We start from the raw sequence: 141,939 nt of genomic DNA, 5'->3' as shown, positions 1-141,939 counted from the left end.
CACCACCACCCGGCTGCTCCCAGTCTTAAGGAAGAACTGAACTCGCCTAACAAAGGCCACCTCTTCTGTCCCTCTGCGCTGTCCCATCACTCTCACCTACTCGAGGTCATCACTCTGGTCAGGCTCCCTCTAACGCCTGCATCAGCTTTTCCGCTCTCAATGGAACCCTCTCTGCAAGCGCAAGAACACGCGATTATTTCTCTGATCTTTAGAGAGATGCTCTCTTCATCTCTTTGCCCTGTCTGGCAACCACTTCATGCCTCTCTTTTACGTCAAGGCTCCTCAAAACACTGGTAATGCTGGCAGCCTTGTCCTCCTGGTTTTTATCGAATGTACTGGGGCTGTGTTTGCACCCAAGCAATGTCCTCTGCCTTGCCAACCCCAGCGGCCACATCTCCACTTAACTAAACAGCAGAGTGTGGTCTGGACAACGACTTTTGGTTAAAAGGCCTCTAGACTGGTTTTCCCCTGCCACGAACCCTGCTCCTTCTTGTGGATTTGTTCTCTTATCTGCTCTTACCTTGGAGCCCTCATTCAGTGTCACACTTCCAGAATCCACCCATTAGCTATCGACTCCTAGATCCTTGTCTCTGCCTCGTTTTTAATCCCCAATTCCAGACACACACAACCAGTGACCCATCAGACGTTGGTGGACCTGGTGGTCTAAGAGACATCCCAAAACCACCATGCCCCAAACTGGACTCCTGAGCCGTCCCTAAAACTTGCTCCTCCCGGGCTGCCTGTCTCAGGAACAGCCACCCCATCTTTCCAGTACCTCCAGCTAAAATGCTCACCTTTGACTCTTACCTCCTCGCTTTCACCCAGTCCGTCGACAGAGGTTGAGAGCTTCCCCTTCCAGTCTTCAGGAACCTGACCACCCTTACCACTTCCACTGTCCCCACCCTCATACAAACCACTGTTGTCCCCAGCTGTACTCCTACAGTGGCCTTCTGAGAGGTGCCTGCCCAACCCTCCCCCTGCTCCCCACCCAGTAGTGTTGTATAAGACTTCCCTTGGAAACTGAAGCATTCCATCCTGCCGGGAAGCTCCTTATGCAGGAAGGTGAACAACTCAGAACAGCCTCAGGAAGTCCCTGAAACTGACCAGATTCACTAGGCCCCTCCCTGCCCGAGTTAAACAATAAAAAGCTGCTGCGAGTCCTTCTCAGATGGAGGGAGGATGCTGAGCTTCAAGAAAGACTCTCAGAGGAGAAAAGCTACAAAGAAAACTCTAGACCAGACCAGCTGCCCGGAAGAAGCAGAAACCAGACGAGCTGCCTGGAAGAGGTGTCGACCAGAGTCACTTGGAAAGGACACTGTCCCACCTGCGGAGCTGCTTGCAGGCTGTGCAGGGTACTCCAGGTTCCTGGCCTTGTGAGCCGTCACCCATGCTGGGGTGTTGCAGCTGCCTTTGAGTCATGTCTGCTCCTGTGAGTCAGCCCTTACCCGTATTCCTGTAAGGAACCCCAATACAACTCATTAGTTCACCAAGTGGGACTATCCGTACTTTGGCCTGTTGTGTGATCCCTATCTGGGGTGAGTAGACACGTGTGTTGTGTCTCCCCAGGAAAGTTTTGTCACACAAGTAGCTAGGATGACCTCATTAAGCAATGGACTAGACCAGGCTTCCAATAGGCTTCACCTCCAATCCAGGTCCTCCACAGGCATCCAAGACCCTCTATGACCTGGCCCGCATTACCTCCTTCCCCATGGCTCCTGGTTGTCCCCTTCTCTAGACACACCTGTCTCCTGGCTCTTAAGCAGGCCAGGTGCTCTACAAGGCTCCAGGTCTTTGCACTTGGGGAAGAGCTGTTCCCTCAGAACCCAGCAAGGCTTACTTGCTAAATAAGACCTGTAATCCCTTCCCAGAGAGGCTCTCTGTGGTGGTTTGGATGAGAATGGCCCCTATAGACTCAAAGATTTGTATGTTCAGACCTCAGTTTGGAAAGATTAGGAGGAGTGTCCTTGTTGGAGGAGGTATATTGCCAGAGATGGGCTTTGAGTGCTCGCTCTCTCTCTCTCTCCCTCCCTCCCTCTCTCTCCTCTCCCTCTGTCTCTGCCCGTGGATCAGAATATAGCCCTTAGCTACTTCTCCAGCACCAAGCCTACCTGTGCGCCATTCAGCCTTGCTCCCCACCATGATGATCATGAACTAACCCTACGAAACTGTGAGCCAGCCCCCAATGAAATGCTTTCTTTTATAGGAGTTGCCTTGGTCACGGTGTCTCCTCACAGCAACTGACCCCCAGCTAAACCGCTCTCCCCTGTGGAATTGCAGCCCCATCCCCCAGCAGGGGTCCCTCCCTTCCTCCCTCCCTCGCTTTGTTTTCTCTGCCATGACACACTCAAACATCACCAGATTCCAGGTCCTTATCTGCTTTCCCTTTGTCACGGCTCCCCGAGGGCAGAGAGGGTGGCTGTTTGGATCATTGCTGTAGCTTGGGGTTTCAACCGTGCCTGGCCCACAGAGTGAATGGGAGTGGTGTGACCGGCACTGTCCTTTGGAGCTGCCGTTCTGTGCCAGGCAGCAGATGGTTTCATATGGAGGAAAGATTGGCACTGCCCAGAGTGTTTCAGTGGTCCAGGTGGGATGCAGTGAGCTTTGAACTAGGGAATGGAGGACTAGGGGAAGTTAATCAACATACATTTATTTAGTAATCAGATTTGACGGCTGCAGGGAGGAGCAGTGTTGATGGGGAGGAAGCAGCTAGTGTGACTTTGGAGTCTCTGGCTTGGAGGACTCTCAGGTGGTGACTGGACCATCAACTTCGATCTGGAAAGGAAACGGGAAGGAGGATTAGATTTTGAAAGGCAGAAAAAAAAATGGGACCAAATTTCTCTGTCATCCAAGCCCCGCCCCCCAACACACACACACACACACACACACACACACACACACACACACACACGCCAGTTGAAAGGTGATGAGTTCCAGAACATGAGCCTCACCCAGCCTACAGCTCTACAGTGCTTGAGCCATGCCACAGACACCTGACTCCAAAACTCCCTCATGCAAAACCTGCCTGTGTGAACCCGAGCTTAGTCACAAAGCCACTGCTGCAGTCTCCAGATGGCCAGATTCTCTAGTCCTCTTAAATCGTATCAGTGGAGCCAAGCCTGGTCCACCCAGGGTCCCGCAGCCTGCCAGATCTTTGCATTCTGCATAAACACGACATGAGCTTCCGATACTTCCTCTCACCCTCTGAATTACTCACTGTCGTCCTCAGCTCAAGCAAACATTTGCTTCTGTTGCCATGTGGACTTTGGGACACCAGGCCGCTCTGGGTTTGGTTCTGTATCATACAATAGAAGTTTCTCTCGCTCAATCTCACGATGCCTTGGGATTCCTAAATACTTAAGGCAGGGGTTTGTGATCTTGGGGGTCTGTGGGTTTTGTGAATTGTGATGATGAAGTTATGTAATTGTGTTGATGTCTAGAAAGTTATTGTGTGGCGCTGGGAAGAGAGCTCCATCAGTGAGGGACTTGCTATGCAAGCCTGAGGCAGCCCCCAGAACCTGGGGGAGGGGGGGATGCCAGGTGCAGCAGTGTGCACCTGGAACTGCAGCTGGGGAGGAGGAGGGGTGGGAGCCGAGACAGGCAGATCCCAGAGGCTCCATCATCAGCCAGTCCAGCTGGATCTCCAGATTCAGTGAGAGATCCTTGTTCAAAATGTAAGGCAGAGTGCAATTGAGAAAAACACAGCATTACTACTGGCCTTCACTTGCATGCTTACGAATGTGCGTGTAGGCCTGCACACACTTGTCCCTGCACAGGAACACGCACATGCATGAACATACACGCACGCACGCGCGCGTTGTTGCAAATTATCTGGGGGTGGTACCCACTGGTCATGGATTAGATTCAGTTTTTTTACGTGAATCCAGGTGGCTCTGATAGTCATTCTGGTTAAATGCTTGTATTGGCTTTGCGTCACTAGGACAAAATGCCTGAGGCAATCAGCTTTTCAGGAGGAACAGTTTACTAAGGCACCTGGTTTCAATCCACGGTTGTTTGGGATTTAGCAGGACAAGCCACCATGGTGGGATCACACTACAGAGGAAATCTGTCTGCCTCCTGCTCACTGGGTATCAAACAGAAAAGGAAAGAAGGACCTGGGGTCCCAGAAGCTTCTTCAGAATCATGGCCCCATGACCGGACCTCCTCCCACCTTCTGGAGATTCTTCCACCTCCCAGAAGCACTGTGTGCTAGTGACCAGGCATTCAGCACATGGACCTGTGGGAGACATCCGAGATCCAAAGCCTAGCAACAGGGTTGTGCTGAGTGAGGAGTAGGTGGGAAATGAAAAACCCACCAGGCTCTGCTCCCACAGCAGTGTGCCTGTGGGGCTGTAACTTCCCAAAGAAGGTGCCTTCCTTGAAGGTCAGATGCCCAGAGCTGTGTGGTGTGGGCTGGTGCTGGCTGCAGACAACATGCTGGCAAATGGTGGGCTGTATGAGGGCATGGAACCTGTCACCTGGAGCTTTCCAAAGATCCGTTGGACACAGATTTGAAGGATGCGTGTTGGCCTTGTTTTTGGAAACACTGATTTCTTGCCCTAAGCGCATACACACTTCACATACATCACTGTTTTTTTTCTTACGAGTGCATGCACATAGAGTAGGTGGCAGGGAGTGAGCAGCCATAGCTAGAGAGGATTGTGCAGGCTTTAGTTAATCCCAAACTAAGTATGTCTCCATTAGAGAATCTCTCAGCTGGGCTTTTAACCAAGGGCCAGCCAGTTTTGTACAAACAACGAGTTTCCAACATGGGCATATGGTTGCTTAGAAATTAAGTAGCACTTCCTGGCTAGCACAGAGGCAAGAGGCACACTGGGGTGGCTGTTCTTGGTTGTCAGCCTGACTACATCTGGAATTAGCTAAAACCCAAGTGGCTGTCTACACCCGTGAGGGATTGTTTTCTTGACTAAATCGTTTGAAATGGGAAGACCAACTTTTAACTCAGATCTTTTGAGGTGGGAAGATCCACCCCTAATTTGGGCCACACCTTCTCCTGACAGCCTACATAAAGGACATGGAAGAGGGAAGCTTGCTCTCATTGGCAAACTAATTCCTTCACTGGCATTAAAGCCTACTTCTTCAGAATTCCAGTATGTACCGAAGACCAGCTGAGACATCCAGCCTCATGGACTGAATAACTACTGCACTCTTGGACCTTCCATTGGTAGACAGTCATTGTTGGACTAGTTGGACCACAGCCTGTGAGCCCTTCTAAGAATCCCATGTGTATGTACACACACACACACACACACACACACACACACAAAATCAGTTCTGTTCCTCTAGAGAACCCTGACTAATACACTAACCAAGGACTCCCCTTTCCAAAACAAGGGCCTAATATCTCAAAACATACTTGGCATTCTTGCTTCCGTTTCCAACTTCAGTGTGACACAGTTCATTGTGACTCAGTCTTGGTACCCTTCCCCTCAATGTGGACTTGACCTCAGAACCATTTTCAACCCAGTGATCCAGGCAGCCACAACCCATTGGGCCATCAGGTGTGGCGTACATAGTTAAATCTAACTGACCACCCTTCTAACTAGCCTCTTATCTTTTGCTTATATATATAACCAAATATGCATAGGCAGAAACAGGGAAAACATACAATATCAGAGATGCTACATCATGGAAATGAGCTTCAAACTCCACCCACCTCCTTCAAGACAGTGGGTGTCTTACCCAACATCCACCCCTCCCTGAATCTGTGTCCCTATAGATCCTAACAGTTCCTGTGAGGATGGGCGATTCCTACCTTTTTACAAAAGTGCATTGTTGAAAAGTATATCTTAAGTGGAGTGTTTTCTTAAAGTAATGATGGCACAATTAGAGGTTTTGCTACTGAGAAAGAACTTGGCAACAAATAAATCACAAAGATAGACAACAGTACAGTACGCCATGCAAGCAAGATCACCAACCAGAACTTCTAAGATTAACCAGAGCATAGAACTTTAAAGGCCCCCAGAATGGATTTAACCACATTACACACATGGATTAATCAGTGTTAATATGATGCTTACGCCCCACATAAGAGCAGCCAGCTCCACTGATTCACTGGTTTAAGCCATCTAAAACAAGGGTTTCTGTAAATGGTAATTAACTAATTAAAAGGAATTGGGCTTGCCATAGGAATTAAGAAGGGTTGGGGGAAAATGTGATGATCCAGATTTATTTAGAGAAGGGGAGACATTGCCAACCCGATTCTGAAAAGGGTGGTGTTCCCGCTGTGTGTTTGTCCCTGTTCTGGGAGTGCCAACGGACAAAGCCCATCAAGTTCCCTCCACCTGTCTCAGACTGCACGGATTGGGACCATGCCTTACAAAGTCGCCCATGCCTTTTTTATGTATGTGAACATTTCAGTACAGAGTTTAGTTACATCCCGGTTGCCGCCATTTTATTCTCCTTTGTCTTTCATGTATATGTTAATGTTTTTATTAATTGGGGTTTTTCATTCACAGTAGTCATTTGAAGGTCTCATGCCGATGGCCTGACATCCACACCTGTCCGTCCCCCTCTACCATGCTGCCTGTTCATTAGCATCACTGGGACAGCTTTTAGACGTCCTGATGCCCAGTGACATGCCACCAGTTAAATCGGAATCTCTGCTATTAAACCAAGGCATTGGTGGCTTGTAAATGTCCCTAAGCGCTTCTACTGTGCCCCAACTAGATGCCACTGTCACGCTCTCTTTATTAAGTGGAAGCAGGCAGGTGTCCCTCCTGACTGTCCCCACCTGAAGAAAACTCCCCTGTGCTCTGTACTTGCCTGTTCTTGACTTCCAGACGGGACCACAACGCTTGAGCCGTTGGTGAGATGCTAGGCTGACAGAAGGCCTCACTCAAAGGGTCCCTGAGGAAGAAAGTGTGGAGAAGAAAAGCCCAATTCTGTCCCCAAATTCCTTTTCATAGATACTTCCCGGCATGCCCTACTAAGTGCCGCACACTTGGTGCCTTTAAACAACAGAAATAAATCTGCTCATCCACCTGGAAGCTGCAAGTTCAAAATGAAGGTGTCAACAGGACCCCCCATTTCTTCTGGAAGTACTCAGGGAAAATGAGTACTTGGCTCTTCCCGCTCCCAGCGGTGGCCAGCGACCTCTGTCACCTCTCGATTTGCAGCCTGCCAGCCTGTGACTTCTCCCTGTGTCTCTGATGTCCTCACTGTATATGAGGATGTCTAATCACCGGATTCAGGATTCCCCCAAATCCAACCAATCTCATCTTAATTTGATTCCATTTGCGACAAGACTATGGCGGTTTGTATGAGAACTGTCCCCCACAGACTCGGGCTTTTGAACACCTGGTACCTGGTTGGTAGCACTGTTTGGGAACATAGAACTTTAGGTGGCGCAGCGTTGCTGGAGGAAATACATCACTGGGGGGGCAGGCTTTGAGGGGTTATAACCTGTCTCCACTTCTGGTTCACTGTCTACCTTTTGTGTGCAGGTGGAGCTGTGATCGCCCGGCTTCCTTCTCCAAGTGACGGGTGCCGTGTCTCCTCCAGCGTTATGGACGCTCCCTCTGAAACCATAAGCCCTCATACATCCTTCTATATGTTGCCTTGGTCATGACAGCTAATCACAGCAACAGAAAAATGACTAACAGATACTCTTCTCCCAGATAAGACGCCATTCACAGGTCCCCAGAGGCCATGCATTCGAGGGGACATATATGCAACAAGTCACCTGGTAAACCATCTGTGAGCAATTCTTTCTGCTGCTAGAATGCAGACAGTGGACGACAGTTATCCAAGGTGACCTGCAAATGTACTTAGATATACAGTCCTTCTGTGGGATGGTAGAAAGAAAGCCATCTAGCTGTGGCTAAAAGAAAATAATGTGGCTAATTAAATCGGCCTTTCAGAATTGTTTAAGGCAGAGTTGTTTGGGGTTTTTGTCTGTTTGGTTGGAAGCCAGACATTGTGAGTTTTTTTGGGTGGGAGGGGGCGGGGCTTACTTCATGTTTCTGACCATCAAGGTAGTTCCGTGTCTGTGCAAAAATAGCAAAGATTTATTTAACGTATAATCAACTTACTCTTTTTACTTCTAATGAGGCAGGCTAGCTGGTGCACAACATTGACTGAAAAGTCTTTGGGTTTTTCCCGTCTAGCCTTGGACCTATTAATGCAGGTGGCCGAGAAGGCACTGTGGGAAGCCCGGGCCAGTAGTCAGAAATTCCTGTGAAAGGCTCATTTCACACCAGTCACTTCCACTTCACCTACAACTCCTTTGTACAAAGTATCGGGCAGGTTTTACCCACATCTATCGTTTGTATTGCTCTCCAGACCCTGGTGTATTTACAGAGTTAAACCATGTCAGACTTTGAGGAATAAGAAGAGGCAGTTATAAAAATCCTCCCAAGTCCCCAGGGTTCCTGGGCTGATCTAGAGGTCTGGGCCTGGGAATTCACCAGTCCCACTTCCATTTCTTTCTATCATTTCAGCTGTCACCTTGGAGATGTCATAGCCCATATGTGCTTCCTTCTGTGAAATGAGGCCCATGCTCATTGGCTCTGGAGCACCAGGGGAGCAGCCAGAGCAGCCAAGGGATGTAAAATTACCCTGGCCCTCAAGCCACGCCAGATCTGTGCTAAGAAAAGCAGAAGGCGGGGCAGGGCGCCGGAGGTGGAAAACAGAACACAGAAAAGGTCGCAAGCACAGGCACTCGGCCTGGGACCACCCGGGTTCAAAGCAGAGATTCCTCTTTGGAGAGCAAGAGTCTGAACTTCTGGAAGGATGTTTGCTCATCTAGAAAATAAGGATTGAACAGCACCTGCCTCAGCAATCGTGTGTCAATGACACAGTAGCAAATAGGGTAGGCACAGAGCACACAGTAAGTGTCACACGGTAAGATGTCAGCCCTTACCACCTTGAGTGACAGTTCTCTCCAGTGTCCGTAGTTGTCTGGGTCTTCAGAGGTCCCACTCGGGCCCACTGGGAGTTAATAGACAGATAGGTTAGCGATGCCTGCTGTATTGGCTGGTTGTGTGTGTGTCTACTTGACACAAGCTAGAGTCATCAGAGGAAGGAGCCTCAGTTGAGGAAATGCCTCCATGAGATGCAGCTGCAAGGCATTTTCTCAATTAGTGATCAATGGGGGAGGGCCCAGCCCATGGTGGGTGGTGCCATCCCTGGGCTGCTGGTCCTGGGTTCCATAAGAAAGTGGGCTGAGCAAGCCAGGGAAAGCAGTCCAGTAAGCAGCACCCCTCCGTGGCCTCTGCATCAGCTCCTGCCTTGGGGATCCTGCCCTGTTTGAGTTCCTGTCCTGACTTCCTGTTGCCTGCAAGATGTAGGCAAGATGTAGGACTCTCGGCTACTTCTCCAGCACCATGTCTGCCTGCACGCCGCCATGCTTCCCACCATGATGGTAATGGACTGAACCTCTGAAACTGTTAAGCAAGCCACTCCAGTTAAATGTTTTCATGTATAAGAGTTGCTGTGGTCAATGGTGTCTCTTCACAGCAATAGAACACTAAGACACCTGCCTTGGATGTGAACTTGAAGACAGAGTCTCCTGGAGCTTATACAGTGATGACCATTCCTGAAAGCATAATGTTGGATTCCTTTCTTTCTTCCCAAGATCTCAATCCAGGACTCTCCATGTAGAAGGCCCTCATCAAATATGTGATTCAATAACCAGCTAGAATTCTTGCTAGTTGATGCTAGGCAACAGGAAAATGAATGGGACCAAAAGTAGGTTCTGAGCCAGATACAAAAAAATCTCTGTCATCTACATGAACTTAACATCACCCTTTCATAGACGTAAGTGTTGCCAGGATTGAGTAATCTCACCAGTGGGTAAAAACTTGCTTTGAAACTGCCTGGGCTGGTATGCAGTAGGGAATGTAAAAACCTGAAGTGTCATGTGTGGTGCTAAGAGCTACAGACAGTGCCATAGAGGTCAGGGCCATGGTTAGTCCCAGCTGCTCAAAACTGTAGATAGATAGATAGATAGATAGATAGATAGATAGATAGATAGATAGATAGATAGATAGATAGATAGGAGAGAGAGAGATAGAGAGATAGATATAGATAGATAGGTATAGATATATAGTTACAGCAATTGCTTCCTTTTTTTGTTTTTGTTTTTCAAGACACAGTCTCTCTGTGTAGCTCTGGCTGTCCTGAACTCGCTTTGTAGACCAAGTTGGCCTCGAACTCACAGAGATCCACCTTCGTCTGCCTCCTGACTGCTGGGAATAAAGGCATGGGCCACCACACCTGGCTGTCTCTCCTCTTTGTTAGGATGATGGGCACAGTCCCAGAGAAAGTTATAGCGTGCTATGCCAACTCTAGGCCATCTCTAGAGTGCAGTTGTATTCTCTGGAGATGGGCCGGAGCCTAGAAGGGGTGGGGGTGGGGGGCTTTGTTGCCTGTGTTTGTGAGCTGATGTCTTTGTTGTTGTTGTTGGTTGTTGTTTTTTTTTTTTTCCCCTCCCAGGGGTTCTTCAGTTCTACAAGGTTGAACACCGTTGCAAAGCCTCATCTGAGCTGGAGGCTGGGACCCAGGTTCTGCTGCAGGAATCTGGGAACCCGGGGGAGTCTGGAAGAGGAGCCCCTGCAAGAGAGAAGCAGTGGAAGAAGGGGAGGTTTTCAGGTTGGGGAGGAAGAAACTATCCCAAGCCTGAAACATGAGTCACTAAACTGGGCCCTAGGAAAAGTGAACAAATGCATTACCTTGTGCCAGGCAAACCCAGCCGGCTAGTTCCTGCACTTGTACATTTGCTAAACGAGGTATGTATTCTGCAGCCATGATGTCAAACCAACCTGAAGAGGTAGAGCTGTGGTTCCCCTTTACCAGGGGAGGAAAGGCAGGTCTGAGAAGGCAGGTCTGTGATGTGCCTCGAGTCATTTCTGCCTGATGGCTGGGCTTCCGAGGTGACTCTTCTGATGCCAATGCCAGGCAAGGGCACCAGGGAGACAACTCAGTTTAGCGTTTCTCAGAATTTTGGTGCTAGCCAAAAGACTGGAAAAGATCAGTAAATGCAAAATAAAACCCAGAATGCAGAGGCTTCTGGGAACTGAGCATCTGGGTGAGCTTGAGAAAGTTCAAACAAAAGTTGGGATTTCTAGGCCAGGAGATCCCCCCATCTTCCGCAGGTGGTAAGCATGAACCTGTGCTGCGTGACGCAAGTCCTGAAGAAGGACTAAAAACCCCCAAAAAGATCACAGGAAAGGGCTGAGGACGCCTGTTCCCAGGCAGCCCTGGGTTGAAGCCTTCAGTTCCAGGGTGCAGCCCGTCCATCTTAATGAGAGAGGCATGGCGGCAGGAGCCTGAACCAGCTGGTCATGTTGTATCATAGGAAGCAAAGAGAAGTGGATGCTGACAGGTCCTGGGCTGGCTTCCCCTCTTCTTCAGTCCGGGTTCAAGCTCACTGAAGGGGACCAGTTCCTTGTCGTCTTTCCATTCCTCTATCCTGAAAGGAAACAGCTCTCAGAAATTCAGCTGTTTCATGCGTGACAGTTTCCAGGTACTGCCACTGTAGAGACCCATAAATAATCCATAGTAATAGTGTTTTTAACTTAATGGAGTCATCCTGTAAGTCTGGTAGGAATTCATATATTAATAAGTGAGAAGTGTAAGCCTGGTAGAAATTCATGTATAATAAATGAAAATAATGTATTTGTGTAAGAAAAGTATATTAATATAAAATATTATGTAATAAGTAATATTAATGAAATCAAACTGCTACTTACTTACTGCTTAACTTAGTTTTTTTGCCCAAGTCTTGATCTGGGACCTATCCCTGCCAATGCCAGTTCATTACTTTATAAAAATACCAAAATTTATGTATGCATTCTCCTTTTGACAAACACAAAATTTTTCCAATGTCTTGCCAGTTTCTTACTGTAATAAGTGATGTCGGAATGAATATTCATATGTGTACTATGTATTCTGGTTCTCTGCCTAGCAGTGGAATTGCTGTATTCTGGGCACTGTAGCAGTGGCCCAGACTCATGCCCATTGTTAGTGTCTTTCCTGGTCCCTGCCATCTCAGGTACTCTTCAGGTGTGGTCACTTCTGGAGCCCAGGGTGTGGTCAGAAACCGCTGCCCACTGGCATGAGCCTGATCGGCTCAGGCCCTCGGGGATAAGGAGGCTTTGTGTGCTTATCTGTGTGGATCAGCCAGATCTGAGCCAGGTCTCCTGAAGATAGAGCCATAAATTAAAACCATCTATGTTATTATATTATGAAAGTAGATAAGTCAAACCACAGAACTCAGCCCTACCAGGCCCCATCTGAAACAGGCCACTGCTCTGCCTGTCTTTGTTGAGGAACATGCCGTGGGAAGCGAGCCAGTGAGCAGCGTTCCTCCGTGGATCAGCTTCAGTTCCTGCCTCCAGGTTCCTGCCATGAGATCCTGCACTGACAAGCTTCCATGATGAACTGTAACTTGTAAGGTGGAATACACCCTTTCCTTCCCAAGTTCTTTTTGTTCAATATGTTATCACAGCAGTAAAACAGGACAAGGAAAGATGGCCGACCCACTTCCACCCAGCAGCAAATTGTGAGACCTCTTCACACTGTGGCTCAGATGTGGAGAGGAAACCTTTAGATGTTGGCTCACCCCTGGAGAAAAATGCTTGGCTTCCTCCCAAGCTGTTTGCATGAAGCGGCTTCCTTCCACGAGAACAAACAGGAGAGCAAAATAGACAGCTCACACTGTGGGAAAGGCAGCCTGCACAATGGGACTCTTCCAGTAAGGAGAGTTGAAAGAGGCCACTGGGACAGTAGATGGTATATTGTCTCACATTCTTCAGGTTGACCAATAATGACAATCAAAAACGATAGTAGCAAATTTAAGCAGGGAAAAAAAAACAACTTTTTTTTTCTGGAAGCTTCTAGGGATGAGGCTATATACTTTGGGAAGATTGTATACTGCACAATTGAAGCATGTGAAAACCATCCATTCTGTATGAATAGCACCTGCTGGCACAGCAGAGCAGAACATTGCCTGTACAACCACACATCAGGCTGCTTGAGCATCTCATAAAACTCTCTCTCCACTCTTTGTGCTGAAAGACAAGTTTTTAAGTACTGTTAGTACTCAGATCCATTGTGATCCAGGACTTTGATAAAAAAAAAAAAAAGGAACACATTGCTAGAAAAATAAAATGCCTTTGACATCTCAATGGTGTGGGTCTCAGTTTGGGGAAACAGCCTTGATCCACAGACAAAACTCCCAGCTGCATGGGAGATCTTGTCCAAACTGAAAAGGAGTGAGGATGAAGGTAGGCATGCAGAACAGCTAGAACCAGACAGTCCACCACATTTGGTCTCTTCTCTTCTCCGCCTGTTGGGACTCCCAGTCTCAATTCAGAATGGTCAAAAGTATAACAATGTGCTGTATTTTACAGCCTAGGCCATGAGAGAATTAGTGGTTGAAAATTTTAAAATCCAGACAAAGGACTTAGTAGCCCAAGCCAGATCTGAACTCACCACTGAAGAGTAACAAGAGGGTAATCTGAGTCAAGGGGAGGGCATCAAAAACATTAGCTCTGGGTTGGGGAGATGACTTGGCTATTTAAGGGCTTGCTGCTCAATCAAGAGGACCAGAGTTCAGATCCCCCAAACTCACGTAACTGCCAAGTGGTCCCACCTTGGACTTTCAGCCATAGAAGGCAGAGATGGAACCTTCAGAGAAAGCTTAGCCTGCCCCATTGGCTACCTCTGGGTTTAAGAGATCCTGCCCCAAAGGATATCATAGAAGACAGATGAGGAAGATTCTTCCACAGGCACATGTGTGCATCCAAGTGGTGTGTGATATTTTGGTCACATTCTGACAATAAAGCTTGCTTTGAATCAGAGGGCAGAGCTAGCCACTAGCTGACCAAAATTAACCATAGAGGTTTTGGAGGACTGAGGACAGAGACAGGAAGTAGTAAGGCAGGAGAAAGGATCTCAGTCCTTTTGGAGGAACAGAAGAGATAGGAGGTCACTGGTCGCTTCTCGGCTGATTCTCTGATCATTCAGGTTCTTACCCTGATATTTGACTCCTGATTTTTTATTGATAAAGAATAGTTAGAACACATCCACACACATATGAACACACCCACAAACCCACACAAAAAAATAGAAGAAAAAACACCAGCTCCCTCGGGGACCACATGAATGGGGCTGGATGCACACTTCTCAGGGATGTGGTGCTCCCAGAAATAAGTGGATGTCACAGGCTGATGAGAAAGTAGGTTTCCAATTATTAAATCTGTGTTTTCTTATATCTGTTTTCCAGTAACTAATCATCTGAAATATGCCCCCCACAAGGTTTGTGGGTCAACTAAATCTGGGGAACAGATTTCGTCACACTCCTAAGGGACCAGAAGGTGTATCAGCATTGCAAGCTCCCGAGAGGCTTGCAAAAAAGAAACTTGTTTAACTGTGCTCAACCCAGAGTTTCCCAAGCTCACTTGGTCACTAAACCTGTTTTAATGTGATGCCTGTAACCCTCCGTGGGGTTTGTGTCATAGCACATTTTGGAAAAAAACATCCTGAGTAATGGATACTCCCCAGAAAGATCTGAGTCAGATTCATCGAAGAAGGGGAGACAAACAAACAAAAACAACCCTGAGAGCTGTGTATTTATAGAAACTTCGGGTAAGCTATGTGGAAAGGGCTGTTTCAAAGTGTAATTTTAACATCACCCAAGCTATCATTTTCTAGGCCCAGAGTTTTGGGTGCTCAGAGTTATGTTTCTTTTCACTTTGTTTTGGCAGGGGAGGGTTTCTCTGAGTAACACTGATTGTCCTGGAACTCGCTCCGTAGACCAGGCTGGCCTCGAACTCAGAGATCCACCTGCCTCTGCCCCCTGAGTGCTGGGATTAACGGCGTGTGCCACCACGGCCAGGCTCATAGTTATGTTTCTTAATGTGGGGTATATCTGTACAACCCCAAGCCTTCCCTTCTCTGGAGCATTCTTTTCCCAGTTTGTCCTAACACTTCATGTGATGTCTGGTACCCTGGTTCCTTTGGGGTAAGGTATATCTGTGCCATTGTGTGGTTGGCTACTAGGGTTCACAAAACCAACGTAGTAGCATGGGGGCATCTGTCCTGTCCTGTGGGTCTGTGTCATAAGAGGCCCCAGTAGGATGAGCAATGCGCTTGAGAACAGCATTAACAGCGCCTCATATCTGGGGAAGCTTCAGGGCTGGGCCAACATTAATTAGTATAATGAAGGTCTTCACCTCTCTAATGAGGGCTTGGGATTTCATCCCAGATCAGCCAACCGGATTACAGGCACAGCTAAAGGGCATGGGGAAGCGCTTGGGCATCCAAGAACAGGGCACTGATGCAGGCTACCAAGTCTAGAAATACAGGCTGAGGTATAATAGATGGTTTATTGATATCACATTACGATGCGCGGCAGTATAATATCTATGTGTCCAGACTTCGTGGCCACACTGTAGTCAAAGCTGTTATTTACATCAAGCAGTCGAGCGTCCCTGGGTGCCTTTATCAGCGCTTCACCTGCCCTACCTAATTGAATCCTTACAGTCCTAGGAACTGGAGACTGCCATTGTTTCCATGGGAACGGGCCAGGAAACTGAGGCAGAAAAGGGACTTAGTATCTAGTCCAAGTTCCTCTGTTGGTAGGTAGGAGAACCAAGATTCCAGTCTGGAGAGACTCAGTCTAAAGCCTGGCATGCTTCAGATGCCTTCCCAGGAGGACCAGAGGTCTCAATGCTTCGCTGAAGCACAAATAAGCACAAATTTGGGGTACTCTATCTTACTCTTTTTTTTTTTAAACCACGGACAATATAATTAGGATCTGGACACTAGTCATCCCTCCAGATCTGAGGGGATAGTTCTAGCCTGCTCCTTTCTGGGTACCCAAATCCCCAGGTGCTCTTATAGGAAACGACATCACATTTGCATGTAAGCAGACCTACATCTCAGATGCTTTAAGTCGTCTCTAGGAAACCTATAATACCTACTACAAATGTCAATTCTATATAAACAGCTGTTGTGTTGTTTATAGAATAATACAGGAAAATGTAGACATGTTTAATACAGGTACTTTTTCTGATTTTTTTTTTCAATCTGTGATTGGATGGAATCGCAGATATGGAGTTCTGACTACACTTTACTTTGCAGCTGATTCTTCCATCACCACCCACTACAGCCAACCAGGCAAGGGTGACCGCTCATTTTTATAGATGAAAAAGCTGAGCCTTTGACAGGATCCCTTCCTACCGAACAGCAGAGCCATGTCCTCTGACTCCTGGAGTCACTTGATTTTAACTCATTGCCGCCTGCGTTGGGTTGTGTGAGAGCTAACCCTGAAGATGGTGCCTGATGATCTCCTGTACCAACTAACTACCAACCTGTGTAATCATTTTGGCACCATGGAAATGTTGATAAATGTCTTCTGAAGCTAGGCCATGAGAGGCATTGGAGATTCTGTCTGTCTTAGTCTCTCTTGGACTGTCACTCGTGGGGAGCCAGTTGTCCGGTCATGAGGACACTCCAGCAGCCCCAGCAATAGGCAGTGGCAGCATCCCTCAGCCAGCACTAATCTGCCAACCATGCTCGCAAGCTCCATTGGAAACAAGCCTGCCGCCCTCACTCAGATGATCGTGGACCCGGCTGGCACTTTGAGATCCCAAACCGTGTCCACGTGGGTAAGTCATTTCTGAATTTCTGACTAACAGAAGTCTTGAGACAGTAAATATCTAGACAGTCGGCTTAGCTACTTGAAAGATTTTTAGCTGTTTATTGTTGTTGCGGCTATTTATTTATTTGTCTGTTCATTGTAATGGGAGAAAATTCATCACAGTTCCAACTTCAACTAGGTCTCTAACTGGAAATGCCATCTTCAGAAAATCTTCAGCACATTCTCTGGAACCCAGTTTCTCTCCCTGCTAAATAACAATCTAGGTCTACTTGAGAGTCATTCTCAAGGTTCAGAGGATGCCCTGCCTAAAAATCAACTCCTGGTTCATGAAAGCTTTTTCATGATGCCCCCGGGCCATGCAAGTATCCAAAGAGTACTTCATTTGTGCTTGTAGCCTATCAAGCCATAAGGACCTGATTTAGGTCCCTGGTAACAGCCCTCGAATGTTGTTGAGTATCACTTATGTTCCCTGTTCCATGCCAAGATATCTCAAAAGGTGTGCCTTTGCACACACTGGTTCGTTTACTGGCAATACCTTTCCCTACCCGGCCCCATCCATCTTCTTCACTCATCTATTCCTGTCCCAGGTCCACTTCATGCCTCTTAAGCATCAAGACACTGCCCTCTGAACAAGCCACGGTAGGAGCAGCCTCAAGTAGCTGGTGGAGGTGTGCTGTTAGAGGTGTATTGACCAGCTCTCTGTGAGGGGGGCATCTTGGTCAAGGTTTTCATTGTTACATTATAGACCATGATAAGGAACTTGGGAAGGAAAGGGTTTATTTCAGCTTGTAGTTCTACACTGCAGTCCATCACTGAAGGAACTCAAGGCAGGACCTCAGGAACCTGGAGGCAGGAGCTGATGCAGAAGCCATGGAGGGGTGCTGCTTACTGGCTTGCTCCTCATGGCTTCATCAGTCTGCACCCAGGACCACCTACCCAGGGATCGCAGCACCCACATCAATCATCAATCAGGAAAATGTACCACAGGCTTGACCATCAGGTAGGAACACTTTCGCAGTGGAGGCTGCCTCTTCCAAAGCGGCTGGAGCCTGTATCAGGTTGACACAACCCTGCCAGCGTGAGGGAGGAATGATTATTTCTGTGTCGTAACTCCTCCCGCCATTAATGATTTGATCAGCTGCCAACCTCGCATCCCTGAATGGGGAAAGACGCATGTCTGTCCTTACACCTCTGTTTCCAACACCTCTCACTTCCTCTTGCCTGCGTGACTGGTATGCAATATCCTTGGGATGTGTGTCCTCTCACCCACAGTATCTCTCCTGCAGCCTCAGCCTTCCTCATCATTGCCTAACTATTGCAAGAGGCTCTCCTCCTTCTCTCCAGACCCTCTTCACTCCCGTCTGTCTTCCACAGTCCCACGGGCACAGACCCCACCATCACCTCGTGGCACAGCACCATCCAGGCTGAGACTCATCTAAGCCTGAAGCAGTCAATGAAACTATCAAAGTTATTGAATATATGAGCTCTTGATGACCCGTTCCCTGTATACTTCTCTCTTACACACACACACACACACACACACACACACACACACACACACACACACACACACCACTTAATCCCAGCACATCTCTCTGATCAGCCATGCTTCAGTTTGTATCCCCATGGCTGGACATGCCTTATTCCTAGTCACAAATCTCCACTCTGGATCTGTCACCATCGTCCTCTTTCTTCCCTACTAAGTATCACTTGCGCAATCCCTCTGTTTCCTTGTTTAATGATGTGGTACAGGGGGCTCAATTTCATTGATGGAATCCTAGCTGGTTGTCGATACATCTGGTTTTCCCTTCCCAAAGCCACAGACTCTTCCAGGCAGGCAAGATGCTTTGATGAGTCTCCTATTCTCCCATGCCTGGCACCATGCCCTGCCAATAGAAGAAACTATTTGGATCTAGAAAGGGCAGAGTTGGGTAAGTGGAGGACCGTGGAGCAAGGTCATGGAAATGAAGTAAGTAGTCAATGTCCTCTCCTGCCTAGGGAGACAGAGAGAGATGTGGGTGGCTGAGATGAGGATGTGAAAGGGGGCCCTAAGGAACAGGACCCCATCTAGAACCCTCTGCATGGCTCAGGCTCCTAGAGCCATCACCTCCCTTCTCTCCAGTTTCTCTGCGTTTCTCCCCAGAGTGAATGGCCTGCTCTCGGTAGTTAAAGTTTCATCCTGGAGGTTCTATGCCTCTTATATTGCTTTAAATTGGATAATTATGGGCTCAAAACCAGCTCTTGTTAAAGGCTGTGGTCCAGACCTTACCCCCAGAGCGTGGAGGGAAGTCAGTTCTCTCTCCCCAGTAACATCGGAACTGATTAAATAGACCACGGTTTGGATCTCAGCTGCAAGAAAATGCCTTTGGCCTGTTTGTTCTGGTCCACTTACTAAAGGCTGAGCGAGCCTCCTCCTTCCAGCTAGCTTCTCTATCAGAACAAAAAGAAACTCTGTGGCCAGAAAGAAGGTCATCACTACCTCCGACACTGTGACCCTAAGCCAATAGTCCCTCTCTGAGCCTTAATTTCCTAACCTGTAAATAAGAATAATTATCTCTGTCCAAAGCCAGGTGTGGTGGCTCATGGCTATATTCCTAACATCAGGCAGAGACAGAGACAGGACAATTGCCAAAAATTCAAGTCCACCTTGGTCTTCATAGCAAGTCCTTGTCTCAAAATAATAATAATAATAATAATAATAATAATAATAATAATAATAATAGTGCTAAATTTAAAAATTAACTTCTACCCATTTCAAAAGTCTGTCTACAATCAAATGAGATAATGGAAATAAAAATACCGTGGTAAAATGTAACTATGCTTTATTAGTTATTATATTATACTAATACTGTTTTATGGATATTCCTGAGTTATCTGAATCAATTTTACCATGATTATAGACATCGCGGCGAATGTCAATTTAAGAGAGAAGCAAGAATATACCAAAGTCATGTCCTCTGAAGTGGGTGTTCTTTCCATGGCTGAACCCACTCAGGAATCAAAGGCCAGCTATCTTAGTGGCAGGGAGGCTGAGTCATGAAGCCCTATAGCCCAAGCTGCATAGTGATTTCCAAGCCAGCCTGGGTTGTCCAGTAAGGTCTTGTCTCAGAGCCAGAATCAAAGAAGCTGCAACAGGAGCTAAACCTTGACTGAGTAAGCTGCGGACAGACCACGAGCCGGGCCTGTGTCTGTAGTTTTATGATTTCCTCTTTCATTCCCCGAGTTCTATACTAAGGACTGGCCATTTAAATCCAGACGTGCATGTTTATTCTAAGGCTTGTCCTGAATGTTCAGTCAGCCTGTTAACAAATGTGCTGAAGGGAATTAAAGCAACAACTCGTGCCTGTTTGCCTTTCCCAGGTAGAACGTAACTAGGCCACCGTCGTGTTTCAAAGCCTCTTTATCGTTGTTATTATTCAGCTGTTCAAAAGCAAGGTCAAGATTCAGAAGTGAGAGTCTCACTTTGATCTTGGAGATCATGGCCACACTCTGCCCAGAAGCCTGTATCCTTGTGTCTCCAAGCACAATAAAAATATGATTAGGAAATCTTTGCGGTGTCCTTGAGCGTCACTAGACCCAGAGTGACTGAAGCCAGAGACGATATAATCAAATCACTGCGTGGCTTTTACCTACAATGATGGCCCGCCACGCCTCTATGCTGAAGCTATGGAATGAGCCCATCTTTGTCTTGCTTCATAGAGGGGCAGAGACCCAGGGGCAGCTTTTTTTGGGTGATAATGGAGGTACGGTTCCAATTTCAGGAGTGCCATTGGATGCCTGGAATGCAAGATCGACCCCTGAGCAACTCACTTTTCATTAACATACAGGTATTTGATCTACACAGGTGGACCGAAGCAGATGGGCAAGTAACCAAACCACGGGGGACATGTCTGTCTTGTAGTGACGTAGAATCTTCTACTGATGGGGGACCCTGAATGAAAAAGCATGACCTACTTTTGTCCCCACCACAGAGAGAGTTAGCCAGGGCCACCACCGACCACCGGCAGCTCAGGAACCTCTTTGTATCTGAAACACGGCCTTCTGGAACATGGTATGAAAGCAAAGCTCACAGACGTTTTGTGAACTAAAGCCCATTAACAATATCTAGCACAAAGTTCTTGACGTTTCTAAATTAATTTACAGATAAAGATGTGCATTTCTCCTGCCTGCCATCTCCCAGGAGAGCCTTCCTAATTAGCATAATAGTGACTGATTCCATATCTGCCAGAAAATAGCCAGTAGCCCAGGCTTCTCCACGGTGTCACCAGGCTACCACGTCTCCTCCGTGAACCTTTCCCCTCCTACATTCACACGTGCCCATGATCCAGCTACTGAAGAAATAACACTTAGCTAAGCAGAGGACCCAAGCCAGGCCCCTGTTTGGGCCAGTGACTGTTCAGATTGGGGGTGCCCACACCCTACTGTGTGCCTAATACTTTGCTATCATTGTGATTTTCTATCCTGAGACACTTGCGTGCTACCGTTCAGGGTTCCTGTGGTCTTTGCTGTCCACACTTGGACCACTGGGTCTGGCTGGAAGGGACCCCAGCCTAAGTCATGAGCCTCAGCGCAGCCACAGGGTAAATGCCCAGAGCCTAGGCAGGCCCTGCGCTAACCCTGAGGGAGGAGGAAGAAATGGCCGCGATGACTAGCACTTAGTGTGGCCTCTTTCCCCTCAGCTGTGTCCCCAAGCCCCACGTGAGGTGCCTCTTAAATTCCAGAAATAATAACACCTAACAGCTATGTGGGCAAGTCCTTAACCTGCTGTCTGCGTCCACGTCCCTCAGCTCAGGCCAACGGAGAGCGATAATGACCTCTCCTAGGTTTAATTAACATCTGGGCTGTGCAGCTGGGAGAGTCCCAAACCCACCTCTCCTGTAATTGCAAGTCTTTGTTTATTCGGGCATTTTGATGGCGGTCGCACACTAGAAGCGATGGCCCCAACCCCACCCACTCCCTTCCCAGCTGCCGTCCTCCCCATATTCTCCTTCCTGTCTACCCTTCTTCCCGGTGCTCCTCGGCCATCCCCTTGGGCCTGAGCCATTTTGCCCTAATTGAACACTTAGAATCAAGAGTCTTGAACTCCAAGCCTGGCTCTACCATGGTTTATTCTCTTACAGTGAGATGCTCACATCTGGTCAGCAGCGCTTTGCTGTGTGCAGTATGGGTCATCTTGTCCTTTCCGCTCTTCTCCATTCTTTGCTCCCTAAATCTTTTACCTAAAAGCTGAGTTATGAATACTCCCCTGGCTGTGTGACTCACTGGATGGCTATGAACATCAGATAGAAATTAGCTGAGAGCATTGCTGTGTTGGGTCAAATATGCCACGCACACAGAAAAGTGACTTCCTCAGGACTGGGGTATGGATGTGAGGATCGCCGACTGCAGGATCCAGCCTTTAATATCACAAGTCCCGAGGAAACACTTTGTCTTGGGACATTGTAGTTGGAGCAGGAATTGGACGAAACAGTCAGGGAAGGCAGCAGGTATCGGAATCCCTCGCTGGCATCCTCTGCTCCCCTCCACCATGCTGAGTAGCAGCCTTAGCCTGGTGATTCCATGAGATACGGCTTCTATTCATGGCTTCCTTTGAATTGAAAAAAATGCCACAATTCTCCCTGTTTACAAATGATCATGAGTTGGACACCTCAGAATTGTATCACCTGGGACATGCAGAGGGGGCTGCAAACAGCCTCTCAATTGCTGGCCTGCTCCCCCTCGGGGTGGTGCGTTCACCCAGCTTGTTTCCTTGGCTTTCTTTATTCTTTTCTCCCTTTCTTCCTGTCTTCTTTTTCCTTGACAATGACACCTTAATTTCAACTATTAACAGATTCATCATTAAAGTTACCAAAAGAGAATAATGGAAATCCCCTCATTAGTCAATTTCCCAGATATCCTTTTAGGATATCATAACATATTGAAAAATGCCATGCTAAATCAAAGTATTCCTAAAGCATATTATCTGCCTAGCTTCGCCCACCACTTTCTCATACCCCAACACTGTGCTAGGGCTTTATAAACATGAGACCGTGCCCACCTTTTTACATGGGTGTTGGGGAGGATCCAAACTCGGGTCCCCATGCTTGCTTAGAAAACGCTTTACCAAATGAGCCATCTTCCCAGCCCCAGGAAGAGAATTTTTAATATTTGGGCTGGTGAAAGTCTCATCTTTGAAGATTCCAATGCACAGCATATGGACAGACTTAGAATGACCGTCCGTGGCCCCCTTTCAGCACGTTGTAGACTCTGTCTCTCTCTCTTCTCCACATCCCTTTCTGTCCTGCTTGGGTTTTGTCTGTTTGTTTTTGTTTTCAGTTCCTGCCCCCAGGTCCCTGCTCTGAGTTCCTGTCCAGCCTTCCCTTCACAATGGACTGAGCTTACGGTAAAATGAACTTTTTCACCCCCAAGTTGCTTTTGGTCATGGTCTTGATCACAGAAGTAGAAAACCAAACCAAGACCCTTTCCCTCATCTAAAGAACACAGACTACTTCCTTTGCATTGACAGGTACAACTCCATTCTGGGCTCTGGCCATGGAAATGTGGGCTGAAGCGATGTGCATCACTTCCAGACTTGACCTATTTGGGCCTTGTAAATGGCTGTGACCACTATAGGACCCTCTCTGCCTGGATGTGGAGGGAAGAGCTCGTGTGACTTAGAGTAGCTGTCAGAATCTTTTTATGTAAAGCACAGGGCAGCAAACACTTCAGGTTTGTGGGATGCACAGTTGTGGGAGTCCACTTTCTATCACTAAAACAACAAAGAGAACATCTAAGACAACTCATAAAAAGAACGTTTTTGGGGGAGGGGTATTGTTGTTGTTGTTTTAGTTTTTTGAGACAGGGTGTCTCTGTGTAGTTTCGGTGCCTGCCCTGGAACTCTGTAGATCAGGCTGGCCTCGAACTCACAGAGATCCACCTGCCTCTGCCTCCCAAGCTCTGGGATTAAAGGCGTGCGCCACTGCCGCCCGGCTTATGACTGTGTTTTAACAAAACTTCATAAACAAAAACTAGAGTCTTGCTCTAGGAAATGGCAGAGCCACGATGTAGAAGGAGCCTGGATTCCTGAATGACTGACTCCCTGGCAACCAGAACTCTTCATATTTAATGTCATTTGATGAAACATAAATATTCATGATATCAAGCCAGTAAAAGTATGCAATTTGTTACTGTGACTAGTATTATTTACCCTATTTCATTGGGTCTGTCATATTCTTTCTTTATAGATGCTAAGTTTGTAGGTGGAAAAGTGGACCAAAGTGGAGAGAGAGAAAATACTGTTCTTCTAGACAAGACCTTAGCTAGCACCAGAGGGTCAGGAACTTGGCCAGAAGAGAATTTGCCTAGTGTGCATCCTGTTTGATCTCCAGTACTGCATCAACTTAGCATGGTGGCCCATACCTGTAATTACAGCACTCAGAAGTGGCCATCCTCAACTACACACTGAGTTCAAGGCTAACCTGAGCTACACAAAATTCTGTCTCAATTTTTTTTTTTTTTTTTTTAGTAATGTAGCTAGAAAAATACCTCAGTGGTACAGAGCTTACCTACTAAGCACAAAGCCCTGGATTCAATCCACAGCACAACATAAACCATGTCTACATGCCCATAATCCCAACACTTCAGAGGTGTAGCTAGGAAGAACAGAAGAAGTTCAAGGTCATCTTCAACTACATGGAAGTTTAAGGCTAGCCTGAGATGCATAAGACTGTCTGGAAACAAAACAAAATAAAAACAAACAAAAAACTTCTCTGGCAGCCAGGCTTGGCAACAAGTGTCTTTATCCCCTGTGCCATACCCCACCCTCCCCACATGGCTTCCTCTCTCTCTCTCTCACTCCTCTCCTTGGTTATACCTTTCATGTTGGAGTGGTATCATATGCTCGGCACATCAAAAGTGGGCTTTCAGAGAGTGAGAACCAAAAACAATGAGAACTGCCGAGGTACCAGGTGGGCACTGTTATCATTTTGAAACTGGAAGGAGCTTTCACTATAATTATGGGGAGGGGGGGCATCGGGTACATGCCAGGGCTGCCTTGAACAAGCTGCAATCTGTGGCAAGTCTGACGAGCCAATGCTTCTTTGGGTCATGGTCTTTGGCAATATGAAGCATTCCCAAAGGGAACTTGTGATTTTTGATTAGCTCAAATATTTAAAACAAAACAAAACAAAAACCCAGAAATTGAGAGCATAATGGACAGGAAAGGGTGATGTGATCTGAAGTTTTCCTTGGCAGGAATCTGAGAGGATCAGCATGGTGCTCTCATTGCCCTGAGTTCTCACTGTCCATTTCACACCGAAGCCAACCACAACAGCTGGAGTGCGCAGCACAGCTTGTGTTCTGAGCATCATTCCAGCCATGCCCACCCAAAGGGCACCGCACATGTATGTGGACAGACATGCCTGTATGCTTGTGCATGTGCATGCATGCACACACACAGACACACACCACTGTTCTATCTTCACAGAAGAATCCTAAGAGGGCCTTTGTGTACTCTTTTCCAATATATAACGCCTCTGAGAAAAACCTCAGACCCTCCACCCTTCTAAAAGACTCTCTCTCTCTCTCTCTCTCTCTCTCTCTCTCTCTCTCTCTCTCTCTCTCTCTCTCTTTCTCTGCAGAACTGCTTTAGGAGAATCTGTGTGCATTTCAAAGACGTCTGTGTAAGAGGCAAATACTTATGGGAGGAGTGTGTGTGTGTGTATGTGTGTGTGTGTGTGTGTGTAGAGCATTAATCACATTAGCAATATTGATCTGGAGCAATAATCAAATGCTGACATAATGTCGTCGTCGTCGTCGTCGTCGTCGTCGTCGTCCCCCCATTACATGGACCAAATACAAATTCATCCAGAGAACTCAGGGCGGTGGTATACTCCTCTGCCAAAGCTGATGGAAGAGACCGGTATAGAGATGGCACAGAGCCATGTGGACACCTAACATTTTGGTAGGAATGTTAGCCACAAATTTCCCTGTGCCATGTTAATACTCACCTACAGTTTCCTGCTCTTAATTCATTGGGTCCTCATCTTCGTGCTTGCTCTCCTTGGGCACTGGAACACGGTTCGTGGAAACCGTCCCCGTCTGTGGACATGTGTGGTCTGCAGGAGCCCCACAGAGGCCCTCCAGCCACCTGCCATTTTACCTGACTATGGCAGCAGCAACCACCCCTTCCCTACATGCACTTCATCCAGCATTTCCTCATCTACTGGTTGGGTTCCCAGCCCAAAAGCAATCGAGAGAGTATTCTGTCAGGTTTTAGTATTTCCATCCCACAGAAAGAGCTGCCCCCAAAGGAAAGTTGCCCAGGGCAAAAGAGCGGCTGTGAGCAAAGCCAGGGCTAGAACTAGATGAGGAGCTCATCTCCCCTTCAGCTTTACCTTACAGCCTTGCCCACAGGAACACCCGTCTCAGACACCCGGGTCTCCCAATCCCTTGCCTGATGCCCTAGCCTTGGACATTTGCTAGGATCTGGATCAAGGGAATGGAATGGAAGATTTAGGGCACATGGTTAGAGTCATGTAATCTCATTGGTGTGAACATGTCTAAAGGGGCTGACTGGTCAAGGGCTCTGCCAGGTCCTTCACTGACCAACTACCTCAGATGTGAGAAAGGTTGGGCCACACATGATGTGGTGTGTCTGTAAATCTCTTCCAGACAAGCAGGTGTGCTTTTGTCTAGGAAGCAGAGGCTCTTCCAAAGAGCTGTGTTCCTCTAGTGGGAATCAGGTGTCTGGTTGTCCCTGGGATTCAGGACCCCAGAGAAGAGTTGGTCTACAAAGGATGAGTTTCCCTTTCGGGGGAAGCCTCAGGAGAAGACATCAGCAGTAGCTGTGGCTAACTGTTCACGGTTTTCTTGATCTGTAGGTGGTGTCTGGGAATCATTTGCAAGGTCTGACCTGGAACACAGAACCGAAAGTATGCTGGTGCAGAACCTGGTGACCCTACACACCCTCTCTCTTTGAACTCACATGACCTTGGAAACATCACTTTCTCTTTCTCCAGGCAGGAATTTAATGCAAGATTGATACCTTTAGGAATGTGGCATCTGGTGTTAGGAGAACATCTGTAATGTTATGAGAAGTGCTCCCTGCCCCCAAACAGTTCCTTACTACCCACTAATGTTCCCCCATCCTGGTTCCTGAAATCCCCTTATTATTAAGAAAGTATCCAGGATATCCACTAAGCCTAATGAGACCACATTGGGTACTTTAGCAGTTGTGTTTGTGGGGGGGGGGGGGCAGGGGGATATCCAGGATATCCCTTATCTCTGATACACACAGCTGGCACTTGTTCCCTAGGCTATGGAACTCCCTCATTACTGCTACAGGGTTCTAGAAGAGAATTGTAAGACATCTTGGAAAGAGGTGAAATCTTGGGGGTGAAATTGCCCCGAGTCCTAATGAGGGCTCTGTTCTGAGCTTCTTGTGATGTGTTTAAAAATCCTCTTGGTCTCAGTTTCTCCATTTATAAAATAAAAAGCTTATGAGAGACCCCCGACCCCAGTTCCCCCTAAGGCCCAGAGAGCTGAAGAAAGGGACATCTTAAAATAGCCAGAACAGAGTCAGTTCCCCATTCCCAGACAGGGTGAAGTTAGAAGTTTTAAAAGTACAAAGTCAGACTGTCTGGTGGTGACTAACCACAAGATGCCCCGTCCCCTGAGATAACATGACCAGATTTTGGAGATGGGCTGTAAAACTCCTGACAGAGCAAACAGATAAACTAAAATAAGATAAAGTCCAAGCTCAGGAAAACTGGACCAATCAGGAATGGGCCCATACTAACCCCCTTCTCTCTGAAGAATTTTGTGAGTTTTGCCTTCAAAAGCTAACCTTCCCAAGAAAGAGGAACTCTCCTCCTGCCTCGATTACCCGGCCGCTGCAGACGAGGGCTCCCTGCTAGCTTGTATAAGAAGTAAACCTTGCTATTGCATTCTGGATATCTTTGGTCTCCAGTGGTCTCTTTGGGGGGGGGGGTCCTAATCTGGGCAGAACACTTAGATTCCAAGGGTCTGTACGGCTCTCAGAATTAGAAAGGACAGAGGACCCTGGAAGTGGGCCGAAGACCTTGTCAGCCATGATTGGCTCACCCTGGAGTCCCAGCCAGGACAGACTATTGTTGGGGGTGGAGAGTTGGAAATGGATATGGATCCTGAAGAGGCTCTCCTGATCATCTAACGTCAGCCTGGGCCTGATGTTAGAGTGAAGCGTCACCAAGATTGCCAGTTCCTTGTAGACTTGCCTGAGGTGGGTCTTAGATTCTGCTGTGTCCAGAGTACTCTACTATCAGATGGTGGTCCTGGATGGCATGCATGGGCTTTGGTGAATTTCCTCAGGCAGAAAGTCAGCTGCTTCCAAATTAATGTAACTATATCCTATGTTTGCAGAGTCTAGGACCTGGACTCGGGAGACTCAAATTCTGGTCTTATTTACTAAGTGATCTTAGATGAGGATTTGAGCTCTAGAATGAGTAGAAGCAAGATACCTTTTTTTTTTTTTTTTTTTTTTTTGCAAAGCCAATTCCAAATGAACCATGTTCCTCTAAGCCAGAATCACCTCTCCCTAGAAGGCTGAGGAAGGTACAAGAAAAATCCTGGGAACTGAAGATCAAGTAGAAGTGAGAAATTGAACCAACTTCCCACCTCACCCAACACAGGACCTCAAAACTAGATTCCTCCACCTTGGTGGTGACCTTGAGATTTTTCTAACTCTACTTCTAGCCTGGAGTGAACGGACTTTTTTCCTCCCTTGGAATATTTCCTGAGTACCTACTAGATAGAAATCTCTGTGCTCTGCAGAGTCGATCCGAGATGCCTAAGACACAGGGTTGACCTTGACTTCTGCCCAGCAGGAAGGATACAGATGATTAATAACCGTGATGCAATGGGAAGAACTCCTCACTCTTGCCTTAGACCTGCTCTTCTAGGGCGGGGTCTGGCTAGACCAGATCTCAAGGGTAGTAGAACAGATCAAGCTGCTCTGGGGACTGCCTGCCACCCACCCACCCACCAGCAGTATTCTTCTCAGGAAGACAAGTACTTGACCTCTCTCCCCTCCGCCCTGTGCATCTTGTTCATATTCGTTCGAGTATCTGGTGGGATGCTCACCAACATCATAAACCTTCATCATCGAGTGTCTATCATGCTTGAAGGGTGGGAAAGCTTCCAGTTCCGGGTAGCCAGAAGCTGAGCAAAGCAACTTTGACTTAGTGCTTGGACCCTGGGGACCTTCCTGTGTGGCTTTGGCCAGGACAAACAAACCCTTCACATTCCACTTTCTCCATCTCTTAAATGTGGGGGCAGGGTCACAGAAAGGGCCTTACAACTTCACGAGTGGTGATGATTGATAGCAACGCACTTGCCTTGCCATAACATTCCCATGGGAGTTTTATTCCGCTTTTGGGTAACTGAATTTCTGAGCGTGTTGTGGAAAGATGGAGAAGGAGACCAGGACTGGGCGCAGATTGTATCGGTAGAAACTGGGTGTGCAGGGGCAATGATGTATTCCCAGAAGAAGTGGGATGGATGGGAGAGAGATGAAGAGGGAGTTAGAAATGGAGCCTGAAGCCGGGGGTGGTGGCGCACACCTTTAATCCCAGCACTCGGGAGGCAGAGCCAGGTGGATCTCTGTGAGTTCGAGGCCAGCCTGGTCTACAGAGTGAGATCCAGGACAGGCACCAAAACTACACAGAGAAACCCTGTCTCAAAAAATCAAGAGAGAGGGAGAGAGAGAGAGAGAGAGAGAGAGAGAGAGAGAGAGAGAGAGAGGAGAGGAGAGGAGAGGAGAGGAGAGGAGAGGAGAGGAGAGGAGAGGAGAGGAGAGGAGAGGAGAGGAGAGGAGAGGAGAGGAGAGGAGAGGAGAGGAGAGGACAGGAGAGGAGGGGACAGGAGAGGACAGGAGAGGACAGGACAGGAGAGGACAGGAGAGGAGAGAAAGCAAGCGAGCAAGCCTGTTGGAAGGACCGCTGTCCACAGGGATTAGAAATACTTTCATTGGTGACACTGAATACCCCAAGGCAGAGGATGGAACAGCTGCCACCTAGCTATCCAAACCACCAAAATGGAGACAAGCCACGGCTGCTCAAGTTGGGTCACCTCAGAACTTGCAGAGGGGTATGGTGGCAGGGACCTTTGGGCTACGAACAGAGGAGAGCCGACAGGAACAGGAAAGGCCCTGTCTCACAGTAAAACCAGATCCAGATGTGGCCGAGTACGCAAGTGCCCGGAGCAGCGAGCACAGCGTGCCCTGGCCCCCACCTGCCTTCAGCGGGGAGGAGTTTCCCAGGCATCCCATTCGGCCCCTGGCTCCTGCCGTCCACGCTCACCATCCAGCTCCGTCACGCAGCCCAACCACCGTCAGCAGCCGCTGGGTCCTGCTATGCAAGCCACACCGAGGGGAAAGGCCTGCCGATTAAATTGCCAAATCCTGTTAGGAAACAGGGCAACTCACTCCTAATCGAGTTTTTATGTTTCCCGTGATCTTTGATGACTCCTGTGAGAGATTCAGATCTCCAGTGTGGCGCCAAGGGGAGATAGATTCTTCCCAACAGTTTATTCCCCTTCAGCAGCAGAACCCTCCAAGACAGCTGTGTCCCCTGGGAAGGAAATGTGCTCCTAACAGAGGCTTTCTGATTTGTTTAGAGCCACCTGGTTTCTGGGGTGGGAGTGCAGAGAGAGATTAAGATTTTTTTTTTCTTAAAGGAGACCTGTGTGTGGGGATGGGTGGGTGGGTGGGGGTGTTCTCTGAAACCATCATAGTTGAGAGTGTCTGTCATGCTATTGTTTATTTTATAACATCCCACTCCTCTCTCACGCTCCCTCAACACACACAGCACAGGACAGACACCAACATGGGATGTTTGCCCTGGAGGAAGATGCTAAACTCTGCTCCAGGGACTCGGCGGCGGCGGCCACGTCGTCTCCGACAAGCTCTCCTGCCTCCAGAAGTCACTTGAGTTGCGCGCAGTCAGGCCCGCACGGTTGGACTTGGAGCGTGTGACTCAGGCTGCAAAAGAATGCACGGCTGTCTTGCCGCATTTTGAACACCACTGGGCTGCCTACGTGCAGGAGAAACAGGCGCCTCACCTTGCAAGAAGGAAGAAGTCAACTGGATGACTGACCAGACTTCAGGCCTCTCTGGGATGTCTTTTTCACCCCGTGGTCTGAGTTGGCTTGTGTCTCACCAATCTAGCACCCCCCAGGAACCAGAAACAAACGAAGTTTTATTGTGTTTTCATTCGAGACATTTCTCCTGTCTCTAATGATATCATCCCTGGAAGACGGAGATGCGACGGGAGGTGAATCATGTATCACTTTGCATCTCTTCTAGAATTACATCAGCCGAGAGCCCTGAGGAGCTGTGGCCAAAGCCAAAAAGCCAAGAAGAGAAAGAGTAAGGCAAGAGCAAGGCTTTGGAGGAAGGGAGCTGGTTCTTCTTCCGTCTGCATTTTTTTTTTCATACTCCTCAGACCACCACCCCCCCCCCCGCCCCACTACTCACAAATCAAGTAAGAAAGGGGGGAAAATCAAACTTTAGAGAGAATAAGACCTGTGCTTATTGGTGGCATTGGCTTAAATGTCTTTGTCGTATCTACATCCATCACTAATGAGAGCCAAACTTGGCAAGCTGTCCGGCTAACAGCCCCCGCTCCAAAGCAGTAGCCGAATCACCTCCACTGTCTTCCGCCTTCAGCGGTTTTGTTAGGCAGAGGAAGTCGGCAATGTGAAAATAATTAGAAATGTGAACTCTGTTGGACAGAAGAACAATGGCCCACGCAGCTACCTGCTGGGGGTGTCGACACGGAAGGCCACAGCGGGGTGGGATGTGTCTCTCCTGACCTCTACCTGGACATGTAAAAATGTCATCCGATGATACACATCTGAGGTAGTATTCTGAGAGAGGGATGAGGACGCTACCAAGGCAGAATAGAAGACTAAAAGGTGTAGTCTGTGGCCTTAAGAAACACTGGGTATTTTAAGAAATATTCCCCACCCCCACCTCTCTGCTCTGCTTTTCCAAAGCTAGGCTTGTTGCTAAACCACTCCCATTAATTAGAAAGAAATTTCCCCCTCCCTTCCTCTCTGATTCCAGGGCATTCCAGTCTCCTTGGGCTCCTTGGGCCGAGCTGTTCTGAGCATATTTATGAAGAAAACAAAGCAAAGTGGCCTCAGGACACCGGGAAAGGCCAGAGTGAGATCCATTTCGGCAACACAGGAAAAGAGGCCCACAAGGGCAAAGGGAAGAAGGATTGGCGGAAGGGAGCTTGGACAGCATCGTATTACCACTTCCAGCTGATGGGGTGGAGCCCGGCTAGAGACATGTGGTTGGAGTTCACAACAGAAACAAATACAGCAAGCCTGAGCATCCTGCTGTACACCCACCCACACCAAGGCAACCGCTCCTCTGCCCTGTTCCCTGCCGGGTTCCCACTGGGCCAGGCTGGGCTGTCAGGGAAGGAACCAGGCTGTCGGAGCTATCTCCTCCAACTCCTCCTGCACCGTGACTCACTCCTGGGCATCTGGAACCTACAACTTTTCTATTTACTTCCCTGCCCCCCTCCCCGATAAAAACAAAGCAAACCCCACTCCACAGAATCCCCTTTAGGGTGCTAGTCGGTCTCCAAAGCACCGTGGCAATCTGCAGAGGAAAAAGATTATATATATTATGCTTGTACTTCATCATTAGGCCGACCCACAGGAGGCGGTTTAAAAAAAAAAAAAGCACATGGCGAGTCACTCAGAAAACAACCATACCCATCTAAAGAGCATAGGCAATTGAGTTTACTCTGATCTCTCCAAAATTTAACTTGAAGAAAAAAAAAAAATTCCATACGCCAGCATAGTGGCTCACATCTTTGATCCCAACACTTGGGAAGCAGAGGCAAGTAGATCTCTGAGTTCAAAGTCAGCTTGGTCTGTATTATGGAGTTCCGGGCCAGTTAGGGTTGCAGAGTGAGTCCCTGTCTCTAAAACAACAAACAAACAAAACCCCACACAAACAATGAGAATATGAAAGACGCAGAAGGCTGGCCCCAGACATAACACCCCGACTGTCTGATCCAAAAATGGTTTTCACCTTCTCCCTCTCCAAGTCCCATCAGAACCACTAAGGGTGGAGGCACCCCCCTACCACCTCACCGCCAATCATCTTCGGCAGCATTTCGGGGGGGGGGGGCTGTTCTGACAACTTTTCCTCTTTATTCTCACCCCACGGACATGCAAACGGAACTAAAACAATGCTGCTCAAAAAATAACAAAATGTTTTATACACATTTCCGTATATACAACTGGACAACAATATACAGCTATCTTTTGCACAGCAAAAGATATATAAACATTCGGCTCTGAGAACACAGTTATGTACAAAAAAAAGTCAAAAATACTTCACAAAGGTGCAAAAATATTTTACACAGCATCATGGAGTACGCTCTTTGGGACAGGAGGAAGGTGTGTATTTCTAAAGGAAAATGCCTTTTTTTATATTTATATTAGATGTCTTTAACTGTAAACAAAACACAACTTTCATACCCTGCCCCCACCCCTACCCCGAGTACAGTTATTTGAGAAATTTGGCATACTTTCAAGAGTTTCTGAGTCTGAGGTAAACAGCCCGCGCTCTCAAATCCAAAAGAACTAGGGGCAGGTCGGCTAGTGCCATCTAAGCCTCCGTTATTATGAGAGTGGCTTTGTTAATGAGATATTGATGACAGAGAGAGGCCTCCCAGTCAGGGGGTCTGGAGAGGAAGTTACCCCTCCTTCCCAAGCCCCAGTTGCCTCACAAACAGGAAACTGGCTGCTGGGCACCTCCAGCCCGCCCTTGGCCTTTTCCAACCTCTCCGCCAGCTTTCCTTCTTCCGCACCCTCACCCACCCCAGAGGCCCGTCTCTCTTACATTCTTAGTGCTTCTCTCTCCTTCCACATCTCCCCACTCACAACCTGAACCACCTCCGAGTCAAAAGTGCTGGGGGGCACACAACGGGAGAGAAGCAGCCCCTGGGAACTCCAAACTCAGGTCTGGACCTCAGGTGCATCATTTTCCCTGTCCTGCTTTCCTGGAGGTTAGGGGAAACAGAACTACGGCTGGGGAGTCACTGTGGCGTGCTAGGTGCACGGAGAAGTTTTCTGGGAGCTTAGCCGGAGTAGGAGTCGTCTAGGCTGGTGCTGTCAGCAGGGCCCGACGGGTTGGGGTTGCCGTAGGTGGCAGGGGTGGCATCCAGGCCTCCGCCCTCGATGGAGCTCTCGCTGCCCGTGCTCTCGCCCGACAGCAGCCGTGTCACCCTTAAATCGGACTCCAGGGTGCGCACATCATTGCCAAAGCTAAGGTCGCCCAGGTCACTAATAAGCTGCGACAGCTGGGCCTTCATGTCGGAGTCACAGCCTGGCAGAGGAGGTGAGGTCCCAGAGCTGGGGCCCAGCGAGACCCCGCTGTCCCCCAACGCCTCCTCGTGGCCATTCTCCAGCGGGTCCAGCAAGTCCCCACATTCCAAGTGCATAGCCACCACCAGCGCCCTCTGCGCCTCAGCCTCTTCCTCTGCTGGATCCCCATCCCCCACACGGTCCTCTTCTTCCTCGTCCTCCTCCAGGCAGCCCTCGAGGTGCTCCTCTTCTTCTTCTTCCTCCTGCAGCTCCTCCTCCTGCTGTTCCCCAAGCAGGTCCTCGGTGATAGAGCCTAGCTTGGGAGCGCTGCGGCTGCGCTCCACCGGAGGCTTGTAACAGCAAGGTCCGTGCAAGAGCAGCTTGCGCAGCGGCACTAGCGGGATGGTGTGTGCACCCACCAGCTCCTGCTGCTGGTGACGCGCATCGTCCCGCCGCTTGAGACGTTTAAACTCTGCCAGAGCGTTGGCTGACGTCTGGTAGAGCAGCAGGGCCATAGCCTGAGCCTTCTCCGGCTTGGACACCAGCACCGCGTGGCAACGTAGCATTACCGCCTTGTGCTTCAGCTCATGCCGGTACACCCAGGCGAAGACTTTGGGCAGCCGAGCGTCTGCCACACAGTAGGTGACGCGGTGCAGCAGGTAGAGATGGCCAGGTCTCCGCAGCGCTCGCTCCTCCGCGTGCACCATGCGGATGCCTTGCGCGCTCACCGTCAGCTTCATCTTCGTGCCTTGACGGCCTGCCTCACTCTTGCTCCAGATCTTGCCCACCGCTAGGTCCGTGCAACCGTCGCCGCGCGCCTGGATGGTGGTAGCATTACCCAGGTAGAGCACGGTGTAAGTGGGGTCCTCGCTAGTAATGTGCAGCTTCTTGCGCTTGGAGCGGAACATGCTGCCCACCCGGCTGAGCGCCCCTTCCGGGCAGGCCCTCGCCAAGGAGCTGAGCGCGGAGTAGTGCAGGCTCACAGCGTAGCCCTTAGGCTTGGACGCCTGCCGCGGCGGCGCCTCGGCCAGCAGCTCGAACTTGTGCTTCTTCCACGGCAGCATCTCCGGAGGACGCCCGGGAGCGGCTGGGCGGCGGCGGCCGAGCGCGGGGTGCGAGTCCCGCAGGGCCACCAGCCCTGGTTGCGCTTGGCCCGGGCAAGCCCGGAAAATAAAACTCCAGCTGGGAGCACAGCCGGGACAGGGAGATGGAGGAAGGAGGAGAGGCCAGACAGTGCTTGAGAACCCCGCAGCGGGTCGGGTAGAATCTTAGAAAGAAAAAAATATTCAGCTTCGAGTGTGCAAGAGAGGCATACAGGAGAGAGAGAGAGAGAGAGAGAGAGAGAGAGAGAGAGAGAGAGAGAGAGAGAGAGAGAGAGAGAGAGAGAGAGAGAGAGAGAGAGAGAGAGAGAGAATATATTACAGAAGCCTAGATGAGAAGGACCAGGACAAAAGTCTCAGACAATCAACAAAATGAGAGAGAGCGGCGGAGCGGAAATTATTTTAGAAAAAAAAAAGCCATATGAGTGCGTGCAAATAAATAGAAGCGGGGGGGTCGGCCAAAGCACCCGGGGTAGTGAGAAAATAAGCAGGAACTCTTCTTCAGCGAACGTGACACACACAAGTCTTGGGCCAGGGCCAGGAGCCGCGGAAACTACAGCAGTGCGCCCAGGAGCCGGGGCTCCCCACCCTCAAGTGGGTGCCGGAGAGGGCGAGCCCTCGGCTGGGCTGGTCCCGGAATGAGCAGCTTGCCCCAAGTGCGGTCCGAGTGGTCCGGCTGGCCGCGGCGGGCCAGGCACAGCAGTCCCGCGGCTCACTGCATCCTCGCTCCGAGGGGACGCCGGGGACTCGCGCTCGGCCGGCTTGGCCAGGGTAGCGCGGGGCTCCGAGGGCAGGACGCGCGCATCGTCAGCTCCGGGGACTGCCGCTACCTCATCGCTTCCCTCCGGGGGTGTCCGACTCCGCTTCGGGGTTCTCGGCGGTCTGCAGCGCGCCCTCTGTGGACGTAGGCGCGGTGGCCGGCTCACCCGCCTCACATCATTGCCGTCCGAGAGGCAGATCTCGGGTTAATATAGGCCGGCACGAACCATTCGCCGCGCGGACAGGGGAGGAGCACAGACTAGGATCCTTAGGGCTGCGCATTTCTGGCCTCTTAAAGGGACCCGGTTGCAAGCACTGGTCGACGGAGAGGGACGACTGGTCCAATTAGGCAATCTCGTCCCAATTTTACCAGCATCTCCTTTATCTGTAGAAACCACAAAGACCTGGAGTTACCCGGTAGCAAAAGGAACTTAAACTTTGACACTCCACCCTCGGCTAAATTGCAACTCACTGAATAAATGTATGTCTAGATCGAAACTTCTGGAGGAGGTGGTGGAAGATGAGATTGTAGACTCTAATTTCCTGTACAAAAAGAAGGTTGGGGAATTTTATTTTTCTTGTGTGACAACTTCAAGAGGATTTGCAAGCTCTGATCACTATTATTCTTTAATAATCATCTATCAGAGAAAACACAAGAGAGTCAAAGCCTTAGTTGTTATTGTCTTGGTGACATTTGTCCACAGGTGAACTGCAGGTAGGGAAGAGGGAGTGGGAAGATGACGGGTGAACAATATTGAACACAATAGTGAATGGTCAATAAGATACGGGCTCCCAGTTCCCACCCTGACCCAATAACACCCTCTTTTGCCACACCCTCAGATGAGGCACTCTTTTGAGATATATGAAATTTCTAGGTAAGGCTGTGTTGCTGTTTGTAGACCTATCAGTTTCATTAAATCACTGATGCACTTTGGATGAGACTTCTTAGTAAAAATTCAAATGACATTTTTCATGCTTTTTTTTCACATGCTAACTGAACAATGTGCGGTTTGTTTTCCCTTCCTTCTATTTTTATTTTATTTATTTATTTATTTATTTATTTATTTATTTATATATTTATTTATTTATTGGTCCTTTGAGACAGGATCTTGCTATCTAGATCAGGTTCGCCTCCAACTCAGATCCTCTTGCCTCCAACTCCAGAATCACAAGCATGCATCATCATGCCTGGCTCTGGACAAGATACTTTTAGTCACTCACCAGCTTGCTCCTCTGCTAGTAAGTTATTTCTGGGCCCTTGAAGCAACCTACTTGGCACTAGGGGCCATTCAGTCCAAGCAAAATGACTTCTGTTTGATGAATGAGACATTCGAGTAAACAGAAATAATTTTTGCTGAGCTAAATTTAGCCAGAAAAACCCAAAGTCCCCTGAGAATCTGGGAGAAAAAAAGAATTCACTGTGACTAAGAAAGCCAGAAAGATTCATGGAGGAGGTGATGTTTGAAAGATGATTTCACCAAACAGGAGGAGAATTGGAGGGCTTTCTGAGAATAGAGGACGACAAAATTACAGAATGAAAATGCAGGCACTTGTATGACATATGACAGAGTCAATGAATGTTTCCCTATCCAAGAATTTTCCTGATGATGGATTAAAAACCTTTCTACTCTCTGAGACAGTGGTTCTCAACCTTTCTAACACTGCGACCCGTTAATACAGTTCCTCATGTTGTGGTAACCCCCAGCCATAAAATTATTTTTGTTGCTACTTCGTAGCTGTAATTATGATTCTGTTATTAATCATATTGTAATGTAAATATCTGGTAGGCAGGATGGTAACCCCATGAAAAGGTCGTTCAACAATCCCCAAGGGGTCGTGACCCACAGGTTGAGAACTGTTGCTCTGGAGAAAGCCATGGCCTTATTTTATGGCTGGCTGGGCCTGTGAAGCCTCTTAACTAAGGTCCTAATGCCTTACGTGCTGGCTGTGTGGATGGGTTATTGGGGGGGGGGATTCCACACACCTCTATGGAATGAACTACAATTATAATAAACCATCAAGCCATCACTGATTTTTCTTTCCTGCTGAAATGGCTGGAATATTGTGCAGTGCCAGTCATGATAACTTAAAATCCAAAGGACAAACAAATTCTAGAGGAAGCATACCAACTTAGCCTCTGCTGAGTGGCCTCTTCCTGATCTATAATCCCCAAGTCTGAATTCTAAAGTAGACCCCATATTCAAGCAGTTAACATGTCCATGTGACTGGGACACCTAAGGGCCAGAAGGGCTCGGGGGAGGAGGAAGGGGACAAAGACTGATCTCACAGCCCTGGAGGGACAGCCGTGAGCTACACATGATGGACTGATGGAGGAACCAGAGAGAGACAGTAATAAGGAGACATCCACAGGCTGCCACAGCTCTCGGTGGCACCCAGGGTGCCAGTGTCAGATGTACAGGCTGCGTCATGCCTAACTACCTATTTAATAAGCTTCTTTCATCTCGGAAGAACAGAAAGGTTGTAGGTGAATGAGAACACCCTATGGGTGAGTCATGTCCCGGGCTTGTGCTCTAAGACCCAGGAGGGAAACCTGGCTATCTCCTCCAGGTCTGGACCTGGGCCAGCCTCTGGGGTCTGCCTACCTTGCCTTCTGGAGACCCTGGTCACCCTTGCTACCAGCACCCATCGCACCCGGGCTACACCTCCTCGGTGGGAGGTGGGCGGGAGGAATAGGAGTCTGGCAAGCGTAAGATAACATTGTAACATCTGAGATTCAGGGCGGCTCTCTAGGATAGAACCTCTCACAGAGACCATTGAGAAGCTGCTTAGACACTACGGCTGCACTTTTAATGACACTACTCCACCTACTGGGGGAAGACGGAAGTGCCCCTTGGGAAGGTGGTTGCTCATTAAACTGGACAAGCCAAGGTACAGATGAAAGGAAGCGCGGCCCGCAGGAGTGCCAGGCTCTCGCTTGGCATCCGAGAACCAGCCTTTTATCGCCTGGAGGGCTTTTGGACTGGCTGTCACCTTGTGTTTTGCGTAACGCTCCTCCATCTCTACCCTCCTCCCCTGATGGATGTCTCACTAAATGGACATTGACTTCAAGGGAGAATTTGGAATCTTCAAGTCCTTTGAAAAGTATCTGTTGGGAGTCTGCTGTGGTGATGACATTGCTGGGGATAAAGCATAGAGATGTCTGGGGGTGTTTGTTCTCCTGGGAGTGACACCCCGTGGAGAGGCAGAGAATCAACATCCAGGAATAAAATGCCAGCTAGCGATCCGTCGCTGGTGAAGAGGGGGCAGGATTAGAGGTGAGCGTGGCTGCTTTCAAAGCAGGGACACTGAAAAAACCTGAGGGAGCCGGGCGCTCAAAAGAGATAAGATGAACCCTGGCCTGCACCAGAAGGTAAAGCTGGCGTATGTGGCCTTCGAGCACCCAGAGGTAGTTGGCTCAAGTTGAAGTGTGCCACGAGTGTGCTTTTGATGACTTTAGTAAGACAAAAAAGTTGTAATAATTTTATGTGAATTTTATGCTGAATAACACTATTTAGGCTACAGTGAGTTAGATCGACTACGTTGCATTGAAATTAGTTCTGCCTGTTCCCCTGCCTTCCGTAGTGTGGCTGAAGGATTACACACACAGGTAGTGTTGTTCTGAGCAAAAAGCCAACTAACATGGAGGCCTGTAGGTTTTGTCATAGACTGGCTCAAGGACTTTCAAACTTCTTCATCCCACTCTGGGACCCTAACCTCTTCCTCCAGCCCTTTGTCCTTGACTCCTGGTTTTCAGCCCTCTCAGGGTCAGCCGCCACCTACAGTAATGTTAATGAGGGGCCACTGAGTCATCGGAGAGGCTGCCTTTAGAAGAGGTTACAGCAGTTTGTGTGGGACCCCAGTTAGTTTTCACCTGAGAGTATTACTACGAAAGAGAAAGATCTTTTTCCAGCTTCGCGTCTCTCCACACGATTTCTGTCATGTGTAGGCTCTCACATTCGCCATCAGCCATGATGTGATGCAGCCAAGGGACTTCTCGGCAGAGCGGGTGCCATGTTGTTTAGATTTTAGGCCTCCTAAACTGTGGGCTCCAGGAATCCTTTTCTTTATAAGTAGCTAGCTTTGTTCTTTGTTTTAGCAGTGGGAAACGGATTCGTACAGCCAGTCTTCTTGGGAGAGGTCCTCCACATCCAGCTGTCTCTCCAGAGTAGCTGACCAGAGTGATACGACATTTCCCCCAAGAGAAGTGGGGCCGTTAGGGAGACCTTGACTCCTGTCCCAACCCAACTAACTACAAACAGCACATCCATGCACTTGCCCACCTCTTTCCCACGGCTCAGCAGTCTCTCCTCTCTGGAGCCTGTCTCCTTCGGAGCTACTCTCTATAGTTACCACAGCTCTGGCCTTGCACCTCTTCCTAGATTTAACCCTGAAGTGGTTTCCCACCGACTCCAGGCACAGCCCCACACGACGACTCAACAAGCATTCTGACGGCGGGCCCCTACCTAGCTGCCAAGCCTCCCCGACCTTTCCTGGCATCATACTCTATGCTGAGCAATGATGGATGGCCTGGCCTTCCCCCTGGGCTCCTAAGACGGCTTCTTCTGTTCCTTCCATTGCTTAGATGGTGCCATCTAATTGAAAGGGCTTCTGTCACTTCCCCTGGCTGGTCCCTGGTTTTCTGTCCTCCTCCACCAGCACCCCCCTCCTCCCCTTCCTCCTCTCCCATTCTCCCTCCTCCTCCTCTTCTGTGTTGGGAGTTAACCCAAGGGCCATGCTGGGCAGAAGCCCTAGCACTGTGTTTCAGCTCCAGCCCTGGTACTCATTTTCAAGAGCCAGCTCAGATGGTATCTTTTCCAGGAAGCATTCTGTGTCTACCAACCTCCTCTGCCTCACTTGTGCCCTTCGTGATAGCTTTGTCTGGACAGCAACATTGTCGTGTTGACTCTCCACTTCTCCCACTCGGCTGTGAGCTCCTTTAGGGGGTCGCTGTATTTTATCCACTGCGATCTCTTTGGCTCCTAGCTCAGGCCCGCCACGATTGCAGGCTCAATGTGCGGCGTGCGAAATGGACACTAACCACGTGGCTATCTTCCCAGTAACAGTTGTGCCTTAAGCACACACTGCCAGAACTAGGGAGCCCTTTGCCATAGTCTAGTCAAGTCCTTCTGGTTTTACAAAGTAACTGAGGCCCAGAGAGTGTGTGCACATGGCCAGAGAGCAGTTTAGTGGCCATGCCAGGAGGCTCCTGTATGACTAGAATCTCAATTTCAGGCCCCCTTCCTTCTGCTACCTATAAAGTCAAGGCTTTTAGACAAATGTGTATATAGAATCCATGCACTACACTCTGTGAAAGTCTATGTTTTGGGGTTCTCTGGTACATTTTATCAGCTAGGCTCAGGCAGCCTGCATGAGCCAAATACAGGTCTCTCCATTCACTGGTCCCATGGCACACCTTTAATCCTAGCACTCCGGAAGCTGAGGCAGGTGGATCTCTGTGAGTCTGAGGCCAACTTGGTCTACAAATCGAGTTCCAAGACAGTCAGAGCTACACAGAGAAACCTTGCCTCAGAAAGAAAGAAAGAAAGAAAGAAAGAAAGAAAGAAAGAAAGAAAGAAAGAAAGAAAGAAAGAAAGAAAGAAAGAAAGAAAGGTTACACTTAGGCCTAGTGGGTTGGCACATACCTAATCCTAGCTCACAGGAGGCAGAGGTTGCAGGATCTCTGTGAGTTCAAGGCCAGCCTGATCTAAATACAGAGTTCCTTTTAGGACAGCCAGAGGTACATAGTGAGACCCTGTCTCAAAAAACAAAACAAAGGAAGAAAAGATTATTCTTAGGTACATGAAAGTATGGTAGCCATGGAATCCCTTTGTTCTAGTTACTAACTTTGACTGCTTCAGTATTTTTAACTTCAAAAACAATACCTGCACAGTTCCATGTCTCAGGAAATAGTATAAAGTAAAAATGAGGCTAAACATATAGATTTTCAAACTGAGAATGGAAAAGGCTACTAAGCAAGCCTGTGTTTTACTTGTCTTTTGTTTTATAACTTCTCTCTTACATGAGGGCTTGGCACACCTCTAGTTAGGCTGTGCCAAGAACTAACAATATAATGGCTTTTCAATATAAAGATTAATTCAGCTGGCTTCTATACACTTAATACTGGGAGAGGTACATGATCATATCCCTTGGGAGTTTATAGTTCTATATTCCCTGATATGGAGAAAGCTTGAAGAGGTGGCTTTTAGTATGCCTAGGAGATGTTTGATCTGAGGTGATTACACCTACGTATTCTGGGAACTCCGTGGAGAACTTCTAGCGAGCATGGAAGAGATCAGGATCTCCTTCATTGAAGGCTTATCTTTTTTTTTTTTTTTAAGATTTATTTATTTATTATGTATACAGTGTTCTGTCTGCATGTGTCCCTGCAGGTCAGAAGAGGGCACCAGATCTCATTACAGATGGTTGTGAGCCACCATGTGGTTGCTGGGAATTGAACTCAGGGCCTCTGAAAGAGCAGTCAGTGCTCTTAACTTCTGAGCCATCTTTCCAGCCCTTGAAGCCTTATCTTATTAGGGGCAGGGCACTTCATGGAAAGCATCGGAGGAAGGGCAGGTTGCTACAGAGACAGGAGAGAGAAGTCCAAAGGGAAAATGACTCATGTCGTGTGTTTTGTGCGGAGCACTAAAGGACAGTCAGGAAAGCGGAGACCCTGAGTGTCCTGAGCACCTGTCTGTGTCTGACACAGACTCGTCTTTAGACCCCTCCAAACCGGAGTGAGTGTTGTGAGGTCTGCCCCAGTCCCTTGACTTCATACAGGGGAAGGACTGGATTGGAAGAAGTGGAGAACAGCTTACCCTGGGCTCTGTGTTATGTCAGGAGTGCTCTCTGGGCACCTGAGCTATGGCTGTGGTCATAGCATTTCCCTGTTGACTCAGTGTCTCTGTTGATTCCCTGGTGGCAGAGGCCTCCATCTGTAATGTCTTTCTCTGTCCCGCCAGCCAGCTCCCAAATAACAACACAGAGACATTAATTCTGAAAGCTTGGCCTTAGCTTAGGCTTCTTTTTAACTGGCTCTTATAACTTAAATGAACCCATTTCTATTCATCTACATTGGTATGTACCGCCCATCCTGCTTATTCCGTGTCTCCTGTTGTCTCTCTCATGCCTAGATTCATCTCCTACTTCCTCCCTCTCTGTCCAGAAGTCCTGCCTGTACCTCCTGCCAAGCTACTGGACATCCAGTTCTTTATTAAACCAATCACAGCAATACATCTTCACACAGTGTACAAATATCCCACAACACCCATCTCAGGAGATAAACTCTGGCTCAACTTAAACACACACACACAAAAAAAAAAAAAAAAAAAAAAAAAAACCATTGACTTTGGCCATCTTGGACAAGTCCTAATCCCCAGTATCTGTGCTTGTGATCTCATCTAAAAAAGTGTTTTTGCAGATGTAATCACGGGAAAGTGAAATTACAATGATTAGAGGGGCCCCACAGCAATGCCTGAAGTCCTAAGCCCACTGCCTGTGGATGTGATCCTTAGCATCTCTGTTTGAGGAATACCACTGAACTCAAAACAGAGGATCTTAGAGTTTCTGTTGTTGCTATGAAACACCATGACTAAAAGCAAATGGGGAGGAAAGGATTTATTTGGTTCACACTTCTGTCCTGCAGGTCACTATTGAAAGAAGCCAGGGCAGGAACTCAAACAGAGAAGGAACCTGGGGGCAGGATTATGCAGAGGCCATGGAGGAGTGCTGTCTGTTGGCTTGTTTTTCAGTTCATATAGAACCCAGGACCACCAGCTCAGGGATGGCACCACCCACAATGGCCTGGGCCATATCAATCACTATTTAAGAAAATGTCCTACAGGCTTGCCCTACAGCCTGATCTCCTGGAGGCATTTTCTCAACTGAAGTGCCCTCCTTCTCAGATAATTCTACCATGGGTCAAGGTAACAAAACAAAAAATCACCCAGCACAAGAGGCCATGGCTGGAAATGTGAGAAGTAAGGGCAGAATAACAGAGGACTAAAAGCAGCTGTCTAGAAACTCCAGAGGTGAGCCTCTTGATTCCCACCCCCAGGGATGTTCTCTCCATGTCCCTTTCCAGGGAGCCTCTTCTTCCCTGGGGCTGTTTGCTGGGAATGGTAAAGGCCAGGCAGAAACCAGAGATACCAGAAGGGAGCTAGGAGAAAGCTAGAGACAGGGACAGTAAGGAGAAAGCTAGAGACAGGGACAATAAAAGACTACCTTAGCTTTCAAACAGAAACGTAATCCTTGGATCTTAAAAACAAACAAAAAAAACCCCACATATTTTAGGTATCTTCTACTTGTAATAATCATAGCCAATGATGGCCGGATTTGCTAGTACGGTGGTTCATGTCAACCCTCTTGTGATAAGGAGGACAAGATATGGTCTTTTCAGTTTCCATGGTAAAAGCACGGCTCTACTGTTGCCAGCCAAGGGACTCTTTCTGAGACTGTCTATATGCACTTGCTGTTTTAGATGCTAGGGTAAATCACGGGGTAGAATGAAGAAGAAGGGTACCTACCAGGGTTAGGAGGCTGCTGAGCACCTCGGGGACCACTAACATCACCCACTCTGGTGCACAGACTTGAGCAAAAACACCCTGATACTTGGTTATCTAGCCTGATACTTGGCTAGCCTTTGCTCAAATACTCCCTGTGGCAGGGAGCACGCTACCTTCCAAATCTACACTTGCCATCTTTGAGTCACTGACGGAAAGAAAGTTCAGACCCATTTAAATCTCACACTGTGACTCTGGCTCCTACCATGTATGCCAGTGCTGTTGGTCTTGCATCCACTTAAAAACAGCTTCTTTCCTTTCTTTATGAAGAGAAATGGCCCCTGCATGCCCTCAATGTGCTGACCTACAGCATAGATCTGTACCGTCATCCATGATAGGATCTTTAGGGGGATTTAAGAGGGGACGTCATAGAGACAAAAAGAAAGTGCTGGTCTGTAGGGGGCCCTCTTGGTGGAATAGGATCTACCTGATAGTTCAGTTCGTGGCTCCATTGCTGATTTGAACTATTTAAAGCTGGATGACTGCCATTAAAATGTACACTCATTCAGTCAGGAGCTTGCCCAAGGCTGACTCTCCAGAGGCCAGTGATCAATGAACTGACAGAGGAAATCAGTGGCTGAGTGGAAACAACCTAGCACTTTCTAGCTGTAAATTGTTGATTTGGTGATTACTAAATCTGTATCTAGATCACTTGACTTTGATTAAACTTTTCTACAATTTCTGCAGCTTTTAGGTGCAGAACAATAGTGATGTCCTTTCTTACTTGACTGTTGTGAAGGGAAAAGTCAATTTTAAAGTCATTTGTGAGTAAGATCATAGATACTTAGCATGTAAGAGATGATTTTTTTAAAAACTCATAGGTGTAAGGGCTGGCAAAGTGGTTCAGGAGGTAAAGGCATTTGCTGCACATTTGGTGGCCTGAGTTCAATCCTTGGGAGTTTTGTAAGGGAAAAGGAAAAAAGTTACTCCACGAAGTTGTCCTCTACCCACTACAGGAGTGCCACGGCACACACATGCATGTGCGCACCACCCACACACACTAACAATAAATGTTTTGTTTTTTAGAGCCATAGGCATATACAATTCACATAGGATCCTATAGCTGCTACATGCTATATATGCTATATACATACACACACACACATAGTAGAGTATAGCAGATATAATTAAAACAAGAGCCTCTTGGTACTTTTCCTTGCTTGTACAACTTACACAAGCAGGTAATCAATGTTTAATTGCAATGGCTCAATCATTAATAATAACCACCAATAAATGTCTGCGAAATTATTTAAACTCCTGGCGTGCGAGAACCCACCCATTTCCAACAAAGATGAACTGGGAGTGACAGATAATAGGAGGGAGTTCCCCTATTGATTGACTGATACTCCGAAAAGATGGCCAGACTTTAATTTTCACAGCTCTCAGGCTTACGCAAACTGTTCTGCTCTTCCTGAATAAGATGTGCTGAAAGTGAGGGGTGGAAGGATGGGGCTCTATGCTTACCTTGGGAAAATGTCAGCCACTGACACATTTTTTGGGCAAAAGAGTGATAAGACTAAAATAGAAGCCAATCTGCTTCCCTTCTCCCTCCCCCGACAGATGTGAAACCCAGGAGCTCAGCAGTGTGGAGCTGGATTGCTGAAAGCTATTCCAAGATTTGTTCCTGGGTGTGAGTATCGGGGCTCGTAACTGCATTTGTTCAGGCGAGGTAAATCACCTGTTATGCAACGCTGTGAATGAGGAGCACTCCCTCCCTGGGCTGCTATTTGGGAGGTAGATACAAGCTTCCAACCCCAAATCGATGCAGCCTTCTCCAGGAATCAGCCTCTCAGAAAATCCTGGTTTCCATGGAAGAGCCTAAGCTCTGGGAATTGGGAGGCTCTAACAAGTCTTCAGATGGACGGCTGGTAGATGAGCATTTCCGGTGGCATGACAAAGCGATGGTGGGGAATTTGGCTGTGCTGTGCTGTTCCCAGTGGTGTGTGGGTGGAATAGCTCCTGCGGTCAGAGGGCAGGGACCTGGGCTGACTCATCAGTGCAACCCCCTCCTTCTGGCAGCAGCCAGCACCTTGTTCAATCCTTCATCACCACGATGATCGTCTCTCCTCTCACACTCACACTTTGTTCTCTTGAATCTGGGTCCTATGCCCTTGCCTCATCAGCACCCTCAATTACTTACCTCTTTGCCCTTGTCCTTAGAATAATTATCTAGCTGGGTTCTCACATATATTGCTCAGTTGGGCTGTGTGTGTGTGGCAGGGGAAGGTGGGGAAGGTTGTTAATTCAGCTGTGCCAAACTGGTATCTCCACAAACTACTGGACAATGATCTTGCAAACTTATTTTATTTGCTATATTTGAAGGACAAAAATTATGACCACCACTCTGTTCATTTTGTTTTGAGACAGGGTCTTACAATGTAGTAGTCCTCTCTCTCTCTCCCTCCCTCCCTCTCTCTCTCTCCTTCCCTCCCTCCCTCCCTCCCTCCTGAATGCTGGGATTAAAGGCATGCACCACATTAAAGACATGACGACCATTTTTATTCCTGTTTATCAGATAAGAAATTGAGACTGATTTTTCTGAGTACTGTGTTGGGGGAACATCTTAGAATGGGTTGTGCTTTCTTTCCTATTGGCTTGGAATAGTTGCTGTGGATATCACTCTATATAAATAAAACACTGATGGCCAGTGACCAGGCAGGAAGTATAGGTGGGACAAAGAGAGAGGAGAATTGGGGAAACAGGAAGAAGGAGAGAGAGACACTGCAGCCACCGCCAGGACAAGCAGCATGTAAAGACACCAGTAAGCCACCAGCCATGTGGCAAGGTATAGATTTATAGAAATGGGTTAATTTAAGATATAAGAACAGTTAGCAAGAAGCCTGCCACGGCCATACAGTTTATAAGTAATATAACTGTCTGAGCGATTATTTTATACATGGATTGTGGGACTGCGGGAATTGGTGGAACCTGGAGAGAAGCTCTCCAGCAACAAATAGTTGCTGCTAACTAATCTTAGAATGTTGATGCTCTTTTGACATTCCCCAACCAATCTTGATTAAATTTTCACATTGGTTTATTTAGATATTTCAGGGTCCTTGAAAGAGTGGCATTAGGGCTGGAGAGAGTGTTCAGCTGTTAAAAGGCTAGGCTTACAACCGAAAATATAAGTGACGTTAAAAACCCAAAGTGGCTGGACCTAACGGTAAGTGCTAACAATTCCAATCACTTGGGAAGCAGGAACCGGAAGAAGATCTTGAGTTTGAGACTAACCTGGATTATGAAGTGTGAATCTGTCTTAAAATAAACAAACAAACAAAAATAAAAGTGTTCGCTTTTTCGAAAGCCCTGGAAAAGGAAACTATGGTGAAGCCTTGAGTTATTGGCTGAACTCTAGGAATGAGACAACCATTTTCTCTACACTATGCATTATTAAAATGCATAATCCTTTTCATTGTCTTGAATTATGGTTCTCTTTAACAAGAAACTCTCTCTAATTCTAGCTGGGTGTCTTCTCCCTATCTTCTTCATGGAGATTGTGTTCAGAGATTTTACAGCCATGCTTCTAAGTTGGGAAATCATATTCTTCTCAGAGAAAGCATTCCTCCTCTGGTCTGTTAGCACTGCCTTTCCCAAAGTGTTTCAAACTACTACAGGGTTTGTCAACTCCCCAAAGTTCACTCCAACCAACCAAGAGTCTACTGGAGGTGCAGCACACAAAAAGGACGTGACGAAAAGTGGGTGAGTGGTGTGGTCCCAATTCCACCTGCTGCTAACTTGCGATGAATGACCTCTGGTTAGTTCACTACAATGTCTCCATCTGCACCCAAAAAGAATGGACTACTCTTGCTACTTAAAGAGTGGTCTGTAGGCCTTCCCCATCCTTGTTACCTGGAAACTTGTTGGAAACAGAGACCCTGACCCAGATCTTACGAGTCAGTCAACCTGTTAAGGAGATTTCTCCTGACCAGATCTTATGAATCAGTCAACCTGATAAGGAGATTTCTGTGTACATCAAAGTTGGAAAAGTACTAGAGCAGGTGGCCTCTTGACTTTTATGATTTCTCTTAATTATTTAACTGACAAATATAGTCATATTTTAATGTTACACATATCTTAGTCAAGCAAGTTAACTCAATGAGTTATCTTGTTCCTATGACTTCTACAATACATGTTAACCTTCAGTCCTCTCAATAATGTATGGAAAAGTAACAGGACTTGAGTTTGACCCCTGACACTGCATGTCTTTGATTTAGTAGAGGCCACTAAATAGCCAGTGCTAACTGTTTTCTTGTCTGAGCAGCACATTGTAGTGGTCTCCCTAGTAATGAGAATGTTGTTCAGCACCCACATGGTTACAAGCTGATTGGGGGTGGGGGTGGGGTAGTTCGAGACAGGGTTTCTCTGCATAGCTTTGGCTGTCGGAGAACTTGCTCTGTACACCAGGCTGCCCTTGAACTCACAGAGATCTGTCTGCCTCTACTTCTTGAGTAAATTTGTGAGCCAACACAGCCGCCGGCTGTTTTTCTTTTTTTTTAGACAGGGTCTCACTGTGTGGCCCCAACCGTCCTGGAGCTTGCTGTGTGTATGTAGAGATTTGCCAGCCTCAGCCTCCCACGTGCTGGGATTAAAGGTGTGCGTCACCATGCCTGGCTTAAACTGACTTTTTATATTCACATTATTTTTTTGTTTTGGTTTGGTTTGATTTGGTTTTTCGAGACAGGATTTCTCTGTGTAGCTTTGCGCCTTTCCTGGATCTTGCTCTGTAGCCCAGGCTGGTCTCGAACTCACAGAGATCCGCCTGCCTCTGCCTCCGGAGTGCTGGGATTAAAGGCGTGCGCCACCACCGCCCTGCTATATTCACATTGTAAGGAAAGCTGACGATTGGTAGAGGCCACTAAAGATCTATTAGTGGATCCAGCTCACTATTTTCGCTTTAATTTTAATTACAGGAAAATATTGAGACAATGTTCATAAAGCAGAAGAGCGATGCGGTCGGCTTTCGTTTATCTTTCAAGTTCTGGAAATGAGCTTTTTCAACTGCTCATTTCCAAAATCTCACCCAGGTGGGAACTTTTGTCCCCGCCTCACAGCTATAGAATACTAGGAAAACAAAAACCGATTTAATTGCTAGGCGAGAACCCAGCAACTGGAGCCTCCTGCCACCTAGAGCCACAGAGGCACCCTACACCCGAGTCCCCTCCTCCTCTTGACGAAAGCAGCAGGGAAGGCGGAGTCAGTCCTGCGAACCCGAGCGGTCGTATTTCCCACTTGTCCCAGTTTCCCGCCGAACTTTAAACACTGACGCACAACTCTGGGATGTGCCATTCCCTTAAAAGTAGTTCAGCCTATCCAAAATTGAGACAGTCGTAGGAGTAGCTCTAAGGGAGTCCCCAGAACAATGTCCACATCTCTTCTCTGTAATATTTTCAAGCTCGAGATCTACCAAGAGCATCCTGAAACAGGTCTTTCCATTCCCCCAGCTCAACTTCGGCCCTGAACCACTTGGACCCGCTCATATACGTCACTTCCTGATTCAGAGCCAGGGAAGCCGGAAGCCTCACGCGCTGCGAAGAGGAGGTTCGTGCCGCTGTGGAGTTGTTATGGGCCGGAGGAGAGCGCCGGGTAGCGGGTCTCTGGGCCGGGTACTCATCCGGCATCAGACTCAGCGAAGCCGCGGCCAACGTCACACCGACTCCTGGGTAAGGAAATCCTTATCATCCATAGCCTTTCCGTCTCGTTCTGAGCGCCTTCATGCTACAAAAGTTGGAGCAAAGTCACACCTGAGCAGGATTTCGAAGCGGGTCACAAAGGAAAGAGAGGCTTTAAAACCGGACTAGGTGGGACTGAAACGTGTGTAGCCTTTCATGTCGGAATGTTTGCCTGTGATTGATCTTTACTCTAGAAGCCGTGGGCGCTCTTGGAAATGTCTAAAGGAAAATAATTTGTTTTCTTAAATGTTTTTTGAACGAGCCTCCGTGTGCAGCCAAGGTTGGCCCAGGACTACCTTCCTCCTGCCTCTCCCGGGAGGGTACTGGGATTACAAGCCATGGCCGCCCCGCTTGGATAGATCTTTAAACATTCCGATTTTAATTATCCAGAGAATGGTTTCTCTAGAAGTGGTTGGTTCCATCAGAAAAAGAAATAACTGTGATCCATGCTTCCCCTGTGTTTCCTCCTTGGGGTTTAGCTCAAGGAATTAACGTTGCTTCTAGGAGCTTGGGGAGGATCGTAGTAGGAGCCTTAAAAAGTAAATGAAGTGGAGAGATTACTTTAATCGCAGCACCCACGAGGCAGAGGCAGGCAGACCTCTATGAGTTTAAGGCCAGCCTGGGCTACATAATGAGTTTAAGGCTCACCATGGCTCCTGTCTTTTAAAAAAAAAAAGAAGAAGAAGTGGTTTGATTTTTGTTTATTGTTCTAGTTGTCACTTTTATTCTCTAGAGTATTTGAGAACATTCCGAGTTCTCATTAAGATCTTGTGCCGAAGTTGTTTGTCCTTGGTGCTCATGTGACTGCACGTCTATCACACTGTCCCATTTTCCAACCAACCAGACGGCTGGAGGGATACACACATGCGTCTCAGTATTCAAGTCTGGATGTTTGATTATTGGTCAGCTAACTGGTTTTGTGGGGACTTTACTGTTGTAGTAGCTACTATTTGGGAAATAGTTGGAGTGGCTGAATTTAAGTGTTAAAAAAATAAATTCTAATCTGTATTCTGATTGTCATTAATTCTAAGCTTGTGTTTTAATTTCTTTTAAGAACTGTGTTTGTACCTGTAAGTAAGCATATAGCAGGATGGTATTTATCAAACTCTGGGTTGTATGAGAAAATCAACTTAATAGTTTGCAGCTAGATCTTTTTTAATGGTCATCCCGGCCAGTCCAGTCTTCTAGCCCTTGGGGGTTTGGGGTGGAGGAGACTAAGGAGAAGAGGGGAGTAGACGTCTACACAGTTCAGGGTGGCCCTGAGACCTGCGGCCTCTGTGCTCTGCTCCTGTGATCACAGCATGTATCACCACGCTTTAAAACAGTCCTTCTCATACATCCCAGTGGAAACTTTTTAACTAGCTGGCTGGCAGAGTCAAGACAGTCTGGGTTCGACCTCTGCCTCTCTACTTAGTTTGCAACTACAGCCGAATTATTTTACCTGCTTAAACCTCAGTTTCCTAAGTAGTAAAGTAAAGACACAATACAGTTCACTTCAGAAGAGTCTGAAGATGAAACTGAATGATGGAAGGGAGGTGCCCTTGCTGAGGTAAGGAAGTGTTCATTTAAATATTTGATCTGGGGTTTTTGCATGGGTGGATATTGATGCCATTGACCGCCAAGGGCAAGTATTCTGCTGAGCTACGCCCCCAGCCTAACTAGTGTACATTGGAGAAGCGTCAAAGCACCTTGAGGAAGGACATAGACCAGTACCAGCAAAGTTCAGAGCCAATGGGATGCCAGGAGCAGAGGAGATGCCTCAGTCTTTGTGTTGTGTTTTGTTTGTAGTTGCACACGAGTGAACTCAATGATGGCTATGACTGGGGCCGCCTTAATCTTCAGTCAGTGACGGAACAGAGCTCCCTTGAGGACTTCCTTGCAACTGCAGAACTTGCAGGGACTGAGTTCGTGGCTGGTAAGTGATTTATTACCTAGTGCTTGTGACACTGGTCACTGCCGTCTTGCTCACTTCTTATGCATGCATAGGCTGTCTTTAATCCAAGAGCACTATGGGAAAGTTCCATGGGGGTAAGGTAAAGTCCACGCTGGTCTTTAAATTCAGCTCTAAAGAACACTTCAGATGCTAGGTGTGGTGGCTCATGCGTTTAATCCCAGAACTCTGGAGGCAGAAGTAGCTGGATCTCTGAATTCCAGGTCAGCCAAGGTTACGTGGTAAGAGCTGTCTCCATAACAACAAAACCTACTTTATTTAGATTGTACATCATCACATCAGGCTCAAAACATACCCTTGCTGCTCTCAGGTACCTGTACTTAGTCGTGTGTGTGTGTGTGTGTGTGTGTGTGTGTGTGTGTGTGTGTGTGTGTTTTCTAAGCACTTAGGACAACAACTGACAAATAGCATTATTATAAGTTATTTCTCTTACTGTTGTGAATGGCATGCTGCTTAGCAAGTCATTCATTCATTTGTTCAAAATGCCTTTGTTTAGCACTAGTTATTCTCAAACATTGTACTGGCTACTCAGAATAATATTAAAAGATAAATTTTATTTCTTTAAAATGTTCTTTTATGCATTTTGAAAGAAGTCTGTAGAAAACAGTGGGCCGTAAAAGATGGAGCTCATAACAGATTCTATCTGACAGAAGATGGATGAGCAGGTAATCGAACAGGAGACAGCCGTTCCCAGTGATGCACACCTGTGATCCCAGCATTTGGGCGAGCTAAGGTCGGAGCAGTTCCCCAAGTTTGAGGCCAGCCTGGGCCACAAATAGTAAATTCCCGGCCTTGGCTACATAATAAAACCCTATCTCCAAGCAAAAGTCAAACAGAGAGGCAGAGGCATCTAGACAAGATATGAAATAGCAGTCTGCTTTGTTCAGAAATTGTTACAAGTTTGGTTTTGCTGATGCAGGGGACAAGCTGTAATAGGCACAGACGGTGCGGGGTGGGCCAGGGCCAGATTCCAGGGAGGATAAGTTTAAGGGAAGGCCAAGTGTGATAGCACACGCCTGTCACCCCAGAAGGCAGAGGCCGTGAGTTTGAGGCTAGCCTGGTCTACATACTGAGTTCGATTACTCAGGACAACATAGTAAGACCTTGTCTTTAAAAGGAGAAGACGGGATGGACAAATGGTAAAGGGTTCCTTTATAGGTTTTTAGACAATTAATGACATGGTTTCAGATGTCGTTTTCTGTTGTGTTTTGTGAGTGTGTATGGGGGGAGGGGGTGTTTAGATTTGGGGGTTTTTTGATTTTTTTTTTTTCAGGGGTGGCTTTGATTTGGGAGTTTTTGATTTTTTTTTTTTTTAGGGATTGTTTTGAATCGGGGGTTTTTGATTTTTCTTTTCAGGGGGTAGTCATGCTGCCTACCTCCTAGCTTTATATGGTTGTGGTGCACAGTATGTCTTAATATGCACACACATGCAATGGAGTATTTGGCCATGAAAAAAAAAGCAAGTTCTGATATGGGCTACAACATTCAGGACCGTTTAAAACATTCTGAACTGGGGACATAATTCAGTGGTGGAACACTTGCCAAGCATGTGGAAAGTCCTGAGTTCGGTGCCCAGCACCAGGAAAGAATATAAACATGGTTCTCTTTATAGGAAAAGTCCAGAGTAGGCATATTTACAAAGACAGAATAGGGAATGGGAAGTACGTGCTAATGGATAAACATTTCTCTCCGAGGTTTCTGTCTGAATGTGGATTACCCCATAAAGCTGGATTGGAAAAGGCTCTTAGTGCCCTTTACCAGGCCATGTCAGTGTGGGTTTAGGTGGGAGGGAGAAAGAGTGAACCATGGATTATGTCCTATGGATTGAAAAACAGCACACACCTTTATCCCAGTAAGGCAAGTGACTCTCTATGAGTTGGGCCAGCTTGTCGCCATAGTGAGTCCAGAACAGCCAGGGCTACTTAGTGAGACCCTGTCCCTCTGAAAAGAAGACTTTTGGGTTTGCAAGATGAGTTAGAAACTGGAAGTGTACGTCTGTGAACCAGCTGCTTCTCCGTGATGCTCTGAGGGTTATTCTCGTGTGACTGGGCAGCAGTAACTCAGAGATCTTGTTCATAAACATACTCCTGACTCTTCCTCTGGAGACTCTGACTCAGCAAGTGAGGTCTAGACCAGTGAATTTCCATCTGTAACAAGGGCACAGAAAGTGGTGTATCTAACTGTGGAAGTGTGGGTGCTGAATGCTCCGTCAGCAGGGAGGTCACTGCTCTGGTATAGACAGGCTGAACTACTGAGCAGCAGTTGAAAGGAGGGGATTAACTCCAGGTGTTAACACAAAGGCTCTCCACGGCCTGTTGTCAAGTCAAAAGACTGTGTTCCCTGACCAGGCTGCGGATAGGCCTCGGTGGATGAAGCTCTTCTGCCAACCCTCACACCCCGTGTTAGGTCCCCAGGATCCGCGTGCGGTGGAAGGAGAAACCCAACTCCATCAAGTTGTCTTCGGACCTCCACATGTATCATGTCCCACCCCCATAAATAAACATGTGAGGTGTGTGCGTGTGACCAACCTGTGTATGCATGTGAATATTAGATAAAGAGACTCTGAAGGCTACACGTTTAATTCAAGGGAGAGGCTCGGAGTGGCCGGGATAGAGAGAAGGTTGGAGGTGGGTCAGAGAAAGGTTTGTAAGGAGAGCTTACTTTGCGATTGTGTAGTTAAAAGTTACAGTCCAAACATAAAACAGATGGATGAGGAAGAGGGACAGAGCGTGGGACTGGAGGGAGGTGGGACTGGAATGGGGTTGGAAACAGTTGGAAAGGTCAGGTCCTGCAGGGAGGTGAACGCAGGGTCCTGAAGGTGGGTGCACATCTAGAGACGTGTGGAGCAATGGTTGGCGTCCAGCGGCTTCCATTGCCTCTGCATAAGGTGATGACAAGGTTGTCCTCGGGAAAGGGAAGGGCAGAGCAGTTGCCACTGAGGGACTGGGGCAGGCTAACCAAGTGCTGGTGCAGTTCCTCCTCCATGGGAAGGCTGGGTCTGGGCAGTCCTCAGCCTAGCCGTTTGCCATGCCGTAGCCGTAGCACGGTGCCATTTCCTATAGCGGTGTGCATCTGGTGACACACGGGAATTCAGCAGCGGATAAGGGATGGATGTGCAAGGACTTCCGTGAATTAGCGAAAGGGCAGGAATCAAGGAGCTAAGTGGGGTACAGTGGACAGTCGCCATTGGACGGAGACGCTAACACCGCAAGAGCATCGGTTATGGGGAGTGCTCAGCCGTTGGTGGAGCTTGATAGGGTGAGTCCTGGTGGGTAACAGTAGTGGAGGTTACCAGGCTGCAGGGTCCTGGTGTTGTGATGGTTTGATGGGTAGCAGGCTGCAGTCCTTGCTCAGGGCTTTGAAACTGCGTTTCACTTGCCGCTTGAGGAGGAAGTGTAGCTGCCTTCTCGGGTCTCAGACAGTCCAGGTGATGGCTGAGCTGTGAACAGGGACTGCCTCAGCAGCCCGAGGGTTAGCGCTCTAGAGCACGCATCTCTCTATTACTAGTCACGCAGGACCCCTCGGGGGTTTTCTTGTTTTTGATACAGCCACTAATAATGACCATTAATATATATCTTGTATAAATTATAACAATAGTAGTTCACTGGTTCTAAAGGAACAAGTCTTTTGCTAAATCTTTGCCTCTACTACTATGAGCTAAAAACTACACACGTAAAATGAGGAAATTGGTTGTACTGAATCTTTATAATCCTTCCCCATTATTACTGTTTCTGTAACCGGGACATCCATTCACGTGGAATTTTGTGACATGGTACTCAAAGAAGTCGTAGCTTTTTGGAAGTTTTAGTGAGGTAATGAAGATGTCTTTCTCTGTGTAGAAAATTAATTGAAAAATTAACCTAAGAAGGCTTAAATTCTGTTTTGGAAAGTGGTTGGTATTCGAGCTTATAAAAATAATCAACATTCAGTATTTTAAATTACCTTTTTTGGATTTTGAGTCAGAATCTCAGTATCCCAGGCTGGCCTCAAACTCCTGATCCTCCTGCTTCCACTCCCAAGTGCTGGGATCGCAGGTGTGTACCACTACACCTGGTCGTCCAGGGCTAGGGGTAGAACACAGGGCTTCCTGGAGCTCACAGTCAGGCACTGCAGCAACTGAGGTACGTCCTCAGCCTCTGGATTGCATCCCGACTAAGAGCATTTTTCTTTCTGTGAACAGAGAAGCTTAACATCAAGTTTGTGCTCCCTGAGGCTAGAACTGGACTGCTGTCTTTTGAGGAGAGCCAGAGAATTAAGAAACTCCATGAAGAAAACAGACAGTTCTTGTGTATACCGAGGAGGTAAGTTGAGCAAGAATTTAGATCATCAGAAGACACAGAATGGGCTGGAGAGATGACTCTGTAGTTAAGAGCTGCCTGCTCTTCTGAAGGACCATATTCAATTCCCAGCACCCACATAGCAGTTCACAGCTGTCTGTAACTCCAGTTCTGGGCATGTGATGCCCTCTTCTGGCCTCTGCAGGCATCAGGCACACACATGGTGCACAGACATACTTGCAGGCAAAAACAGTAATACATGTAAAATAATAAATTAATAAAAAATGTAAAAGAGACATAGCCACTGAATAATATATTCTTAGTCGTTCATAATTGTCCTGCTTCTATCTCAGCTGCCACTTACATCCAAATTCTCTTTTGAATTTGGTAGCTTATATATAAATTTCTTCCTTTCTGTGATTGTTTCAGACCAAACTGGGACAGAAAAACTAGCCCTGAAGAACTGAAACAGGCAGAGAAAGATAGCTTTCTAAAATGGAGACGCCAGCTTGTCCGGTGAGTATTGGACCCTGAAGATTGCCTGGAAGTGCTGGTGCTGTGAGATGTCTTTCTTTATGCTGTGGATATGTGTTGCTCTGATTGATTGATAAAGCCATTTGGCCTATGGGAAGGCAGCTTAGAGGCAGGCAGGAAATCCAGGAGAGACAGGAAGAAGAAAGGAGGAGATGCCATCTTGCTGTCCAGGGAGCAACATGTAATGGAACAGGTGGCAAAATGTAGATTAATAGAAATGGGTTAATTTAAGATATATGAGCTAGCTAGCAAGAAGCTTGAGCCATAGGCCATTGCCACGCAATTTGTAATTGATATAAGGCTCTGTGTGTTTACTTGGCTCTGAGCAGCTGCAGGACTGGGCAGGACACAGGAAAACTCCAGCCATTTTACGCTATGTCTAGGCATTTTAGCTTGCACTACCATTTGCCTCCTGAAGCCTTTTAAAAGAAAAGGGAAATACTAGGCTGGAGTTCTGAGTCCTAAAGAACCTAAAGTTCTCAGCCCTTCGGTTCTCAGGACCTAAAGAACCGACTCCACAAGTTGTCTGTTGGCTTCTAAACATGCACACAGAGTAAATGACTAAAATGCCGTTTTAAGTGGGGGGAGGGTGGTAGCATCCATTACAGGTGTGTTTTGGTGTGTATATAGACAGCATTGCTGGGTGCAGGTGCAGCTGTGCACAGAGGTGCTCAGTGGTTATTCTGCTCCATTCTAGTCTTTTATTATTCATTTTGTGTGTGTGTGTGCGCGTTAGGGTGTATGTGCGCCAAGCGCATACATTGTCTCCCCTGGAACTGGAGTTACAAGAGGTTGTAAGCTGCCATGTGGGTGCTCTGCAAGAGCAGCCAGTGTTCCTAACTCCTCAGCCACCTGTCTGGCCCTTTTAGTTCCCAGAGGTGCTCCTCTGAGCAGTCTTCAGTAAGAGTTGTAAGAGAGAAACTCCTGCTGTGTAAGGATAAAATTTGAATTTGGTGGACTATAATATAACTAAGTTTTATTCTTGTGTTGACTCAACAGTAGGTATATTAAAATAATTGGACAGAGCCTGGTCTGGTGGGATAGGCCTGTAATTTAAGCTACTTACAGCTTGCCTAGGCTACAAACAAAAGTCAAAAGAGGGCTGGATGTGGTGAGTGGTAGAGCACTTGCTTGACATGCACAAAACTTCAGGCATAATCCCCAGCACCATAAACAATAATAACAAAATAGTGTTTATATACATATCTTCTTAATGTAATGAATTTGAGTGCTTATAATTCTCTAATACTATTATGATCAGGCAGAGATGTAACCTTCTCATTCTGAAGCCAGGCTAGAAGAGGAACAAAAGTTGATATTGACTCCCTTTGAACGAAATTTGGACTTTTGGCGCCAGCTCTGGAGGGTCATTGAGAGAAGGTGAGTAATGTTTTCCTTGTTTAATGAAGACATTGCAGTGTTGTTACTGAACCTAATGTTGACATGTGCTCCGTGCTCTGCATCCAGCAAGAGGGAGAGTAAATTACACAGTGAGCTCCTGAGAACTATGAAAAACAGAAAGTGGCCCTGACTAAACTATAAAGAGTCACAAAACTAAACCAAAAGTCTAATCTGGGAAAGGGACTAGTAAGATGGGGGAGGTATTCATAGGCTGGGACAGAGCTAAGAGAGGGAGAGAGAACATCATCAGAATGCATTATGTGCATGGGTGACATTTTCAGAGAAATTAATTTTTAAAAAGTAAAAGCTAAGCCGGGCGTGGTGGCGCACGCCTTTAATCCCAGCACTTGGGAGGCAGAGCCAGGCGGATCTCTGTGAGTTCGAGGCCAGCCTGGGCTACCAAGTGAGCTCCAGGAAAGGCGCAAAGCTACACAAGAGAAACCCTGTCTCGAAAAAACCAAAAAAAAAAAAAAAAAGTAAAAGCTAAAATCAGAGGACCAGAGAGAGGACTGAGCCGGAACAGCTTTGCTACTCTTGCAGAGGGCCTGCGCTTGGTTCCTGGCACTCACATTAGGTAGCTCACAGCTACTTGCAGCTCAGGTTCCTGGGGCCTGGCCGCCATGGCGCCTGTGCACACTCACATGGACACGTGCACCTAATTTAACACGGCTCTCTTTTCACTTCTTTTTAAAAGAAACCTGAAAATACACTGTGGTTCATTTAAATTGTAGTGGTTTTTAGGGCTGGGGAGGTAGTTGAGTTGTAGAACACTTACTTATCTGGCATGTGTGAGACCTTAGGTTCATTTTTCGGTACCAGGGGCGATGTGTGTGAATGTGTGTGTAATTCGATGACTACGTTTGACAGGTGTGTAAGAGTAGAGACAGGGCTGGAGAGATGACAGCTCAACACTTAAGAGCTCCTGTTGGACTTACACCACCACATGGCAGCTCACAGCACCACATGGCAGCTCACAGCTGCCTCTAACTCCAGTTCCAGCGGAGCCAAATCCCTCTCCTGGCCTCCAAGACATTGCAGATACATGTATGTGCACAGGCATACAGGCACCCAAGCACTTGCACACATAAAATAAAGATAAGTAAGTAAATAACTAAGTAAATGTTTGCATAAGGGGAGCTCCGTAGCTCCTCTGGTTACTTCAGCCAATGTACATTGACGGTTGAGGTCCTCCTGGAAAAGCGCAGCTTCAGAAGTGTGTGCTGTGAGGAGAGACTGCTCAGCCAAGTTCCAAGGACACCCGGAGGAGTGAAACGCAGCCCTTGAGCTCCGAGCACAGGCGCCTAGTGAAAAGCCAGGAGCAGTGTGATTGCGGAAAGAAAGCTGTGGGGGCTGTAGCAGAGGAGGCATGGTTGATAAGGACTGAGGACAACCAAGGTCTGTCTTTGTTTGGGGGACAGGGTTTCTCTATATAGTCCTGGCTGCCCTGGATCTCGTTCTGTAGACGAGGCTGGCCTCAACCTCAGAGATCTGCCTGCCTTTGCCTCTCAAGTGCTGGTATTAAAGGCAGGCACCCTGTTGCCAAGCTCCCAGTCATGATGGTCATGGACTCACCTTCTGAAACTGGCCCCCCAAATCGACTCTTTCTTCTATAATTTGCCTTGGTCATGGTGTCTCATTACAGTAATAAAATGTAACTAAGACAGAAGGGGGAAAAAAGTTTAAATTACTGTGCTTAGGAGAGCTATGAAACAAAAACTCCTTGTAAGCCCCACATGCCCAAGGACAGAGAACTTGCTGGAATGTTGGGGCTGTTGTTCATGCACGATAACAAGCCACTTTTTTCACTTCGGTAAACAAGCTTGGTTGCCCCAACTGCACAGGCTGCTTGATCACATGTAGGTAGGAGGTATGCAGGCAGGAAGTAATCAGGATGTATGCTTGTCCCTGATTGGACAAAAGTGGGAAGCATATAGATTTGTAGGTTTTGCCTTTATGAGCCTTTGATTAATGCAATTCACTGCCATACTCTAGGAATCCCGAATATGGACCTGGCAAGTGTCCATCATTTTGGCCAGTATTTAATAAAGCCCTCTTCAAATTTGGCTCAAAAATAAATTAAAAAAAAAAAGTGCAGGCACCACCATGCCCAACCCAGGTGACTTTTTAAAGCCACTGTCCCCCACCCAGCAGAAGTGTGCTGCTGCTGGCAGGTTCTACATAAGTCTCTCCTGCATAAGCTTCTCCTAAGTCTCAGGCTCTGCTGAGCTTGCAGATCCTGTCCTCTTCCCCTGGGGAGCTTTGGCAGAGCAGAATGGATGTGTGTCCTTCAGAGCTTCCATAGAGTTGAGGGTATGCTCTGCTTTTTCCCAAGAGAAGTGGACACAGAGTCTGCAGTACCTCACTGTTGACCTTGATGGAAGATGCCGTCTACATGCTTACCTATGGTTCTCGTTTTGTTCTCTTTCTCTGTTTATCCTGGCTTCTGCTGAACTGAAATGACTGGCATTTGTTTTCCATTCACATTTGAGAATGAAGTACTACAAAGCTGTTCAGATATAGTTTGCCTACTGGTGAACCTCTGTAGAGAGACTGGGCAGGGATCAGTTGTTTGGAAGACTCTAAGATGTTAGTATCTTTCTATCTTTTCTGTCAGGGTTTGTTGTTGTTGTTTTTTAATATTTATTTTTTTTTATGCATACAGTGTTCTGCCTGCATCCCTGCAGGCTGGAAGAGGGCACCAGATTTCATTACAGATGGTTGTGAGCTACTGGGTGGGTGCTGGGAATTGAACTCAGGACCTGGAATAGAACTCAGGACCTGAATTGAACTCTGGAAGAACAGCCAGTGCTCTTAACCCCTGAGCCATCCCTCCAGCCCTGTTGTTGTTGTTTTACATGTATTTAATTAATTGTGCATGTATGCCACATGCATGTGTGGTCAGAGATCAGCTTCAGGAAGTTGGCCCTCTCCTTTCATCATGTGGGACCTAGAGAATTGAACTCGCGTGTTCAGGTTTGATGACAAGCACCTGTGTGTTCCTTAAAGTTTAAAAAAAAGAAAAGAAAAAAGGAATGAAAATGAAAACACAGCATACCCAAGTCTATGGGAAAAGCCATTTCTAAGTGCCTACCTTAAGGAATTGGGGGAGGGGGCCCGTGGTAGTGATATCTTTAATCCCAGCTCTCCAGAGGCAGGCCCAGCCTGGTCTACACAGTGAGCTCCAGGTCAGCCAGAGCTACAAAGTGAGACCCTGTCTCAAAAGGAAAAGAACAGAACTCTGTGTAGGGTCTGAAGCTGTAGCTCCGTTGATAGGAGCGCCTGCCTGTCATGCATAAACCCTTGGGTTGATCCTCGGTACCACATAAAACTGGGCCATGTGTCTTCGCCAGTGTTCTGTTGCTGTGGGGAGTCATCATAACCATGGTGACTCTTAAGAAAGCATTAATTGGGGCTTGCTTCTCGATTCGGAGGTTTAGTCCAGTCTCATCATGGTGGGGAACAGGGTGCCGCACAGGCAGCTAGAGAAACAGCTGAGAGTTCCACATCTGGACCTCCATGCTGCAGGGAGAGACACTGGAACTGGCTGGGGCTTTTGAAAACCCAAAGCCTACCCCCAGTGACACTTCCTCCAAGGCCACACCCACTCTCACAAGGCCACGCCTCCTAATCCTTCTCAAGTAGTGCCACTCCCCGATGACCAAGCATTCAAATCTGTGAGCCTATGGAGGTTATTCTTATACAAGCCACCACAGCATGGTAGTGCCTGCCTATAATCTTGGCTCTCAAAAGATAGAGGTGGGAAGCAGAGAAGTAGTTCCCAAAAGTTACCTTCTGACCTTCATATGTGTTCTGTGCACACACTCACTTATATCAACACACACAAATTACATACTTTAAAAATCTTATTTTTTGCATACTTGTTTTGAGAGAGGGTCTCACTCTGTAGCCCTGGCTGCCCTGGAATTCAATATTGTAGGACCAGGCTAGACTTGAAGTCACAGGGATCTGCCTGTCTCAGTCTCCCAAGTACTGGGATTAAAGGTCCGTGCCACCATGTACAGCCTCAAAAAAAAAAAAAAAAAAAAAAAAAAAAAAAAACAGGTTCATCTCTGGCTACATAGCACCTTCAAGTCCTGCCTCAAAAGACAAAGACAAAAAAAAAAAAAAAAGAGCCAGGTGTTTAATCCCAGCACTCGGGAGGCAGAGCCAGGTGGATCTCTGAGTTCGAGGCCAGCCTGGGCTACAGAGCGAGATCCAGGCCAGGCACCAAAACTATATGGAGAAACCCTGTCTCGAAACCCCCCCCCCCAAAAAAAAGACACATGCACACACACCAAAACAAAAACAAAAAAAACCAAAACCTCATAGCTTAAAGATACACTTCACAGAGTTAGAAAAAACAAGAGCAAAACAAACTGAAAATCAGTAGATGAAAAGAAATAATTAATGAAATGGAAACAAAAAGTCAATGAAACAGAGGTGATCCTTCGAAAAATGATCAAGATGAACAAATTCTTTGCCAAACCAAATGAAAGAGAGACGATCATCCATAAAATTAGAGGCAAAGGGGAGGGACAGATAGCAATGAAATTTGGAAAATTGTTAGAACATACCTTAAAACATATGCTGCACCAAATTGGAAAAGTCTAAAAATAAAAATTAAAAAAAAAAGGATTTCCATAGTGGTGATGGAAAGGAGCTGGGCGTCTTCACGGGTCGGTCTGTGTTTAATCCCTCCTCTACATCCAACACCTCCTTCCTCCTTCCTCGTCTTGTCCCGTGCCCGAGCTCAGGTTCACCTTACCCACAGTAAGCCAGCCTTCTGCTGCTGGGTACTGAGACACAAGAGCAGACCAGCCTGGGAACTTACTGTTAGACTCCCACAGTTGTGTGCTCAACTCCTGCCTGGGCCTCTGGGGCACAAACAGTCTTCCTTCCTTCTCACTGACCAGGCATGTCTGTGGCTGTGCTCCTGTTCTTTAATGAGGGCCGTTACTTTTGTTCTTGGGGGGCGGGGGGGGGGGCAGAAGCAACCTCTATAGTCAGTCTTCCGTGACTAACAAGTTGTACTCTATTTACTTTTCCTGCCCCTAAGTTAGCATCTGGGTTCCCCAAAGTGAGCCTGTACATGTGAAAAGTTGGAGGTTCAGTTGGAGTACAGTATTACTTGCTGAACTATTACTGTATTTCCTTTTTAGAGTTTTTCATTACATTTAACCATTTACAAGTATCCACATGGTGGGGGCGGGCACTGACCACCATGGCACACTTGTGGAAATCAGAGACTAACTTGTGAGAGTTGGTTCTGTCCTACACCATGTGGGTCCCAGGGCCTAACTTAGTTGTCAGACTTGACAACAAGCTTTTACCGGCTGAGTCATCCTGCCAACACCTTCCTTAATATAGCAATATGTTTTACTCACACCATATGGTTTGTATCGCATAGAAATTGACCTGAGTAATTTAGAAATATTAGCGAAGTGACTACTGGCACATCATTAATAGGAAATATTTTATTGATGTCTTCCCTATAGCAGATGTCTCCTGTTTGCTGACAGGTTGGCTGAGCCATCTGTCTCTTTAATTTCAACAGTGGTTATCAAAAAAGATTTGATACACAACACGGAGGAAAATCAGGAAAGGGCTGAGGCACACAGAAGAACATCATTCTGTTCCAGTGAGGCATTCCCACTGTTACTGTTGAATAAATGCCTCCAACAGGCTAGCCTGGAATGTCTTCCCCCTGCTGATTTGAAGCTGTTTATTCCTTCTGTGTGTTGGTAGATAGAGCTAATGTTTGTCTTGTTGTGGTTTAGGCTATTCGTTTTTGCAGTCATGTAGCTTAATTTGGTTTGAAGATGGAGTTCACCCTGAAGGAGATACTGAAACTAACTTAGAGAAGTTTAAAACAGTTTATTAAAAATCAGCAAATCTAAGCCCTCTCATGTCTTTAATCCCAGCACTTTTGAGATAAGAGCAGCAGGTCTCTGAGTTTGAGACCAGCATAGTGAAGTCTGTGCCTGTGGGGTGAGACCTTGGTCTCAGAAAACAAAGTTGGCTGGCCAAATCAGGGTCTGGTGAGGGTGCTGTAGGGATGCTGTGTGTGCAATTTATCTCTTTCCGGTGGTAGCCGCATGCCCTGACCATCTTCCTAGCCACAGGGGCTGGAGGGAGGGAGGGGGCCTCTGAGAACCGGGGAGTAAGTGTTCTAACGAGGAAAATGCTGCAGTGTTCAGCACTGGCCTCTATGTCCCTTCTACATCTCGCTGAACCGGAGGAGCTTGCTGTCAGCATAGAAAGCTGTCTTCCTGTCACATTTTACATGAGGACAGACATCTTACATGTGGACTTGACATCCTTGCTTCACTGTGGCGCCTTAGGCTGACACTTAGTTGCATTTTGTTGTTTAAACACATGCTCCGAACCTGTGGGTGATCATTAGCTAGGCATCAGCTCTCCTCATTGGCAGCCTTGGGTTTCAGTACAATACTGACTATAATGGACGCTGTAGGTGATTAGTGTGAATTCAGATCAGACTGGATACTTAGTGAACTTCACCTTGGGGGTAGTTCAGGTACTCTCCTGACCTGAAGTTAACAGAAGTTGTAGTGGAAGGTTTAGCAGAGAAATGTCATACGAGCCCTCCAAGCCAATTAGAGCAGTGGAATGCTGAAGAGCATGGTCCAGACTGCCCGGGCACCCATTCTGACTTCCTCACTTCTTAGCTGACTTTGGGCAGATTATATGACTGTAATATACATCATAAAAACTGGGAATAACTATGCCTTAAGAAATTAGTATGGCAGCTGCTTAATGTATGCAAAGTAATTCCTATTATTACCATTAATACATGGCAGTGGTTCCTTTTTTAATGTTTTTCTAATTTGAGAATTTCATACATACATTTTTTTGTTGTTTTATTTTTTTATAGCCCACTGAGTCCAATTTGTGCTCATGGGTATGGGGCCTGACCTCCATTGGAGCAAGGTGGATGAACCAGGGGCCACAGCTGTAAAGAAAACTGACCCTCCTGAAGGCTTCAGGTGTCAGTAGGGGAGAGTTCGTGAGCCCCCATCCACTCCAAGCTGGAATGGCGACGGGCTTGATCTTGCTCAGGTCCTGTGCAGGCCGCTAGGCTGCTGAGTTCATCCGTGCACTGGTCCTGCTGGATCCAGGAGACGCTGCTTCACCCTGGTCCTCACCTTCTGGCTTTTCCGTTCTTCCTGCCCCTCTTCCTTAAGGGTCCTCGGACATTGCAGGAAGGAAGTGGGATGCAGATGTACTGTCTGGCTGAGCACTCCACAGACACCTACCCTCTGCACTTTGACCTGTGGGGAGTTCTGTGCTAAGCGCTGTGTGTCAGTCAGTGGTCACTTCTACTTTACACTAACTGCATTTTCTCACTTTCTTCCCCCAGTGATATTGTGGTCCAGATAGTAGATGCTCGAAACCCACTCCTGTTTAGATGTGAGGATTTGGTAAGTAAAGTCCGACTTGGATCCTTGGGACAGTAAGAAGGGGACAGCGTTCCTCGCAGCAGTTAGTGACTGAGCACGCATCCTGTCTGCTCTAGCTCGTTTACTCAGCCTTCCGCTCCTGGCGAGCTCGGGAGCGTGTGTAATGTGCTGTGTAGACAGAGCTCTGCTCCTGCAGTGGTTGTCTGTAGAAAGCACACAGACTTGCATGCCGTGTTCTAGCTGCTGGGTTGGAAGATACTTTGTTGCTAGCCATTTGCTGGTCTCTTGTTTCAGGAGACAGAAGTCAGGATGGCAGTTTGCTTTTATTTAAGATATTCCAGGCACTTTTTAATCCATCTCACTGAGTTCTCTCTTTTCACATCTTATTACACCCATGCTAGTTTACAAATGAACTACGCTTATAAAATGAGAGTCGTACTAAGGTGTAAGGATTGCTTAAAATGATGTAATCCATGAACCCCCCCCCCATGTGTGGTGCACATATTTGCATTTGAAGACCGTAGTGGTTTCTCTAAACTCATGAGTAACAAAAATCTGAATCGTTCTTTTAAAGTTCTTCTCAGAGCTCACAGAAAGGATCAATTAGTAGAATGTCTCATAATTTCTAATCTTTAAATTAGAAAGTGATTTAAGGGCCTCCTTTGAGGTGGCTCAGCAGGTCTAAAGGCACTTTGCTGCACAAGCCTGGTCACCTAAGTTTGACCCCTTGACCCCAGATAAAGGTGGACCAAGAGCATCGACCCCTCAGTTCTCCGTTGACCTCTACATACACGCTGTGTCATGAGTGTGTGCATGTACACACATTGTGCACACGCAATAATAAATCATATTTTAAGGGAAATGACTTAAGCCTGGTGTTGATGGTGGCAGCAGCAGTGAGTGCGCACCTTTAATCTTGAACTCACCGAGATCTCTCTGCAGAGACAGGCAGATCTCTGAGTTCGAGGACAGCCAGGGCTACACAGAGAAACCCTATCTTGAAAAACAAAAAACAAAGAAAAAAAGAGAGAGAAAGTGATTTAAAATGGGGTGGGGGGGTGACATAAAAATTTTAATTGGGAAGCTCCAGTGTAATTAACCCAGTATTTGTCTTACCTGTTTGAACAGACTGGAAATGCCTTTATCTTTACAGGAATGTTACGTGAAGGAGATAGATGCCGCTAAGGAGAACGTCATTCTGATAAACAAAGCGGACCTGTTGACTGCTGAGCAGCGCCTTGCCTGGGCCTCGCACTTTGAAAACGAAGGTGTGAAGGTTATTTTCTGGTCAGCTTTGGCAGAAACCATTCACTCTAAGGTAACCGGGGCTGGGGGACTTTCTCATGGTGGGCTTCAGGGATTGCTTTGAATTTTGGTTAATGTGCTTTGTTTATATTGGCAATTTGTAGGAGTTACTTTTGTTTGGGGATTCAATCATACAGATACTTTGTGATTTCAGATAATCAGAGATGCCTGGTGTCACATCTGGGACCTTAAGGAAGTTTCATAATGGTTTTGTATTTGCTTTTAGATAAACCACGGTACAGCTGAAGGATGTAGGAGCTTGTCAGGGTTTATCAGAATCTAGGTTTGTTTTTAAAACAAACTAAACTTGAATTAAAGATATATTATGCTATTTCTTTTATCTTTAACCCAAGTTTTACTAAAACAGCTTTAAAAAGTTAGTCATGGCATCTTTGATATTTAGAAGACACTTAGAAGTAATATCTTCGTCTTTTATCTCTTATCAGTCATTTGATTTTGGTGGTGTTAATGTAGGTGCTGTGCAGGCTGGGTGTGGTAGGGAACGCCTTTAATCTCAGCATAGTCAGAAGGTGCTGTCTGAGTTTGAGACCATGCTGGTCTGCATAGTCGGTGACAGCCAGGGCACAGAGAGATCCTGCCTAAAAAAAGATAGGTTCTGTGACTACAGTGCTTTCATTGGGTGAGTTCATAATTTACTGAGTTCTGAGCTCCAACTGAAAGAAGAAATCCCTTCCTCCACTTATAGATGGTTGTGAGCCACCACGTGGTTGCTGGGAATTGAACTCAGGACCTCTGGAAGAGCTGCCTGCTGGTGCTCTTAACCTCTGAGCCATCTCTCCAGCCCTAGGGGTACAGTCTTACTTCACACGCAGAAGCCCCTGGCTCGGCCCGCCCTGGACGGATCACTGTGCTGCACCCGCGTACCCACACACCTGTCTCCAGTCTATTTCCTGTTCTCCCTCCATAACCAGCCCACTGAGTGCAAGGTGCGGCTCCACAGGTCTGAAGTTTGTCCTGTCTGTTACTTCTTCAGGACCAAGGCAACAGTGTTGTTGAGGAAGCCAGCAGAACCGAGTCTGAAACCTCGAGTTTGGATGAGAATGAAACTCCACGCAGAGATTTGCTCTCACTTAGTGAGGGGTCCGCAAGTGACGAAGACGACAGTGAGTATGAGGACTGTCAGGAGGAGGAAGAGGAGGAGGAGGACTGGCAGACGTGTTCGGAAGAAGACAGCAGCCCCGAGGAGGGGGACTGTGGGCAGGACTGGAAGGAACACTGTCCTGTCGATTCTGAGGCTCAGAACAGAACAGTTCCAGAAAGCCAGCCCATGAACAATCGTAGCCACCTGGTGTCCAAGCAGGAATTGCTGGAGCTCTTGAAGAAGCTCCACACTGGGAAGAAGGTGAAAGACGGACAGCTAACTGTCGGGCTGGTAAGATGGAGTAGATCACGGCGCTGACTCCACATGAGAGAGCGTCTTCAGTTCTGTCCCTTCATAGCTACGCATGCCCCCGATAGTCAGGCTGCTGACGTCCTAGAGGACGTGCTTCCTTCTTGGTGCCCTCTGGCATCATGGGAGGAGGCAGTATGAGGGGCGGGGTCCAACTCAAAGGAAAGATCTCTGGGTTTGTATAGTTTACATACATGTTTATATGAAATGTGTCCTGTGGTCCTCCAGTTCAGTTCCTTGTCACGTCAGTTACTGAGAGAAGAGAAGAAGAAAGTCTTTGGTGTTGCCGCCAGACTTCAGTGCGGTGTTCTGTTGACATCCTGTGACCAGCTTACGCTGTTTTACATGCCCTTAGGGAGAATCTCAGTCCTGGCCCAAAACCATGACAGATACAGTCATTGCGTAAACATAATAAAATGGCATCCCAGCTCTAGGGTCTCATTCTAAAGGTGGCTGTGGAACTGCCCACTCCCCAGGAATACAGCGTGGCTGTGGGCTACAGCGTGGCTCTAGGGGCCCAGCCCTAGCTCAAGACAGGTAAGGGCTTAGAGAGGCATCTGTAGTAAAGATCTTTCCAGGAACAACACAGTGGAAGGGGTCGCAGCAGGGGTAGCCTGTCAGCTCTGCAGGAAGTTAGGGTGACTCATCCTGACTGTGTTCAGCCTCTCTCTCTCCTGCGTCCCACCACCTACATTAGAACAGGAGGCCTACTTAAAATGTAGGGTCTAAGCCGGGGGGTGGTGATGGTGGTGCACTTGGGAGGCAGAGCCAGGCAGATCTTTGTGAGTTCGAGGCCAGCCTGGTCTCCAAAGTGAGTTCCAGGACAGGCACCAAAACAGCACAGAGAAACCCTGTCTCGAAAAACAAACAAACAAAAAAAATGTAGGCTCTGAAGAGCAGACTCGGCAGCTGAGAGCTGCTTTTACAGAGGACCCACATGGCAGCTCCCAGCTGTCATTATCAGTTCCAAGGGATCTGACACCCTCTCCAGCCCCCAGCATCGCCTGCATGTGGTGCGCACAAAAATGAAGGCAAAACATCCTTATACATAAATATAACTAAAGTCTTATTTTAAAAACAATGGAGTAAGCCGGGCGATGGAAGTGCACGACTTTAATCCCAGCACTTGGGAGGCAGAGGCAGGCAGATCTCTGAGTTCGAGGCCAGCCTGGGCTACAGAGTGAGTTCCAGGACAGGCTCCAAAGCTACAGAGAAACCCTGTCTCAAAAAGCCAAAAAAAAAAGATGGAGTAAATGGTGTTTACTATAAATATTGGCTAAAGCCCTGCCTCTGGGGTCAGGCAGGCATAGTGTGATTCCTAATCCCATAGTAGAACTAACCTGAACACAAAGTTCCTTACAGATTTAAGGCTCTATTCTCTGTGCCAAAAGTTCACTTCCATGTGTATCAGAAAGCCCAGTTTCTCTACATGTGTCTTTGAGTTCTAGAAATAAAGTAGCCTCCACTGCTCTCTGGGTTCTTAACCCCGTGTATCCTCCTGAGAGTAGCTTAACTCACTGTTCTACAAACAACTCTACATCGCTTGCCGCATTTCCCTGGGCCCTGACTTAGAAAGCGCTGACGTGTTGAGATGTTCAGAAGTCGTGATTGTTGTTTGTCTGAGCTCAGCTTCACCCCTGTAAAAGATCTGGTGGAAACAGTGAGATACCTATAAATGGAACGTTGTGGGGCAGGCAAAGGGGATGAGGCTTATTGTAGGGGTGACAGCAAAGTCCGTAGAAACACAATTCATACAGCTGCATCGTGTGTCCGAGATGAGTCTGAATAGATGAAGCCAAGAACAAAAGGGGAGCAGACATACAGATCGCCGGTTGAACCAGCTTTCCGAGCAGCCAGGCTAGCATTTCTACCACTCAGGTAACCTCCAGTTCTTTTCTAGGTGGGCTACCCTAACGTTGGTAAGAGCTCGACCATCAACACGGTCATGGGCAACAAGAAAGTGTCTGTGTCGGCCACCCCTGGACACACCAAGCATTTCCAGGTATCTCAGAGTTCTTTGCCACAGCGCTGCTCCTCTTCCCTCCCACTCGCCGTGTGCCCCTCCCAACCTGTCACGTGTCTTTCAGACTCTGTACGTGGAGCCTGGTCTCTGCCTGTGTGACTGCCCAGGCCTGGTGATGCCATCCTTTGTGTCCACCAAAGCAGAGATGATTTGCAATGGGATCCTCCCGATTGACCAGATGAGAGATCACGTTCCCCCCATATCACTAATATCCTTCCTGTGTCAGCACCACTCTGGATTGGGGGGCATTGCCTTAGTCGAGCTTACTTGTAGGCATTAGAAACAAAGACGTGATCCTTTGCGTCTCTGTTAGATAGTCTCTCAAAGTTAGAGTTTGTTTACAGTATTGTTCCTCAAAGTGTTAAGGTCTGTTTCAGAGATAATTTTTTTTTTTTAGATTTATTTTTATTTTATGTGTGTGTTTGCTTGCATGTATGTCTGTGTACCACTTGCATGCCTAGTACCGTTGAAGGTCAGATGAGAGCATTGGATCCCCTGGAACTGGAGTTACAGATAGTTGTGAGCTGCTTTGTAGGTGCTGGGAATGGAGCCCTGGTCCTCTGCAAGAGAGGCAAGTGTTCTAAACCCCTGAGCCATCTCTCCAGCCCCTGAGATAGTTTGTTTTTGTTGTGTTTAGAGACAGGGTTTCTCTGTGTAGCTCTGGTGTTCTGGAGCTCCCTTTGTAGACCAGGCTGGCCTTGAACTCACAGAGATCCACCTGCCTCTGCCTCCGGAGTGATGGGGTTAAATAACCACCTGGCCTTGTTATTTTAAAAATGCATTTAAGGTGATCATTGGTGTGTAAGACTGTTTAAGTGCATAAGTAACTGTACTCTGCTAAATAGATGTAGGAGCATAGAGTCAGTTCAAGAGTAGATTCCTTGACAAGTTAACGTTTGCCAGCATATCCCACGCCGTGTTTTGGAAGCTACCTATGGTATTAACATTATAAAGCCTGGAGAAGACGAAGACCCCTACCGACCTCCAACCTCAGAAGAGCTGTTGACGGCTTATGGATGTGAGTTGTCTGTCATTGTATATCACGGGCAGTGTTCGTAGAGGTCTGGAGCAGGTCACTGTGCATCTCCTGTTTCATTCCAATGACATAAGTACCACCGCTTTTCATCTCATACTCCAGATCAAGTCGGCACTTCCTGTTTGTAAGAACATGACTGCACGTGTACAGTTGCTCAGACCACTGCCCACACAGAGCTCTGTGTAGATGAAAGCCTCTGGCCGGGAATCTTAAAGGCATTGCCAAGTTCCTCTAATTTTACTGTGTGTTTCTTTTTAAGGTGTATTATTTTCACTTATGTGTATGTATGAGGTTATGTGTACATGAGTGCTGGTGCCCGTGATAGTCAGAGGCATTGGAGCCACTCAGAACGGGTGCTGGGACTCGAACTTGGCTCCCTTGAGTCCTCTGTAGTAGCAGCACACACTCTTTACTACTGAACCATTTCTCCAGTGCCCACTTTGTATTTCTTTGATTTTGTCTGTGTGAGGTAGTCTCACTGTGTAACCCTGGCCAACCTGGAACTCATGGATACCTCCCTTTGCCGCCTGAGTGCTGGGATTTAAGATGTGTGCCACAACACTCAGCTACTTTGTCTGTCTGTCTGTCTGTCTGTCTGTCTTTTTTAAGATTTTTTTTTTTTTAGAATTTTATTTTCTGTGTATGACTATTTTGCCTACATGTATGTCTGTGCATTGTGTGTATGCCCAGTGTCTGAGGAGGCAGTGGATGCTCTGGGACAGCAGTTACTGATAGCTGTCAGCCACCATGTGGGTGCTGAGGATTGAACTGGGTCCTCTCGGGGGAGGGGGCGCTAGTGTCTCTGTAGGAGTCTGTGCACATGAACGCAGTCCCCCTAAATGGTCAAGAGTGAGGTTGGATTCCCTGGAGCTGGAATTCCAGACACCAGGAGACACTGGGCATGGGACTGAGACCTGCGCTCGGGTTCTCTGCAAGAGCAGTGCACGCTCTTGACCACTGAGCCGCTCTCCAGACCGGCATTCAGGTTTCTGTGTGTATGATAGGAACTAGGAGTCTGAGTCTTTTCTCCTAAATTGAAAAGGCTGCGTAGCCAGTATGTGCAGGGCTGAGTCTTGAACCCAGCACTTCTGCCAAAAGAGCTGTGTTCTCTCTCACCTTAGAGCAGGCTTCCTGGTGTGTTTGGGACGTCTGCCAGGGCTGCCTTTTGTTTTGCAGGTGGTATTCTCCTGCAGGTAGCCTCCCTGAGTAAATGCCCAGGATCAGGGATAGAAGGAATAACTAATTGTGAGAAACTGGACGTGTCTGTCACATGCTGAGTGATGAGATACTAGATCAGCTGCAGAGGCCGTGTCTGTCACATGCTGAGTGATGAGATACTAGATCAGCTGCAGAGGCCACTCTGCGTTAGCAAATGTTGTTGATGATAATATATGTTACACGGTGAGAAGAAATTAATTCCTCACGGGGCTGTGGGAAGGGACCCGATGCACATCACCTCAGGCCTTCCTGCTGTGGTGCCGACTCCTAACTGAGCTTTCCCACGGTTGGTTTCTCTCACAGGCATGCGAGGATTCATGACGGCACACGGACAACCAGACCAGCCTCGCTCTGCACGTTACATCCTAAAGGACTATGTCAAAGTGAGCGTCCCTGTCCCCCTTGAGGAAGCAGGCTTCCTTTCCCATGCATCGTGTTCTAGCTCAGGGCAGCCTGTTGGGGAGGTGTTTCCATTGAGATGGACTGACGGCAGGTGGCGTGTTTCTAGTGGTGCGAGGACTTGACCTGTGGGCCTCACACATGCTGGGCGGCTGCTCTGCCACTGAGCCCCGGCCCAGCCCTCAGAAATGATAGGATTTTAGACTCCAGCCTGATGTTCCCATGCGTGTGTCCTGACGTCAAAGAACACTGAACACGACTTAGAAATGAAGTGCAGAGAAAGGTCACAGGGAAGGGCCCTGTCACAGGGAAGGGCCCTGTCACAGGGAAGGGCCCTGTCACAGGGAAGGGCCCTGTCACAGGGAAGGGCCCTGTCACAGGGAAGGAGCTGCTGTCAGAGTGGACTCCGGAGTTGCTGCAGACTGAAGCACAGAAAGCTCCTTCAGCCTCTGCCTGCCTTGAGGACCTTTGCCCTCCCGGGGTAACGCGGTCACGGTGTGCTGTTGTCTCTGTAGGGTAAACTACTGTACTGCCACCCTCCTCCTGGAAGAGATCCTGTGACCTTCCAGAATCAACATCAGCAACTCCTAGAGAACAAAACAAAAGCTGAAGAAATACGACTCCAGCCGGGCAGAGACAAAAAAGCCAAACAGATTGAAAATGGAGTTGACAAAGCCTTTTTCCATCAGGTTAGTGTAAGAAGAGCCTGTGTGTAACTTCTCATCCAGTACATTTGAAAATCCAAATATTTACTATTTAAACATCGAGTGGACTGGAGAGGTGGCTCAGTGGTTTAAAGCTCTGCTGCTCTTCAGAGAACCTGAGTCTGATTCCCAGCACCCACGGGAGCACGAGGCTCACGGACACTGTAAGTTCACACAGCACACTGTTACCTGTGGATATGGGTGTTTTACCTGCACCGTGTGCGTCTGGAAGTCATGAGGACATCGGGTCCCCTGCAGGTGGAGGTGAGCCACCATGTGGGTGCTGAGACTGAGCTGGGTCCTCCGCAACAGGAGCCCCCTGAGCTCTCTCCCCGACCCCACTTCTTGGCTCTTGGGTCTTGCTTTGTGCCTCGAGCTGACTTTAGCTTCCCTGGTGCTAAGATGACAGCTGTGCATCACGAAGCCTGGCTCCACACACAGATTGGAAGTGTGAAGTGGTTTCTATTATAGCCACAGCTGTGCAGCCATGGCCACACCAGTTGTAGAATTTTATCACTCCAAAAAGAAACCCCATACCACTGACAGCCACTCACTTCCCCTCTTTCCCCCTCCCCTGCCAGCCACTAACCTGCTTTTTCTCTGTGTGGGGGGTGGTCTGCTCTGGGCATTTCACGAGTGGAGTCACGCTGTGTGATCCTCTGTTCCTTCGCTTAGCTGTTCCAAGGTCCACCTGTGTCGGAGCGTGTGTCCACACGTCATCCCTTTTTATTACAAATAGGTTACTGTAAAGAAGCGTCATAGTTCTTTTCCCATTTGCCAGTTGATAGACGTTTGGGGTATTCTCACAGTTTTGGCTAATAGGATTAGGTTGCTAGGTGTGCGTGCATCTGTTTGTGTGGTGTGTGTTCACATTCGTGAGTGAGCACCACAGGCTGGAATGTTTCTGTCATTTGGAAAGCTGTGCTTTTAGCTTGTGAGGCGCAGCCAGCCTGTCTGAGATGGCTGTGCTGTTGGGCATGCTCGCCAGCAGCACCGGGGGCGTCATGGCTCCACATCTGCCCAGGGCTTCATTTGCCGGTGCTGTTTCAGCGTCTGAAGTAGTCTCTGGTGGAGCCCTTTTTCTTCCCCTGGCACTTGATGATGAACAGCAGCATTTCACAGACTCAGAGGTACCTATGCATTTCCTGTACAGAAATGAGTTGTGAGAGGTTTTTGTTGTTGTTGTTGTGGTGGTGGTGGTGGTGGTGGTGGTGGTGGTGGTGGTGGTGGTGGTGGTGGTGGTGGTGGTGTGTGTGTTGAGGGGGATGAAACAAGGTCTTACATAACCACACTGACCTTGAACTCTGTAGCTAAGGATGGTCTTGAACTCCTGATCCTCCCGCCTCCACATGCTGAAGACATCTGTATACACTCCAAACAAGGTGTGATGGTGCACATCTGTGATCCCAGTACTTGCATTCAGCTCCCACATCCACACATACGCATCTTCTCACTTCCACAAATATGCATGCATGCATACATGAACATAAAAATAAATGAATCAATATTAGTAACTTGAATTGCTTCATCATAGCTGGTAGCATTTTCTTTTTGTGTTTGTTTGGTTGGTTTTTGTTGTTATTGTTTTTGTTTTTTCAAGACAGTTTCTCTGTGTAACAGCCTTGTATAACAGTAAAGTTGTTTTGGAACTAGCTCTGTAGACCAGGCTGACCTCGAACTTACAGAGATCCACCTGCCCTTGCCTTTTAAATGTTGGGATTAAAGGCAGGAACCACCTCACACAGTGGCTGGTAGCATTTGTTTTCAATGTCAGGTTTGTGTACAAGCATTAAGTCATTTGGTTGTGTTTTCAATATTCTTTAGTAGGGGCTGGAGAGAGGCTCAGTGGCTAAGAACACACGCTGCTCTGGCAGGGAACCTGGGTTTGGTTCTCAATGCCACAATTGTCGTACAGAACATTCAGTTTGTTTAGTTAGTTAGTTAATTAGTTAGTTAGTTAGTTAGTTAGTTAGTTAATTAGTTTTTGAAACAGGGTTTCTCTGTGTAGTTTTGGTACCTGTCCTGGATCTCTCTCTGTAGACCAGGCTGGCCTTAAACTCACAGAGATCCGCCTGCCTCTGCCTCCTGAGTGCTGGGGTTAAAGGCCGGCTCAATTTAATTTTTTAATGCTTGCAGAGATTTCTGAAGGCATTGCATGAGAAAGCTGAACATTGCATTATGTGAGGAAAAAAAAAATATTTTCAATAAAAAGAAAAAAAAGTTGAAAGTGTTACCTTAACTTAATGTCCACATCTAAACCTTCACCTCAGTAGTAATACTTTACTGCATGTGACAATCATGGATATTACTTTATAATTTTGTGTTCATATTACTAAACAAACTGAATATGTCTCGAGCGTCAGTGTCTAACGTATGCTGAAGCAGCCTGGATCTGACATCCATGGAGACTCAGGCTCTATGTGGTGGTGTATACCTGTACTCCTAGCACTCCAAAGACAGAGAATTGGGAACTCAAGATTTGCTGGGGCTACACAGTAAGACCCTGGCTCAAGAAAGAAAAAAATAGGAATGCCCAGGAAATAGTTTGAGTTAACAAGGGTTTGGATGGTTCTAGATGACATTGGAAGCTGTTGGACTGAACAGTAGATAAGGAAGGCTGGAAAGAGGTGAGCTAAGAGAGGGTGCTGGGGAGCCTCAGATGAGGGGTAGGGAGTGAGACAGGAGACCCGTGTGCTGAGTGAGTTGCTCCTGTCCTGAGAAGCCTGTTCATGTCTCCTGTGTTTCCTCTCAGGAGAACGTCAGAGCGCTGACCAAAGGGGTCCAGGCTGTGATGGGCTACAAGCCTGGGAGTGGCCTGCTGAGCGCAGCTGCTGTGAGTGCTGAGAACCACGTGGCTGGGAAGCCCTGGAAAAAACATGGCAACCGAAACAAAAAAGAGAAAAGTCGTAGGCTCTACAGACACCTGGATATGTGAACTTGCTCAGCCGAAGTGGCGTCTGCATCGTTCAGGTGGACATGAACCAAAGCCACTGCTGCCTGTGGGGCTTCCCAGACACGGGCACTGTGGAATGCACCCGGAAGTCTAGACAGTGTGGCAGCCTTTGGAAGCACCAACTGTGCCTACAACAGTCATTGCGGTGTCCCAGGAGTCTCCTTCTGCAGAAGGCTGACGGATATGTGTGTAAACATACATACAAATGCATATTAACTTTGTTTTTGAAAAGTTATTAAATTAATTGGCCACTGATTCATACATTTCATGTTATAATATTTGAGTTTGTGAAAATATAACTAGGGGAGGGTCTAGAGAGATGGCTCAGCAGTTAAGAGCACTGGTTGTTCTTTCTTAGGATCCAGGTTTGGTTCCTAGCACCCATATGGCAACTCACAACCATCTGTAATTCCAGTTTCAGGGGATCCGACGACCTCTTCTGGTCTTGATGGGTACCAGGCACATATACATGGGTATGGTTCACAGGCAGAGAGCTGTCTGGGAATGGAGTGGGCTTTAGAAACCTCAAATCCCATGCCCAGTGACACACCTCCTCCAGCAAGGCCACACCTGATCCTTTCCAAACAGTTCTACCAACAGGAGACTAAGTTTTCAAATATATGAGCCTATGGGAGCTGTTCTCATTCAAACCATCACTCGAGGTCACCTCTAGGAAGCAGAGAAAGCCCCAAGTGAGTGAATCCTGAGTGGACATGCTGTTTTCATGGGTACAGCCATGTCACGGACCTCCAAGCCTTTCCCCAACCCCTAGGCCACACCCAAAGGGGAAATGGCAAAGACTTCCCTTCTGGTCTGTGTGTAGGTGTTGATGGTGATGTGTAAATGTCCACAGTAGCTTTCTCCCTCTGAACAGTTACCAGTCCAGAGACTGCTTTCTCCTACAGAGATGAGCTAACCCTGTCTCCCTGGTCCAGCTCTGTACCATAAACCCCGCCTCCTGATTCAGCTGTATGTAAAAACCCTGCCTCTGTTCAACTCTATACAACAAACGGGGAGCTTCGAGGGTGCTGTGGTCTCTCCATCAGCAGCCTCCATCCACCCAACTCCAGTTTTTCTGTGTGTCTGTCATATCTTCGTTCCCTCGCTGCCCCTGTCAAGTGCCCGGAGCATACCTCACACTCAGGCAATCCTCACCGCAGTCTAAGAGCTGGGCTTACAGGTGTGACTCACCACACCCAGTAAGAAACTACATTCAGCAAATATTTATCAGTCAGCTACCCTGTAGCAGAAAAACAATCCGCAAAGAAACCAACGTTGGGGGAGGAAGGATTGTAGGAGCTAGTGGGGTCAAGGATACCACAAGAAACCCCACAGAACCAACTAACCTGGGCTCGCAGGAGCTCACAGAGACTGAACCACCAGCCAGGGAGCCTGCATGGGACTGACTTAGGCCCTCTGCATATATTAATTACAGTGTGTAGCTTGGTCTTGTGGGACTCCTAACAGTGGGAGCAGGGCTGTCTCTGGTGCTTGCTTTGGGGACCCTTCCCTCCTACTGGATTGCCTCATCCAGCCCTAAAAGAATAGGAGGAACCTAGTCTCACTTGATATATATTACCATGGCTGGGTGATATCCATGGGAGACCTGCCCTTTTCTGAAGAGAAACAGAGGAGGAGATGGAGGGGGTGGGGGAGACTGCAGTTGGGATATAAAAAAACAAAAAAACAACAACAACAAAGGAGCCAAAGTCGGGACGCCCTGTAAACAGGAAGCAAGCACTATGGAAGTTCGCTATAGCCGGATCTCATGGGACCCTGAAGTCCTAACGGGATTCTAGGTATGAAAAAATAGGTAACCGTGTATACATGTGAACAGTGACGTATATTGCATTCTTCATTTAAATAATGAAGGACTGGTCATGCTAAGAATCCACCCACAGAGGCAGGAGGATCAGAGGCTCTCAGCTACTCAGAAATAAATGAAAAATAGGTATCTACCTGTAATCCCAGCACTCGGAAGGCTGAGGTAGGAGGGTGAGGAATCCTAGGTAGCTTAGCATGACCCCATCTCAGAGAAGCAGTAATGGGTAAGAGTTAATTCCTCTCAGAGCTGAAGTTGACTTAAGCCCAAACCACAGTTATGGTATCCCACTTCAGGAAGGAACACGCCTCTTGAACGGTCTTACTCTATTGTTCAGGCTTGGAGCTCGCTGGGTAGAGCCCTAGCTGGCCTCAAATTCATGGCAATTCTCCTGCCTCAGCCTCCTGCGTGCTGGGATTACATGCATAAGCCATCACACCTTGGTGTTTAGAAGGGGAACAAGAGTCAGAACATGAAAACTCTGGGCCATCTGCTGAAAGGCAGACAGAAACTGATACTGATGGACAAAGCCTAGAGTTGTAGCGGGAAGTTTCTCCCTGGTCAGGGCTAATCTCTCCCACCCATGTCCTGCAGCCGTTTGGCTCCAAGTAAACACACAGAGGCTTATACTGTTTACAAACTATGGTCTGTGAGTCAGGTTTCTTGCTAGCTAGCTCTTATAACTTAACCCATTTCTATTCATCTATATGTTGCCACATGGCCGTGGCATTACCAGTCTGCTGACATCTTCTTGTTCCTTTAGCAGCAGGCAGGTGTCTCCTCCGCCTCTGCCTTTCTTCTTCCGGTCTCTCTCTTGGATTTCCTGCCTGGCTATAACCTGACTTGCCATAGGCCAGAGCAGGTTCTTTATTAACCAATCAGCAACACATATTCACAATATACCAAAAGACATCCCACAGCACATAGTGACAGAAAAATCTCACACCATGCAGTTTACTGGTAAAAAGCATACAACCCATTAACATATCCAGAGCTGTGCCACTATAGGAAATTTTAGAACATTTTTATCCTCCCATCCCCAATAAAGAGCCCAACCTAAGAAGCCATCAGTCCCGAATCTACTTGTGCTGGCTAGTTTTACGTAACCACAACCAAACAACTACAGTCATTTTGGAAGAGGGAGCCTCAAGTGAGAAAATGCCCCCTCCAGATTACGCAAGCCTGTGCTGCCTTTTCTTGATTGATGATTGATGTGGAAGGGACCAGGTTACTGTGGGCAGTGCCACCCTTGGACTGTGGTCTTGGGTGCTATTAAAAAAAAAAAAAAAAAAAAACAGGCTGAGCAAAACCAATAAGCAGCATCCTCCAGGGCCTCTGCTTCAGTTCCTGCCTCCAGGTTCCTGCCCTGACTTCTTTCAATGATGGGCTGTGATGTGGAAGTGTAAACAAATCAAACCCTTTCCTACCCCACGTTGCTTTTGGTCATGGTGTTTTATCACAGCAATAGAAGCCCTAACCAAAACTCTACATATCCTGGATCCCCCCTTCTTGCCTTAGGCAACCATTCGTCTATAGTTCATCTATGTGGTAGGCAGGTTGCATGTTCTGGGCACTCCATGTAAACTCCATGGAGTTTGTAAGGATGAGGGCTGGTACCTCAGCCTCCCCGTCACACAGTGGGTTCATTCTGTACGGCCTTCAAAAGATGCTAGTGAAGTGAGCCCAGCTGCCCACAATGCCCATCTCATTCACCCTGCAGGGCTCTTCTTTCCCATCACCCTCTCCCCTTTCTTGGCTTCCTGTGCGTACCTCCACAGCAAGGAAACTGAGCTGCGGTCCTTGCTTGGAATCTGAGGCGCCTGAGCTAGGGCATCCTGACAGGGGAATTCCCATTTTCGACCTTTGCTTCTGAATGTCTCTCGTTAAGTTTTCCTTGCCGGATGCTTTGATGTCTGTCCACGTGGAGGTTTATGGTCTAGCTTTATGAATTAGTCATCGCTATCACTGTCCCACTTTTATGAATGGTAACCTGCCCCACATTTTATGAATGGTAACCCGCCATGCATCTGTCTTCTGTTTACTTTCAGGAAATTAGAAGGAAGTCGAGGTTCTTCCCAAGAAGCCAATAGCCACATATGTTTGGTTTTCTTTTTTGAGGGGGTGGGGGAGATAAACTGGAAATACTGCCAACAAGCCAGAACCCTTCTCAGGGACACATTGCTTTAACGGGTTTTTCTCTTGTTTGGTTTGGAAGTGAGGGAAATCATCCAAAAATCTCACTCCGTGTCTACTTGCCCTGTGTTGGGTTCAGCACGCTGTTTTTCCAGTTAAGAATGGAAGACCCTCGAAGGGAAGAGGGTCCTTCCGTCCCCTCCCTGGATAAAGGGAGACAATTTTGCACAGGCAACAGGCAAATGTCAATACCCATGAAAAATGTGGTCCGCGGTAGACCGGATAGTTTTTATTTATTTATTTATTTATTTATTTATTTATTTATTTATTTATTTATTTATTTATTTTTAATTGAGATTTATCTTTATGTGTGTGGGTAATATGCCTGCAAATATGTCTGTACATCAATTGTGTGCCTGCTGCCCTCGGAGGCCAGAAGAGGCACTGAACCTCCTAGAACCAGAGTTCCAGACAGGCAAGCTGCCATGTGGGCGCTGGGAATTGAACCCTGGTCCTCTAGAAGAGCAGTCAGTGCTCTCAACCTGCGAACCATCTCTCCAGCCCCTAAACTGGATTTTGAATGTTCTCCTATGTCTACAGAAAGTCACAAGCCACGGTGTACAGATAAAAAGCAGCCTGATCATGGCTCCACGCGTGACCTACACCCCAGCTTCCTGTTAGCTGCTACTTGGCAGCCTCTCTGTTCTGACCTATCCTCTGCCTTTGTATTGTAGAGAAAAAGAATCTACAGTATGTGCTCTTGGGAGTCTGAATTCTGCAGTCCACCATTGTGGGGGTCATCCATAGTACGTGTGATGACAGACCATTTGTTCTCATTGTTCTGTAGTATTGTACGTGTCCAGGCTCAGGTTTCCCATGTGAAATGTAGCACTGTCCACCTGAACTTGCTGCTGTAATGGAGCTGTGACCTGCACTGGCCAAGGTTGCTATAGCTGCAGTGACTGTTCAGCGCTTGAAGTGTGACCAGTATGGCGGAGGACCTGAATTTTTGTTTGTACTTAAGTATCTTTGGTATAAATAGCCACATATAGCACCGGCTGCTATTGGCCAGTGTCTTAGTTATTTTTTTATCTCTGTGACAAAACACCATGACCAAGGCAGCTTATAAAAGAAAGCCTTTAATTGGGCGTATGGTTTCAGAGGGTCAGAGTCCATGATGGCGGTGCAAAGGCATGGCAGCAGGAACAGCTGAGAGCTCCCATCTTTTATCCGAAAAGAAGAGGCAGAGAGCACTTTGGGAATGGCATGAGTCTTTTGAAACCCCAAAGCTCACCCCCACTGACATGCCTTTTCCAAGGAGGCAGTACCTCCTAATCCTTCCCAAACAGTTCCACCCACTGGGGACCAAGTACTCAAAAATATGAGCCTCAGGGGGACATTTCCGTGGAATCCACCACTTCCAGCATAGTCCTCAGACCTGACTTGAAGGAAATACTCTGCATTTTTGTGGGATGTGCATCCAGGAGCAGACGGGGGAGGGGGGGCATCTGTTCAGCATTAGAAGATACACAAGGAATTTAACTTTTATTGTTTTTCTCATCCGTGGGACTCTAGGAAATAAAAGGATGGCATCTACATCTCCTGAGTTTTATCATGTTTATGTCGCAGGGTGGTATAGATGAGCCTGTTTATGTTGAAGCCGTGTGGTGTAGATGAGCCTGGATATTCCAGACTTCCGACCCTCCCAGGGAGGTGCAGTAAGGTAGGTGGGACTGTTCTCAGTGAAAAGCCCTTTCTCTCCAGGTGTCTCTGATGAGCGGGGCCTCCCCTCCCCAATACTCTTGGATCAGAACTAATGCCTGATTTCTGAGTGTAGCAAGAGCCACCCAGGGGTTTTGCATTTGTTTAATTGAGGAACATGGGTGGGCTGGGGCATTAAACTGAAAATATTTGCAAACCTGTCTTTCTTTTTGCTAATAGAGTCCATTGCTGGTGACTGGGCCTCTGGGTGTGTGTGTGAGTCAAAGTGTGGCTCTGAAAGTCTCCTCTCTTCTGGCTGTAGCCCGTGCCTGTGTGGGCAGCTCCTTAGAGGTGCTCTGTGTATCATCCCTGTTACCATGCTAAGGGAAACAGTGGTCAGATCACTTTTGAGTCATTTCTTACAGTGACAGAGGACAGGCAGATCAGGAATTCAGAGAGACTAGACTATATCCTTTGCCGCCTTTATTTTACTAACCTCACTCAGATTCTTATGTTTGCCGTGATTCCTCCTTTATATTCATTTTTATTTTGGGGAAGACAAGATCTCAGTCTGTAGCCCAGGCTGGCCCCAACCATGTGCTCCTCCTGCCCTGAGCCGAAGTGCTGGGATTACAGGTGTGCGTCACCACGCTGGCTCTTCTCTGGTCTTTGTGTGCATCTCTAAAGGTCAAATCCGGATACTGTGGTTCTTTCCGGGACACAGGTTGCTCTGTTCAACAACAGTTGGAATTGCCGAGTGTCGTCATCTTGGTTTGAAGGCTGCAGCAACTGAAGAAAGAAATGCTGGAGAGAATTATTTTTTTGGAAAGTGTTCTTCAGAACACAAAACAAAAACCAGAGCTTTTAACTTACTCCCAGAAGTTGCTGTTGTCTCTCTGACTGAACTGGGATGGCAGTTATATTTTCCTGGGCCTTAGTGGTCAGGGGTAGAGATGTGGAAAACCATTTTGGGGAGATAAGAGGAAGGTGACAGCAGACTTCAGGCCCTACGTGGCACTGGCCACTATTTGTGTTCTCTACCTATTTCTCTGCTGAACTAAAGACTCAAACCAAGCACCGTTGTTTGAAGTTTTTTTCCCCTCCTTCTTCTATTAACTTAGTTTTTTGTTGTTGTTTTTGATAACTTCAAACTTGAAAAGAACACATTCTGATTCCTTCTCCTCGCCTCTCTTATCTCTCTTCTATCTATATCAACCCTCCCCCATCCCTTTTTTCAGATTCCTGACGTTTGGGGGGGGGGGTGTTTTGTTTTGCTTTGGTTTTTGGTTTTTCGAGACAGGGTTTCTCTGTGTAGTTTTGGTGCCTGTCCTGGATCTCGCACTGTAGACCAGGCTGGCCTCGAACTCACAGAGTGCTGGGATTGAAGGTGTGCACCACCACCGCGCGGCTTGGGTCCGTTTGGGGCCCCTTTAGTCTTACCAGGCTGTGTGACGGTAGATTAGAAGTGTGCCTTGCAGCCTGGCTGGCTCAGTGTTTATACAGCTGAAGGCACTGACTCCCTCACTCCCTGAATCCGTCAGGGCAACGGTTTAGCGGGGAGGGGCGGGGCTCGTCCATCCACACCTGACTGTTGATGGGCGCATTCTTGTGCGCATCCCGTGGAGGCACCTGAAGCTGCTGGGAGTTCATGGATGTAATGGCTGCGTCTCGCCCAGAACTGACATTATGAAGCCCTTCTCCTTGTCTTCTGGCTCTTACAGAAGGAGGACAGCCCCCCCACCCCATCTCCCACAATGTTCCCCGAGCCTTATAGGGAATGATATAAATGCCTTGCTTAGGGCTGAGGACTCTTCTGTCACTTATGAGAAGCACCTGGTGCAGCCATGAGCCTCTGCATTTTCTACCTTTCACTGGAGTCTTCTCTGGTTAAGGCCGGAGTAAACATTGAAAAAAAAACAATCCGATGCTATTTCAATGACCTCCCCTGCCATGGGTACTTTTGACCAGGTTTATGGTACCAAGTATCCATTCCCTCCTGTACAGGAAGTGTGTCACTGGGGGTGGGCTTTGAGGTTTCAGAAGCTCAAGCCAGGCCCAGTGTCTCTCTCTCTTCCTGCTGCCTGTGGATCCAGATGTAGAACTCTCAGCTCCTCTCCAGCACCATGTCCACCTGCATGTCACCAGGCTTCCCACCATAACGACAATGGACTAGAACTCTGAACTGTGAGCCAGCCCCAGTTAAATGCTTTCCTTTATAAGCATTGCTGTGGTCATGGTGTCTACTCACAGCAATAGAACCCTAAGACTGAAATTGACACAATCACCAGCAACAGCACAGATCCAGGGCCAGTCTGTCAGTGGATGCGGAAACCAAAGCTTCCTGGGGAGCTGGAGTAGTGTGATTGTGAGGTGGGGACACACAGACCATGGCGAACATGTGGAGGTCAGAGGGCAACTCGGGGCAGTCAGTTATCACCTTCCACCATGTGGGACATGGGGCTTGAACTCGGATCATCAGGATTGGTGTCAAGTGCCTTTCTCCAGGGATTTTAAACTATCACTCTCTTAGTGACTACATTACACTTGTTGGGGAGAGAGAGCTGATGTCACCTAAAGGAGAGACCAAAGTCGACACCAGGGTAAGTGGCAGCACTGATATGTGTGACAGGAGTGACTGCCACAGTCTGTCCTCACAAACGTCTGATCACCAGGCCCACGAGGAAACCACGAGGAAACTCCAGCCTTTGGACACAATAGAAGAGACCTGGACTAAAGGACTCACAACTCAATCACTGAATCTTGTACTAGGAAAACCACGCTTTACAACAAGTGAGCAAATTTCCATGTGGGTTACATACCGGGTGTCATTGCCGTATGTGTGGGATGGACGTGGCTAGAACACTCTGTAGCCCAGGATGGCCTCAAACCTGTGGTGATCACCCTGCCTCAGCCTCCCACATGCTTTAACTACAGGTGTTCGCACTGAACTTTTAAAAGAAGAGTCTTAGCTGGGTAGTGGTGGCGCACGCCTTTAATCCCAGCACTCAGGAGGCAGAAGCAGATGGAGCTCTGTGAGTTCGAAGCCAGCCTGGTCTACAGAGTGAGACAGCCAGGGCTACACAGAGAACCCCTGTCTCAAAAGAAAGAAGAGAGGGAGGGAGGGAAGAAGAAAGGGAGAGAGAGAGAGAAAAGAAGAGTCTTAAATCCATAGAATATTCAAAAATGAGAGAGAAAGGTGTGTCCTTGGAGTCAACAATCAGTCATGATGGCTGAAATTTCAAGTGGTTCAGAGCGGGAGAGAGAGAGGGAGCAGATGAGGCAGAGTATTAAGGACTGGGAATGCTAGATGCTGTTCTTTTACCTTTCTAAAGATTAGAGTTTTTCAGAGAGAGAGAGAGAGAGAGAGAGAGAGAGAGAGAGAGAGAGAGAGAGAGAGAGAGAGAGAGAGAGCTTGAGGCAGGAAGAACATGGCAAGTTCAAGTCCCCGGCTCTGGAAAATGACAACCTTGGAAGAGGGCCGGTGTCTCTCTAGCGAGGGAAGAGACCTGTGGGGGCTGTTTTTGTTTCGGCCCCTGTGGCTGTTCACAGCCACGGCCCTTCCTGTCCGGGCTGCACTTGGTTACAGAGGCTGGCAGGAAACCCGGTCCCTCAGCCTTGGGCCCTCACCAAAAGGAAAGCTCCTGCGGGAGGCCCAGGCCCGGCCCTTCCTCCTTCGCAGGACAATGCCTGAGGCCGCCCTGCCACTGCCAGCAGGAAATGCCTGGGAGAAGCAAGGTGGCCCACTGCCCAGGAGCCGAGCCTCAGGCTCTTGGTAGGTTTGCTTTTCAGAGAGTCTGGACTGAGGCCCAAAAGTGAGGTCTAAGCTCCTACGCGGCTGCGGGACTCTGGGAGGAGCTGCCAGGGGCGGATGAGCCGGAGGTGTTCTCTTCAGACACCGTCTCATCTCCCCTCGGAGCCCCAGGACCTCCACTGTGTCTTTCTCAGGAAGCCATTCCGTCCTTGTTTCTAAGAAGGCCTTTACAGGGCTGTGCTGGGACCTCGGGCCAAAAGCCTGAGACCGGCGGCGGCGGCCTGTGTTCTACCACCGTGGTGTTTCTGCCTCAGCTGACACCAAGTCCTGGAACTTTGGGAGGGAAAACCAAGAGTCTGGCTTGGACCAGTTCAATTAGACACAACAGGAAAAAGCAAGTAGATAGCGGAGCACGTGGATCTAAGGGATGAGAGTCGATAGCTAGCCCAGAGGAAATAAACCGGACAGTCACAACCTACTGAGGTTGAATCTGGAAGGAACAGAAAGCCTGAGCTACAAAGAAATGCCTGGTAATTACAAAACCCACTCACAGAGAAAAATTACAAAACCCACTCACGGCTGAGTCCTGCCACACTGAAGAGCCCTGTGTGGTGCCCACACCTACAGTTCCAGTGTTGATGCGGGAAGATCACTGTGAATTAGAGGGTACTCTATACTGAGTACGGAGTTGCAGGCCAGCCTGGGCTACATAGTAAGAGCTTGTCTCAAAACCCAGCAGAAAGGAAGCTTGGATGCACGTCTTAAATCCCAGCACTGGGGAGGCAGAGCCGGACAGGTCTCTTGAGCTCAAAGCCAACCTGATCTATATAGCAAGTTCCAGGTTAGCCCGGCCTACATAGTAAGACCCTGGCTCAAAAAAATCAAAGCTGAGCTTGGAAGGGAAGTTTGACAGGAGATGAGCATGTAGGGGACGCAGGAACAGAGGTAGCCCAAGGTGGCAGGGGTCGGGAAGGGACCGACAGCTGAGCCATGGTCTCCCTGCCGTTAGCTGACTTTTCTTCGCTGTCTTTGAACCCGGCTTCCTTAGGATGACGACAAGAGGGTTAACTTCCACCGTTGGCACGTGTCTCTGCTTGAACCATAGGATTTCTAGTGTCACAGGACACTAAGGCGGGTGCTTCTGTCGCCTCCTTTTGTTTTGTTTTGGTTTGTTTTTCAAGACAGTTTCTCTGTGAAACAGCCCTGGCTGTCCTGGAACTGTCTCTGTAGACCAGGTTGTCCTTGAACTCACAGAGATCTACCTGCCTCTGCCTTCCAAGTGCTGGGACTAAAGGTGTGCGCCGCCGCCGCCGCTGCCGCCGCCGCCGCCACCACCACCACCACCCCCCGGCCATCACCTCACTTTTAAGTAGGAACACATATGAGTGCAGAGAGGTTGCGTTCTCTGCTCCAAATCCCCAATGCTGTGTCAGGTCCACAGCCGTGTGCTGACAGCTGTGTGTGTGTGTGTGTGTGTGTGTGTGTGTGTGTGTGTGTGTGTGTGTGCAAATGTGAGCACATTCAAGTGTGGAACTCAGAGGACAACTTGTGGGGTCAGTGTTTTAGTTAAGGTTTCTATTGCTGTGAAGAGACACCATGACCACAGCTACTCTTATAAAGGAAAACATTGAATTGGGGCTGGCTTATAGTTCAAAGTTTAGTCTGTTATCGTCATGGTGGGAACCATGGAGGCATGCTGGCAGACATGGTGCTGGAGAAGGAGCTGAGAGCTCTACATCTTGATCTGCAGGCGGCAGCAGGAGACTGAGTGCCACACTGGGTGTAGCTTGAGCATAGGAGACCTCCCAACCCACCCCCACGGTGACACACTTCCTCCACCAAGGCCACACCTCCCAACAGTGCCACTCCCTCTGGGCCAAGCCCTTGAACACCTGAGTCTATGGGGGCCATTCCTATTCAGACCACCACAGTCAGGTCTCTCCTTCCATCAGATGGCCCCAGGGATTGAACTCAGGTCTTCAGGCTTGGCAGCACACACTTTAAGCCAGTGAGCCATGCCACTGGCCTGGTCTGCTTTTTTTTTTTTTTTTTTTTACAAGCAGAATGATTCATATTTCTCTCTCACTCCCCTCTGACATAGTTTTTACTATATAGCCCAGACTGGCCTGGGACTTTGCTCCTCCTGCCTCAGCCTTCTGAGTGTCTGGATTACAGTTCTAGGCGACCACACATCTCAGGGTGACTCTCCTCCTGATACCTTCACACACACAATAACTAAATTGGAATTGTTTAATTTGGTCTAGCCACGAGGGGGGTGTATGCTAAGCCTGAGGGAAAGTTGTAATACAGAGGAAAACGGGTGTAGAGCTGGATGTGGTGTCACGTGGCAGGCCTGTAATCCCAGCACTTGGGAGGTGGAGACAGAAAGATCAAAAGTTCAAGGTCGTCTTGACTATTTAACAAATCCTGTCTCGGTAGCAGAAACAAAAACAATAGCGATGCCTAAGTATAAACTGAGAGCATTTGGCTTCCCCACCTTGATGCTGGTGTGATGGTGACATGTGGAGGGGTCCCAGTTTAGTAAGTCAGTGAGCGGAGGATCTCTGGCTTCCCCGGAGAAGCTGAGGATGGAGCGCCCACAGGCCAGCACCAGATACAGGCTTTCTCTGTGTAGCCCTGACTGTCCTGGAACTCTGCCGGCCTCTGCGTCCCAAGCGCTGGGATTAAAGGCGTGCGCCACCACCGCTCCGCTTTGTGATTAAGTTGCAATATATGGAACTGGAGGGGACACGAATGTTCAGACCACAGCGACATCTCATTTGTCCGAGCAGCAGTCACCACTGTGGACCGTTCTGTAATCCCAACACCGGGGAGGCTGAATGAAGCAGGAGGTCTTTGAGTTGGAGGCCCACCTGGAGGCTACACAGTGAGCTCCAGGCTAGCCTGGGCCACGAGGCAAAACCCTGCCTCAAAAGTAAATAAACAGTTAAGTGACGGTGTGCTGTGCTTTGGACAAACTTATTGAAACCAATAAAGACACCTTGAAAATATATATCTAATGGTTTGCTTTAAAGAAGAATAAACATTCATTTACCTAATTGTGTGGCCCTGCGGCTGGATGGGAGCCGCAAGTTCCAGAATTAACCCCTCCCTGGCTGGGTCTGGGGACACTGACTGGGTGGCGCCGGGCATGCATGCCCTTGACAGCTTCGGCAGAGGGAAAGGAGGAAAGCAGAGGCGATCTGTGCCCGCTCCGTCCCCCACCCACCCTTCTGTGCTGCACCTTTTTAACCAGTGACCTCGCGCCTCGGGGGGGCAGGAGGGGAGGAGGGTCCCCCACCCCACCCCTAGGAGCGCTTGGCAGCGCCAGGGTATCGTCTGGCTTGGCCACCGGGGTTCGTGAACCCGCAAAGGGACCGGGTGCTGGCGGCGCCCTCCTTTGTGCGGCGGCTGCGCGCGGCTCCACCGCTAGGGGGCGGGCCCGCGGCCCGCAGACCCCGACAATAGGCGAGGCCCCGGGAGCGGTGCGGTCCGGCAACTTTCCTCCGGGGTCGGCTCCCGGGAGGCTCGGCCGGGCCATGGAGGAGGGGGCCGGCGCCGCGTCCCCGCTCTGGAACTGGGACTACCTGGACCGCTGCTTCGCCCGCCGCCGCGTCTGCATCTCCTTCGGCCTGTGGATCTGCGCCGCCTGCTGCTGGATCGCCGCCCACGCGCTGTAAGGGGGCCGGGACCCGGGCGAAGGGGAGATCGGGCGCCGCTCGCTCGCCTCTCTAGGAAACCCGGGGGCGGGGGGCGGGAGGCCTCCGGGAAGCAGCTCAAGTCCGGGGTCAGATCTGACACTGCTCTGTGGACTGTCGTGGAGTCCCTTCTGCATTCCCAGCACGGGGAAGCTGGGCTGTGAGCCGGCGGCAGGAGGCTGGGTGGTGCAGTGGGGGCGGCTTGGATTGGCTTCTATTGTCAGCCTTTCCCTGCTGGCTGGCGCGGGGGAGCAAGGGCAAGGTGTAGTGAGCCTTTGGGCCTCCCGTGAGTGCGGATATGCCTCCGGAAAGGAATGTGAGGATTAAATGAGGCAGGCCCGGCAAAGGACTTAGTAAGTGCTCATTAAACACCGTTATGGCGCTGGCTCTGCCACCCACCCTTAGGGAACCCTAGCAAGTCCCTTGATGTTTTCTAGTTGTAATTCACCCAAAGCTGGGAAGAGGTGGGGAAGTGGTGTTCCGACTCCGGCCACAGTTATTTTTGCTTGTGTCTACCTTGCAGTGGGTTGGCCAGGTAGTCCCTGTCGCCTGGGTTCTGAGGGTGAAACTTCCAGGTCTTCAACCACCCAAGTATACCCAGGAAGGAGAGGGAGGGTGCGTCATCGCTCTTCCCCACTGCTGGCACTGGCTCACCTTAGCGCTCAGGGACAACCCCTCAGACCCTCCGCCAGTGGTTCATCGAATCTGCAGTCCCATTGCCTAGTGAGTGGAGTCCAGGAAAGACGCTCTGGACCTGGGCTGCATTTCTTCACGCCCTTGGTCCTTGCCTGGCCCAGTCCCTAAGGTAGGTTCTGTTAGCACGCTTTCCGATGAGGAGCCTGCCTACTGAGTGAGTATGCAGTAACACAGGCAGACTTCAGGGACTGAGCTATCCAGTCAGGGGGCGCAAGGTAAGAGGGCGCCACGGGCACCATCTCCTTTCTCATGGGCATTGTCTCCTTTGTTCCTCAGCCACCCCATGCTGCCCACACTGTTGGGCATGCTTGCCCCTGGAACCGAGGCTTGCCGAGGTTCAGCAGTGTGCTGAGAAGGCCCGGCTGTGCAGGCTTGAGAGCAAGGCTTCTGTCTTTCACCCAGCCTGAGGCTAGACATGGCCCTCTCCTCCCAGGACCCCACCACTCCCGAAACCCCTCTCCTCCTCTGTCTGCAGAGAACCAGTCTTCCACGGTGTGGTGTGTGGGCTAGGTTAAGGTCGGTCCAGGAGTCCTGCCCCCCCCCCCCCCCCCAGAGCTTGGAGGACATGCCCGCGAGCAACAGGGCATAGGCGAAGGCCCCAGCCTGAAGTCAGATCCTGCATCTGCTCACATCGACCCCCTAGGCTGCGGATTCTCCTCTCTCCTATACAGAGGCTGAAATAAAACATTGCTAATTTGGGTCTTCACTCCTTGACCTTGGATTGGTTTTAGCAGCCCAGAGCGTAGATGTTTAGCTAATGATAACACTCTGTGCTTCAGGCTCGGGGCTGGCAGACCCAGAAAGGTTTAGGGCATTGGGTTAACAGCCTTCCTTCTGTAACTATGGTCTTTGGGACCGGGGCTCAGAACCGGATCAATGGAGTGAGCACCAGCCATCCCGTCTGAGTGGATGAAGCGGGAGCTGCTCCTGGCCCATTGCTCTGTAAAAAACCAGCCGGGGGACACCTGACACCCAGTGGGGTGGAGGCAGCATTGGTGATATTGCCAGAGAGTCTCTGGCCTCTACGAGTCTGCCCCCCCCCCCCCCCCGTATGACCCAGGTGTGTGAACAGTGGGGAGAGAGCTGGAGAGGAGCCAGCCGCTTGGAGACCTGGGGAGTGGGGGGGAGGGGGGCAGAGCACTGCGCTGCCTGCCGCTCCGCAGTTCCGTTTTTGTTTTCCCTGCATTCTGAACATGCACAAATTGCTCAACTGGCAGAGTCTGCCACCCACTGCACAGATGGACTGGGTAGATTTCACTCTCATTTCAAAGAAACAAATTGCCTTTTAAATTTAGGCAATCATCGCTATTGTTAGTGGCGCTGGGGTGGTGGTGGTGACTTTTAGAAACTGTTTCCCTTTCAGAAAATCAAACCTAACAGCTAGCGTGTGAGGGAGGGGAGGGCTCTGTACCTTGACCCCGCCTGATCTGGAGGAGGGAGAAAGAAAAGAACCCTTCTCTTTTCTTAAAGACAGAACCTCCTATGTAGTGTGCAAGCTGGCCTCGAACTCGAGACCTCCTGCTTCTGCTTCCCACGTGCTAGGATCACAGGTGTTTCCGAACATGCCGAGGCTTGGAAGAATCTGAGGTGCATGCCCCTTGCCCGGCTGGTCTCCCCCTTCTGTAGAAGAGGACGCTATGTCTACAAGTACAGCTCCAATTCCTGGCATGGTCTCGTGGATCTTCTGCTCTTTTCTTCCCCACCTGAATGCTAAACCCAGAAACATGCTACACCTAGGGATTAGCGTGGAGACGATGCTTCCCAGAACAGAGGTTACAGCTGCCTCTTCTAGGTGTCATCTCTGGCCTCGTCTCCAACTCACAACCCCTGTGTTCTGTTCACACTCCTGTCACCTCAGGGTTCTCTACCTGAGGTGCACCAAGAAATGTGGCCGGGACCAGTCGACACTGTGCGCGGCCTTCTGCCTCCTGACCAGCCTATGTGACACCGTGGGGGCCATTCTGGCCAGACAGCTCACGATCCAGGTAGGTCCCGCACAAGCCTGGCTTCTGCCTCTCCGCGGCAGCCACAGAGGCCTCCTCTGTCGTTTCCCTCGGCCCGCCGAGCAGTTTCCTCTCAGAACCTGTGCCTTGTCCTTCCTGCCTTCTCAAGTGCTCTTTCAGTGTCCACACGGCCCAGCCTCATCCCCTTCAAGTGCTTGTTCAAAGCCGCCTTCTAAAGCAAAGCCTCCCGGGGCTGCAGCCATGTCCCAGTGGGTAAGAGCAGGCACAGAGGACTAGAGTTTGGGTCCCAGAACCTGTGTCAGGTGACTTATAATGGTGTGAAATCCAACTCCAGGGGATCCCATGACTTCTTCTCCTAGGGTAAACACTTACACTAGGCTGTACACACATGTGTCTGTACACACACATACACACACACACACACACACACACACACACACACACACACACACAATAAGGCCTTCCCTGTGTGAAATGGTAACACACCTCTTCCACAAGTGCTCCAAGCTCCTTTCTGCTGTGGTTTTTGTTGTTGTTGTTGTTGTTGTCTTTATTTTTTATTTTTTTTTTTTTTTAAGACAGAGTTTCTCTGTGTAGCTCTGGCTGTCCTGGAACTCACTTTGCAGACCAGGCTGGCCTCGAACTCAGAGATCCGCCTGCCTCTGCCTCCTGAGTGCTGGGATTAAAGGCGTGTGCCACCACCGCCACGCCCAGTCTGCTATCTTTTCTTATCTTGCCGTGTCTTGGTTAATTTCCGGTTGCTGTGACAAAACACCATGACCAGGGCGACCCATACAAGAAAGTGTTAAATGGGGCTTCTGGGTTAGAGGGTTGGGGTTCATGACGGCAGAGCAAAGGCGTGGTGGCAGGGACAGCTGAGAGCTCACATCTGGATCTGCAAGTAAGAGACAGAGGCGCTGGAAAGGGCTTCCGTCTTTTGATACCTCAAGACCCAGCCCCCAGTGACACACCTCCTCCAGCAAGGCCACACCTCCTAGTCCTTCCCAAACAGTTCCACCAGCTGGGGTCCAAGCATCCAAACGTATGCGCCTATGGAGGCCATTCTCCTTCAGGCCACCACAGTGAGTCACCGTCGTCAGAAGAACAGGGACTTAGTCACCTCTGTATTGTCACTGTACACGGCTCCTAGGAGACGCTCAGCAAATAGTCATTACCGTTACTGTTTGCAGGGCTGAGACTTGGCAATGGCAGCCGAGTCCTTCCCCGGGTGGTCATGTGGGATTTGGCACAGGGAAAAGCGGTTCTAGTTTCCCCCAAGTGGGGGCCCTCAACTAAAGTGTTCTAGCCCTCAACGCATATCCCAAGGAATATTTTTTTGAGCCCTACCTTAAGGAACTCGTGATTTTATCTTTGTGGCCACCCAGGCAGAGCTAAAGGGGGGGGGCAGCCTTGTGGTCAGGACACTGGTTCAGAGGTTTGAACCTGCTGAGAAGAGTGTCGTGCTGGCCCTGGAGCAGACTCCCTTTTCCATTGGCTTGTGGGGTAGAATGAGGCTCTGTTCGTGTCCAGTAGGGATGGCTGGCAGGAACTTGTTAAATATTTAACTGCCTCCTTGGCCCCGAGATCCCCTTGTGTATTAACTCGTTTACTCCGGAAACTGTCCCGTGATAGGGGGCCTGTCATCATTCATCTGCTACAGATGTGGAAACTGAGGCACAGTGAAGCTTTCTGTAAGCCCGCCCTCTAATAAATGCCAGGGCCGGATTCCAAAGCCACAACGTACCCTCTTCCCATTGAAGCTCTTGTCTGGTATTAATGACTTCTTCTAGGTCCCGGTTCCAATATTGGCCATGAATTGTCTGCAGACATCTATGTGGCCGTCATTGAGGGAGACCTGGTTGTGTGCTGGTTTTACAGATGGGGAAACTGAGTCTCAGAACGCTTCTGTGTCTGGGATATAGCTCCACAGCAGAAGCTACCCATACTGCCCCGGCATAACTCACCTGGTGTGTGTGTGTGTGTCGGGGGGATCTCCCAGAGGGCAGCGCTGTGGTACCTCGGGGCTGGTGCTTGATCGCCCAGACTCTGTCTCCATTTGCTTCCAGGTGTTCACTGGTGCCTACCTAGCAGCTGTCGACTTCGTGAACTTTATGTCCGTTCTCTTCCCAGTCTGTGGCTCCAAATCCAAGTCGAAGTCTGGTGAGTGTGCGCACACAGTCATCCCTTCTGCCTTCTGCCTCCATTCTTCCGTCCATCCATACGCTCGGTGCCCGTTCCTTACCACACTCAGAGCCAGACAAAGGAATGCGATCCCTGGCTTCAGCTGCATGAGAAAGATGGGGCCCTAAGCAGTTACAGGGAGGGATGAGAGTCGGAGCTAGGAAAGTGTGTGACAGCGTATGACGACACCATGACTGGTGGGTGTCACAGGCAAGCAGACCAGAACGGGCCAAGGCCAGAAGCAGGGATGTAGATGGCTTCAGGGGACAGTGTGCAAGTCTGGCTGCCCAAGCCAAGCCACACAGCTTCTGGAAATGGATGGCAGAGGCAGGCATGCATCGCCTCTGCAAGAGCAGGGTTGGAGGGACTGAGATGGGGTGAATAGCCCTGAGTACGTAGGACTGGGGGTTCCTGAGAAGAGAGCAGTCAGTGTTCTTAGACTCTTGTCCAAAAGCAGGATGGTCACATCGATGGGTCAACCCAGTCCACGTAGCTCAGAAGAAAATTATTCTTTTTTTTTTTTTTTTTTTTTTTTTTGGTTTTTCAAGACAGGGTTTCTCCTTTCCTGGATCTTGCTCTGTAGACCAGGCTGGCCTCGAACTCACAAAGATCCACCTGCCTCTGCCTCCAGAGTGCTGGGATTAAAGGCGTGTGCCACCACTGCCCAGAGAAAATTATTCTTTATAATGCTCCGAAGAGCGTGTGTCCCGTGTTCCAAGGAACTCTACAAAGATGTCCTCTGTCATTGCTGTTTCTCCTGCTCACAGAGTGGGTGGCTTGATGCCCAGTCACTTATCTGTGCCAGTGACAGAAATGGTTGGAACATGGTCATTGGGAATGGGAGTCTAGAAGAGGGGTTACTGTCCACATTAGATACTAGCATTAAAAGATTCCTTCCAGCCGGGCGGTGGTGGCGCACGCCTTTAATCCCAGCACTCGGGAGGCAGAGCCAGGCGGATCTCTGTGAGTTCGAGGCCAGCCTGGTCTACCAAGTGAGTTCCAGGAAAGGCGCAAAGCTACACAGAGAAACCCTGTCTCGAAAAACCAAAAAAAAAAAAAAAAAAAAAAAAAAAAAGATTCCTTCCAAGGAGGACAGGCAGCAGCCGCTGTCAGGAGAGACGGTTTCTGGAAGAGGAACTTGACCCCAGGGCTTTGAAGGGGGTCATGATCGGCCATAGCAAGACACTCAGCAGAGGCTAGAGTCTACACCAGCTTCCCCCCTCACCGGCCGTCTGGTGAATTCTGTCGTCCAGGAGCATCATGGGAGGTCTGGTGTTTCCCGCAGGTGGGAGCTGCAGGGAGAGGAAGAGCAGAAGGCACCTGAGAGCCAGGGTGTTTGCCCTGGCTCTGCCGCTGTGCCTGGGTCCCGGCTGGGCAGTCTGGGCTGCTGTCCCCAAGGCTTCAGCCCCAGTCCGAGGGCCACAACGGAGACTGCTGGGAAGCCTGCTGCAGGTAAGGCTGAATGTGGGGTGGTACAGGTCACACTTCCCTCCTTGTGCCCTTGGAGAGGGTGAGGGTTCTTGCCATTGGAAGGAGCAGCCTTCTAAAAGCAGAAGAGATTGTGTTGGGCTTGTTGCTCTTTGGGACATGTGCACAGTCTCTACACATCCGTTCTTGCAGGAAAACCCGGAAGTCTTCGGCTACCTGCTGGGTGGCATCGCCGCCTTTGGCTCCTGGGCATCCCGGATCCCTCCGTTCTCCAATATCGTGAGACTGGGGTGGGGCTGGGGCTATGGGTCATGTGACCAGCCTTGGGGCATCGGGAGATCCTGGGGGTGGTGTGATGTCCCTGTGTGGAGCACACATGTGCTTACATTTTTCTGAGGAGCCAGTGAATGACAGCAGTGTGGGCTGTGTGTGCATGCATGCATGCATGCATGCATGCATGCGTCCGTGTGTGTAGGTGTGTGTCTAAAGGGCCATGGCTGAACAGTGGAGTCCTGAGTCATACAGGAACCTTCCAGGAAGTCTGAGGTGCTTCTCTCTACTTCCTGTAGCCAAGGAAAAGTAGAGCAGGAAAAGGTCACATGGATGGACAAATTAGAGTCTCACAAGAGAACAAGAAAGGCACCGAAGTCCAACACAGTTAGCTACCCACGGTCTTATTGGCAAATATTTCCAGACATCTGGGCTGTGGGAAGACTTGCTGGCCAGGCCTGCTGAGGCCAAATGCGGCTTATCCTTGGGGAGCTCTCAGTCCCGTGGAAGACTCAGGTGGTGCCGTGAGGGGTTTCCCTGCTCTCCCGATAGTGGAAACAAGTGTTTGGCTTGGGACGCAGGAGAGACGGCCCCTGTGCCGTCAGGGAGTAAGAGGAGACACCATGACAGTATCGGGCTGCAGGGGGTCTCTCATAGTGGCTCGCAAGGGCAGAGGGGACCAGCGGAGGCAGAAGCCGAGGAAGGGCTGTCTGTGCACGGGAGAGGGCCTGGAAAAGCCACCATGCGGGACGGTGCCTGGGTGAGCTCCGGGGCTGGTGTAGAAAGTGGCCTGCTGGGTTTTCTCTGTAGAAGACTCTGCTATGGTGCGCCTGCCTCAGTGGCAGGCCCAGCGCCAGCCCTGACACCCGAAAGTGGAAAGAGTCTGTCATTTAGTCTGAGACAGCCACTTTCCCAGGAGCGCCACACTTCGGTAGCAGATCCAGAAGGACAGGACGTGGGAGGCAGGTGGCTTGTGACTGTGTGCATACAGAGCCCAGCTGTCCTCGAAGTCCTGGAGTCCTGTCTCCAGAGATTGCCAGGCTGGCTGCAGCAGCCTGTGGAGGAGCCTCCAGGAACGGAGTGGGGCATCACATGGCGGGGAGACCTTCCAGGGAACAAGGGCTGTATCTTGACTACCTGTTCTAGTTCCCTAGGACCTGCCGCAGGGTGGTCAGGCTGGGGAACTCACAGGCCCTTAATGGCCCTGAGAAACTTCCAGGGTTGTGGAAAGGAACCATGGGAAGGGCATCGTTACCCTCAGGCTGTGAGGCCAGGGACCAGACCCACCCTCACCTCCAGGTACCCCACAGTTAGGTGCTTGACTGGGTCTCTCTTCTCACTGGCTTTCTGCGGATGGTGGCCAGAAGAGAGCCTGGGGATAAAACTAACAGGGATACGTGGCATTCCTGGCTGTTTTTGTTTGTTTGTGCAGTGCTGAGCTTTTAACCCAGGGCTGCACATGTCCTAGGCAATCACTCTACCGCCCACCTGAGCATTCTTGGGGGAGTTAAAGCAAAAAAAAAACGAGAGAAAAATCAGCCAAAATACACTTTTCTCCTGAAATTGGTTCCATTCCTTAGCCAACACCTAAGTATTTCTAAATACCATCACCTAACAAGCAAAACAGATTATACACATTTCATACTTGCATATGTGGAAACTTAAATCTATACTGTGCAGTTTAGTATGTAGTCTTGTGTATGCATGTATAAATGTATATATAAAGTGACTTTTTTTGAATATTTATCCTGGGGTTGGAGATCTGGCACATGGCACATGGCTAGGGTGTTATGATCAGGGGACAACTTGCAGGAGTCGATTCTTCGTACAGTGTGGGTGCCAGGATCCAACCTAAGTCGCCAACAGCGGGTGTCTTTACCTGCTGAGCCACGGGCTGTAAAGTGACTTTGTGCCTACCGAGACTCCTTACATGAAACATCGCACGTGTTCCTTGTTTGTGAGCCAATATCTCTGCTGTTCATTCTCTCACAACATCCTGTTGGCTTCACAACCTCCAGAAGGTCATCTCTCAGTCCCTTGATCTCCCTGTGTGGTGAGGTTCCCCAGCGGGAAAGCTGCTGGGCAGTGGCTCTTTACAACTCAGTCTCCCTCATTGTCCCCAGCTGGTACCCACGGGCAGGAGGGTCACTGGTCTGTCCCCCAGGAGTCCCCCAGGCATGACCGGGTCCAGAAAAGAACCAGAGCCCCATAGGGTGGACACAGTAAGGAAAGGTGTCCGGTGTTAAGGTCAAGCCAGATTCTGAGGAATGAGTAGGGTTTGCCAGGCAAAGGTAGCAGCATGAACAATAGCTAGATGCCCAACGGGCGGAGCGCCCTTTGTGAGTGGCCTCTGGTAGCGGGCTATGCCATAGGCCACCGAGAGCTGGGGTCTTCGGATCCAGTGTCCGCCTGCCCAGCCCCTCTTCTCTATGCACAGTGTCGGGGGAAGTCGCTCTCCTACATCCACTTGTGGGCTCGGTTCCTGTCCGCTCTGGCTGGCCTCCTCTACGCCTCGGCCATCGTGGCCCACGACCGGCAGCCTGAGTACCTCCTCCAGGCCACACCCTGGTTCCTGATTTCTCTGGGCCGAGCTGCACTGGACCTCGCTGTATCCCAGAGACTGTTTGAGTCTGGATCGCCTGCAGCCAGGGGCTTTGTCCTACCTCCCGCCTGCCCTGGCCTCTTTTGGTCTTGCTTAGGTAGCATGTGGTCCAGCAGCCCAGTGATTTTAAGCCTGGGACAGGCAGGCACCAGGGCAATGATCTGCAGTTCACGGGCTTTCTTAGTTCAAAGACAATTCTCTTGCCCAGAGCAAGGGAAGTGGGAAGACTCTGAGCCTTGGGGGTCCAAGGCCCCGGCTCCAGGGGCTCCAGGCTCGATTCTGCTTCCTACCAGGCATCCACCTCTCCCAGGATCCTGCCCTCTCGGGGGGGGGGGGATCCTGCCCTCTCGGGGGGGGGGGCAGTCTGTTTCTTTTCTTCCCCCACTAGGCCTTTCTGAGAGGGCTTGGCAGGCTGGCCTGCCAATCAGGGTCCTTCTGCTCTATCCTCTTCTGCTGGTGCAGAGATCAAAGGTGATCAGTGCCGCCTCCAGTCAGGGGCTGCTGAGCCCGCTCCTGGGGCCCCAGGGGCACAGCCTGATGTACTGTCACCCGGGTGTCCTTGCGTGAGTGTTTCAAGGGCAAGGGGAGCTGAGCTGGTGGGCTGGAGGAGGCTGGTGGCGGTGGTGGTGGTGACAGCCTCCGAATGTGACCCCGCTCTGGTGGTGGTGGGAGAGTGTAAATCACCCAGAAGTCTAAGACCAAAGCGGGCCCACTCTTAAGGCTCCGCCCGAGAAGCTGCGCTCGTCCCTTCTGATTACCTGTCACCTCCAGAATTCTCTAGCTGCCGCTTTATTATAGGGGTTTTCCTTTATGAGACAAGTTCTTGGAAGGTAGCTAAGGCTAGCCTTGAATCCCACCAGATCCTCCCGCCTTAGCCTTGGAAGTGTGTTCTTTGGTAGATCTCTGCATGTCTTCCCTTTTAAGGGCGCCAGGCATTGTGTGAAGGCCCATTTTGGGTCTCCTTTCAAATAAGCCTGTTTTTTCATGTGGACCACATGTGTTTTCCACCACTGCTCATGTGGTCACTGTGAGGCATGCCCCGAGGAAAGACGGTTTTCGAATGTTTCTGCCTCCCAAGCATTTAGCAGGGCACAGAAAGACAGAGAAAAATTGATCAGGCCGGGGCTTCCAAGATGTGCTCTGTCCGCCTGGGACAGGATCATCCCAGGAAGGGACCAGGGCCGGCTGCTGGGGCAGAAGGGTGTGAAGAGCACCCCCTAGAGGCTGAAATTCTCCGCTTCCGTTTACCTTAACTTCCGCGTCTCAGATCATCTTTCTGTCCTGTGTGATCAAGAGCAAGATGAGAGGAGCCTTCGGATTTGCTGCTGAAGTCAGAGAGGGCCCGGACACGCAAGCCCTTTTGACCTGCGCAGAGAGAGAAGAAGAAAGTCAGGAGGCCGGGACTGAAGACAAGGTCTCTCTGGGTAGAAAATGTCTGTTTTGATGGCTGGGTGCACAGAGGTGGGAAGTACTGGGTACAGTGACTTCTTTCCAGGCTTGGTCTCTTAAAGAGACTGCTTTTACGCCGGGCGGTGGTGGCGCACGCCTTTAATCCCAGCACTCGGGAGGCAGGGGCAGGTGGATCTCTGTGAGTTCGAGGCCAGCTTGGTCTACAGAGTGAGATCCAGGAAAGGCACAAAGCTACAAAGAGAAACCCTGTCTCGAAAAACCAAAAAAAGAGAGAGAGAGAGAGAGAGAGAGAGAGAGAGAGGAAAAGAAACTGCTTGAGAGAGAGAGAGAGAGAAGAAAAGAAACTGCTTTCAGTGTCCAAAGCTCACATGATCCTGAATGCAATGGGATCCTCCATTTTCCCGGTTCCAAGAACTCTTTTATTTGTTGTTGTTGTTGTTGTTGTTACTCCAGGCGTTCTTGTAGCTGTGCAGTTGGATAGTCAAATAGTCACTCGTGTTACCCAACTAACTCATTTACAGACACACACACACACACTCACACACTGCCTAAGTCAGTGTCTTCGTTTTCAAACAGCGTGGGCTTTTCCACTCTTCATCAGTTTGCTCCCCCTTTTCCCCGTGCGTCTTTATGTCGTTGCCTCCTCCGGTCAACCCCGGAGCACGCTCAATCAATGCTCATCCCCGCCTTTGCACATCTGTGTGACGCTGTTTCTGGAAAACTGTCCCAGGTCACAAGGGCCCACTTGGACTTGAGGCCGCTGCAGTTTAACTCTCCCGGCTTGGAGGCTGGGCTTGCTAATGCTCGTCTGGGGAAGTCGCTTGTGATGGTGTCCCACATTTACAGCTATGAGTCACCACTAGTGAGAGTCGATACGTCTGGGGCACGTGTTTGTCGTCTTGGTTTTGCAGGCCTGGGGATGGACCGGGGCCTTCTGCCCACCAGACGACACCATCTCTGCCCTGCACCCCCAGCCTCCTGCCTCTTTCTGTTTGATCCAGACCGGTGACGTCCATGAGTAACTGGAACGGACCCTACCTGAGGCAGCTTGTCCTCATCCGGACCCTAACTGAGGCAGCTTGTCCTCATCAAAAAGCCGTCTTTCTAAGTCATTGTGGACACTCATAGGAAGTTTAAGATAAGCAGCTCCCATTTACGGATTTTGGGGGGACTAAAGAGGTGTCACCAGCTCCTAGGGTCCCTTTTACAGAGCACAGACATGAAGGAGGCTGGAATTTCTTTACTAAAAGGACTGGGAAATGGGAAAAGAAAGGGTGAGTGAAAAAATGAAAAGTAAAACTGCTCCACAGAACATTCTAGACTCAACAGGGTAGCCTGAGCTGGCAAAATGGAAGGGACTGGTGTGTATATAACAAAAAGGAGGTGGGCCATTTAGGCTCTTGGATCTGAGTTTGCAGGAAGACCCCAGGGGCAATTACTCCCTTCACTCTAGCAACCGTGGCAAAATTGTGCCTCACCAGGTTGCTCATAGTACAGAGGTCTGTGTGACTCTGGACAGACAGGGAGAAGCCTCTGCGTGTCTGCCACGGTCCTCGGAGGTGTGTGCACTATTTTGGCATTGTCATCCACAAAGTTCACGCTTGAGAGTCACACAGTTGTTACCAAAAAAAGCAAAAATAAATCTAACCGTGTTTTGAGTAAGGTCGTGATCTTGGGTTGGGCTCTATTCAGTCATAGTTGCCGTGTGGCGGGCGAGCTGTGGATTGAACACACCTGGTAACAGTCAAAGTCCTCAGATCGTGGTCCCTGGACCAAATGTCCCTACTCTGAAGCCAAGGTGGCCTCTAGCAAGCTTTCCTAAGGTCCCATCAAGTCTGAGTCACTATTCGGATCAGACTGCCCCCAGTGCCTGCTGTGGTGGCCCCCAGATTCTGTGTACACAGAGATCTCGAGGAAACTGCTTTTCCTGAGGCAGGGTCTCACTGTGTATCCCCGGCTGGCCTAAACCCCGCTGTGTGGATCAGGCTGGCCTCAAACTCGCGGAGATCCACCTGCCGCTGCCCCCTGAGTTCAGGTTCAAAGGTCTGGCTTAAGGGCTCCTTTGAATAAAATGAGACCTTCCTTTCAGAAGGTGCCTCCCGGCTTTACAATTTCTCCTTGTTGCCTCTCTGTTTCTGTTTCTGTTAAGAACCCCGACTGGGTGCCTCTCACCAGCCTGTCACACTGCAAGCCGCTGAGGACAATGACAGCCATCAGCCGCTACATGGAGCTGACTGTTGAGCCTGTGCAGCAGGTGAGTGGTGCTGGGTATCCAGATGGTGAGAAGAAAGCAGCCCTGGAAGGCTTCCTGGAAGAGGTGGTACTTCAGCTGCTGGGGTCTGTTTAGAGTTCTCCAGAGTTGTGGTGGAGGGGAGCCCGTGGGAGGAGAAGTCCTTTGCCCTCTGCTCTCTTAGGGCCCATGGCTGGGGACTGATGAAAGAGAAAGAAACCGTTTAGTTACCTCTACAAGGGTGTTCACGGAGAAAAATGGGGTCCGAGAAAGTCTCCAGATGGTTGAGGCTTCTAACCCATCTCAGGCTCAGGGAAAAGGCCTAGAGCTTGTGGGGTCAGAAGGCGAATTAGGAAAGGAGAGGGGAGGGGAAGTGTGGCTCCTTTTGTGTGACTCAGGTGACAGACAACAGCTGTGTCTGGATGTGGCTTACCTGGTAGGGAAAAAAATGGGTTTCGTTTACAAATGTGAATTACCAAGCACAGAAAGGAAAATGTATACAGTTGGCCTCTTTTTAAGATTTTAGTTTTTATTCATTTAAATGTTTTTTCATTGTATCTGTTCATCATATGTGGTTCCTTGTTACCTGAAGATATTTTCGTACCCGTGTAAACTGTATGCATGCTTATGAACGCTGTATGTCTACTGTGTGTTCCCCACCCAATGTATCAGTACTTGATGCACTCTTCAGACAAAATAAACTTCAGGGAGACGGGCTTATTTGGGATCACAGTTCGAGGGTACAGTCCATCATGGTGGGGAGCCTGAGGCGACGGGTCACATGGTATCCACAGGCGGGAAGCAGGGGAAGATGGGTGCTTGTACCCAGCTTTAGGACCCGGCCTCGGGAACAGTGAAGTCCACTCTTAGGATGGGTCTTCCCATTAAACTGATCTGCTCTTCACGTGCTTACCGAGAGGCTGGTCTCCTAGGTGACTCTCGGTCCTGTCAAGGTGACAGTCGGTGTTAGCCATCACGCCAACCCTGCTTCCTGGCTCTTTCCTCTCTGCCTCCTCCCCTCTCTCCCTTCCCTTTAGTTCACTTGGTTTTCTCTGACAGTGTCTTAGTCAGGGTTTCTGTTGCTGTGAAGAGACACCAGGCCCTCGGCAACGCTTATAAAGGAAAACATTTAATGGGGGTGGCTTACAGCTCTGAGGTTCAGTCCATTATCATCATGGTGGGACATGGCGGTGTGCAGGCAGACACGGAGCTGGAGAAGGAGCTGAGAGCTCTCCATCTTGGTCCCCAGGAAGCAGGAGTCTCTGTCCTACTGGCCAGACTTGAGTTTACACGACCTCAAAGCCTACCTCCCACAGTGACACACTTCCTCCAACAAGGTCCCACCTACTTCACAAGGCCACACTCCTAACAGTGCCTCTCCCTGTGGGCCACGCATTCAAACACATGGATTTATGGGGGCCGTGCATATCCAGACCACCACAGCCAGTTTCACTTCTAGGCTCGTGTCATAGACACTGACACAACCGTGTCTGGCCTAAAATCAAGGGACCACAGGTAATAACTTACCTTTCTGAGACTGATGGAATTCTCTTAATGTGACTCTCTGGAGTCGGATCTACTTTCCCGCAAATGGCCTGGCGGTGTTTTTCTTTAAGTCCATTCCATTGTGTGTGTGAGCTACGCTGTCTACTTATTCTTCGGTCGCTGGATACCTGGGTTGGTTCCATAGCTTAGCTACTGCACATAGTGTCGCAGTGAGCACTGATGTGTGGGTGTCTCTGTGACACATTGACTAGGAGAAGTCCTTCAGGTTCGTACCTAGGAGTGCTAGCTGGGTTATGTGTTAGATATATTTTTAGCTTTGTGAGACTCCCCCATACTGACTTCCTGGGGGCTAGATTAGTTTATATTGCCACCAGGAAATGTGTAAGGATCCCCTTATGTCCGTGTTTTTATCAGCATTTTTTGTCTTCTTTTTCATTCTGTCTGTGTGTGTGTGTGTGTGTCTGTATGTGTAGGCCAGAGAGGATGTTGGAGCTAGAGTTACAGGCAGTTGCGAGCCATGTGATGTGGGTCTTGGATCTGAACTCAGGTCCTCTAGAAGAGCATCGTGTGCTCCCAGGCACTGAGCCATCTCCTTCGACCTGTTCTTAATGACTGCCATTCTGACTGGGGTGAGAGAGAATTTCCACATAGTTTCTAATTAAGATTTTTCTGATAGGTAGTGAGGTTGAACGCTTTTTGTATGCTTATTGATCCCTTATATTTCATCTTTTGTGGACTGTAAGTTTCACTAGACTATTTATTAAGTTGATTGGTTTCTTGTCGTTCAGTATTTTTCAGTCCTTTGCATATTCTAGGTGTTAATGTTCGATGGATAGATTGTTAATATTATTATGGTATAGTCCAGAAAGCAATGTCAGCTAGCAAAGATTTCCCCCCCTTCAGTAGGCTCTCTTATTTGATGAGTTATTTCCACTGCAGTTCACAGCTTTTTAATTTCATGAGGTTTCGTTTATCAACTCCTGAGCCGCTGGAGTCCTGTTCAGAAAATTCATGCCTATGCCTGAATCTTAAAATATTTTACCCCTTTTCCTCTAATAATTTCAGAGTTCTAGGTCTTACTTTGAGGGCTTCGGTTCATTTGGGGCTGCTGTTCATCTTGCTATTTTCTTTTCCTGTTTTGTTTTGTTTTTTTTTTTCTTTTTTTTCCCTCCCTCTCCCCTCCCCTTGAGATGGGTTCTTAGCTTACTATGTAGCTCTAGCTGGCCTGAAACTTGCTACATAGACCAGACTGACCTTGAACTCACAGAGACCTTCCAAACCCAGCACCATTCTACATAAGGGACTTGGAGCACCCTGAGTATCACTGGGCATGGTGGTCCTGGAAGGAGACCCCATTCTGGGGGATGACTGCTTTTTTGGCGGCTAAGATATGGCAAAGAGTTTCTCCTGGTTTTTACTTGTCTTTCATTTAAAGTATATGTGCCAAAGAGATGTTTTGGTCCCTCGCAGAATGAGTGCATGTGAAAGATGGAGAGGTGACAGGGGTGTCAGATCACCAGGTGTGGTATCCAGCTGTCAGTCCAGTATCCAGCTGGAGAGGAGGCTTTGGGTCTAAGTTCAAGGTCGCCTGTGCATGTTTGAACTATCTTTAGGTGGCAGATAGGCAGGAAGAAGTGACTAGAAGTTGGCGGTCAGCAATGGTCACTGTGAGTCTTGAGAAGAGGAGGTGAGGCTTTGGCTAAGGCTGGAGTAGACGGGAAAGCAGAGAGTTAGAAGTGGAGTTCGTAAGGGGCTGCAGGACTCCGGCCTATCTTCTCAGTCTTCTAGAGGGAGAGGGCTGGGAAAGAGACGATGGGAAGGTCACCCCATCAGCCCACTGCTGTCAGGTTTCTAGGCCAGCTCACCAATGACTTCCAAGTTGCTGAATCCTCGTCATTTCTCTCTGAGACTCACTTGGCCTCTGGTGCTGACTCTCCGGTCCCAACACTGTTTCCTGCCAGCTTCAATACTCACTCATGGTTAGCTTGCCCTTAGGGTGGGATTGTCTCAACCCTGTCAGGGAGTGCTCCCTCCTCTTAGTGCGCTCTTACAGACCCCAGCTCCACGGCTCACTCCTAACTCATGCTGACTCCCAGGATGCATCTGTTCCTCTCCCCTTACTTCCGGTCCCAGACGCCCAGGTGCCTGTTCACAGCACCACGCGGCATCACATTCTTACTACATCCATGTGGAGCTCAGGCTTTCCCTGCGCAAATGGGCTCCTTCTGCATCACAGGAAGTGGTGTCCCCATCTATGCAGATTCCCAGGTTCCCCTCTCTTCCCCTTGCTCCGTCCCCTTCCCACTCGGTCCTTTTGCTGGTTCTGCAAATGCTTCTTTTAAAATAGCTAATGAAACCTGTAGTCCCGTACTGGAGAGGTGAGGCAGAGGATTGCTCCAAGTCCAGAGTCAACCTACACAGTGAGTTCAACACCTGAAGTACAATGAAACCCTGCAACAAACAAAGCAAAATAAAGTCTGGGCTCTGTATCGAAACCCAGGCTGCACAGACACTGTCTCAAAAAAAAGGGGGGGGATGGGGGGCTCTTAAGGCTGCATATAGATACTGTCTCAAAAAAGGGGGTGGGGGGGAGTTCTTAAGGCAAACAGTTGTCCACGGGCTCCTCTCGACTGCCACTCCTGTACCGCCCTGACATCTACGCCCGCAGCCATCAGGGTTGTGTTTGCTCTGCTTTTGGTTTGCTCGGGTTTTTGCTGTTGTTGTCGTTTTATTTGTTTTAGTTTGGTTTGGTGGTGGTTGTTGTTTGTTTATTTGAGACAGCTCTGTAAGGGAAGCGGTCCTGAAACTCAGCTCCTCCTGCCTCAGACACGGGGGTTGGAGGTGTGTGCCAACAGACCAGGCAGGCAGGAAAGCTCTTTACAGACATAACTTACATTTTCGAATTTTTATTCATTATTTTGTGTGTGTGTGTGCGTGCGTGTGCATCCGAGGTATGTATGTGCACCACATGTGTGCAGGAGCCTATGAGGTCAGAAGAGGGTGTCAGATCCCCTTGGAGCTGGAGGTATGGGGCAGTGGTGAGCCACTATGCAGGTGCTGGGATCTGAACCTGGGGCCCCTGCAAAAGCAACAAGTGCCCTTAACTACTGAGCCATCTCTCCAGCCCCCATAACTTACATCTTAACCTGTCTTCGTTTAAAACACTTCTCTGGCTTTCTCTTTCACACAAAGTAAAATCTAAAAAACTCCTTCCAGGGACTCCAGGCCGCCCAGGTCCTGGCCCCTTCCTGCCACTCAGAACCCGCTCAGTGCTCCCTGCCCTCCAGCCTGCTTTCCTTCTCTCCCGCTGCGCAGGCCTCTCTCCTTCTCTGTTTCTCCCTCAGACTGCAACCTGGGCATCCCCCCGACCCCCAGGCCTCCCCAACCCCCAGGGAGAAATCACCCCCACTGCTCTGTCCTCTCCCATGATTCTCTTCGTTCTGGGGTTTCTCAGCAAAGCCCTGGTCACTGTTTGACTTTTCTGCCCTGGCCCTCTCTCGCCTGGCTTTCTCCTGGAGCCTATAACGTGCAGGTCATGGGCCCTCGGTACAGGTGCATTTTGACCATATAGCTCAGTGGTGTGGCCCCTGCGCCACTACGTGGTGGACACGGGTGCTCAGAGGACTTGGCACCTGACAGCTAGGCTTGACCCTTTGCCGGGTTCCTGGTTGGTGACTCCTTCTGCCTGTGATGAAGTTCAGAGACAATCAATGCACCAATTTACATTGAGGAGCCTACTTCAGCCATGAAAGCATTTTTCTGACCAGGGGGAAGCAGAGGGGTGGGAGGGAAGGACGGAGGGGCCCTCGGGAGCAATGTTTTTTTTTTTTTTTTTTTTTTTTTTTTTTTTTTTTTTTTTTGGTTTTTCAAGACAGGGTTTCTCTGTGTAGCTTTGGTGCCTTTCCTGGATCTCACTCTGTAGCCCAGGCTGGCCTCGAACTCACAGAGATCCGCCTGGCTCTGCCTCTCGAGTGCTGGGATTAAAGGCGTGCGCCACCTCCACCCGGCTGAGCAATGGTTTTTAAATCACAGCACTAAGGGAAAAAAAATGCCGGAGCCTCTCTGGGGTGGGATCTGGGCTGGGACTCGCTTCTGCCCTGGGTTCCATCGCCAGCATTACAGAAAAGGAAATAGTGTGGAACTGTGTTCACCTTCAGCCACGTCATGCCTCAGGGTCGCAGGGTCGATACTAGGGAACCGCCCTCCCTACGACCCGTGCCCGCAACCCCTACCCACGCGCAAGGGGCGTGCGACTCCCTCCTTCTCCCCCCCCCTCCAATCCCAACCACCAGGGCCGTTCACCCAGCCTCTTCCACCTGTGTCCACCAGGGGGCGAGAAGGGCCGAGGCCATGTGGACCAACAGCTCCACCCTCAGTGGGCAGGTTTGAAATCCCTTGTTCGTCTCTTGATCGGGGTGTATAATCTGCCCCGGGAAATTTTAGAATTTATTCTGTTGCCCGGGAGCCACCTGCTTCCCGGCTCCACCCACGGGTTTCTATTTCAGCTCCCTCCTCCTGGGGGCAGCAGGGTGGCACCTTACCCGTGTTCCAGGGCTGCCTCCGGAACACCGCCTTTGCCCCCTGGTGGATTTCTCCACCTGTCCCACTGACGCACATGGAATGCTGTATGCTGTCCACCTAGGACTGAGCCCTCACGATGGGGCCAGAGCGTTTACATCGGGTCCCTCTGTTGTTGCTGAGATCACCAACCTCGTTGATTTGGCTGCGAAACCGAGACCCGAAGGGGACACATTGCCTTTGGCGGTGACTCAGTCGGTTAACAGATGACCTTTCAGAAAGCTTTGATTGCGGCTGTCATCGTTGGGCACGCGGCATAGAGGAGTCACTTCTGTCCTTTCCACCATGCGGCTTCTGGGGGATCCAACTCAGGTCACCAGGCTAGGTGGCAGGCACCCTTACCTGTAGATTCGTGTTGTTAGACCCAGTGTGCAGCCCAGGCTGGCCTTGAACTCACAATCCTCCTGGCAGTTCCTCCTCAGTACATCCCACCACCTTCGCCATCACAAACCCGAGCCTATTTATTGTTGTTGTTGTTGTTGTTGTTGTTTTTGTTGTTGTTATTCAAAGGGAGAGTCCCTTGTAAGCCAGTCTTCCCTGGAACTCACTATGTAGATGAGGACAACCTGGCACTGCTGATCCTCCTGCCTCCGCCTCCCTAGTGCTGGAATTGAGGGCATCCTCCACACCCTGGCCAAAACCCAGAATGCTGCATGGTTCTGAAAGTCCAGCAGATGGAGCTTTTCTGACCGCTAGGGAGACTCTCTCCACCCCTCCACCCCAGCCCCTGTGCTCTGTGTAGGGATAGATGGACGGGCTAGGGAGGTTGCAGATAGATGGATGACGGACAGATCCCAGTCCACAGACCTTCTTCCAGGGTCTCCCAATCCTCCCGCCAATCCCTTCACATGCTGCTCTGGTGTGAGTCGGTAAATCCTCAGCCGGAGGTGTTGCAGCTGTCCAGGTTACAAATGGACACCCCCTTTCATCCAGGAATTCCTAGAGATTCTCTGAGGGCCCAGAAGTCCGAGATGTCTGGCTGGGTTTGTTATTTTTTTTTCTGTTGGCTTCGAGAAAACACCACGACCAAGGCCGCTGATAGGATGAAGGGTGGTGTGTTTACCCTTGCAGTTCCCGAGAGTGAGAGTCCGTATCAGGGAGGGCAGCAGGCAGCAGACATGGTAGCTGGAGCTGGCCCCTGGAAACGGAGAGCTCACACCCAGAACTGCAAACACAAAGGGGAGAACCAAGTCAATGGCACGAATCTTAACGTACCCAAGCTCCCCGCCATTGAAGTACTGCCTCCAACGACTCCACGCCTCCTGGACTGCCCGGTGTCACCAACGAGGGACCTAATGTTCAAAAGCCTGGGACTCCCAGGAACATCTCGTGCAAACCACTGCACTGGTGTGACTTACCGGAGTCCGCACAGACCGGAAAAGCAAGAGATTTCAAAGCCCTGAGTACCCGTCCGTGAGGGGTTGGTTACATGGACTCCTAACGTCTATAATGCTACTCTTAACAAACCCCCATAGCTTGTCATATAGAACTATATCCGAGGTATATCATTAAGGGAACGTAAAATGTGTAAGAGGCTGTGGAGTGTGCTGCTGTTTGTGGAATTCAGGAACAGTACACCACACACATCGGTGCCTTTGGAATACTAAAGTGCACGCATGCTTTGAGTGCTAAAGGGGAATTAAATCAAGTGTCCCTGTTCACCCTGTTCCTTCGCTCCTCGCAGGCAGGCTGTAGTGGCACCAGGCTACCCGGTGATGGACAGACGAGCACCGAAGATCCCTCCTTGCAGGAGCCTCCCTCATACCCTCCCATCCAGGTCATCCAGGCCAGAGTGTCTTCCAGCAGCAGCTCCTCCGAGGTCTCCTCCATCAACTCCGACCTGGAGGTACAGGGCCTCCCCGGCGGGTGGGGTGTGCATGGGTGTGTCACCTACCAGCACTTGCTGGGGCCTCCTTGAGACTGACCTGCTTTCTAACGCTGCCTTATTAACCTCAAAACTGCTAATCATGAGTGAAGCGCCTCACGGCTCCCACGGTCTATGGAGAAGCTTCTCAAACTAGGGCAGGACTCCAGCAATGTCTAGGTTGGGCTGGTCAAAGGGAATCCTGGACGATGGGGTCCAGTTCTCATAGACTACTTACGTATTCGGGTCCTTCCTACAGAAAAAAAAAAAAAATCTCTTAAAAGCCTGTGCAGTGGTTTAGGATTGATGGCTTAGGCCGTAACCCCAGTGTGCAGGCGGCTGAGGCATGAGGATCATGAGTTCAAAGCCAGCCTGGGCTATATAAGAACCTGTTAGAAGGAAAGGAGAGAGGGAGAGAGAAGGAAGGCCTCCATCTCACTGTGTATCTGAAATGCACGTCACTCCAGGGATGCACAGACAGGCATAACTCTCACGTGTGTCCTGTCGCTCCGGGTTCCAGCAGCTGCGGTTCCCAGCCACCTTCAACAAGGCAGTTTCCATTTGTCCGAGGACAGAGGAGAGCAAGGACGGCACAGAGGTCGCATGTATGTCGGAGAAGGATGCCACCTGGCTTTTTTGGTGGAGGGATGGCTGAGTTTTGTGGCCCAGCCTTTTGGGTGCTGAATGCCCATTTGTGGAATGATGGGTCGTCAGCAGCAAGTGACGCTGAGTCGTGGCTTGGGTTTGGTTTGATTTTTTTTTTCCCAAGACAGGGTTTCTCTGGATAGCTTTGGAGCCTGTCCTGGAACTCACTCGGTAGCCCAGGCTGGCCTCGAACTCACAAAGATCCACCTGGCTCTGCCTCCCGAGTGCTGGGATTAAAGGCGTTGGTTTGATTTTTTTAATGCCCTTATTTGCCAAAATAATCATGTGCTCAGAGTCTGAAAATTAGTCAGATTTATACTGTACCCTGAAATCCAAAACTCAGAACTTCTGACTGTGAGGTAAACCAGACTCTGTAGTGTGATGTTCCAGACGTTTCTGCTCATAGCTAGGGTTCTGTCCTGGCCATTCTCTCCCCTGTCCCGGGCCTCTGGACCTTTCCTCCTGGGTTCCCTCTAGCCCCATTTCCATGGGCCAGAATTCTACCCAGAAGCCTGCTTCTGTGAACCCCCATCCCAGGACCAGAGGCTCCCTCCCTGCTGCCCAGAGCCCATTTTCCTGCCCACCTCCACAGGTGGCCGTGGCCTGATGAGTGTGGGTGTGTCGCATGTCCCTCACTCTTAGAACAGCTGGCGTTTGAGAGCTGGGCTGGAGTTAGGAACTGTGCACCTCACGGGGCCATTTTCCTAAACTGAGTCCGAGAGGATTTGCGACACCAAGAAGCCTGGAGCTGGCGGGTCTCCACTGAGGTCTGGAGCTGAAGGGACTACAGAGGGAGCCCAGGGCCGAGCAGGGACAGGAGGGCCCGTGGGGGAGTAGGGGACTATTTACTTTGTGGAAATGATGACGTCTCCTCCCCCCAGCCCCCCAAAGTACCTGGCATCTGTCTTGAACATTGCTGGAACCTGCCCCTGTGGTTAGTCCGGGCCGTGTCTCTGCTCCGCGGTCCGTATTCTTCCCCCAGTTATAATCTCACAGTTTTTAGAAGTCCATTATTTAAAAATAGGTGCATCCTTGCTGTTCGGGTGTCTCATACCTGTAATCCCAGCACTCTGGCAGCTAACACTAGAGGATCCCTGAAAGTTTCAGACCAGCCCGGACCACACAGTGAGACCCTGTCTCAACACAAAGCCAGAAGTTACACATATGTAAATCCTCAGAGTCCAAACAAAGCAAGTGGCCCTGGCTGTGTCTCCCCACATTAAAAGATAAATGTATAAGCTGGATGGTGATGGCACATGCCTTTAATCCCAGCATTCGGGAGGCAGAGGCAGGCGGATCTCTGTGAGTTTGAGGTCAGCCTGGTCTACAGAGCAAATTCCAGGACAGCCAAGGCTACACAGAGAAACTCTGTCTTGGAGATAAAACAAACAAACAAAACTCTCATCTTTTCTATTTCTGTATGGTTTTGTTTATTGCTGGGGACTGAACCCCAAGTCTTGACCAGCCTGCAAAAGCACTCTGTTGTTGAGCCAAGCAGACCTACGCCTTTTAAAAACTCATACAGTGTTCGTGACTCTGCTGGTCTCAATGAGAATGGTCCCCATAGGGTCGTATATTTGAATGCTCGACTCCCAGTTGGTGGAACCGTTTGGGAAGGGATAAGGAGTGAGGTCTTGTTGGAGGAGGTGTGTCTCTGGGGGTGGGCTTGCGTCTCCCTCTGCCTCCAGATGTGTGCTCTCAGCTACCGCTCCAGCACCATGCCTGCCTACTGCAATGAGATGCCATGTAATACACATTTGGGGGCAGAAAATTCAGAAAGCATAAAGAGAGCAGAGAAGAAAATGAAAACCAACCCCCTGGCTCACTAACCAACGGTCACCTCCTCCATGCCATTGGTTTGGGGAGCCATGTTCCTTGAAGGTCTTGGTTTGTTTGCTACTAAGTGAGATCTGGAAGGTGTCTGTTAGCAGATGATGTAACCCCATACCTCACCTCGGCATCTCGTCAGTCATCCAGCAAACATTTTCCAAGCGTAGGCATTTGAAGGGAAAATACATGAGGACAGAGGGTCTGGCCTGAACCTGCCCGCAACAGGCAACTGCAGTGCCTCTTGGCCACAGTGACTCAGGTCTTCTGCACATGCCTTCAGAGGGAAGCGTGGGGGTCAGAGTCAGGCCTCACCTCTCCCGTCCTTAAGCTGGAATCATTCACATACTTGATGGCATTCAACTCGGGCATCCAGGGCATCTCTCCTCCCTCTTGGGATGCCTCATCCAGGGCATCTCTCCTCCCTCTTGGGATGCCTCATTCAGGGATTCTCTCCTCCCTCTTGGGATGCCTCTGTCCATGTCCTGCTCCCCTTCTCTGACTGCTGCTGAGTGCCCTTCCTCCATCCCCTGGCTTGAATCTGTCACTGACCACCCGGGCTTCCGTTTGATCCCATTTAATACAATCTAGGAGAGATGGTACCTGTTGTGTCTCTCCTTGGCCAATCTGAAAATGTGAACCCTGCCAAGTCTAGTACCGTCTTACGTCCCTGGTCTTGGGGACAGTCACTTCTCCCCAGATATAGGAGGAAGTAGTTGGATAGATGGTCTCCAAGAGTGTTTCCATTTCCCACGGTCTGTAGCTTAAACCTAGAATGTGGCCTTATTTTATCAATGCTCAACACCGCCCCCCCATACACACACCACTTCACTTCCTCAGGAATGGAAGAAATATTGCCACACGCTGTGTAGACAGGAACTAGCACATGTTTCAGAAGCATGAAAAAGCCTGCTTTAGGAAGCTCATGAACTGAAACACTGTGTGCTGTACTTCACATAGGGGACAGAATCACATCCCTAAAAATTACTCAGGAATGCAAGAAGCCAGGTATGGTGGCCACATCTTGGGAGTTGGAGGCTGGCTTGAGTGACATCTCACAATCCTGTCCCAAAAGGATAAGGACTGTGGACATGTTTGTTGTGTGTAGAAGGGGAAAAAGTATTTGCACAATTTGCTCTTATTGTAGTGTACATAGTGTATACATATGGCGTCATTATACACACAGCATGGCTGTGATAATTGTTCTCAAAAGGTTATTCTATAACTGTTCAGAGAGAAAAATCTCCCAAGGATAGAATATATATATAGAATGTGTATGTGTGTACTTTTGAACACTTATTTTTGTGTTATGTGTATGAATGTTTTCCTGCCTGTGTGTCTGTGTACCATGTGCATGCAGTGCCTGAAGAGGCCAGTAGAGGGCACTGTATGCCCTGGAATTAGAGGGAACCATCATGCGGGTGCTGAGAATCAAACCTGGGTCTTCTAGAAGAGCAGCCAGTGTTCTTAACTGCTGAGCTGTCTCTCCAGTCAGTGTATATATATTTTGATGAGTCCTTTTTTTTTTTGAGTCTTATGTAGCCTAGGCTAGCTTCACACTGATAGGTAGCTGAGGCTGGCCTTGAAGACTTCAGATTCTCCTGCCTCACCTCCCCAGTGCTGGCTGGGATGTTATTTTTTGCATCTTTTTCTGTGGGGAAAAAATGTTTTTTTTTTCTTTTGTTGTTGTTTGAAACAGGGAAAAGATCTAAAACATTTTATTTATTGTTAGCCTTTTGGGAGGAGAGACTTCTGTTATAAAGATTTGAGTTAACTGGGCTTACGATGTCATCATAGACTTAAAATAAAAGCCAGGTCTGGTGGTGATGGTACATGCTTGTAATCACAGCACTACAGGCAGAGGCCGGAGAAGTGCCGGTTTGAAGTTTGTGTGATCTACACATAGACCCTGTCTAAAAAAAAAAGCCAAAAAAACAAAAACAAAAAACCCTAACCACTCCTCCCAGCAGAGGGCGCTCTTGTTAACGCTCACGCTGTCCCTGGTGTTGGCTCTTGGAATGACTGTCCAGGTTTCATTTCACGCAGCTGGGAGACTCGAGCCTACTTACTGGTTTACTTGACTTTAAATAAACTTTTCATTTTGGAATAATTTTGGATGTACAGATTTTTTTTTTTCAAAATTAGCACAAATTTCCTGTTTGCCCTTTTTGGCCCAGCTACCTCTTTTCACGTCTTACGTAACACGCTACATTTAGCAAAGCTAAGAAACGAACCGAGTACATTTCTACAGCTGGACTCCAGGCTCGGCTTGGATCTCGGCAGTTTCTCACCAGCTGGATGTGGTCAAGGACAGCGCACTGCGCTCTGAAACCGTCCTTAACCGAGTATGCACAAACTGTTAGCACCGCAAACTGCCATTTACATTTTGGGTGGATGTCCATGTTTTTCTAAGGAAAAGCAAAGTGCTTTTGAATTTAACGTCTCTTCTTACTTCCATCACACTTTAAAATCATGGAGCTTTTTCAGGCCCTGTGTTATGTAAGTTTAGTCATCTGTACCTTTTCTAATGAATTTTTCCATTTATGTTTCCACCAGAAGAATGTCAGTAAAAAGATGGGTGGGGCTGAGTGCCCGCATCCCGGGGAGCCCCCTGCCAGGCTGGCTGCAGCCTATCTGTGCTATCGATTCGCTTCTGAATGTTTCCTCTCCACTTAGAGGGGCAAAAGATGAACGCCAGCAGGGAGAAGGCAGGGGAGGATAGGCAGGGACAAGTCTGAGCAATACAATGATACATATGTATTCCAACTTAAAAAGGAAGGTGAATGCTAGCCAGTCTTAGTGGTACATGCCTGTAATCCCAGCACTGGGGGAGGCTGAGGCAGGAGGATGACATGCTTCTTGCCAGCCTCTGCTACACACTGAGAGCCTGTTACACAAAATTGATTACTTAATTGATAATAAAAAGATGCATGGCAGCTAGTTCAGGTTTGGTGTATCACCCCTAAAGCCCCAGCTCTTGAGACTGCCACATGTTCAAGGCCAGCCTGAGCTACAATATGAGAATTTATCTCAAAAAAGAAAAAAGAAAGAAAATTTAGGCTTTGCATACACGAAGCCTTGGGTTTCAGGATAAGTACCCTCTCCCTGCAAAATAAGATAATGCTAAGGATTCTGCACAGAGATGAGCTGGGGCTACGTGGGGATTAGCTTGGGTTTAGTCATGATTTCACAATTAGGATGTGTCTATGGAAGCCTTCTATGTGATTTGCAAATGAATGATTTACTTTAAAATACCAGATTAGGAGCTAGGTGAGCAGGCTCGCACTGGCCTTCATTATTTTTTTTTTGTTTTTGTGTACGACTACAATCCCTACAATTAAAGCATTTAAAATGAGCATTTAAAGAGTCGAACAGGCCAGGCATGTCGTCACAGGCTGGTAGTCCAGCATTTGGGAGGTGGAGGGAGGAGGATCAAGGCTAGCCTTAGCTAGGCAGTGAGTCGGAGGCCAGCCTCAGCTACGTGAGACACTGTCTCAAGAAACAAGTCAATAAAAGACTTGAACCGTAGAAGCTTTGTTTTCAATGGCTGCTAGGTCGTTTCATAGACGTCCACGAACAGCCTATCAGCATAGACTCCTAGCTCCTGGGTCAGAAATGCAGGTCTCCCAGGCACGGAATGAAGAGCTGGAGGACCGACCCAGACAGTCCGCACTTGCTCGCCCAGACTCTTGAGTCAGGCATATTTGAGGCTTGGAGTGGAACCAGCCATGCAGTAAACGCTGAGGAAAAAATGAATGCCAGCTGCTTGGCAAACCCCATATTTCAAGGTGGAGGTTTTATTTGCACCTCTTTCTTACCAGTTTTATGAGTTTGCATTGGGTAATCTCAGCTATGTGGTTAATAAGTAGAAGATTTACTGTTATTATTACTATTATTAGAACTACTGCTGCTACCACCCATAATTTCTAATTATAGTAATTGTGAAGTGCCTGAGAATCATTTCTCCCAGAACCCAAAGCCCTGCGTAACCATGGTGGGTTTATTTTATTTTGATCATTTAACTAACTTACTAAATTAATTACTCTGCTAATAGCGACTGCCTTCCTGCTTGCTGGAATGTTGTCCCGCCCCCAGCCCCCCCCCTCCCCAGCCATCCAGGGCTCTGACTCCCGGCTCACTGAGCACATGGGCTGACTCTGAGCTCTGTGATCCCGGGGCAAGATCTGTCCAACACTCTCTGTCTCTCTTTTTATCCTACAGCAGAAGTATTGGGAAGCCCTAAACTCGGAGCAGGTATGGACAAGCGTTTGGGCTCTTTCGGGAGGGACTTCCATGGCTTGATTTTCCATTTCTGTTTCTGTTTGAACCCCCTTGTTTGGAGGACATGACCGTTTTTTTAGTTTAAAAAAAAAAAAAAAAAAAAAAAAAAAAAAAAAAAAAAAAAAAGGAGGGCTGGAGAGATGGCTCAGGGGTTAAGAGCACTGGTTGCTCTTCCAGTCTTCCAGAGGTCCTGAGTTCAATTCCCAGAACCCACATGATGGCTCACAACCATCTATAATGAGATCTGGTGCCTTCTTCTGATGTACAGGCATACTATATGCATGGTAAATAAATACATCTTTAAAAAAGGAAAAGGAATGCGAGCTGGAGATGCTCCTCAGGAGAGGACTTGCCCGTACAACCCTCCCAACTACAGAGTAAATACATAAGAGATAAAGGTCAGGAGGCAAGCCTGGGATCCGTGGAGTTGGGGGACTCTCTTTTCAAGGTCTTTTCTGCACTGGGAAGTATTCAGAGCCAATTGGCTCAGCTTGGGAAGAACTCAGTGTAACCCAGTGAAGAAACACAGTCCGGCCGGGTCTGTGAGCCATGGGGTGGCTGCAGGTCACATGTGGTATGTGGGGTGTGGCTGCAGGTCACATGTGGTGTGTGGGGTGTGGCTGCAGCAGTTGTGATGAGAAACAGCCTCACACGTTGGCGGTGTCTTTCTGAGACCTCCTGCAGCTGTCACTTGCAATGACAGACAGGCATGTTCGGTGACAGCTACCTGTGCCTGTCATCATCCAGGATTGTTTGTGACACAAGAATACATCATCTCTCACACAATTAATTTTTATGTCTTTTCTTTCTTTCTTTCTTTCTTTCTTTCTTTCTTTCTTTCTTTCTTTCTTTCTTTCTCTCTCTCTCTCTCTCTCTCTCTCTCTCTCTCTCTCTCTCTCTCTCTCCCTCCCTCCCCTTCCCTCCCTCCCTTCTTTCTTTTTCTTTCTTTCTCTCTCTCTTTCTTTCTTCTTTTCTTTCTTTTCTTTTCTTTCTGAGACAGGGTTTCTCTATGTAGCCCTGGCTTCTTGGAACTCACTCTATAGACCAGGCTGGCCTTGAACTCAACAGCGATCTGCCTGCCTCTGCCTCCTGAGTGCTGGGATTAAAGGTGTATACCACTGCCCCCCGGCTTTATGCCTTCTAATTATGTTTTATTATTATTATTATTATTATTATTGCTCAAAGCATCTGAGCACATTATCCTATAGATTTTTGGATTTTAGCACATTATCCTATAGATTCTGAAGACTTTAAATGCCTTCTAAGATGTAATCTACATTAAAGGGCTCACCTGCTCAAAGTGCCAGACTGTTTCTGTTCACGGGCAGATGACTCCATCAGGGTTAGCAAGAATAATTTCCAAAGCATTCAAGGAGTTGGAACAGTGGCTTCCGAACATCAGAGCATCTAAGAAGTACTGTAGTGACTGTTCGTTAAGACGTCAAACTGCCTGTCTCACCCAACCAACAGTGGCCGCAGAGCCCCTGGCGTCAGCCCGGTGACCACTGGCATGGTGCCTCTGTCATTGTTAATCCAGAGCATGTTTGGAGACGTCCGATCTAGGACCTGGGTCTGTGCTTGCCAACGGTATTCATAAAAAGTGCCCTGGCCATCCACAGAGGACAGAACAGGCCCCTGTTCCCGCCACTGTGCCCACGGCTCTGAGGCTAAGGGCCATTGAGTTATTTTATGTAGAATCTTCAATGTCTGGAAAGAGTTTGGTTAGAGGCGCCAAGTCGGCAACCACGACTACACAAGAAGTTGGCACAACCCAGACAGGTACAGAAGACTGAATTGCATGGACCTAGTTACCTCAGGGCCAGGTCTACAGGGTCACTGGGCTGCAGCAATCTTTTTAACACGGTGTGCGTGCGTGCGTGCGTGCGTGCGTGTGTACACATGCGTGCGTGTAGGGTGCTACAGAACATCACCCACTCATGGAGACCAAAGCAGGGCATCCTCCAGAGTGTCCTCCTTTATTACTCTCCACATTATTCTTTTGAGGCAGGGTCTCTCCATAAACCTAAACCTCGTTGTTTTCAGCTAGACTTGCAGGCAGCAAGCCCAGCAACCTTCCTGTCTCTACCCCTCACATCCCTGGGGTTACAGGGTTCCAAACTCAGGTCCCCGTGGTTGTGCAAAAAGCACTTTTAACCACTGAGCCATCTGTCAGTCCATTGTGGAGTTTTTAATCACCGAGTAGAACTTGGTTCAGTTATATGGGTGAATCATGAATTGAATTAGGTTCTTTTTTTCAAAACAAAGTGGAAATTTGTGTTTCAGAGCTGATATGCTGTGGGCATCACATGAGAGCCTTGAAGATTTTATGTGGGACTTCTCAGAACTGAGCTGTGAGCTCAGTTTGCTCAGGTGATGGTCTATGAGATCCTTGAAGGTTTTATGTGGGACTTCTCAGAACTGAGCTGTGAGCTCAGTTTGCTCGGGTGATGGTCAAGTGTCTTTCTCTGAGTGCATGTGTGTGTCTGGGTCTATGATCCTACCCAGATAGGTCTTTCAGCCCAAGCTAACATAGTTCCCATGATCATCGCTTGTATCTGGGTTTTTGTTGTTGTTGTTTTGTCTGTTTGGGTTTGTTTGTTTGTTTGTTTGTTTGTTTGTTTGAGACAGGGTATCTGTGTCTCTCTGGCTGTCCTGGAACTCACTCTGTAGACCAGGCTGGCCTCAAAGTAGAGATCCACCTGCCTCTACCTCTTAAGTGCTGGGATTAAAGGTGTACGCCATCACCACCACCAACACCACCACCTCCACCACCACCACCACCACCACCACCGGGCTTTGTTTTGTATTTCTGTGACAGGCTTTCACAGTATAGTCCTGATTGTCCTGAAACGCTCCATGTGGACGTCTATGTAGGCTGGCCTCAACCTCACAGACATTTGCCTTCCTCTGCCTCTCTGCCTCTGCCATGCTGGAATAAGAGGGGTGTGCCACCATGCCCAGTGATAAAATCCTTAATCTTAAATCATGCGTAGGATTCACTCTCTGCTCTGTCATCTTTGAACAGTGCTTTGCAGACAACTCCATCTGCACCGACAGGCCCATTTCTAATCCATCGCGCCTCTCAAACCTCTGCTGAGTTTATTGCCATTCTTGTTGGAGTCCACGATGACATCATGCTGAATTGGCTTTTTTTTAAAAGTGTGTGTGTGTGGCGCATGCCAGCTCACATGTGGCGATCAGAGGACAATGTACAGGAATCAGTCCTCTCCCTCCATTGTGTGGGTCTCAGGGATCAAACCTGGACTGTAGGACTTTGCAGCAAGCACCATTTACCAACTGAGCCACCTCACTGGCCCTGAAGTGGTGAAGTGGCTTTTTAAAAAAATATATTTATTTTTATCTTATGTGTATGGAAAATTTTTACCTGCGTGTATGTCTGTGTACCATATGCAAGCAGTAGCCAGAAAAGGGGATCAGACCCCCTGGAATTAGAGTTACGGGTGGTTGTGAGTCGCAGTGTAGGCGATGGGAACTGAACTTGGGTCCTCTGGAAGAGCAGCCAGGGCTCTTCCGGCTGAGCCATCTCACTGGCCCTGAGCTGGCCTTTAAGAGTTTACTTTAGACATGTCCACTGAGCCTCGAGCTGAAAGAGTCCACGAGGGTAAAGGCACAGCTGTGCCCTGCCCTTCAGGAACTCACCGTCTCCTGGAGGGCCAGGCAGATGTTCAAGGGAGGACTAGCGCTGTCCAGGTGCAGATGCAAATGAGCGGTGGAGGTAACCCCGAGTGCGGGGTGAGAGCGCACTGGACTGACGCTTCAGAGAATGACTCCAGACAAACCGTTCCCTTGGGCTGGAAAGAGAACTGAGCTCTTTTCCAGGAGCGTTACACATCCTGGGATCTCGGGACAAGGCTTGGTGAGGGAAGGAATGGAGGAGACGGAAAGGGAGGCGGGGCTAGTCCGCTCAGGGTGGCTGGTTTTTTTGTTTGTTTGTTTGTTTGTTTTTTCTTTCTTTTTTTTCCTAGACAGGGTTTCTCCATGTTGTTTTGGTGACTGCCCTGGATCTCGCTCTGTAGCCCAGGCTGGCCTCGAACTCACAGAGATCCACCTGACTCTGCTGGGATTAAAGGCGTGCACCACCACCGCCCGGCTACAGGGGGGCTGTTCTTTCTTTCCTTGATTTAAAGCTGCGCTGTGTGAGGGCCGAAGACATAACTCAGTGGTAGACCACTTGCCTAGCTCAAGGCCCTGGGTTCCATCTCCAGCACCACTAGAGTTAATAAAGCTATGTTCTCTCTCTAGATCCGAGGACACTGGCCCGACTAACTTGTGCTTACTGACTGACTTTGCCTTGTCTTTGCTTGGGTCCCGAGACCCAGGATCGGGCTGTCATCTGGGGGTGGCTGGACTTGAATGGTTAGAAAGGATCTGCCACACCAAGATACCTTTTCCGTCCTTTTTCCACAGTGGGACCCTGAAGATGTCAACCTTGAAAGGAACAAGGACAACGTGGGGCTCCTTAGATCACAGATGCACAGGGGCTCTCTGAGCCCAGTGGACTTGACCTCCGATGACTGACATCTCCAGGAGCCAGTCCGTCAGTGCGGAACTCAAGGTCAGGCATCGGTCAGTGACAAGATGGGGACCAACCTACAGTGCCACTCATGGCAGACGTGGAAGCTGCTGAAGAGGCTTCCCTAGGAGTGAGGAACCCCGAGCGGTCACTTCGCTTGGCTAGTCTACCCCACGGCTCAACATGGAGCTAAGGCTGTGGGGTCTGTGGACAGATCTGCACGTGCCAAGTTGACCCTCATGATGAGAAGTTCACAGAGGAACCCCCGTATGTAAAGATAAGCTTTCTCCCAAAGGACATGGGATCTGTTCCCATGAGATTCAAGCATAGATATTGTTTGCTTAATAACAGGATCGAACTCACCAAGAGCTACTATTTGGGTCTCAACAGAACGCATCCTTCAAGACTCAAGTCAGCCCAGATGAAAGAGCGCGTCCGTCAGCTAGGGGACCTGGGCACAAGAACTAACATAACGGCCGCACCTTATGTAAGACTGCCTGGTCAGCCGAATATTTGGAAGATCGCTGGGAGGGCAAGGGTAATCGATAACTGATCTTGGTAACAGGATTCCCTCCAGCTTGGCAGAGTATGTGCCGAGGCTGGGTTTGCACATTATGGTGTCGTCCGTGCTCTAGGAGGTAACAGAAAGCGTGCCAAGGATAAGGGCACAATGCAAAGTATGACTTCAAGTATGGCCAGGCGGTCGGAGGATGATCTCAATACTGTGACCACGAGTGAGGGGAAGAATGGAGGGGACGGGGCCAGCCAGGAGCAAACGCTGGAGTGAATAAAATGTGTGTGAATGCATTAAAACATCTCACGGTGGAGCGCAGGGAAAAGTCGTCTGTCACAAGGGGAACTGGGAAAATGCCAAGACACACACAGCTCTGCTCCGAGCTGGTCCGTGACCACCTGTGACTCAGCCGCAACGGCCCAGTTTCTCTTAGGGGCGCTGCAAGTCCCAGCAGTGTGAAGAATGGGGTGCCGTGGAAGCTGGTTGGTTGTGCGGGTTTCTGCGTCGTGCCCAATCCCCTGGGTGACCTCTAAACTAGCATTCAAAGCCACTTTATCTGCTTGGAGTCCTTGATTTTCCTGTGAGGGAGCTTGCCGAGGTCAGCTTTGCTTTGGAGTCGTCACCACTGAAACCACTCTGAGGGGAGAGGACCATGGGATGGGGAGAAGTGGAACATTCCAGCCCAGATCATAGCAAACTCAAGGCAGGGAAGGTTGAGATCTCTTGTAAAATATTAAACAGACCAGCCTCAATATTATACTTCCCAGGGGCTCAGAAGAGAAAACTACGAACAGCAAGAATTATTTTCAGGAAAAGAATCTAAGTACACCGAGCTCTTAGTCCAATCATTTATTCTTCCAAGTCCTCTTCTCTGTCCTCCCGTGCCCTGGGAGTCCCAGTATATATACATTTACAAGCAGTATTCCCTTGGCAGTGCAAAGCCAGGCTTCCAGGGTCAAACAGAGAGGTGATAAGAATCACACAGAGGGGCAATAATTGTTAATTATCATTTGCAACCCAAAGGGGAAGTGACTAATGGGGAAATGAATTAACTAAGGGCTAAATTCGGGTAATATCTAAGAAGAGGGATCTTATGTGCTCAACTATAATCTTAAACGTGATCGGAAGGAAATGTTAAGAATCTATAAGTCACTAGATCAATGGGAGAAAATAAAACTGCCTTCTTTTTTCCTGTGGCTCCTATCTGTCCAAGCTATCTGCCGTTTTTCTGCAGGGTGGGGGAAAGTGTGCTTGGTCGCTAAGCAACCTGTGTACAGCTAGATGCCTCTGGTGATAGTTAAAGTGAGGTCTGGAACTAGAGGGAAGATTTAGAAAAGGAGAAAGTTAAGCTTAATTAGCACATCCGCCAGGCCTTCTCAAACAGGTAGCCTGGACGCTTAAGTCTGTTCTTAGAGAATACAGAGGTATCTCTGATAAGGTACTTTCCTCCGTCTGGGGATGGACCTGGCCGGATGCTGCCAATGATGATAATTACAGGGAGGTTTGAACTGGGAGTTCTGGCTGAGCATAGCTGTCAGCTCAGAAGGTTATCCAAATATTCCTAGAAGTGGTTAGGTAAGGAGTTAGCGGTCTATAAAGTTAGTAAGGCTGTAAGAAAAGGAGGGTCCAAGCTGAATTGTGTGAAGCCATTAGGTCCACCTGACCTAGGCGGTGTCTGGTGTCTCCGTGTGGAATTTACCTTAATTTGGGAGACTTATTATGTGGTGGTTTGGACTGTTATTCCTGTTAGTCCTTGAATGTGGCTAAGGGAGATATCTGATTCCAGCACTGAAAGGGGAAGAAACGGATGGACCTGAGGGAAGGAAGTCTTTCCTGAGGCTGTTCTCCAAATACCACGAATGTATATATCCAAATAGTGATCAGTCCACACTGTTAGCCCTTCTTAGGGAAAAATCAGTTGGGAAAGCTATGAAGGCACACGATTTTCATAACAGAAGACAGCTGATATATAACCTGCCAGATAACACCAAAAACTCCTTGGAATTTGGCTCCCTCTGAAGGAATTCCTTGATCCCTCCAGGTAGTGACTTTGCCATAACCAGCTGAGTTCTTATAATATATTCCTGCGGCCTGTAGCAGAGATCTAGTCAAGGAAGGAGAAACCTGACGTGGCCAGGAGAGAGCTGGAAAAGAACCCGGCTATGGAGACTAGGAAGGTAGTACTGAATGTCGTGGCCATGCAAGACACCAAAGCAGGAAGGTGACTGACTTGTTCATATAGGCTACAATTAGTGAGCTTCTCATCCCTGACTTTTCATGAAGCAGAAATGTAGTCACGGGTACAGAGTAAACATGAGACACATGCTTGAAGTATATTCCTTTAAAAAAAAAAATCAGGGACTCTAAGAGGCCAAGATAACCTCAAAAATCATGACCCTCCTACCTACCCCAGTTTTCCAACTGCCGGGGGGATCACAGGCCCCAGCCACCATGCCCAGCCTTGCACTTTACAGATGAGGAACCGTGCTTAAAAACAGGGAGCAAAGTATCCGCCCCACAAGTAGAAGAGGCCATCACAACTGATTAATTTTTGTGTATTGCACCCGCACCAAGGAGCATGTACGGAGGTCAGCGACAATCTGCAGCTATCGGTTCTCTTCCCACGGCGTGGGTTCTGAGAATCGAGTCAGGTTTCAGTTTTAGCAGCAAGCAGCTTTACCCGTTACACCCCGCACCCCTGCTTAAATTCCACTCCCCATTTAAGATAATACTAGGGCTAAGATACAACTGAGTGGTAGAGTAAATGTTGGGAGGGCATTGAAAAAAAGGTCAAAACCTTCACAATCCTTTCAGAGTCCTCTGCACATTTCCCTCTTGCTCCTTCACATTTTGCAGCTTGTGCAGACATTAATCTATGTACTCTCCCACCCTCTCCTCTCCTCTTTTCTGAAGTTAAAAGGCCATGCATGGGCAGAGGAGGCTCTGCTTCCAAAAAAACAAAACCGGATACACTGTAGTGTTCAAGGACTCGTTAATTGGTGAGAAACGATCTCTGACAAGTTCAAGACTAGAGAATGCCTACTATGAGCAGGGACGGGTGGCACTGGCCTGTAATCCCAGTTATTCCAGGCCGAGACAAGAGGGTGGCAAGACCGCCAAGCTCCAGGCCAGCCTGGGTAATTATGCAAAACCCAGTCTCAAAAGTGAGAGGGTAATTTTTTTTTTTTTTTTTTTAAATTAAATGGGCTGGAGCTCAGAAGCAAAGCGCGTGCCTAACACACACAATGGCTCTGGTTTCAGTCCCCAAAAGTGCCGGACTGGGACGTTTAATCTGCTTTTTCTTTGCCTTAGTCTGACAGCCAAACACGGCACTGGGCATTTGGAAGTGCTGCTTCCGAGCAGGGTAGGTCGTTAAAACGCCTGGGTTCCTGCTCCGGTCGCACGGGAACCCTGCCGGCCGGCCGCGGCCAGCGCTGGAGTCGGAGGCCGGGGCATTGCTTCGTCTTCCCCGGGGTCTGGCTGCAGGGTCTGCTCTCTCCCTCGCGGGTCGCTGCCCTCTCTTTGCACTCCAAGGCTCACCCTCGACGGCCCTCGCGGGATAGCAAGGGGTGTCCTCCGGCAGCGGGGCAGCACGGAGCGGACCTGAACCCGGGTAACAACTCCACTTGGGGCCGTTGGCGCCACCGCGGGCACTTCCGGGAAGAAAGGCGCCGCAAGACCCGCGCATGCGCACCCTGCCGCCGCCTCGGCGAGCAGCGCAGGCTCCGCCCCGTGGGCTCCTGGCATTGCCTACTTGGGCACCGCTGACTTAAGTGTCTCCCCGCTGGGTTTTTAAAAGGTAGCTACAAGGCTATTCTGTCGTGCCTTTGCGACTGACTAACAGCCTGAAGCTGTACTGGAAGCATTCTACCCAAGTACATTCAACTTTAAAAACACAAAAACAAAAAAAGCGCAGGTGCATGATTTAACAAAAGAAAATCAGGTCGTGCCGGAGTTTATTAGGAAAACAACAGCGCCCTGCCCGCACCCAGCGGCCCCCTTTCAACTTCCCTTAGGTGTTTGGCTCTCGTGTCTTTGCACAATGTCAAAATTGAATGAGTAGCAGTGAATTCAAAACCTCCTTGGAAGTCGAGATTTCCCTTGGTAACAGACAATTGGCAAACACAAGTTCTTTTATTTTGACTTTAATTGCGAATACTAACTCTCAGATCACACACTGCACATCACCGTGTCATTGTATACCTGCTGTCTGTGTGGGAATCAGCACAGCTACAGCAGTGTTAAAGGGCCGGCAGAGTCGGGGCTTCGCTGGAGGCAGAGGCCGAGAGCTGCTACCGATGCAGAGTTATGGCGCGTGGTAGATAAATATACCCACAGTCCGACCGTGGCGCTAAAGGCAGAGAGAGCCAAGTCACAGGGTCGGTCACAAGGGACCAGCTTCACTGCAGAGGCTCAGAACGATGGAGGCGACCTGTAAGGACCTGATTTGGACAGATGGACAGGCAGACGATGGCAACTCCAGTAGAGGAGACTGAGCTAAGCTGAAACCTAGGAGCAGTCGAAAAGTGGATGGGGTCAGTGGTGTTGCCTATTGGCTGTCCTTTTAATGTAGTCTAGGTGAGGGTTTTGTTCATCTAGTGAGTCTGATAAGTTATTGGGCCTGGTTTTACTGATAAGGATTTAATGACACCCATGTGCTCTTCCATTCGTAACTTTGAAAAATGTGTGAGTGATGCATTTTTACTTTTAGGCATAAATTCTTGTAAATCTGTGCCTCATGGGTATTGCTGGACTCATGATGGTGTCCTCATGGACAACAAGGTTCAGAGTCGCCCTGCCTCTGCATATACATCCTTAGAATGGAGCCAAAGGATGCTTGAAAAATGGAGTTACGTAAGGCAAGGCCCAGCCTGCAAGCTGCTGTTTCTCGGACTACGGAGTGACCTGGAGCGAGGCACAGCGTGATCTCCACTCTTGGACCTTGTAGACAAGCACACCAGCAGTCAGCTTCATCCCCAGACTCCAACCTGCCTTCCGGCTACCAGTGCCAAGATTTGAACTAGCTTCTCCCCAGCTCCCACTGAGCAGAGGTTAGAGTCAGCAGTTAGACAGGGTCACTGGTAGACTGAGAAATGGAAAAAAAAAAAAAAAAAAACCATCCAGAGTCGTTGTGGAGACTTCAGACCAGGACCACCTGGATAGTCCCTAGCTAGACCTGGCTTCTGAGTTCCCAGGTCACAAGGGACCTGAGCCCTCTCCAGCTACTTGCAAACAAAAGGATCATATACATAAAATAAAAGTAAATAAATCTTTAAAAATTTTAAAATAAGGGCTGGAGAGATGGCTCAGCAGTCAAGAGCACTGGCTGCTCTTCCAGAGGTCCTGAGTTCAATTCCCAGCACCCACATGGTGGCTCACAGCCATCTATAGTGAGATCTGATGTCCTCTTCTGGCATAAAGGTGTGCATGCAGATGGAGTACTCGTACATTTCATACATTAAATAAATAATTAAATCTTTAAAAATGTAAATAAAACAAAAAAACCCAAAAAGTTAAAAACAATTCAACACAATGTCAAGAACGAGAGAGCATGAGGCACCACTAGCAATTATAATCATGGATTCATATAGTTGTGATTTCCAAGCTGTGGGAGCACCTAAATACATCATACCTAAAAATATAGCTCCCTGGGTGTAGCTCAGGGATTGCCTCACCCGTGAGCTGCCCTAGATTCTACCCACCCTTGCCTCAAAACAGCTCCCAGTAAAATTCCTTGTTCTTCGAAGTTTGTAGCACAAACACCTCCTATTCTGTTTCAAGAGACGCCCCTGGGCTCGAGCAGATGCTGAGTTCAGCTCCTTGCCAATCGGGTCTCCTAAGACTCAAGAAAGATAATAGAAGATTGGATAGAAACTATTCCCAAACTGGAGAAAACCGCCAGAGAGGGCCCCTGAGAAGTGTAAGCCAAGTTGCTAGTTAAAAGCTCCGCAGGAGGTAGAGGAACAGTAGAGGAGAATAAAAAAAGAGAAACAGTCTATTGTCTCTTTTGTGGTTTTTTTTTTTTTTTTTTTTTTTGGTTTTTCAAGACACGGTTTCTCTGTGTAGCCCTGGCTGTCCTGGAACTTGCTCTGTAGACCAGGCTGGCCTTGAACTCACAGAGATCCGCCTGGCTCTGCCTCCCGAGTGCTGGGATTAAAGGCGTACGCCACCACTGCCCGGCTTGTGTTGGTTTTGATTTGTTTTTTCAGACAAGGTCTCTCTCCATAGCCCTAGTTGTCCCGAACTCACTGCATTGACCAGGCTGGCCTCAAACTCACAGAGACCCACCTACCTCTGCCTCCTGAGTGCTGGGACTAAAGGTGTGTGCCACACCTGGCTCTTCCTGCAGGCTGACTCTTTCTAGGGAAGCTGTAGGAGAAAATAAAGACTTACAGAAAGGCTCTCAGTGTTGGCCGCATCTGAGAAGGCTCTCTGGGACATCAATCACTCTTACCAGCAAGTCCCTAAAGTCCTCTGGCTCCAGGAAAGGAATAGATGACCAGGGGCCACCTTTTAGCGGCTTCCCACGTGTGGCTGGGTGCCAACCAAAGCAATACTGTCAGGCCAGGATGGGTAGACTCCAGTTGGTCTGCCCCTGAGAAAATAACAGGACCTGCGACTTAGATGAGGTGCCCGATACGAGTCTGATAAGGTGCCTCTGTGGCTGGAGCAATGGGGACGCACGGGGGTAGAGAGCAGGACGAACGGAAGGCCTGGAGCGTCCAGACAAGGAAATTCTCTCCCTGAATTGCCTTTTCCTATTGAGATAAGATAATATACAATAAAGCACAGGGCTCTGAAGCGCCGCCTCCAACCCCAGCAGAGAAGCCAGCGCTCAGGCCTGGCTGAGGAATGCGATTTTCTGGGGAGTCTCCAGCTGTCTCTGGCCTGCTACACCTAAGACAAAGACATTGATCTTAGACCCAGAAGGCAGGTTCTGACTCCTACCGCTCACTGGTTGTGGGGTTCTGATTTCCTTTTTTTAATTTTTCTTTCTTTCTTTCTTTCTTTCTTTCTTTCTTTCTTTCTTTCTTTTTTTTTTTTTTTTTTTTTTTTGGTTTTTCGAGACAGGGTTTCTCTGTGTAGCTTTGCGCCTTTCCTGGAACTCACTTGGTAGCCCAGGCTGGCCTCGAACTCACAGAGATCCACCTGCCTCTGCCTCCCGAGTGCTGGGAGGCGTGCGCCACCACCGCCTGGCCGAAGTGGAGCCTTTCTATGTAGTCCAGGCTGACTTTAAACTCACTGTGTACACCAGGCTGGACTTGAACTCTTAATCTTCCCATCTCAGCCTTCCCATTACTGGGATTAGAGGTGTGAGCCACTGGGCCCAGCTGTCATTATTATTAATCTCACATATATGTCCACCTCTTCTCCTGTTAGGAAATGCGAAGACTCCTAAGGAGCCATGGGCGAGCTCTTTAAATTCCAAAACGTCACGGAGAGAGATCAGCACAAAGGATTTCATTTGTATAGGTTTCCCATTTTTTAGGACCAGATCCACTTTTCCTTAAAACTCACCTCGCTATCTTTTAACGCCTGGGCACATTTTTGTTATCCAGCTGCGTGTACGATTAAAGTTGGGAGCAGGCAAGACTGAGGAGCCTGAAGTAGGTGAGTACACAGTGGCAGACCGCGTCACCCTGTTCAGAGAGCCTTAGACAGGAACTAGATCCCTGTAGGCAATCTAGTGACTCGCCAATCGTCCCAAGTGAGCCAGTGTCCCAGGAGACCAGAGCTGGCAGCCGCCACAGAAGATGGGGGGCAGGGTCTAGGGCTGGGCTGGAGCAGTGCCTTTTCTTGCCACTGTGACCAAACAACCAACAAGAAGCAACTTGAAGGAAGAAGGGGAATCACGGAACGGGAGTGTGTGGCAGCTGATCACATTACAGCCAGTCAGGAAGCCCAGAGACATAAATGCTGGGCTCAGCTCCGTTTCTCCTTTTTTTATTTAAGTCCAAGACTCCAGCCCACAGGGATGGAGCCATCCACATTCAGGGCAGGTCTTCCCTGCTCAGTTAAATCTTTCTAGAAACACCCTCCTAGACTCTTCCCTGAGGGGTGTTGCCACAGCGATTCAAAGTCCAGTCTAGCTGACAATGAAGAAAAACCGTCAGTCTGAGATGTTGGCCTGAATGTCTGCATCAGGGAGGCGGAGCAGATCCCCATGATCGGGAAGAGAACTGACGCCTTGTGAATGGTTGTCTAGTGCCCCCCCATCCCCCCCACCCCCCACCCCCGTGAGCTGCACCCCAGCTCCGTTTATTACCCTCCTTAGCTTCCTCGGCTGTAAAATGCGATAATTGATATCTCCCTGTCACATGGGGTTGTGAGACAACGAATGTTTCTTAGTAAAACGGTAATTTCACCTCTCTCTGGACTCACGGTTCCTGGGAGATAGGCCAGTGCTCCAACTAGCTCTCATGGTGCTGAACAAAGGTTGCATTCTCTCCAGGGGCCGGCATTCAACCAGCCTTCACTAGCTGGCCTATGAATGGGGTCACATTTCTGCCCCCCTTGCCTTCCTGATCCCTTTGGTCCTCACTTCCTTTATATTCCACCAGCTAACACTTTCTGAGGGCTCAGTGTGTGCAGGCCACCCTGCTGGGTCTGGAAGAGAAGAGAAAACACCCAGTCTTGGCTTGTGTTGGCTGGAGAGAAGAACACGGAGCCTGGGGGGAAGGTTAGGAGGGATTTCCCAAGGATGCGACCTCTGAGTCTGGCTTGGAGGAGCAGGTCATGCTCTCTCAAGCGGGAAGGTCAAGAGCACAGAGCACATGGGTGCATACCTGTCATGCCCATGTATAAGTGCAATGACCTGTCCCTTTATGACAGAAAGGTGGTGTCAGCCACGCTCGGCCAGCAGCTTCTCTCTAAGCAAGAGGGTTTAGAAACTAGACAGTTCCTGGAAATAGCCCTGCCTGTTATTTCTGGGTCGTGACCATGGCTAAATTAAGACATCTGTCCCCCACCCTGACTGTGCACCAGAATTACCTGTGGCTTGTTCTAGGTTTGGATTCCATTCACGTTTCCTGGCCCCACCCTTCACGAGCTCTGATTTAGTGACTGGGTTTGGAGCCCCGTAACTGCGCTCAGCTTTTGCAAATTTTGAGGGCAGAAATACCGTTTCCTACTTGTTTTTCTAGTTCTGGACTGGAGGTTGAACACAGGCCAGTGTGGTGGTGCATACTCATAATCCCAGCACTCGGTGGATGGAGACAGGAGGGTCAGGGGTTCAAGGTCAGACTGCTACATAACAAGCCTCCACACGAATACTTGTAGTAAATGAATATATAAGCCACATAAAATATATCAATTGAAGAGTACGTGTATACCTCCAAACACAATGCATCAATAAATAAATCCAACAACCAAAAGGCACATAGTGAGGGTTAGTAAGGACGCAGTAAGTCTCCATAGTAAGTAAATAGTAAGAAGAGACCAGTGTAAAACCAAGAACTGCTAGTCGTTACCTCTGCTGTGACTGCTTACTGCCTCCTGGTGTCGCTGTCGGACACCCGCCCGCCTGTGTCTTCAGCTGGCTCCACTGGAGGCTTTTCATAGCCGACTGCCAGGGCTGCTTTCCCCTTTGCTGACCTTGGCTCACACGTGAGTGATACAGTGCACCTGCAGAGGCTCCTCCCTGCACACCAGCTCGTTCCGCACATCAGGTCAGACCTGGTTTGAGCCCTGCGCCGCTCACTGAGCCACACCTCCCCTCTCCATGCGTCTCCTCCCCCAGAGGGCCATCTGAGGAGTTGCAGCGTCTCTTTGATTACCTTGGAGCCTTAGGGTGGGAATATGTCCATTTTCTCAGACCACGAGATTGCCCTTTTAAAGAAAATGACCAGTCAGTTCTGACCTCTGTTCAGAAGGCTGTACTTAGTGGCTCCTATCATCCTCTAGAGCAGTGGTTCTCAATGTTCCTAAGTATTGGACCCTTTAATACAGTCCCTCATGTGTGGTGACCCCAACCTTAAAATTATTTTTGTTGCTACTTCATAACTATAATTTTGCTACTGTTATTAATCATATTGTAAATATCTGTGTTTTCTAATGGTCTTAGGTGACCCCTGTGAAATGGCTCCCCCTGCCCCCCCCCACACAAAGGGGTCACAACCCACAGGTTGAGAACTGCTGCTCTAAAGGGTACCCCTTCAAGACTACCAACGCCTATACTTTTGGTGAAGCCAGTATCTGGGACTCCAAGGCAGATGTTTGCTTCTTCAATGGAGCAGAAAAATCTCCCACCTGCCTAGTCTCTGCTTGGAAACCATATAATAGGTGGATTATTCAGAATCCAGCAAAAATCTCTATGCAGCCAAGAAAAAGGGTCAGTGGGTCAGGAAGCTTGAGCCTTATTGGTTACTGAAGGTCGTCTGTAGAGGTCGGAGGCTGTGTGCACATTCATTTGAGGTTTCATCCATCTACACTGTGTGCCACATTGGGGCTACATCAAAGACCGGTTTAAGTCAGTTCTCAGATCACCTGCTCCAATCCCTGGGCTGCAGCGTCTGGGGGTGCCATGCTCACAGCAGATTCTCAGGTCCAGACTTCTCACCAGTAACACCGATTCAGTGAGTGACATGGGGTGCAGAGGAGTGGAGAGGAACCCCAAATCCTAGTAAGAAGTCACAGAGAGGGAGAGAGGGCTTGGGCAAGGTGAAGGGGTGCCTACAGGGTCATGCCTAGCTAGGGGTTAATCCAGCAGGAAAAGCATTGCACACATAGTCCAATACATCAGAGCTGTCAGCAAAGCTGGGAACCAGTGGCAGCTTCCAGATAACTCTCAAATCTCTTGACAAATAATTCGTTGCCTATCTGGCTGTCAGGTCATAGTTTGAGATGGAGGAAAATGTGTGTATCCAAAACATCTGTGGGAGCCGCGGTAAAGCCCCTGGGAATCCAAGCAGGAAGACAATTGTGGCCAGTGGTCAGTGAGGAAAGCCTGGTGCTCCGATGACCTCATGGCTCTTTTCTAGACACTCCCTTCCCTCCTGCCCACCTCCACCCACCGGCATATCAGACAGATGACCGAACGAGCACAGGGGAAAAGTGTTCCCCATCGATAACGCTCGTTCTCACGTGTCGCTTGTCCACCCCCAGCCTTCTTGTCCCCCGAATGTCCCCTGACAGCATGCTGAGCTGGGCTGAGTGAGGTCAGTGGGAACTCACGCTCTCTCTCAGCAGACCCAGGAGGGTTTGAAGATTGCGTAAGGGCAAGTGCCTGGTCATGCCTTGAATTCTTTGTGTGAAACTTCCAGCTCTGACAACGCAGGTCACATTTTGTTCCCTGGCTCACTCACTACCCAGGATTCTGTCTTCTGAGCAGCGTTGGCCGTGAGAATACCTTCATATCGCCTCAGAGGGGTCAGCAAGGGACCCTAACCTACGCTGAGGAAGAGACGAGATGTAGCACACTTGGCTCTAATGCCCCAGCCTCTGGAGTCCACACCTCAGACAGAACCTCCCTCCCCAACAAAAAGGTTGTGAGTGCCCCTAACGGTCTGCTCGCTACCACTGTCTTTCCAGTCCTTCACAGCTAGTGACCTACAAGTGATAACACAAGTCCTGGAGCTGGAGCGTGCCTGGTGTGTCTCCACAGACAGAAAAAAAATGCAGAGGGGTCATCCACATGATCGTGCTTCAAACCTCAGTGCTCCCCAGCTCTCCCAGGCCTCCCACTTGGCTAACTATTTGGGAATTGGCACAATAGCTTTACTAAAGCTAGGGTGAGCAATTATGTGGTGGGAAGTCATGTGATTGTCCAAATTGAACCAATTTGTCAAAGACCATTTTCCTCTCACCAACCCCCCCCCCTCGCTGCCACACCCTACGATAAGATAGGGTCCCCAGAGCACAATAATCTTTTCCTGAGATACAATTTAGAGGCTCCCAAGAGAAGAAACAACAGTGAGGCTAATTTTGGATTTTCTAAGACTAAAGAAAAACACACAGGCAGGCCCTGTCCTGCCCCAGGAAGCCAGGGTGGGCCCCGTTTTGTCTCTCCAGGGTATCTGCTCAGATCACCAGAGGTTTGGGGGAACAATACTGAGGTGGTGAGGGGAAGATGGGAACAGAGTCTGGCCCTCTCAGCAATGACCATGACCGAGCCTCTCTGGGGTTCTGAGCATCTGATAACTGTATTTCAGGATTAATATTTCTTTTCCTTTTTTTTTTTTTTTTTTTGGTTTTTCGAGACAGGGTTTCTCTGTGTAGCTTTGCGCCTTTCCTGGAGCTCACTTGGTAGCCCAGGCTGGCCTCGAACTCACAGAGATCCGCCTGGCTCTGCCTCCCGAGTGCTGGGATTAAAGGCGTGCGCCACCACCGCCCGGCTTCTTTTCCTTTTTTTTAAGATTTATTTATTTATTACATATACAAAAGAGGGTGCCAGATCTCATTACAGATGGTTGTGAGCCACCATGTGGGTGCTGGGACTTGAACTCAGGACCTCTGGAAGGGCATTCGGTGCTCTTAACCTCTGAGCCATCTCTCCAGCCCTAACATTTTTTTTTAAACTGCTCCTTACCATCCCTCCCCCAACTCAACTGCTAATGAACTAAGAGTTGGGGATGCCTTGAGACGCAGCTGTGGCCCTGATGCTTCTCTGTGGATACCCTCCAGGTTTTACTATGTTGGTAGACATATGCACCTTAGTTTCCCCTGCCACATTTGACTCTTAGAGGGATGTGTAGTTAAAAACAAATGAACAATCCATTGTGCTGTCAACACTGGTGAGATTTTTTTAATGTAGCTTCGAGTCTTGAGAGTCTCCCGTTACCTTTTACAGTAGTCTGGGCGAGGCTCACACATCTGCCTGCGCTCAGGGTGCCACCCGGGCTGCTGTTCTTCGGACCACGCTTGTGTAGCGGAGCTTGGAGGCGAGTGGTAATTCTGAGCCCACGCTGCAGCCTCGGCCTCCTAACTGTCTCCAGTCCTTCCATTCAACTCCAGCCCATTCCTGTTGCCTCCAGAGGGACCTCATAGCGCAGTGCCATTTTCCTCCTTGCTTAAAATCCTTCTGTGATAGGGCTGGAGAGAGGGCTCGGCCATTGAGAGCATATGTTGCTCTTCCAGAGGACCTGAGTTCAATTCCCAGAGCCCGCATCTGGCCGCTCATAACCACCTATGACTCCAGCTCTCCTCCGGTCTCTGAGGCCACCTGCACTCACATGTATAACACCTGCACACACACACACACACACACACACACACACACACACACACACACACACACGATTAAGAGTAAAATAGGTCAGGCAGTGGTGGCCCACTCCTTTAATCCCAGCACTCAGGAGGCAGAGGCAGGCGGATCAGAATGAGTTCCAGGACAGCTAGGGCTACTCAGAGACACCTTGTTGTCTCAAAAAGACAAAATAAAATAAATATTTTTTTAAGTATGTGTTATAACTAACTGGTTTCTATTCCATTTTGTCCCCATTGTATAGGAATAGGAATAATCCTACTGTCCACAAGGAGTAACTGAGCCGGGGAGTGTCTGTAGACTTTCAGCTACAGGTTTCTCTGTGCTCAGGAAGCAGGCACCTGCTTAGACCACATTCTCCCAGGACGCTTCGTTCTTTCGGTGCAGAGCAGATCGTCTTGGCAGAAGTGACTGTTGTTGGCCATTTCCTGCCAGTTGTCCCTGAGTTCTCCACAAAGGTGTATATTTAGTTAAGAATTAAGAACTCTCTGGCCTGGCAATGGTGGCCCCCACCTTTAATCCCAGCACTCGGGAGACAGAGGCAGGCCGATCTCTGTGCCTGTCTACAGAGCGAGTTCCAGGACAGCCAGGGATACATAGAAAGACCCCCATCTCAAAAAAAAAAAAAAAAAAAGAAAGAAAAAAAAAAAGAAAAAGAAAAGATTCTCAGGGGAGCCGGGCGGTAGTGGCGCACGCCTTTAATCCCAGCACTCGGGAGGCAGAGGCAGGCAGATCTCTGTGAGTTCGAGGCCAGCCTGGGCTACCAAGTGAGTCCCAGGAAAGGCACAAAGCTACACAGAGAAACCCTGTCTTGAAAAAACAAAAACAAAAACAAAAAAAAAAAATTTGGGTTTTTAGCCGGGCGTTGGTGGCTCACGCCTTTAATCCCAGCACTCGGGAGGCAGAGCCAGGCGGATCTCTGTGAGTTCGAGGCCAGCCTGGGCTACCAAGTGAGCTCCAGGAAAGGCGCAAAGCTACACAGAGAAATCCTGTCTCGGAAAAACAAAAAAAAAAAAAACAAAAAAACAAAAAAACAAGAAAAGATTCTCAGGAAATAAGAATCTGTGGTCCTGATGCCTGCTCCTTTGAGGAGTTGATAATTAATTTATAAAATTCTTAGCCATCTTGTTTGTTAATTTTGTCTCACAATAATCTCATTATGTAGCCCTGACTGGTCTGAACTCATTACTTAGACCAGGCTGACTTTGAACTCACAGTGCTCTGTCTGTCTCTAACTCCTGATTGTTGAGATTATAGGCATATGCCCACCACACTCAGCTCAAATTCTTTTTTTTTTTTTCCTTGTTTCTTTGAGACAGAGTCTCACTTTGTAGCCTTGACTGGCAGGGAGCTGAGTATACAGATCTGGCTGGCCTTAAATTTACAGAGATTCTCCAGCTCAGCCTCCCAAGTGCTGGGATTAAAGACCGCCATATCTGGTCGGAATTAATTTTCAAGTAATGTCCATGTCTGTAAGGCTGAGTGAGTTTCTGTAGCACATGCAGGCAGGTGTTCAAGGAGGCCAGAGGGTGTCAGAGACCCCAGTGACAGGTGGTTGGGAGTTGCCTGACGTGGGTCCTGGGAATCGAACCTGGATCCTCTTCCAGAGCAGCACGTACTCCTGAGCCATCTCTCCAGCCTCTCAGCAAACTTTAAAGGTGTAATTTCAGGAGCCACCAAGTTTGTATGTACAACTACTGTGAAGCTACTGAGCTTGTGATGGTCCTGGGAGGCCCGTCTCCATGCTCTTGGGTCTATCGTCTTCTTGCCCTGAGTACCTTTCTATTAACCTCGCTGGGCGGTGGTGGTGCATGCCTTTAATCCCAGCACTCGGGAGGCAGAGCCAGGCGGATCTCTGTGAGTTCAAGGCCAGTCTGGTCTACAAAGTGAGTAGGCGCAAAGCTACACAGAGAAACCCTGTCTCGAAAAACCAAAAAAAAAAAAAAAAAAAAAAAAAAAAGAAAAAGAAAAAAGAAAATTCTCTTTCTGGCCAGGCGTGAGAGTGCATGTCTTTAATCATAGCACTGGAGAGGCAGAGGCAGGCAGATTGCTGAGTTCTAGGCCAGCCTGGTCAACAGACCAAGTTTCAGGATAGCCAGGGCTATACATAGAAAATCTATCTTGAAAAAAAAAAAAATCTCTCCAGGGCTGGGGATCCAACTCAATCAGTAAGTGCTCCCATGTATACATGAAGGACCTGAGTTCAGATCCTCAGAACCAAGGAAAGGCCTGACACAGAGGCACACACCTGTACCTCCAGCACCAGAGGGCACAGACAAGTGGGTCTGTAGAGTCTCTTGGCCACAAGGCTCACCTTGTTGGGATGATGAGCTCCAGGTTCAGCGAGAGAAGCTGTCTCCAAAAAGAGATGGAGAACAGTTAAGGAAAACACCTAACACTGACTTCTGGCTTCCACCTGCGCCTGCCCGTGAGCGCGTGCACACACACACACACACACACACACACACACACACACACACACACACACCAGCATGCACACATTGTCAGATCCAAAAGAAACTCAGGACAAATGGCGAATGATTGTGCCTCTTAACGTCTTAGCGTGCCAAGGCTTACTTGGTACCTGTGGCTCCTCTCAGCCCCAAACCCTACCCTAAACCTTCTCCAGCTCATGGGCTCCCCACCTCCCAGCCTCTCCTTTTGGCTCTCCCTTTCACTCGCTCTCTCTTCTTTTCCTGTCTTCTCTTCTCTTCTCGCCCCCCCCCCCTCTCATGGCCCCTCGTCTGCTGGCCATGTTTAGTCTACACTTTCCCTCCCTGCTCTGGACTCCTCCAGATGCCTCTGGCTGTCCTCTCCCTCACATCTACAATAAAACCCTTTTCAATCATACCGTAGCGGAGTCACGTCCTCAGTTTACACATCTGTTGCCAAACCCCCCACTTTGTTTTTTATTTTTATTTTTTTTTTTCCCCCCACTTTGTATACATAGCACATACACACACACACTCTGGGGCATGCACATCTCACACACACACACACACACACACACACACACACACACACACGAGCATATATATACCATATATACACACAAGCATATACTTACCACACACATGAGCATATAAATACTACACACACACACACACACACACACACATGAGCATATGCTTAGCACACACACACAATTTTAAAAAATATTTATTCTTAATATTAAATTCTGTTACAATACGTATATACATGAATATCTGTCATCCTAAAATTCTTTTCTGTAGTGAAGTCAAGAATCCTGGCTTCCCCAGCACAGAGATCGCCGACAGTAACTCTTCAGCATGGAGCTCTCTACCCAGCTAATATCCCCGCTGCTGACAGACAAGCTTTACACCCCACAGACAAAGAAAGCAACCAGGGCTAGGAAGGTTGAGGCTTGTCCAGGTTGCGCTGTGCAAGAAGAGCAGGAGCTGCCCCATAGAAACCAAGGCCCTTGTTCCCCTGAATTACAAGTCCCTTGGTTTCTGCAGTGACCTCAACGTCCTGAGGTGACCTGTCTCAGCGGCACGGCTCCATTTAGCACAGGGTCACAGCTGCCTAAGGTGGCTCCTGCCCTCTCGCCATGCGCGGAAGAAGAGCGGACGTTTTAGGCAACGTTTCCTGCCTAGCGAGGCAGGTCTGGACCTGTGTGTCCGCCCCAGTCTCCCGCGTGTGTTTACCAACTCTTTCACAGTGTGTCCACTGGCTTGCCCGGCGTTCATGTCCTGGCTTCTGCTATCACCAGTGTCCCGGCTGCACCATTCCATCCGGAATGCAGGGACAGCAGGAAAGCTCCCGGCAGGGAGTGGAGGAGGTGATGAGAAGGAAAAATGTTTGGCTTCCAGTGGCCCTGTGGGTGAGCGGGATGGCTGCAGGGGTGTTCCAGCTGGGAGCCAGCGTGTCCAAGTGGAAAGCCCTGCTGCTCACAGGACGGACTGCATCACCACACAGGTCCGCTTCGGCCTTTCCGTTCACGAAGACTGTTTTCAGGCTCGGCAAGATAGCCCAGAGGGCAAAGGCCCTCGCTGTGTACCCGCGACCCGAGTTCAATTCCTGGAACCCAGGGCAGAAGGAAAAAAAACAACCCCCAAAAGTTAAGTTATCCTCTGCCACACGTGCTCCATGGAGCCACACTGAAGAACTGTGCAAAGAAGTCACACACACACACACACACACACACACACACACACACACACACAAATCACCCATTTAAAAAAAAACCCTCACAATTTTAAAGTAAGTTTATAATTTATAGTTGAGCCACATGTAAAATGTCTATCCGTGGCTGTATATGGCCCATGGGGCATAGGACATGTTTCCTTGATGCAGGTGTAATTAAAGATACCTTATTATTTATTTATTTATCTATTGGAGCCAGGGCCTCACTATATAGTCCCGATGTGCTGGTTTGAATGGAAATGGCCTCCATAGGGATTATATGCTTGAATGTTTGGTTCCCAGTTGGTATAATTGCTTGGGAAAGATTAAGTGTGGCCTTGTTGGAGGTGGTGTGTCACTGCGGGTGGGCCTTGAAATTTCAAAAGCCCACTCCATCCCCGGTCTCTCTCCTTCTCTCTCTCTCTCTCTCTCATGCTTGTGTGAACTCTCAGCTACTGCTCCAGAGCCTGCCTGCCTGCTCCCTGTCCTGATGGTCACAGACTTTAACCCCCTGAAAGCGTGAACCCCAAATTAAATGCTCTCTGTTGTAAGTTGCCTTGATCCTGGTGTTTTGTCGTGACAACAGACAAGTAACTAAGACACCTGGCTATTCTGGAATACCAGATAGACCAGGCTAGCCCCAGAGTCGCAGCAACACCCCCTCCCTCTGCCTTCTAAGGACTGGCATTACAGGAGGGAGCCACCATCCTAGCATGATTACCGTTTATCCTGCATTGTACAAGGAGGCCTTAAATGCAGCCACATGCATCCCTGTAAGAGAGAGGCAAAGGGTGATTTGGTGCACAGAGAGAAGGCAACATGAGGGAAACAGATCTGAAGATGCTGGCCTTAACAATGGATATGGTGGGGCTGACTTAGAGGTTAAGAGCACTGACTGCTCCTCCCGAGGTCCTGAGTTCAATTCCCAGCACCCACATGGTGGCTCCCAACCGCCACAGAGCCGGAAGGGGCAGGGAATGGATCATCCTCCTGAGCCTGGACTCTGCATCCCGTTGCCACTTTGATCTGGGCCCAGGGAGGCTGACTGGATAGCTGGTTTCAGAACTACAGAAGGTACCAAGAATGAATTGTTTCTGCTGCCCGGTTTGTAGGAGCATGTTATGTCAGCGTCAAGAAGCTGACGCAACCTCTACCAGACATCCGTATTTTATATGGCGAGCAACCCCGGCTTCTAACCCTCAGGTGTGATGACAACTAGCTTCCTAGAAGAAAGGGACTCTTCACCTGGGGACACTGTGGTCATCGCTATGAGCCATTCTCCTGCCTCAGCCTGCCGAGAACAAGGGATTACAGGCATGAGCCACTACCATCCTGGCTCCTCCTGTCATCTTGAGTGTTCATGATAGAGGTGGGTGTTATAAGTTAAAAACAGCGGGCAGCGGCCTTGGTGGGATGCAGCCCAGGGGTGAGAGAGACACACACCATACGCACACATCATGTACAGGATTTTATGGCAGGAAGAGGAGAAGAGACGCAGAGTGCGCTTCTGGAAATAAGGGCTGAGGAGAGGAGAATAGGAGAGAAAGAGAAGAAAAGAGACAGAAAGGGGAAGAGACACTGCCTGGGGGGAGGAGAGAGAGAAGGGGGAGGAGATTGCCTTTAATAAGGGCATTTAGCGCATGTGTATGGAGACTATGCATCCATGCCGCGCATGTGCACAGACTACAGCAGCAGGACCTGGGCAGTCTAGGTATTTGCCTGAATATTAGCCAGTGCATGCTGTCAGGTCCCCAAGGGACGAGCCAGGTAGTGTCTAAATGCTAACAGTGGGTCCCCTGGGCCAGGTACAAAGAAGACTCAAAGGCACCACGCTATTGGAAGCACATACAAAGTCAAGAAAAGAAAGCCTCTCAAGAAATCAAGAAAGTCCCTGCTTCCTGGGAGTCTGACTTTGCTCTCCACCACACACACACACACACACACACACACACACACACACACACACACACACGCTGAAATCATTCCCTCTCTTCTCCAGCTGCAACAACATACAAGCACGGTTTCTCAGCCTGCTTGCCTCACCTTCCCATGGCTTCCCCAGCACCAACCTCCTCCCATTCTCCGGGAAACACCTCTCCTGAACTGACCAGTCAGTCCCTTTCAAGATCTTCTCATCCTACCCGTCCCTTAAGAGTCAGCCATTTTCCCTTTCCAAAAGAAAGAAATGATTACCTTGGGAAGCAGGGAAGTGTTCCATCCCTGTGGGATAGACAAGATGAAGTGGCCGTCCAAGAGGAACGGTATGGG

The 141,939-nt window shown here is 48.8% G+C and overlaps 3 protein-coding genes across 4 annotated transcripts; 2 read left to right on the top strand and 1 right to left on the bottom strand.

Moving 5' to 3' along the window:
• Window positions 1-32,376: 32,376 nt before the first annotated feature.
• On the bottom strand, window positions 32,377-36,035 carry Fam43a (family with sequence similarity 43 member A). The gene has a single exon (XM_006974483.4). It carries the CDS (start codon window positions 35,035-35,037, stop codon window positions 33,748-33,750), a length of 1,290 nt encoding a protein of 429 aa, XP_006974545.2. The 5' UTR covers window positions 35,038-36,035; the 3' UTR covers window positions 32,377-33,747.
• Window positions 36,036-49,655: 13,620 nt separating this feature from the next.
• Window positions 49,656-76,948, top strand: Lsg1 (large 60S subunit nuclear export GTPase 1). The gene is made up of 14 exons (XM_006974482.4): window positions 49,656-50,050; window positions 51,848-51,974; window positions 56,191-56,311; window positions 56,717-56,803; window positions 58,115-58,201; window positions 65,601-65,661; window positions 66,794-66,958; window positions 67,940-68,338; window positions 70,257-70,358; window positions 70,444-70,587; window positions 71,274-71,397; window positions 72,937-73,016; window positions 73,548-73,721; window positions 76,489-76,948. The coding sequence occupies exons 1-14, from the start codon at window positions 49,952-49,954 to the stop codon at window positions 76,669-76,671; spliced, it is 1,953 nt and encodes a 650-aa protein (XP_006974544.1). The 5' UTR covers window positions 49,656-49,951; the 3' UTR covers window positions 76,672-76,948.
• Window positions 76,949-89,534: 12,586 nt separating this feature from the next.
• Window positions 89,535-123,520, top strand: Tmem44 (transmembrane protein 44). 2 transcript variants are annotated; one of them, XM_006974569.4, is made up of 11 exons: window positions 89,535-89,772; window positions 92,349-92,475; window positions 94,521-94,614; window positions 95,921-96,087; window positions 96,256-96,342; window positions 98,771-98,941; window positions 100,203-100,349; window positions 102,495-102,599; window positions 110,344-110,505; window positions 117,217-117,249; window positions 121,705-123,520. In XM_006974569.4, exons 1-11 carry the CDS (start codon window positions 89,636-89,638, stop codon window positions 121,813-121,815), a joined length of 1,341 nt encoding a protein of 446 aa, XP_006974631.1. In that variant the 5' UTR covers window positions 89,535-89,635; the 3' UTR covers window positions 121,816-123,520. The 2 variants fall into 2 exon arrangements, with proteins under 2 accessions (XP_006974631.1, XP_015848795.1); XM_015993309.3 differs by lacking the exon at window positions 117,217-117,249.
• Window positions 123,521-141,939: the final 18,419 nt, after the last annotated feature.

Source organism: Peromyscus maniculatus, chromosome 12 (genome assembly GCF_049852395.1).
Source record: "Peromyscus maniculatus bairdii isolate BWxNUB_F1_BW_parent chromosome 12, HU_Pman_BW_mat_3.1, whole genome shotgun sequence".
NCBI lineage: Eukaryota > Metazoa > Chordata > Mammalia > Rodentia > Cricetidae > Peromyscus > Peromyscus maniculatus.
Note: the sequence above shows the minus strand (reverse complement) of the source record. Positions and strands in the feature narration are given on the sequence as shown.

What these genes read in the sequence shown, in the direction of transcription:
- Fam43a (XM_006974483.4), bottom strand. Translation starts at nt 35,037, where the DNA reads ATGCTGCCGTGGAAGAAGCACAAGTTCGAGCTGCTGGCCGAGGCGCCG.
- Lsg1 (XM_006974482.4), top strand. Translation starts at nt 49,952, where the DNA reads ATGGGCCGGAGGAGAGCGCCGGGTAGCGGGTCTCTGGGCCGGGTACTC. An exon ending in GACAGCTAACTGTCGGGCTG is followed by an intron (nt 68,339 to 70,256) that starts GTAAGATGGAGT and finishes GTTCTTTTCTAG; the next exon opens with GTGGGCTACCCTAACGTTGG. An exon ending in ACGTTCCCCCCATATCACTA is followed by an intron (nt 70,588 to 71,273) that starts ATATCCTTCCTG and finishes TGACAAGTTAAC; the next exon opens with GTTTGCCAGCATATCCCACG.
- Tmem44 (XM_006974569.4), top strand. Translation starts at nt 89,636, where the DNA reads ATGGAGGAGGGGGCCGGCGCCGCGTCCCCGCTCTGGAACTGGGACTAC. An exon ending in TGGATCGCCGCCCACGCGCT is followed by an intron (nt 89,773 to 92,348) that starts GTAAGGGGGCCG and finishes CTGTCACCTCAG; the next exon opens with GGTTCTCTACCTGAGGTGCA. An exon ending in CCAGACAGCTCACGATCCAG is followed by an intron (nt 92,476 to 94,520) that starts GTAGGTCCCGCA and finishes ATTTGCTTCCAG; the next exon opens with GTGTTCACTGGTGCCTACCT.